This window comes from Schistocerca nitens, chromosome 3 (assembly GCF_023898315.1).
Source record: "Schistocerca nitens isolate TAMUIC-IGC-003100 chromosome 3, iqSchNite1.1, whole genome shotgun sequence".
NCBI classification, from domain to species: domain Eukaryota; kingdom Metazoa; phylum Arthropoda; class Insecta; order Orthoptera; family Acrididae; genus Schistocerca; species Schistocerca nitens.
Window position 1 is genome coordinate 992,200,684 of NC_064616.1, and position 144,179 is coordinate 992,344,862.

A 144,179-nucleotide genomic window follows, 5' to 3' on the forward strand; every position below is an offset into this window, starting at 1 on the left:
CTGAGGTGGTGCTCAACAAGATCCTTTCGATGTGCTGCGAAAAGCTCTGACGACTGACCCTGTAGTTGGTCTGTATGATGAGGGAGCACCTACAGAACTACACACAGACGCCAGCGGGTATGAGATCGGTGCTGTTCTGGTGCAAATTTCGGATGGAAAAGAGAAGGTTATAGCCTATGCTTCTAGGACACTTACAAAAGCCGAGAGAAACTACTCAGCTACAGAAAGAGAATGCCTTGCTGTGATCTGGGCCATGTGCAAATTTCGACAGTATCTCTATGGAAGGCCATTCACGGTTGTTACAGACCATCATTCACTTTGCGGGCTGACAGGTCTTAAGGATCCAACAGGACTACTCACCAGATGGGCACTAAGTCTTCAAGAGTATGACATTACCATGGTGTACAAAAGTGGAAGAAAACACCAAGATGCCGACTGTCTCTCAAGAAACCCCAAGACTTGATGAAGATAGTGACTGTCTTGCTACATTCCAGGATCTTCTGCTGTGCAGAAGAAGAACGCCAAGATATCTCAAATTATGCTTGCCTTAAATCGGTCAGAGGATGTGAAAGGACAATTTAAGGTAGTTAATGGATTACTTTGCAAGAAAAACTTTGATCCGCATGGAAAAGATGGCGACCAGTGATTCCTAAACACATGCGCTTAGATGTTCTACAGAAATTAGGATTTATTAAGACACACGATAGGATCCGCAAGAGATTTTTCTACCCAGGTCTATTTAGGAGTGTCCGTCACTTTGTGTCGCGCTGTTGAGAGTACCAGTGGAGAAAGGCAGTTCCTCAGAAACAACCTGCCCGACTCATACCAACTCCACCAGCCGAAACGCCTTTCCAGCGTGTTGCGATTGACCTCCTCGGACGATTTCCAACGTCTGCTAATGGCAATAGATGGGTTGTTGTTTGTACTGATTATCAGACGCGCTGTACCATTACAAAAGCCTTGAAAACAGCCAAAGCATTTGAGGTAACCAAATTCATCGTAGAAGACATTGTATTAAAACACGGTGCCCTAAGGTCGTTAATTACGGATCGAGGGAAAGTTTTTCAATCGAATCTTGTGACAGAGATAAACCATCGGTTCGACATCACTCATCAGATGACGACTGCCTACCATCCGCGAACTAACGGCCTTACTGAAGGCCTTAATAAGACCTTGGCCGACATGGTATCAATGATCGTCAATGTTGAGCAGAGCAACTGGGATGAGGTGCTACCTTTCGTGACGTTTGCATACAACACCGCCAAACAAGACACCACAGGATTTACGCCAGTTTTCCTGGTGCATGGGCTTGAGGAGACGACGACGATGGACACTGTGTTTTCATTACATCCTGATGACGTGGACGACGGCTACATCGGCCAGGTGTTAACCAGAGCTGAGGAAGCTCGGCAGTTAGTTCGACTCTGCACGCTGCAGGCTCAAGAAAACGATCGTCGAAGGTATGAAGCGAACCACCGCCATGTTGTCTACCAGCCTGGTGACCTCGTCTAGATCTTTACTGCTGCTGGGAATGTTGGTCTCTCTGAGAAGCTCCTCAGGCTCTGCTTTAGACCTTATAAGGTTGTAAGACAGTTGTCTGATGTTGAATATTTTGGCCCTGACACAAGACGACGAAAGGTCAGAGATACGGTCCACGTCCTATAAGGATCCTGCAATCCAGGGAAAATTCGAAGCTCCAAAGACAGGAAACAAGCGGAAAAGTAACGAAGAACGTAGCGGCAAGGGAAGTTCGAAGAAGATCACCGCCAGGGCCAACATCAGTCATCGGGAGTCGGAGTATGCAGGACCGATGACTCGTTCCCGGCCTAGGACGTAACACCGAGACGCTGTTCTCTTAAGGAGGGAGCAATGTCGCAGAGAAAGCTGAGTAGCGTTGTGGTGTAGTGGATATGATACTAAACTGTTGCATCGAGGGTCGTGAGTTCAAAATTCACCTGGACTGTACAATTTTGATTTCTATATTCGGTTCGAGTACATACTAGAAGTATCCACAAAAGGCAAGAATCATTGTACTGTAACGTTCTGTAGCTGTATATATACCGTATGTGTTCTGTCTGGAGGCAGTTCGCTCCACGCTCTTGTATGTGCAAGTGCTGAATAATCGTTCATTGAGTGAAGTTAGTGTTCGTCATTCATCTAACCCGTCAAGGTAGGCGAGGGCGCTAACGCGCTGCTTCCTGGACTCAGGTAGGCACGCCGGCCACGGATCGAATCCACCCGGCGGATTAACGACGAGGGCCTGTGTGTCGGCCAGCCTGGATGCTGTTTTTAAGCTGTTTTCCACATCCCGCTCGCTGAATACCGGGCTGGTCCCCACGTTCCGCCTCAGTTACACGCGTCGCAGACATTTGAATCTCATCTGCACTATTTCACGATTTACACTAGACGCCGATATTTGGGGTACACTGATTCCGTGCTGGGGGATACGGGGTGGCGGCAGGAAGGGCATCCGGCCATCCCTAAAACTAACATTGCCAAATCCGTTGTAACCACTCCGATCCTGCGATTGCTGCGGGACTAAGGCATAAGCGAAAGCGAAAGAAAGTGTTCGTCATTCATCTACTTACACCTTCATCTATGTGACAATATACAGTACATTAAACGAATTCACAATTGCGAATAAGGACAACCATCAACTGTAGAATAGAATGACAACAATGAAAATAATGCATATTACAAATATAAGGCTAATACTTAGTATCACTTTATAAATTTGGTAGCACAGCTGTTTTTATAATGATGGGAGACTGAAATTTCATTAAAAGATCTCGTGCAACGAAAAAAACGCCTGATTACTGCTCCCGCTCGCGAATGATATCCGTGGCATTATCGCCCTTGCTTCCACCTTCCTAGTGTAATGTCATTGCTGTCAAATTTATTGACCAATTACTTAAGTTACATTCGCCAGTTAACCTTTACAGACGCTTCTGTGACGTCTCTGGGGGCTTCTCCCAGGCTAGGTAGTCACTTTCTGATACCACAATAGGTGTTAACATTCGTCAAATAGCTGAAGATATCCTAAGTTAATTACGCTCTGTGTGTCAGTTGCCTTGCCGAGCTTGTGGAAGTAAGTCATTTAGAATTTCGGTATATTGGTTCCAAACTATTCCCGCCGATGTCTGTCAGTCTGTTGGGGCAGTAAGATGTTTCACTCTCTTCTTCGCCCCCACGACGCCACCACCATCCTGCATACGAACAGCAGCCACCGAAACCACCGCCAAACGTGTATGAGCCCGCAGATCTGGCTTTCCCTCGGAATGCAGACCAGTAGAAGCATTACAACTGGCTCCTGCCAAATTAGTGGGCATGTCCTAATCGTCTTTATCCCATTCCTATGACTACAACGCTAGAGATATGACAGTGTAATGGTGTCAGAGTCTTTGTTGATAGCACAGTGTCTCGGTCTCTCTCTCTCTATTCGTTATTTTTATAACATCAAACAGAATAAAACCACAACTCTGCTGTAATACATCGAAGCAGTGTATGACTGCAGCTTGGTACACCATCACACATTTGGTTTTTCTACCATAACTCTGAGGTCTGTGTCACATGCAAAACTGACATTAACATGTTTTGATCCATTTACCACTGATATCCGTAATTTTATACTCCAGGACTTAAACCCACAGAGCAGGGATAGTATGCAACATCAGTTGTCACCCCAACCAGTAGAGGAATGGAATGATCTTCATACACTCGAGCGAGCTCATAGCTACCCTTATTCCTCCACATTTTTGTCATATTTTCATCAATTTTATGTATTTTGCACTGATATCTGTAATTTTATCAGGTTTTTCCTGCTTTCAACACATTCTGCCCAATTATTCGAGTTCCAAACCACCACTCTCGACGACTTGTCATGTCAACAGAACATCTCATCTCGTCAATCTCATGATCCTATCAGCCAATGACAATACGGCGTGGTTCTTAGTTTCTGTATCACTGCTAAACCATCCTCTTCATTACTTTGCGAGTGTTGTATACATGTGGACATATTGTGAACCCTGCAACACTGCCTGCATCACATGACACAAATATTGTTTCTCAGTGAGGAAATACCCATCAGCAGAGGGGATGTGCAAGAACTATGTTCTCTTGCCAAAACACTTCATAAATTTGGTATGATTGGCCATCTCTCCCTAAATGGTTGGGAGTCACAAAATATTCTAGCATTCATAGGATCAAGTAAGAGATTGAGAGATCTCACTAACATCTTTTATGGTTACCATCCCAACAAACGAGTCATACCCATAGATCACTTCGCCCTCTATTTCGAAACGAGCTGCTTCTTCATTGGACCTGTTGGCTAAGGAACCTGAGCAAAACTCTAGATGGTCTCTCTAAGCATCTATTAACTGTTTATCCACCTTTAACAAGCCCCCCCTGCAACACTGTATCTGATTTAATTTTGAACTGACCATAAGTAGAAGGGCGCCATACCCACTAAATTCAACGACTTCTGAAGAAACAGAATGAGCTGAGTTCCATATAATCAAACACTTAGATAATTTTCTTTTGGAAAGAGTATAGCATGTGTTCCAGACTTGCACAAATGACTAAAGCTAGGGATATAGACTGGTATTCTCATTCCAATACCGTAACTACCATTCTGTGAAGACTGTAGCCTACCAGTCTTACTCACATAACATGTCCAATTACACATGACCTCTCTAGGTGCATGAATGCTGAGGAGGTTAGCACTCCTTGTTGATATATAGTACATATAACCTTGATATACTTAAGAGAATTGTGGTGATATAACTGACGATTAAGGGGAAGAATAAACGTATGATTTATGCATAATGGAGCTCGAGATGGAAGAATTTGAAACATTTTATGTAAATCTCTTGTGCTATCAATTCTGTAGTATTATTGAATTGTTTGGCTTCCATACGAAGAAGTTACTGGAAAGAGATAACTGATCATAGATCTTAAACACACAATCCTTAGGCTACATCGTTCTGCACTTGAACATACTATAATGCTAAAGCAGTGTGGTTTCAATATATTTGTATTTCCAAAACCTGACATACATTCACCCTGCAAGTTTTCTATCCCACTCATTATGGGGAAAAACTTTAAGACGATAAAACTACCAACTTTTACAGAAAAGGAAAAAGAAGATAGATTCTTTGTGATACATGCACTATATGTCTCTCCAGACATATACACTAGTGTCCACTGTTCACGTCCAATTATGGTTCGGAAATTATACTGTGCTCACATCACTCTGACAGAAAATGCATGAAATAATGACATCTTCTGAGGAAATAGACAAGAATAGCAGTGGTGTTTGTCGTGTGAATTTACATGCCATGCAGCATTAACTCTGTGATCAGATAACTGTTTCTTTCACACACAACAAGTGTCAAGAAATTGTATACAAAGGAATTGCTGACCCTGACTTAGAATGCGAGGTGCCGGGGCTAGCAGTGTATTTAACACTAAATTCTTCTAGAATCTACATATGTAAATGATGCTCTAAGCCCCCCCCCCCTATTCTACTCCGACATTTGCTGTTGCACATGGATTAAAAAGATACGCGAACTGACTGTAACAAACCCTGCAAGTGGAGTAGAAAAAGAGCTTGGCACCTGCAATAATTTAATTTGATAAATAAGTTAAATAAAGGAAGGTTTCATTAACGTAGTGAGAAATGATAGGATTGCTCTGCCGATTAACAGAATGAAAGTTCTGTCCAAAATAGCAATATGATTTATTAAGACTAAACACAAAATAATAAACAAAAACACATGAAACACTTACAATACATCAAATTGGCTCAAATTGGTTACTCAAATAAACGCTGTGAAGGTGAAGTTGTCCCTAAACTAGATTGTGACGTTTATGACGAAGTGGTATGTGGAGCCAATTCCTTGCAACTCAAATCTTAAGAGAGACACACAGCTAACTCAACATTAATTGCTGCTACAATAGTGAGAACTCAGACAATGAACACCCAAGATGAACAAAGTTAGAAAGAGACGAACAGGCGCGCTCTGCTGAGCTCTGATTATCGCCTAGCAAAAATGCCTGCTTTGCCGGTGCTGCGGACGTACATTACCAAGCTGTCTTCTTAGCTGCAAGGACACGATCTGGCGTACTGGAAGCGATGGCTGGTTGCTTCGACGTCCCGTCGTGGTGATGATAATGTCGCGAGTATAGCCCGAAACAAATTGTCCTGGTCTGGTTGTTCCTGACTAAAGACTTCCTATCAATACAAACGCGCCTCTGAGGGAGATGAAGAAGGCTCGCCACACAATCACTGGCGGTACAGTGATTGATGTTCACAAGCAAAGTCACACAGTAACTCCGATACAGTCAACTTTAGCCAAAACTGCCCAAGACAGACAACATAGGCCTCTTGTACACAGAACGCTCAATTGCCAACTGTACTCGGAAAGTTCGTTGAAGTCGAAACTTCAGCAACTTCGTCAAACAGTTACAATTAAATAAAAGTATATTAGACAGCCAACGGAAGGCAGGCTGACCAGAGCAGCGAGAGCTCAGTCTTGTAACCTACTCCGACAGAAAGGCGAGAGCCGACTACTCACAAGAGCACCCGTACAAACCGAACACAGAACATTCCCGCCCCCACGACAGTGGCTGTGGTTTTACCGTTCCAATCAGCAACTCCAAAACCGGCGGAAAATTTCACTCTATTGCCAGAGCACTACCATTCCACCAATGGAGATTCTTGGCGCCAATTTCTACGCCGATTTTGCTACGTCACAGAGCTATGCCCTGAGCAAGCCAATCACAGTTACGATTTTGCAGAAAGCGCGGGAATTTGCCCACCAAAACTGCCTGGGTACACAAGTTATTCCCACGCCTCGCTGGTAGCCCGCCAGAAAGTGTTTTCGCTAAGTTTCTGCGAAGTAACAGAACCTCTAGCCCAGCCGCTACTTCAGGCCGCTCCGAGAGTGTCTCCGCCGCTATTCTACAATGTCGGCGTCTGGAAAGCATCTACTCGACTCCCTCACACCCGTCGGCTTACCCTTTCAAGATCAGCAGAGCCCGCCTGTCACCGGACCAACCGGGTGACGAGAGACGCTGCGTGGGAAGCCCGCGTGTGAAGGAATAGCAACTTTTCACTGCATGCAATTAGAGAGGAAAATCGGAAGATAGAAATATGAGAGGGGGTTCATGCCACCTCTCAAGAATCAATGCAGTTATGAAACTGATGACTTGATTTATGTCCAAGATGTGTTGGGGAAATCGCATACTTTGCATTCATCTTCGTTTATCTAGAGTAGGGAGCTGAAATAGGTTTTCCATTGGTTTAGTGGACGTGATACACCGCACTCACGTTGGAAGTCCTCTACTAACTGTGACATGGGGAGCTTTACTGTTAACGATTGCAGGTAGACAGTGCAGTAAGTCACACCCAGAACACGCAATTGCATGCGAATCGAACGCATGCAGCCTAGGGAACAAGGGAAAAAATGGTTAACTGTGCTGTATATGACCTGCCACAACATTTCTCCCTCTCTAGAATGCATCATCAGTCGACCATTAAATTCTATCTCGTTACAATCTTTCAACCGATTACTCCATCTATCTTCTGTCATCCTTTAATGCAGATACATGCCAGTTTATATTCAGATATTTCAGTGTCTTCAATTAAGACCAACACCCTGTATATAAAAGACAAGATGATTCATGAGAGTACGCCAGGTAAGAGACACTCTGACGAAATGGGAGTTGAGAAGTGAGCTCTATACCATTTCTTCAAAGTAGTGTGGAGAAACATATTACACCCTCTCACAAACGTCCCACAAAGTGGCTGTAACGAGAAAATTAGGAGCTAATATGAAGGTTTTTATCGAGAGGCAATCAGCAGCAGAAGTTGCTTTATTTTATTTTATTTTATTTTTTTTTTTTTTGACAAATAAGCGACAACATTCTTGCATGAATTTTGCGTGCCTATAAATGGATGGAATCACATCTAAACAGGTAGACTGAATTTGCATCTACATCTATTGCATACCTCACAAGCCATCATACGGTGCATGACGGATTGTACCCTGTACCAATACTAATTATTTCCTTTCCTATTCCACTTGCAAATAGAGTGAGGGAGAAAAGTATATTATATATACCTATGTCTGAGCGTTAATTTCTCGTATCTCATCTTCATGGCCCTTACGCAAAATGTATGTTCATGGCAGTAGAATCGTTTTGCAGCCATCTGCAAATGCCGGTTCTCAGTAGTGTTGCTTGAAAAGAACATAGCATTCCCTTCAGGGATTCCCATCGAGTTTTCAAAATATCCACCCACTACTTAGGTAGGAGCCAACAGGAGTGCTTCTACAGGTCTGCAGTCTGAGGGAAGCCCAAGTCTGCAGGCTCATACACATTTGGCGGTGGTAACTGTCTGCACGTAGGCCTATTGTGCTGGATTTTCATGGCACGTAAGAATACTTTAGTGATGTGAAAACGCGTGTATACTCTGATCTCTCCTGTCTTCTGAAGTAACTCGTATAAATGGGTGGAATCTACGTTCTGTGTGAGAAATTCGATGGGTGTAGATAATAACATCCCTGTCTTGCGTTGGGTAAAGTAGATTGTTTATAAACCAAGGGGAGTTTATGTTAGGGATGAAAATGCAGATAGAGCTATATGTCAAAGTCGTGCCTGCTCATCACACAATGTGCTGCAGCCAGCAGCAGGAGTGGGCACGAGGCTTCATTCAACCGATAGCCACAGCTAAGCCTTGTGCAACCTGCGGGTAGAAAGAAAGATTCCAGTTGGTCTGATCTTGCCTACAGACATGGCAAGTCCCTGTGGAGTCACTCTCTGGGTGGTTGAATAGCGAACTAGCCTGTATGCTGGTTGAATGGTGACAGAAGCGTATGTGTGTGAGAATATGGTGTTGCGCTGGACGATTATACCCCATATGTAAACTGATCGGTTGACAGCTTGACAGTCACTGTGACAGCCTCCCTGGCCTCTGAGCGTCTGGTGTGACTGGCATGTAAATACCTGGAGATGTGCATGCAATTTACGGCATATGTTTTATTAGGAAAAAGAATCATCATAAGTTGGTGGTAAGTGCTTTAAGTGATCTACACTCCTGGAAATTGAAATAAGAACACCGTGAATTCATTGTCCCAGGAAGGGGAAACTTTATTGACACATTCCTGGGGTCAGATACATCACATGATCACACTGACAGAACCACAGGCACATAGACACAGGCAACAGAGCATGCACAATGTCGGCACTAGTACAGTGTATATCCACCTTTCGCAGCAATGCAGGCTGCTATTCTCCCATGGAGACGATCGTAGAGATGCTGGATGTAGTCCTGTGGAATGGCTTGCCATGCCATTTCCACCTGGCGCCTCAGTTGGACCAGCGTTCGTGCTGGACGTGCAGACCGCGTGAGACGACGCTTCATCCAGTCCCAAACATGCTCAATGGGGGACAGATCCGGAGATCTTGCTGGCCAGGGTAGTTGACTTACACCTTCTAGAGCACGTTGGGTGGCACGGGATACATGCGGACGTGCATTGTCCTGTTGGAACAGCAAGTTCCCTTGCCGGTCTAGGAATGGTAGAACGATGGGTTCGATGACGGTTTGGATGTACCGTGCACTATTCAGTGTCCCCTCGACGATCACCAGTGGTGTACGGCCAGTGTAGGAGATCGCTCCCCACACCATGATGCCGGGTGTTGGCCCTGTGTGCCTCGGTCGTATGCAGTCCTGATTGTGGCGCTCACCTGCACGGCTCCAAACACGCATACGACCATCATTGGCACCAAGGCAGAAGCGACTCTCATTGCTGAAGACGACACGTCTCCATTCGTCCCTCCATTCACGCCTGTCGCGACACCACTGGAGGCGGGCTGCACGATGTTGGGGCGTGAGCGGAAGACGGCCTAACGGTGTGCGGGACCGTAGACGGTTGCGAATGGTCCTCGCCGATACCCCAGGAGCAACAGTGTCCCTAATTTGCTGGGAAGTGGCGGTGCGGTCCCCTACGGCACTGCGTAGGATCCTACGGTCTTGGCGTGCATCCGTGCATCGCTGCGGTCCGGTCCCAGGTCGACGGGCACGTGCACCTTCCGCCGACCACTGGCGACAACATCGATGTACTGTGGAGACCTCATGCCCCACGTGTTGAGCAATTCGGCGGTACGTCCACCCGGCCTCCCGCATGCCCACTATACGCCCTCGCTCAAAGTCCGTCAACTGCACATACGGTTCACGTCCACGCTGTCGCGGCATGCTACCAGTGTTAAAGACTGCGATGGAGCTCCGTATGCCACTGCAAACTGGCTGACACTGACGGCGGCGGTGCACAAATGCTGCGCAGCTAGCGCCATTCGACGGCCAACACCGCGGTTCCTGGTGTGTCCGCTGTGCCGTGCGTGTGATCATTGCTTGTACAGCCCTCTCGCAGTGTCCGGAGCAAGTATGGTGGGTCTGACACACCGGTGTCAATGTGTTCTTTTTTCCATTTCCAGGAGTGTATTTGACTCCTGTAAAATGTCAAACAATTAATTTGATGGGCAGGGCAAATGGACTATTTCCAGACATTTGTTGATATCGCAATTGTGCCAGCTCTCTGTTTGTTCTCAGCGTTACACAATAGGAACACAATGCTCTGAGGAGGGAATAAATCCACTATCTGCATGTTTGGGCACACTGGTTCACGCATGTGTTCACACAAAAAGGAAGTAACCACTTGAGAGGGTATGGAGGTGATTTCTTTGATATGGAATATCAAAGGTCGCTGAATTTTGGTCCATGGTATTTAGTATCAAGATCTGCAATTAGGCATTGCGCGGTTTTCAACCTCTGTGGCATGCAGCTGCACATGCCCAGTGCCAGATGATGCCTACACAATGGACACGCATGGGCAAGCCTAAACGATGGATACTATATCATACTTAATTCCATTCTTAGGTGATTACAGTTACTATATCATGGAAAGCTGGATTAGGGGTTGCAGATATGAGCTCTACCCTGTCTCCCCGCTTAATGTGTGCTGGCCGCTGGATGTATGCTACAAGCACAAACAAAATGATCCAGAGCTCTCTTTACCTCTCTACTAACACTACCGAATTCAAGTGCAGATTGGGACTTTTCGAGTGAAGAGCTCAAGGGAGCGATTATGGACACTTGTGTCAAGTGGTGGAAGAGGGAGAAGGCAGACTTGCCTATGGTAACGAGTGTGATTCAGCAGCAGTAGCTACTACAATACTCTAACTTTTGAATAGACTCTAAGTCACAAGAGGTCAGAATGTGCTCCACTATTATTACAGAACTGAGCACAGATGGAGTATGGATTACTATTCTATGTATCGTGTGTGTGTTAAATTGTGAATAACATGTTGGACTCTGAACTGTTTTGTGCTGGTGAGTCTTTCGTGAACTGTGATTATGAAATGGACTTATTTTTAGCTAGTCTTGGATGACTATTTAGTTTGCAGATTTGCTGCCATTCTCTTAAAGCTCTCAACGTAACTTTACTGCATTTGATAAGGGTATTATCTGTCTGTATTTAAACTGAATACCATAGAATCACTTCCCATTTTATCTGAGACCCCCATTCCTGAAGAATCATTACTCAACATAATTCTCTGTCGTCTACATCAATCTCGAATGTTAAAATAGAACCGTTGTTATTACATTATTTACTTAAGTTTTATTTTGTATTTCTGTGTATTTTATTAACTTGCAGTGCTAGCCAATGCATAGACTGTTTGACTGCTGGATCACAGCTACAGGTTAAAATCTGCAGCGAATTAGCTGCGGGGCGTGTAAGCAGATGTGCGTGGCTCTGCCCGATGACTACATAGAACTATTCTTTTTAAACATATTCGTCCATAGTCCAGGTACCTAAAGTATGAGTAACCACAGCTAAAGATGCAACTGGTTTGCTCATACAGGACCGTTGTTTAGAAGGGGAAACTACACAAGCATTAACAGTTAGCTACCATTGCAGTTGGGATTTCCTCGTCCGAAATATGAATGCAATCCGTTTAGAATTGCAACTGCAATTCTAACAAATTATAATATTGTGTGATCCAGATCCCAAATCTGTTACACGATAGGCAGTATGCACGGTGACATAGAGCGTAGATTTTGCAGCAGTTGCATGCGTGACAATTGGTAGTAAAAGTTAGGTGTGGGAAAGTTAGACGCGAAACTTCAAGAAAGAAGAGGAAGGCTACACAGAGGCGTGCTGAGTTCGATTCTCCAACGGCCAGTAACAGCGGAGACCTCGACGGCGGCACAGCGGCAATGGTGGCCACGGCAATGCGGACTACTGGCAGCAGCTTCGGAACCATCGGCATTGGCAGCCTCTATACTTTGTACAGCTGAAGCAGCCAGCATCGACAGATTGAGCACTTGCGCCGATAGCTTTAACATGTGTGAACGCCGGTCGGAGTGGCCGAGCGGTTCTAGGCGCTAAAGTCTGCAATCGCGCGACCGCTACGGTAGCAGGTTCGAATCCTGCCTCGGGCACGGATGTGTGTGACGTCCTTAGGTTAGTGAGGTTTGAGTAGTTCTAAGTTGTAGGGGACTGACGACCTCCGATGTTAAGTCCCGTAGTGCTCAGAGCCATTTGAACCGTGTGTGAACCCACAGGGTGATCGTTAGTGATGGTGCACACAACGAATGAGCAACCACCCAATCCGAGTGGCTTCGATAATACTAGCAGACCCGTCAGCCCTAAGTCCAAACACGGTAGCGCCGATATGGAAGGAACGTACTGATGGGTCAGATAGTCCAAAATCAGAAAGGGGAAGCAAACTTTCAGACGATACATCGTCACAACTAAGGCAGATTTTGCTAGAAATACCGGGTGATCAAAAAGTCAGTATAAATTTGAAAACTGAATAAGTCATGGAATAATGTAGATAGAAAGGTACAAATTGACACACATGCTTGGAATGACATGAGGTTTTATTAGAATCAAAAAAATACAAAAGTTCGAAACATTTCCGACAGATGGCGCTTCATCTGATCAGAATAGCAATAATTAGCATAACAAAGTAAGACAAAGCAAAGACGACGTTCTTTACAGAAAATACTCAATATGTCCACCATCATTCCTCAACAATAGCTGTAGTCGAGGAATAGCCTAATGTTGTGAACAGCACTGTAAAGCATGTCGGGAGTTATGGTGAGGCATTGGCGTCGAATGTTGTCTTTCAGCATCCCTAGAGATGTCGGTCGATCACGATACACTTGCGACTTCAGGTAACCCCAAGAATGCCGGACATTTGCAACACCAGACATTTGCCACACCGGACATTTGCCACACTTGCCCCTTCGCCAGGTAGCTTGAGTAGCGATCCCTCAGGTAAGGGACGCCCTTCCCCGCACTGCCTCTGCCAGCTTTCAAACCGCCGTCTCCACATCTTACTCGATACAACCAGTACGTAAGGGACCTTCGGCCGGCCGAAGTGGCCGTGCGGTTAAAGGCGCTGCAGTCTGGAACCGCAAGACCGCTACGGTCGCAGGTTCGAATCCTGCCTCGGGCATGGATGTTTGTGATGTCCTTAGGTTAGTTAGGTTTAACTAGTTCTAAGTTCTAGGGGACTAATGACCTCAGCAGTTGAGTCCCATAGTGCTCAGAGCCATTTGAACCATTTTTTTAAGGGACCTTCTTCTTCGACATCTTGGCCAAATACAGAGCTTCTTTTCCGAAATCGAAATATTTATAACTGTGGTGTCACCGCCAGACACCACACTTGCTAGGTGGTAGCTTTAAATCGGCCGCGGTCCATTAGTACATGTCGGACCCGCGTGTCGCCACTGACAGTGATCGCAGACCGAGCGCCACCACACGGCAGGTCTCGAGAGACGGACTAGCACTCGCCCCAGTTGTACGGACGACGTAGCTAGCGATGCACACTGACGAAGCCTTGCTCATTTGCAGAGCAGATAGTTAGAATAGCCTTCAGCTAAGTCAATGGCTACGACCTAGCAAGGCGCCATTAGCCTTACATAGCTTGTATCTAAAGAGTCTCACTTGTATCGTCAAGAGCGATGTACCACAAGGATGGATTAAAGTTAAGTATTCCAGGAGCTACGTACTTTTCTTTATAGCATTCATTACGTATCCTGTTTCAGACCTATCTCTAGCCTGCGTGAGTTAGCGCGTGCCTTTCAGCTCCTTCCGAGTGGCGTGGCTGTCTTGTTACGCCACAACAATAACTTTTGGGAAACGAAAGCAATACCGCCGATTATGTCAGTATGTAATTAGTTCTGCAAAGTATAAATATAGATTCCTCTGTCAATACGGTAGCTTCCTTTCACGATGAAACGAGAATGCGAATGTACGCAAATCATTTCTTTCTGATCACTGCATTTTTGCCTACTTTAATTAGTACAACTGCATACCCAAAAGACAATAGGGAAAGAATAAATGGTTTTGTGAATGTTTGAAATGATGAACGACGTACTCCATATTAATTTACTCTCTAAAAACATTAGTTAATGAAGTGTAGCTGGACAATGTTCAAAACGTAGCTGAAAACACGTTCACTAAATAGAGATAAGAACATCTATGACTGACATGTCATCTAAAGTCGACTTACAATTTTAAAATGTTAGAAATAAGGAAATGAAGTAATACAGAATGCTACGCTTGTAACGTATATTGTTGTTCTACATTGTTTAGCTCTGGTATTCACAGGGTCACAGAGAAAGCATCTTAGGTTCTGGAGGGAAAAGCCGTAATTGTAATTATCTGCACTACAACAGAAATAAGAAGGACAACTTAAGGAAAAATAATGTAAGCTCAAAATCGATTTTGAAGCAGATAGTTCCTGTGACTTAGTATGCGCAGAGGTTATATTCGACAACCGGAATAAATTAATAACTGGCTCCTTTTACCGACCCACTGTCTCACATGAAACACTTGCTGAACAGTTCAAAGAAAGGAAAACTTGAGTCTCATCACAAATAGGTCCCTACTCATACAATTATAGTTGACAGTTACTTCAATCTACCTTCCGCATGTTTACAAAAATACAAAATGGCTCTGAGCACTATGGGACTTAACATCTATGATCATCAGTCCCCTAGAACTTAGAACTACTTAAACCTAACTAACCTAAGGACATCACACAACACCCAGTCATCACGAGGCAGAGAAAATCCCTGACCCCGCCGGGAATCGAACCCGGGAACCCGTGCGCGGGAAGCGAGATCGCTACAGCACGACCGCGAGCTGCGGTCCGACAAAAATACATTTTCATACCCTATTGTAAATAGAAAACAACTTCCATAATTGTTCTAAATGCTTTTTTTAATTATTTTTAACAATTAGTTGACGAGGCCATTCAAATTGTAAATGGGTACGCCGGCGGCGGTGGTCTCGTGGTTCTAGGCGCGCAGTCCGGAACCGCGCGACTGCTACGGTCACAGGTTCGAATCCTGCCTCGGGCATGGATGTGTGTGATGTTCTTAGGTTAGTTAGGTTTAAGTAGTTCCAAGTTCTAGGGGACTGATGACCACAGCTGTTAAGTCCCATAGTGCTCAGAGCCATTTGAACCATTTGAACCATTTGTAAATGGTTACGAAAACACACTTGAACTCTTAGCCACAAATAATCCTGAGCATCACGACGGATACAGGAATTAGCGAACACGCAGTCGTAGCGAGGCTCACTTCCGTAACAAAAAAATTCACCAAAACTAAACGCGAAATATATCTATTTATAAAAGCAGCTAAACATTTGGGTGACGTCTTTCCAAGAGGTAGTCTCCAATCCTTCCAAACTATGTAAATTAAGACCATATGTGGCAGAAATAGTATGAACAGCACTCGAGATATTCATACCAAATAAATTAATAAGAGGCGGAACTGATCCCCCATGGTACACAAAACACGACAGAAAGCTGTTGCAGGAGCACCGCAAAAGGCACGTATAATTTAGACGAACGCTCAGTAAGTACCTTTACTGCGCGACAGCGACGGTAATGTTACTGACGACAGTGCCACTAAAGTGGAGTTAGTAAATGCATTTTCCGAAATTCCTTCACCAAAGGAGACGAAGTAAATATTCCAGAATTCGAAATGAGAACAGCTGGAAACATAATTTAGGAGTAGATATCCCTGGTGTTGCAAAGCAACTGAAATTACGCTGTCAGTGACAGAGGAAATGATCAAATATCTTTTCAAAAAGTCTCTAATGTGTAAGAAAAGTAGGTCTAATACATTTGATTCTGATGTTCTTTAGTAACAATTAATTTTCAGTACTAAGCTCCTTACTTTTCTGACCTGTTTAAAGATAATCAACAATTTAGTAAGAAATTTTAATTTTTAAAGTACTATATTTAAATGTACTTAAGTAGATTTACATCTACTATAAATGTTTGCAGCTAAACTTAAATAAAAAATATTTGAGGTGCCAAAATTGTCAACCTTAGGATAAGATCAGTTTTGGGATGTCAATTTTAGGTGCAATTCAAAGGTTAAGTTCCCATTTTCTTTCACAAAAGCGTATACTATCAGTATAACAATCTATGATATTTTAGGTAATAGTTGCGATTCTGAAGCTTCAGAAAATTATTTTAGAACTCACAATTATTTAATAGTATGTCCATAATATTGGAAGGTAGAAAAAAGTTATCTTAACGTGACAACAATAGGGATACTTTTGTGAGGCTTGAAACACTTTTTAATTTTTACATTAAAGGCTGATTCGCATCACACTTTGCACAGGCTTTGGACCGTGAAAATGATAAATGACCATCTACCATTCTCGCGTGTGTAAAATCAGCCTAAACACGCTGAACTAATGTACACTCTATTTACAATTACAACTTAATATTAGCTCCAATAATGCTGCTTCATTGTTTTAATAATTTTATCTTAGTAATCTGCGAGGACTCAGTGGTCTTCATAGCTTTTAATACATTTTTAACGTATTTTAGTCCAGTTTCTGAATATGGGCAATGGCTTTCAAGCAAGGCCTAATGTTGCCAGTCTCTTCATAATTCTTTACGATTCTCTCTATCCTGTCGTCCAGCTCCAAGTACTTCTTCTTCCTCTTCTTACCTTCAAGATTTATTTCCAATTTCATGTACATGCAGTTTGTGAGCTCTGCTTCCTGTTTCAAGCACTCCACCAAATAGTTGATTCTAGGGTGAGGGTTTCCAATAATACTATTTATTTTGTTTTGCCACCCTTCAACAGCATTCGTCGTTCGGTGCCTTTTTCCGTAACAGTCCCACATTTCTATTGCTATATCCTCATTCTCTAGCCAGTTATCCACAAAGTAGTCAAGAAAATGAGAGAACCTTCCGTTATCAGGAGCTTCTGCAAGAATCTCAATCCATCCATTGCTTACGTCCTCCGGTTTTACAACTGCCAGCGCTGCACACACGCTGACGTGAAGTCTTAAATCCTCGTTCTAGCGGTACTCCTCAGTTAGACCGAGAACTTTAATTCTTCTCCCTAAACTCTTCTTCATATGGAAATAGAATCCATATATTTCAGTTGTGGGAAAAACTTCACGAATGGTCGATATCGCAGCTGCCTCAAAGTCCACCTTTACTTGTTTAGGACACCACTCAGACACTGCCTGTTTTATCAGACGAAACAGACGAACATATGTGTCTTCCTTCTTATTAGGGAGCAGTGCAAATACAATAGGAAGAATGTTTGTTTCTTTAATCGGGCCTCCTAAGTCTACATGTATGGTGAAGGTCTGTACAAACTGCTTGCTGCATCTCTTAAATGTTCCATCCATAAAAAAATGGGCACATGTTTTTAAAATTTCTTTTCCTTTGCTTCCACTAAAAATCATTATTCTCGCCTCTAATCGATCGCCTTCCAGAAGAAAACTACTGCCATCTCCCATTTTTAACAGATCTTCATGAAGATCAATTTCATAAGTGTTCTTAGGCTGTTGTTGGCTCCCCCGCTCTTGACTTCGTCGACGACGCGTGGTTCTCTTCATAGATTCTGAATTAGGCATCACTGTAACAAAGTCACAAACTGTATTATGTAGATTCCCCATTTCATCCGCGTATATCTCCGATAACTGCGTAGTTTCTTCTCGAGACCTTCTCTCCGCCCTTTCCACTTGCTTTCTCACTTTCAGAGCTGCATCGTCAGGTGGTCCACAGAGATGTTCTAATACGCTCAACACTTCTGCGTTCCTCGAAAGCAGCTTTCCCTTGCAATGGTCCGCTTTTCGGGGTAAACACATCCATGTAACAACACCTTCTTTAGATTCCCTCTGTTTAAGATACGCGTAACCTTTGTAATGAGCATTAGGCCTGCCCTTGTTTCTTGTAATATCTTCCATACTGATGTCAAGTTCGGAACTTCGAAAGCAAACTGGGCGGCCGGGTGAGGAGGAGGAGGAGGAGGCGGATGAGGAGGGGGAGGGGGAGGGGGAGGGGACAAGGGACCCGACCCTTCGGAGCAGGTAAAACTGTGGCAAATGTCCGGTGTGGCAAATGTCCGGACACCAACCCCAAAGCCAATAATCGCACGGACTGAGGTCTGGTGACCTGGGAGGCCAAGCATGACAAAAGTGGCGGCTGAGCACACGATCATCACCAAACGCCGCGCGCAGAAGATCTTTCATGCGTCTAGCAATATGGGGTGGAGCGCCATCCAGCATAAACATCGTACGTTCCAGCAGGTGTCTATCAGCCAGGCTGGGGATGATGCGATTCTGTCACATATCGGCGAACCTCTCACCCGTCACGGTAGCAGTTACAAAACCAGAATCACTCATTTCCTCGAAGAAAAAAGGCCCGATAACGGTTGATGTGGTAAATCCAACCCATACCGTGACTTTCTCGAAGTGCAATGGAGTTTCCACGACATTTCTAGGATTTTCGGTAGCCTAAATTCTGCAGTTTTGGCCGTTCACAGACCCTCGGAGCGTGAAATGAGCTTCGTCGGTCCACAACACGTTACTCAACCAATCGTCATCTTCCGCCATCTTTTGAAACGCCCACACCGCAAATGCCCTCCGTTTCACTAAATCGACAGGTAACAGTTCATGATGCCAAAGGATTTTGTACGGATAGCATCGGAGGGTACGCCCAAGTGCCTACCAAACAGTGCTGTATGGAATGCCGGTGCGACGTGCGACTGCACGAGCGCTGACTTCCCCGTGCATAGACGAACCCGCTACAGTCTCCATTTCTTCATGAACTGTCACAGCAGCATTACGCCTTGTGCTCGGTCGGCCACTACGGGGTCTATCGTCTAAACAACCCGTGGCTTCGAACTTCGAAATCATTCTCGCCACAGCTGCATTTGTCAACGGACCTTTACCCGATTGAATCCCCTTCCTATGGCGATAGGATGGTAACGATGAACTATCACATTCCCCATTCTGATAATACAGCTTCACTAAAAGCGCCTTTTCAGGTAACGCCAACATGCTGCGACTGCCTTCACATCTGATTCTCTCTCTCATAACAGCTCCTTTTATACACGATTGTCATGCGCAGTCACTGACGTTTTGCTGTCCAGCGCCATCTGTCGGACATTTCGTGAACTTTGTTTTTTTTTTTTTTTTTGTTCTAATAAAACTCCATGTCATTCCAAGAATGCGAGTCAATTTTTACCTCTCTATCTGCATTATTCCGTGGTTTATTAAGTTTTCAAATTTATACCGACTTTTTGATCACCCTGTATAATCTAGTATGGAGGCAATGCAGTCTAGTATGGGCGCTTTGGGTACGGAGCTAAGTTCTGTGAAAATCGAGCTAGGTTCTAAAATTGAAGATGTAGAGACAAGTGTAGCAGAAAATGTAAAACGCGAATTGGAAAAATATTTGATCTAATATAGAAGGTATAACTGATTCAAAATTAGAAGGCAGGTCTGGGCACGATTTATGAGGAAGTGGGCCTAGTTAACACCAGAGTCGATGCAGCAGAAAAATATTTTAGGGAAAAGTTGGAAAAGATACAGAACGAGCTGGTTGACGCTATTAAGAATTGTGCGTTGAGGCAAGATGCACTTGAGGAAATAAACACTAAATCTGTAAATAATTCATCAGGTAGAATTTTAGAATGTGAAAGAAGGTGCTTAAAAATGGACAACATTTTGAATCAAGATTGAATAAAGGAACTGTGCGCGCCATGAACAACTGTTTAAAGACATGAGGGCAGAATTAAATTCTCTAGCAACGAATCAGGCTACTGCTGTGATAGGTGTTCCATGGGTTAATTCGTGAACGATGAAGTGTTTTGCAGATGATGAAGAATACCATCCTGTTGATTTTCTTGCTGCATGTAGTAATCGTTTTGTGACAGGAATGTGAGAAGAAGCAAAAATTAAGTTTGCTAAAAGACGTCTTGAGGGCAATGCATAATTATGGGTAAATTTAATGAATGCTTCATTTACTACTTATGATGTGTTTGAGAGTTATTTCCTGAACAAATGAGTGAAGCGTAGAAAATGCGGCTTCAGAATGAGTTTAAAACGGACCGAGTTTCAGACACGGAAGTTGGTCGATGCGGTAGTTTTGTGAGAGTAAACTGGTTAAGTTGGCGCATATAAATCGTCCGCTGTGAGTGTTGACGGAGAGTGCGATGCTCAAGAGACAACTACCTGAATTTTTACTGTGGGATCTTGTCCACACTCCAATAAATTCCCTTGACAAGTTTTTAAATTTTATTGAAAAACTTGAACATGCGTTGTAATTCAAGCCACATAAGTGGAGCAGTAAACAGGGAAATGGGTACCAGAACGCGAACTATAATCAAAATCGGGAACCAAGATTTGAGGGACATGAGCCTTACGAAATGCAACGCCAGAATATGAGGTCGGGAAATTAGAGACTGCCGAATCTCAGGTCTGGATGTGACGAAATAAACACTTTATTTTTAAAATCTCGAAAATTCAGGAAAGGAGCCACAAATGTTGGAAATAGAGGTTATAAGAAATAAAAATAAAGTGAGGAGTAATTTTAAGCATTGCAACGATAAAGAGGGCACAAGGAATATCGTAAAATGTATAAAGAAAGTTGATAATCATACGGGGCTGAAAAATTTGTTTTGTGGAAGGGAAATGAAAGACGGAATGAATGTATGTTTGGTAGAAAATGCTGTGATCAGAAGAGAGGTTGCGGTATAGCTGAATTTGGTGGAAGTGGAATGTATGACGAATTCTGATGAGGACCTAGTCAGCAGCAACAATTATAGAAATGTAGGTGAAAGTAGGTAGACGATCTTGTACTGGAGAAAGTAGCTAAACCTATCTGTGAAGGAGAAGTTGCAGTCTCGTCAGATGGAGATGAATTTTGTGGTGTATCGACGAATGTATCTGAAGGTATTAGTGAATGTGGCGTAGCAATAGACGCGTTAGCTTGTGTTGAGTTTTTTGTGTATCGGCGGATGTGGATGATTGACTGTTAAAGGAAGGTAGAGGTGAAGTTTTAGGTTCTGAAGTTGGGAAGATTGAAGCTACTGGTATAGACATCTCGGAGGAAGGAATTTGCACATTTATTTGTGTTGACGGAAATTTCTGTTGTTGTTGATGAAAGCATGAATTATGACTGGGTGCGGAAAGATGAATGTAAAATTAATGCGTTGGTTAGTAGATCAGAATTCAGACTTGCGAAGGCCTCTGTGAGTAGAGAAGATATATCGGAGGTAGAGGTAGGTCAGAGTGTGGCAGAATTCGAGTGTACTGTAAATTCTAAGGTGGAACGATACAGCAGGAGCAATTTATACGGTGTATCGGCGGAGGTTTACGGAGTTCTTGGTGCAGATTTCTATAAAATATCGACGGATGTAATAGATGTCTTGAACAATGACTCTTATCAGTTATCGGCGGATGTTAAAGGAGTTAATTGTGATAAAGTTTGCTGTGATTTAGCGGAAATAAGTAAGGATTTTTTTAAAAGAGACGAAGTTTTAAGTTGTGTGGTTAACTGGGAGAATGTTGCAGCTACTGATATTATTACTTCGGAGGAAGTGAACAGTATATTTGATGCTTACGAGGACGATGAAATGACGGGTTTTGAGGGTGATTTAAATGCTACAGATGAGCTGGAGGTAGATACGAAGAATCTAGGAATGGATAATGAAATTAAGGGTTGTTCTGATACTATAACGTGTATCATAAATTTGGAAGAAAAGGGAAGAGACGGCGAAAATGATCTTTTGCGGGAACGGTGTTTAGAGGGGAAAAATGAAGTTCCAACAGTATTCACAAATTTTGTCGGCGAACGTGACAGTCCATTGGTGAACGAGGAAAGAGTGCTCTAATTTGAGCAGGCGAAAAAACGCAAAATATTGAGATTCAGAAGAGACACTGGCGAGATAAACGTTATAAGAGGCAACAGTGGCAGAGTTGCACCTTGTGAATGAAGAACGGGGTGTGTATAAATGTGTGTATACGTGTGTATTTTCATGTGTAGTTTGTAAGAATTTTGGGGGCTATTTCTGTTTGGCTTAAAGGAAAGACTTGGCGAATTTGAGAGGTAGGTAAGATGTATGGAGGCGTAGCTTACTGCAAGGAGTGTCGATGTTGGCCGCACGTCTCTTGATGCGTAGAGGTCGGGAGAACATACTTAATTTGTTTTTTTGCGAAAGAGTGAAATATAATTCGTTTTGTACGTAAGATTTTGGGAGAAAAGTTGAAGGGATTATTTATATGTGTTACTTGTAGTACTTTGGACGGCTTGTCATGTAATAGATGTGGTTCGAAAAAAATTTGGCATTTGGAGGTCATCAAAACACATTAAAATTTTAATTACTTGTGAGAGTAGAACATACGGTTATGTGGAAAATATCAGCTAAGTTTTGAAGGTATATTTTGTTGGTTCAATTCTGTAAAATTTTATTTTGAAAGGGTTTTGTACAGATTTAAGTCCGTAAAATTATGGGGATTAGTTCGTAATATGTTTATGAGAATAAATTCTGGGGATAAATGGTATTTTAGTGCAAATGTGGTTGAATTTATGATCCAGCTGTCCGTTAAGTTAAAACTGAAATGTGAAAGGGCAATTTATGTACAATGTAATACTAGTCTTAATGTTTCTGATTAGACGCGGTAAAATTGTTGAGAAGTGAAAAAATGTTACCTGATTTATGGTGTTAAACAAATTTCATAGCATGAATGCCGTGCTTTCTACATCTACATCTACATCCATACCCCGCAAGCCGCCTGACGGTGTGTGGCGGAGGGTACCCTGAGTACCTCTATCGGTTCTCCCTTCTATTCCAGTCTCGTACTGTTCGTGTAAAGAATGATTGTCTGTATGCTTCTGTGTGGGCTCTAATATCTCTGATTTTATCCTCATGGTCTCTTCGCGAGATATACGTAGGAGGGAGCAATATACTGCTGGACTCTTCGGAGAAGGTATGTTTTCGAAACTTTAACAAAAGCCCGTACCGAGCTACTGAGCGTCTCTCCTGCAGAGTCTTCCACTGGAGTTTATCTATCATCTCCGTAACGCTTTCGCGATTACTAAATGATCCTGTAACGGAGCTCGCTGCTCTCCGTTGGATCTTCTCTGTCTCTTCTATCAACCTTATCTGGTGCGGATCCCACACTGCTGAGCAGTATTCAAGCAGTGGGCGAACAAGCGAACTGTAACCTACTTCCTTTGTTTTCGTATTGCATTTCCTTAGGATTCTTCCAATGAAGCTCAGTCTGACATCCGCTTTACCGACGATCAACTTTATATGATCATTCCATTTTAAATCACTCCTAATGTGTACTCCCAGATAATTTATGGAATTAACTGCTTCCAGTTGCTGACCTGCTATTTTGTAGCTAAATGATAAGGGATCTATCTTTCTATGTATTCGCAGCACATTACACTTGTCTAGATTAGAGATTCAATTGCCATTCCCTGCACCATGCGTCAATTCGCTGCAGATCCTCCTGCATTTCAGTACAATTTTCCATTGTTACAACCTCTCGATACACCACAGCATCATCTGCAAAAAGCCTCAGTGAACTTCTGATGTCATCCACCATGTCATTTATGTATATTGTGAACAGCAACGGTCCCATGACACTCCCCTGTGGCACACCTGAAATCTCTCTTACTTCGGAAGACTTCTCTCCATTGAGAATGACATGCTGCGTTCTGTTATCTAGGAACTCCTCAATCCAATCACACAATTGGTATGATAGTCCATATGCTCTTACTTTGTTCATTAAACGACTGTGGGGAACTGTATCGAACGCCTTGCGGAAGTCAAGAAACACGGCATCTACCTGTGAACCCGTGTCTATGGCGCTCTGAGTCTCGTGGACGAATAGCGCGAGCTGTGTTTCACACGACCGTCTTTTTCGAAACCCATGCTGATTCCTACACAGCAGATTTCTAGTCTCCAGGGAAGTCATTATACTCGAACATAATACGTGTTCCAAAATTCTACAACTGATCGACGTTAAAGATATAGGTCTATAGTTCTGCACATCTGTTCGACGTCCCTTTTTGAAAACGGGGATGACCTGTGCCCTTTTCCAATCCTTTGGAAGGCTACACTCTTCTAGAGACCTACGGTACACCGCTGCAAGAAGGGGGGGCAAGTTCCTTCGCGTACTCTGTGTAAAATAGAACTGGTATCCCATCAGGTCCAGCGGCCTTTCCTCTTTTGAGCGATTTTAATTGTTTCTCTATCCCTCTGTCGTCTATTTCGATATCTACCATTTTGTCATCTGTGCGACAATCTAGAGAAGGAACTACAGTGCAGTCTTCCTCTGTGAAACAGCTTTGGGAAAAGACATTTAGCATTTCTGCCTTTAGTCTGTCATCCTCTGTTTCAGTACCATTTTGGTCACAGAGTGTCTGGACATTTTGTTTTGATCCACCTACCGCTTTGACATAAGACCAGAATTTCTTAGGATTTTTTGCCAAGTCAGTACATAGAACTTTATTTTCGAATTCATTGAACGCCTCTCGCATAGCCCTCCTCACACTACATTTCGCTTCGCGTAATTTTTGTTTGTCTGCAAGGCTTTGGCTATGTTTATGTTTGCTGTGAAGTTCCCTTTGCTTCCGCAGCAGTTTTCTAACTCGGTAGCTGTACCACTGTGGCTCTTTTCCATCTCTTACGATCTTGCTTGGCACATACTCATCTAACGCATATCGTACGATGGTTTTGAACTTTGTCCACTGATCCTCAACACTATCTGTACTTGAGACAAAACTTTTGTGTTGAGCCGTCAGGTACTCTGTAATCTGCTTTTTGTCACTTTTGCTAAACAGAAAAATCTTCCTACCTTTTTTAATATTTATATTTACGGTTGAAATCATCGATGCCGTAACCGCTTTATGATCGCCGATTCCCTGTTCTGCGTTAACTGTTTCAAATAGTTCGGGTCTGTTTGTCACCAGAAGGTCTAATATGTTATCGCCACGAGTCGGTTCTCTGTTTAACTGCTCAAGGTAGTTTTCAGATAAAGCAATTAAAAAAATTTCACTGGATTCTTTGTCCCTGCCATCCGTTATGAACGTTTGAGTCTCCCAGTCTATATCCAGCAATTTGAAATCTCCACCCAGGACTATAACATGGTGGGAAGATGGAGAGAGTGTTTGAAATGTAGAACAGAATCAAATGTTTTGCCTATGCGATAAATCAGTTTTTACTTGCTGTCCTGTTTATGAATGTATCAGTTCCACTGGGGAGGGGGTTCAGTGTCTGATCTATGGGGATTCGGGAAGTCATGTTTATTGATAACTGCACACAGTCGTATTTCGACAGCTACTGTCCTTCAGCACTGGCGGTGACTGCGGATTGGCTCATGTTTCGGCGCAGTATGTAGCTAAAGGGGTCATGAAATGCTGCAGAGGCGGCTAGAGTGCTGCGTCGAAGTTTAGATGACTTCGACGCCAGAACACCGATCGTTTGTTGTGTGGTGTTGATGGCGAAGTGTTATGATGTGGTCGAAGGAAAAAGAGTGCTATCAAATGAGCTCAGGGCGCTAAAGATTTTTGATAAGATAGGCTTGATTCGAAAGTTGCTTTAAATTTATATGCTTATTTGGGAATTTAATTAATATGTCATAATTTCTATAATTTGGGTTAAATTTAAAAAAACGTGTGCTCACTAGATTTTATGTCATATCCTAGGAGGTACTTGCTGTTTCATACACCACCACAAAGATATTTACACTATTGTTCTGACACACAAGAAGACTGTTCTGTTTATTATGTTACACATGTATTTATTGTGTTATGTAGGAATGTAAAATTTGATGCGAGCTAATAAGCCAAGTTAGGTAGCTAATGCCGCACATTACGTGCGAGCTAATCCGCTGCCCAGTGGTATGAGGTAAGATGAATTTGTTGTACAATTGAACACTAACGGGCCCAGGGTTCAGTGCGCGCTACGGCGACTGTAACTGATGAATTTGTTGTACAATTGAACACTAACGGGCCCAGGGTTCAGTGCGCGCTACGGCGACTGTAACTGGCGAATCCAGGTACAGAGACAAGGAGCACATGGCTGGACACGGGAAAACTCCGATGCGGAAAATTTTGACACTTGAGAGGATAGACGAGCTAAAAGATGACTTCTTACAGCTCTTCGAGAGTCTATAATTATTTGCAGTAAAATATTAATGTAAATCTGAATACGTCTTCGATCTCAGAAGAATGAGGTACATCCAATGACACAACAGTATTTCAGTATCTTTAAAACTGTAGAAACCAATATTTCACAGAGAATAAACATTTACACAATGAACCTCTGAATTAACGACATTTTATTGCAAACGATATCTCAGATCATAGCATTGGACTATGGCTATCATCCCTGAAAGCTATGTATCTGCATGTTTTTTATGTCCTGATTTTCGATGTCTTTTACGACATTTTCATTACGCAAATATTGGTCAGAATATCATATTGGTCCACATTTGCACAGCAGATGAACATGGCATCAATACTTCATATTATCATACTTGTGTAGCTATTGAATGGATAGTTTAATATTTTACTAGTAACTTTATTGAAATGTTCATTGCAAGAGCTATTAAAAACTGTGCTGATTTAGAAGGGGCCAGTTGCATGTATTAGCGGACACCAGAACGGAAAAGAGAACCAAAAGACACTTCTGTCAAGAAGGCATGAATAATTTTTTAAATAATATTTAACAACAATATGTTGTCATTTATTATGAGCACGATTGCTCGAGAATGGTAACGTATTTACCGATGAATCGACTATTACTTATGTTTAATGTAAATGAACTGAATGTAACCGAATGTTTATGACATTTCTTTATTTAAATATTGTTTTAACATATTACTTTAGTCAAGGAAGTGGTCATACTGAGTCAAATGATGTCTGCAGAGGTTAAGAACCATGTAGTTTTGGTGGGGATGGCCTTTAGCCAATGGAAAAGCAGACAGTTGCGGTAAACTGTGGGAGTCATATGGAGAATGTGACTTTTCGAGCGTAGAGTTCAAGAGAACGATTCTGCAAACTTTGTGTCGATTGCTGGAAGCAGGCAGACCTGCCTATGGTGATTTGCATGATTCTGCTGTATAGATGACAGATTATGGATGGTGAACGGCCCCTACAATACTTTAATTTTTGAATGGACTCTTAACTCGTAGGAAGTCTGAATGTGCTCCGGTGTAGGACTCTGATATTTTCCGCTAGTATTACAGAACTGAGGATAGACAGAGTATGAGTTACTATTCTGTGTATCACATGTGTTAAATTGTGAATCATCATGTTGAACTCTGAACTGGTTCGAGATGGTGAATATTTCGTGTATAGTGATCACGAAAGGGACTTAATTTTCGTCCATCTATGATGACTATTTAATTTGAGATTTTGCTACCATTCTTTTTCTGTCTGTATTTTAACTGAATATCTTACCTGTACTTCCCATTTATTTGAGATGTCCTTTATTGCATAAAAATTATTGAACGTAATTCTCTATCGTTTACATCAATTACAGACGCTAGGATAGACCCGTTGTTATTACATTATTCATTTAACTTTTATTTTATATTTCTGTGTATTTTATTAGCTCGCAATTCTATCCAATGCATAGACTATTCAACTGTTGGATAACAGCTACAGGTCATTATTTGCAGCGAAGTAGTAGCGGGGCATGAAAGCAGACGTGCCTGGCTCCACCCCATGACTAATTCGAATTACTCTTTTTAAATAGATCCGTACATAGCTCAAGAACCTACATTACGAGTAACCAAAAAGATGCAAGTGGTTTACTCGTATAGGACTGCGGTTTAAAAGAGAAAACTACGCAAGCAGTAACTGTTACGAAGCGTGACAACCAAAATTGTTCACGATTGGTTTCAAGAACATTCTGGACAATTCGAGCGAACGATTTGGCCACCCCTATCGCCCAATACGGATCCCATCGAGAGGTCAGTTGGTGCAGAAACCCTGCACCGGGAAAACGTAACAGCAGCGCCAGGAAGAAAGCGATAAATGCAACAACAGCAAGTCCCTATAACAGAGACCTAGAGGCGGCAAATAAAGAAAGACAAGTAAAAGAAAGTAAAAAGAAGGCAAAACCGTAGGCAGCCGAAGAGAAGAAAGGCAGTAAAAAACAAAAATGCGAAGAGCAGGAAACTCAACCCAAGAAGAACTGTTTTTGACTACAACGATGAAAACACAGAGTGCATCTACATCTACATCTACATCCATACTCCGCAAGCCACCTGACGGTGTGTGGCGGAGGGTACCCTGAGTACCTCTATCAGTTCTCCCTTCTATTCCAGTCTCGTATTGTTCGTGTAAAGAAGGATTGTCTGTATGCTTCTGTGTGGGCTCTAATCTCTCTGATTTTATCCTCATGGTCTCTTCGCGAGATATACGTAGGAGGGAGCAATATACTGCTTGACTCCTCGGTGAAGGTATGTTCTCGAAACTTTAACAAAAGCCCGTACCTAGCTACTGAGCGTCTCTCCTGCAGAGTCTTCCACTGGAGTTTATCTATCATCTCCATAACGCTTTCGCGATTACTAAATGATCCTGTAACGGAGCGCGCTGCTCTCCGTTGGATCTTCTCTGTCTCTTCTATCAACCTTATCTGGTACGGATCCCACACTGCTGAGCAGTATTCAAGCAGTGGGCGAACAAGCGTACTGTAACCTACTTCCTTTGTTTTCGGATTGCATTTCCTTAGGATTCTTCCAATGAAGCTCAGTCTGGCATCCGCTTTACCGACGATCAACTTTATATGATCATTCCATTTTAAATCACTCCTAATGCGTACTCCCAGATAAGTTATGGAATTAACTACTTCCAGATGCTGACCTGCTATTTTGCAGCTAAATGATAAGGGATCTATCTTTCTATGTATTCGCAGAACATTACACTTGTCTACATTGAGATTCAATTGCAATTCCCTGCACCATGCGTCAATTCGCTGCAGATCCTCCTGCATTTCAGTATAATTTTCCATTGTTACAACCTCTCTATACACCACAGCATCATATGCAAAAAGCCTCAGTGAACTTCCGATGTCATCCACCATGTCATTTATGTATATTGTGAACAGCAACGGTCCCATGACACTCCCCTGTGGCACACCTGAAATCACTCTCACTTCGGAAGACTTCTCTCCATCGAGAATGACATGCTACGTTCTGTTATCTAGGAACTCCTCAATCCAATCACACAATTGGTATGATAGTCCATATGCTCTTACTTTGTTCATTAAACGACTGTGGGGAACTGTATCGAACGCCTTGCGGAAGTCAAGAAACACGGCATCTACCTGTGAACCCGTGTCTATGGCGCTCTGAGTCTCGTGGACGAATAGCGCGAGCTGTGTTTCACACGATCGTCTTTTTCGAAACTCATGCTGATTCCTACAGAGTAGATTTCTAGTCTCCAGAAAAGTCATTATACTCGAACATAATACGTGTTCCAAAATTCTACAACTGATCGACGTTAGAGATATAGGTCTATAGTGCTGCACATCTGTTCGACGTCCCTTCTTGAAAACGGGGATGACCTGTGCCCTTTTCCAATCCTTCGGAAGGCTACACTCTTCTAGAGACCTACGGTACATGTGCTGGGAAGAAAAATTTTCAAATTCGAGGCCGGAAGAGCGGTTGATTAAGTACCAATTGTGGTTCCTCTGGGATCACGAATTCTGTACGGGAGTTGAAGAACGCAGTTTGACATTTATACGTGAAAAGCGTAATTCTAATCATATTTCGCAATAAAATATATTTAGTTATTTGTTAAAACAGTTTTTATCCCTTGTTTCTCCGTTGAAAAGTAAGTGCCCGCTTTGCCCGCTAATGCCGAGCAAAGTGGCCACTTTGTCACGTTGTGAAAAGTACTTAACTTTATCCGAAGGTGATTAAGCTATTCGATATTATTCTTGAATAGCTGTAGATTATAATCACTCATTTCTATGCATTTCCGTCTATTGCTACTAAGCTTATAAAAACAGGAACACTTGAGCCTGACTACTTTGCTCGACTCTCCACTACCTTAAGAGCTATGAACTCTCAGAACAGACGTGTTTCACAGTAGCGAAGATGAACAAGTGCTCATAGTTATGCATTTTAGAGCCCGTGCTTACTAGACTTTCCTGTCATATCCCTGATTATTGGTATTCCCGACTATCAACAAACCTTACACATAACTTTAAACATTTGTGAAACGATTTCTCGCTGACACACCAGACAAAATGCAGAAAGGGAAAAAGTCTATCCTTTACCTTTTCGCTGTCAAAATTCAGCATAAGGCATGATGTTTTAATTTATAACTTCATTACTGCTAACTCTATTCGCAACACACTTCGCGTAAAATATCCTTTTATACCGCTGAATGTGCGTACAAAATAGTATCATTGGACAGCATATAGTTCACGAGGTATGACGTTATAAACATTTAGATGCGTGGAAAAACTATTTTTTGCTTAAAGTGGAGCGCAAATGGTCCAGTTTATATTCATCCAGCATTTCATAATGAGAGCACCCAGAAACTTCCAACAAACTTCTTCTCGCTTATATGCCTGAAGGGAAATATTCAACACATAAAGCCATTTGTAAAGTAATCAGAAGGTTGAAGCTGTTTTATAGATGGGAGATCGATTCTTTAAAGAATACTACAATAGTAAAGTATCGGTACTATGAGGTTGTGCAGCCGTCGATGTGATACCAGGGAAACGTTTCTCACGGCACGGTTGGTATCACGAGGCTGCGTACATCCCATAATAGTCCTCTCACCGAGGAAGATCCCTCCTGCCCGGGTCCGCTGGTGCCAACCAGCAGCGGTGATCACTCACTTGCGGAGGTGAACAGTGGAAAGTTATACTCTGTTATCATAGAGCAGGAGATACTCTAAGAATGTCAGATCATAATCCCTATACACTACGCAAAGAGGTACAACTTTTTCTATACTTCGTAATTACCTCCCATTGCGACACATAAGTATGAAATGTGACTAAAAGGTAGCTAAAACCTTTATCTTTTATGATACAGAAGATTGGCGCATTGCGACGTCACCCTCGGTCTCGCGACGCTTCAAACAGGAAGGTGTAGACACATGCGAGAGAAGGCCATACCTCGGAACTTCATGTGAGGTGCAAGGTCAGTTAATGTCGTCACATTGGGACCAAATTTTACCGTAATTTTGTCCAAAGTGATGGTAGACGCGTCACAAGATGGGAAGGTCGTCGCACCCCTTCCTGCCCACATTTCACCCCTTCTTTTGACGCCTCTGCGATGGAGATCAGAATCGTGGCACCCAGCATTGAAATCGTGCCGTTTCCGTATGGATAGCTGAGGTAAACGTTGCAGAAAACCCAGCACTTAGAGTCGACACGAGAAGTTCTCGGGAGGTGGCATGAAGGGCGTCAATGAAACCACCCATTTCCTGGTAGCGTTGATTTTCACATATTTCGCGATCGAAAACGACAGGCAGTTCACAGTGAGATGGGCTACAGGACGACGTTCTTAACAACGTTCGAAATTGCTGACATCCCCCGGAAGGTTCGACCCTGCTCTAAGGACATAGTGGGGCTGCAACCCCAGTGAATACGATATGGTGCCTTTGGATTGTAGTGCGACCGCAATTTTGCTCTGGCATACAGGGAGGCTTACGGACTAATTCATGCACACTCCTTATTGGACAGAACTTATTAAACCACATTCACCCTTTCTTTAAACAGCTGAATACTCACTGCCACTCGCACTATTTGACAACATATATATGTTGACAACATGGACGGTACCTCCTGAAACATATCTATCCAAATTTTGGGATGCGAGCTGTTACAAGGATCCGGAAACAATGAATATTTCTGCACTGAAACGATGTGTTTTCGGATTTAATCTTCATTAGCATCTTGATATACTGTTCCTACAGTTGCAGCTAAATTCATGGGCGGGGACGAATGTGTGGGCTCGTCTCTAATGTGACAAAAATTTGTTCGTAGGCTCTCGTAACTCCTCCTTTTCTTGCCTCTTCATGTCTGCATTACTGTCTTTTCCATTTCTTTCTGAGTTGCTGCTGCTATGCTTTTCCGTCTGTAATGAAACCAAAATTTCCCTCATCTGCCAGCTGATATGAGCTTGCGTTTCCTTAAGTTGGAACAATTCCTTAAATTTCTCATGATTGCGCAGACCGGTCAGGACGGTTGTATCAGAAGACAAGTAACTATGCAAAGACAGCTGTTCTACGGCTGGGCTCAAAACTTCTGCTCAGTCATTTACCCTACTTATTTCTTGTTTCTCCAACATGATACTCTCTTTAATAATCTTTACCTCTTCCATGACTTCTCTTTTGCACACACTGATTGTTTCAATATTCTTTGTATAAACAGGTACATCTGTTCTTATTTCATCGGTGAATCCCTTAGTGTTCTGTATGAGCGTCTCTAATTTAGTATCATAATCATACATAAGTTCATCATCTTGATGCGTGAAAAGTTCCTGCAACATTTTAACTTGATGTTCGATCTTGTGGTCTAATTTTGCAAACCGTTTGTCACGCTTCTTCGCCTGCTCGTCATTTTTCTTAGATTGCTCTACAATGTTTTTTTCTAGTCTTTCGGAGTGTTGTTTATTTTTCTTGAAATGCACCTCATTCTTCACAAACTGTTGTACTAAAAAGACTTGGAAATCAAATGCTGTTGGAGTCCTAGGAGATTGTTTACGATTTGCAACTCTTTGTTCTCCTGTTTCATGGCTGGTGGCTTTGGATACTTACATCGCCTGTGAAATCGTCACATTATCCTTGACCGTAAATTCTGTTTCTAAAGTGTCCCAGTAATTATGCATATTAGGCTGATCTTCTTATACATTTGCTTAACACTGTAAGGTATTACCCCCATTTCATTAACATCATCTTGCTGAGTAGTTTCCTGACGAATCTCCATGTTCAGCTCCCTCTCTCCTATTTCCCAATTACTGTAGAATTCTCTCTCGACTTCACTCATCCTTGGTAGAAATCTCGCTCGTTCACACATTGATTTCGGCGTCCACCAATAAAATCTAACACTGAATACTCCTAACACTTTGTGGGGCGGCGGGTGGAATAATAGAATAAATGTTTTGTATTCATGCTATTTGCCGTTCTCAACATTGGCTCTCTAACTACAATATTGGCAACAAGCAAGTGATTAGCAAAACGTGAAGCCTGTAATTAGAATTCCTAGTGCCCACTTCATCTGAGAAATACATTTATAGCTACAGCTTATAGCTCTGAGGAATTAGGAGATTGTCTGGGATTCATAATCAAAAACCATTCTCTCTAAAATGTTCACTATATACTGAAAGTCACAGACCAAAAGGAATCCACACACTCCAACTACCAGAGCAGTTCAGAGTCTAATGCACTGATGCCACTATAACTGTTCAAATTAAATGTTTAAGTGAATGCTCGCCATAATTTGATGATAATGTTCATCAAACGCCACGCTAATAATGGTAGAATGTCTGTCCTGCGGCGGCACGTGAAAATACGACATACGCAAACTAAAGATAGATCATTAACGTCATCCCAAAATTAACACTTCACTCGAAAAACGATTTCATGGTGACGCGTATCCGGAGTAACTTATTACTACAACCGAGGCTGTTTATATCAACGATACCGACGTGACGCGACTCCCGGCGCAGGTGGTGCGCTAATCAGCGTCTGGAGAGAACTGGGGCCTTCCTCTTCTCGTGCAGCATTCTTACATATAACGCCGTGGTGCGGACGGCTCAGTGAACGCCTGATCAAATCTGCTCTCCCGACTAGCTGCTGGGCTAGTAATGCACCACTTTAAGTTATCGAATAAATCATTGCTTCCTTTTCTGATGGCCGATGAAGCTCTCAGTTTAAATGTGCAATCAGCACACAGGTAAGTAATCATAATAAAAGTCTGACGTGGCCAAGTCAAATATTTTGGGCGAGATAATTAATTTAATTACACTACACTCAGTAGACGAGCTCTGAACTTGCCCTTTGGAGATACGCTATCGCTATAGTTTTATAGTTATTCAGTTGAAACCTCTCACATCTTTATGATTATAGCGGATCTCCCTTTTACTTAAATGTAAACATCCTAGCTTTATTTATTCGCCTACTTAATCTATCTTGCTTCCTTAATTTCTAAGACAAAAACCAGAAAATCATGAATATCAACTAAAATTTTAATTTATGAGATCCAGAATACTGTTTCTACTAAATTATTATGCAAAAGGAATCTAAATATAAATTTTTAAGTTTCTAGCTCTTTTCTGTTGCGCCAATGATTTTTACAGAAAAAGTCCAAATTTCGAAAATGGTTAAAGTTATTGAACTGATATTCAACACATATTGATTTAGTATTACTCCTGACATGCTAGAAACGTTTCAGGTTATTTAATTGATGTTTAAAGTATTGCACAACATTTATGACATCAGAGATAGTTACAGCGGACTGGCTGGCACGCAATGGAAAGACTGATGTGAATTTTATAAGGCGTGAGTAGGCTGCTTCCCTACATCACCCTCTATGTAATTTTTTAGAATGTAAATGAAAAAAAATTAATTACAAAAAGCGAAGCAAGAGTACAGCTTAACTCCCTATGACAAATTAAAATTGAAATGTAAACATATAGAAATATTAAAAGAAAACTTATTACCTACTTCAATTATTGAAATTGCTGGCATGTTCACTGCCTCTTAAGCAACATTATCACTCAAAATTTAAGCAAAATCGATGAAACACTTTGGCATACATCTTACCTTATACAGACAAACGCATAAAAATACGTAAAATTATGAAACTCTTAAATCTATTAAATTGTCTGTAAATATTTTTAAATACACAAATTCAAAGAAAATAACACAGTTATTCATGATACATAAACAGATAATTATATCTTAGCAGTCTTTTCTAAACCTGAAAGAAAATTTCACAAATCATGACAATTTCATTTTTACACACGTGTTTGTAGCCGCTTTGGCTGGCGTTCTACACTTCCATTCACAAGGCTAGAGGAGGGGAAGTTGCTATGGTGTGCGTCCTTCACGTTCACTCTAAATTACATGGTGAAAGGGGAGGGGTCACTGTGAGTTGTGTCCAAGTCACTCCACGCTTTCACGCAGCTACCAGGCTGCCATTATCTGGTTTGTCCTGTAGAACAAACAAAAAGAGTGCCTCAGACTCTGTTGACTTAATATCTAAGGGTGGGTCACAATGAAATGGGGATATATACATTTTATCTTTCAATATGTTAGTGGAACAAAGTTAACAGAACTTTTTCAATTTTACTCTCGCGGTTACTTAACTGTCATAAAATCGGTAAACAAATGGCTCAAAACGCCGTTAGTCACGTACTAGAGAAAATTTATGCTCAAGGCATACAATCATAAATCCTATTTTTATCTCAATTTATTATTTCTGGGCCAGAACACTGAACCAATGCTCGGTACATTCCTGACAAATCTGTATTTTATTTACTTAACTGACTCATCTTCGATTACCCTATTCTTAGAGGTAGTATGAGTATATTTGATTAGCAGTTGTCTTCTCAGCTCCTTTGTACATGTGAGTAACTTGTGGTAATAGTACAGTTCTGAGTGTTCAAAACACACTACGTTTAGTTGACTACTAAATCCACTTATTGGTCCTTTGCTGCTGTGTCAGTTCCACATCTGCAATTATGTACTTACTTCATCGAAGTGTATTTATGCTGAGCTATCAATAATGTTTCACGTCTGTCATTATGTTACTTATTTACTTTGCTAGTGTATGTACTTATTTAACACTCATTCTATTAATATTTAAAGCATAGGATAGCACATTTATTTCATATCTATAGTGCATTGCAGCTGATCAGTTTGCTCACGTGGGAATTCATTTCCAGTCGATCGGACGCTGAAACCACAGGTAGTCTCTCTCGACCCACCACTAAAATGCATTAAGTAATTATGGACGAGCGTAATGCTAAATTCCTTAAACCTATAGGACACCATGAGCTGCTCTGTCTCATCTAACATAAGGGTACCTATGGTCGCATTCACGCCTCCAACTCATAACCTCAATACGTGTAGGTGTGTCCTGTCAGACACTACACCAAATAACGGCCAGCCCAACCTTATAAATATTTCAAAGACGTGTCCTTCACGTCTCAACCACAAACACTGCTCAGTTCTATTACACTGCCATTCCTTGCTACACAAGGTGAGTTTAATCTTACAACTTGTCTGCATATTTTTCATAACACTAAGCACTCTCTCTTACTATTTATTAGTTAGCTCTAATGCATACACTAGGTTTCACTACCACTTCAGATCCTGCTTGAACACGAATTTGTACATCTTTTTAAAATATTATTGTGGGTGGACCATTTCCAATAACACAACACTTTTTACTTACAATATTAACAGGGTTCTATACATACTTGTTACTCAAATACCTTTGTATCTTAATTACATCATACTTCTCTGTTGTTTATGTCACTGTTAGGTTTGTCACATTAGGTATTTTCTTCACTAATCGGTGGATAGAATGGTTACAGAACTCATGGCTTGATAGCCATGACAGAAAATTTTTGTATTGCAAAGAAGGAGTCGAAACTTTGGTGGATAGGAAAGATGAAGATAGAGTGAGACCTGAAATGGGAAAGAAGATCTCACCCAGCTGGGACTGCACAGCTGCCACACTGAGCAGAGGTTACAGAACAACCTCCTCCCTACAGAATTCATTAGCTTAATGCTGGCTTGATAGTCATACCAGAAGATTTTAGTATTTGAGAGTAAGAGCCGAAATTTTGGTGGATAGGAAAGATGAAGAATGAGTGAGACCTGAAAAGGAAAGAAGATCTCACACAGCTGGGACTGCACAGATGCCACACTGTGTAGAGGTTACAGAACAACCTCCTCCCTACAGAATTCATTCACTACCTATGAACTTCTTTAGGTAGATCACGTTCCTGAGACCGAATAGCTTTTTACTTTTAGGGTACTCTAGCCTATATGCATTGGCAAGTGGGTTTCCTATGATCCTGAAAGGTCCTTGGTATACGAACATGAATTTCTTTGTTTCTGCATTTATTTTCTTTGATTTTTCCTTGGTTTGGACAAGGACTAACTGACCTATTTCAAAACTGGTGGGTACAGCTTTTGCGTCATGACGCTTCTTTCTTTCTAATGTTCTTTTCCTTGTATTTGCCCTAGCCCTTAACTTCTTTTCGTCTGTGGATATTTGCGTTAGAATAGGGAATTCTACAATATCTGCAATTACATTGTGCGGTTCTTGGCCAAACATCAATTCGCAAGGCGCAAAACCAGTTGCATCATGCCTTAGGTTGTTAATTACATTCTCAAAATACTTCATGTGCTCTGCCCAACTTGAGTGTTTCCGAGCACAATAAGTCCTGCAAAGGCTATTCAATTCTCTCATAATACGTTCACTCATATTTCCTTGGGGGAAATACGCAGATATTTTCAGATGTTTCACTCCGACCTTATCCAGACATTCTTTAAATCTATCAGAAGTAAATTGAGGCCCATTGTCTGACAGCAAATTCTTCGGAACGCCAACGTTCACGAAGAAATCTTTTTCCAACTTTTCTGCCAACGTTTTTGCATTTGCTCTTTTAATTGGGTATATCTTGACGTATTTACTAAATCCATCCACAACAACAAAAACATGGGTGCACCCACCTCTCGAAGTAGGAAGAGGGCCAAACAAATCACAAGCCAGTAATTCTAGGGTTTCAATTGGCTCTACTGAATGCATATCCCCTTGTATTCTGGTGTTAGCAGCACGGACTTTTGGGGACACTACACAAGATGCTAGACGCTTGGCAACACGGCGGTACATGTTCTCAAACACAACCTTCTCTTTTAATTTGGCAATGCACTTCTTTGCACCGTAGTGCCCATACCTCAGGTGTACATAGTCGATTAGTAAGTCTACATGTTGTGAGGGAAAGCCCAGCTTCCACTCTGAAACTCCTACATTTTTCCTTCTAAACAGAATACCTTTATGCAAACAATAGTATTGCGAAACCTTAGGATAGTTCGCATTTCCTAAATAGCTCTTCACTAATTTCAGCTGGTCATCTGCATTCTGCTTACGTCTCAAGTTCTTAATCACTCTCTTTAATGCACTTTCTTCCTTCACTTCGTGCAACGCAAACATTCGTACTTCACTTAGGTCTGTTGCTATAATTCCCGCGTCATCACAGAGCTCCGCACTTCTAGATAACCCATCAGCTACCAGATTGTCTTTCCCTTGAATATATCTAATCTCAAGGTCAAACTGCTGGAGATACAATGACCATCTTACCAAACGAGCATTCCTCAACTTACAGGTCTTTAAAAAGGTCAACGCCTTATGGTCACTGTAAACAATTATCTTGTGACGCAATAGATACTGCTCAAACTTCTGTACCCCAAATACAATTGCCAATGCTTCCAGTTCTGAGATGCCATAATTTCTCTCTGCTGCCTGTAAAGATCGACTTGCGAAAGCTATAGTCTTGTGCACTTCTTTTTCGTTCTGTATTTCTACTTGGAATATCTCCACAGGTATACCATAGCCACTACCATCAACAGACATACAGAATGGTTTTTCAAAATCAGGAAGATGTAAAATAGGACTATTAATTAAAGATTGTTTAAGCACCTCGAACGCCTGTTGGCATTCTGCTGTCCAAACCCAAGGGGTATTCTTTTTCAGCAGGAGGTGAAGACAGGGCGCATTAAAAGCCTGATCACTAACAAAACGCCTATAGAAGCCGAAAAGACCGAACATCGATCTGAACTGCTTCTTGTTTCTGAGAGCCTCAAATTTTTCAATGACTGCTAGCTTGCCTGGTTCAGGCAGAATACAATTTCCACTTATCATATATCCCAAGAAACCTATTTCCTCTTTAACGCACTCTGTCTTTTCAATCTTTAGTTTCATGCCACCTCTCTCAATAGTCTCTAACACTTCCTCTAATAAAACTGTGTTCTTCCCAGGTAGGAGTTGCTATTAACTGATCATCTACGTAGACTATTATTTTATTACTTAGGGCTGGTCCTAAAACATGGCACATCACACGTACGAAAGCACAAACAGAGATATTAAGTCCGAAAGGTACCATACGATATTGGTAACAAACTCCTTCGTACAAGAAAGCTGTGTACTTCCTTGAACTTTCCGCCAGTGGCAAATTCCAATATCCACACGTGATGACCACAGAAGTTAACAATTTTACTCCCCGGAACTTTTGCAATAATTCGTCCATGTTCTGCGGTCTATCACTTTCCCTAACCACTATTTCATTCAACCAACGAGCGTCCAAGACCAATCTGACACTCCCGTCTCTTTTTGGTACAACAACAAGAGGATTATTGTACTCACTGACCGCTTTTTAAATCACACCCCACTCTAGCATTCCCTGTCTCTCCTTTCGAACCGCCTCCTTCCTAGCTACATGTACACTCCTGGAAATGGAAAAAAGAACACATTGACACCGGTGTGTCAGACCCACCATACTTGCTCCGGACACTGCGAGAGGGCTGTACAAGCAATGATCACACGCACGGCACAGCGGACACACCAGGAACCGCGGTGTTGGCCGTCGAATGGCGCTAGCTGCGCAGCATTTGTGCACCGCCGCCGTCAGTGTCAGCCAGTTTGCCGTGGCATACGGAGCTCCATCGCAGTCTTTAACACTGGTAGCATGCCGCGACAGCGTGGACGTGAACCGTATGTGCAGTTGACGGACTTTGAGCGAGGGCGTATAGTGGGCATGCGGGAGGCCGGGTGGACGTACCGCCGAATTGCTCAACACGTGGGGCGTGAGGTCTCCACAGTACATCGATGTTGTCGCCAGTGGTCGGCGGAAGGTGCACGTGCCCGTCGACCTGGGACCGGACCGCAGCGACGCACGGATGCACGCCAAGACCGTAGGATCCTACGCAGTGCCGTAGGGGACCGCACCGCCACTTCCCAGCAAATTAGGGACACTGTTGCTCCTGGGGTATCGGCGAGGACCATTCGCAACCGTCTCCATGAAGCTGGGCTACGGTCCCGCACACCGTTAGGCCGTCTTCCGCTCACGCCCCAACATCGTGCAGCCCGCCTCCAGTGGTGTCGCGACAGGCGTGACTGGAGGGACGAATGGAGACGTGTCGTCTTCAGCGATGAGAGTCACTTCTGCCTTGGTGCCAATGATGGTCGTATGCGTGTTTGGCGCCGTGCAGGTGAGCGCCACAATCAGGACTGCATACGACCGAGGCACACAGGGCCAACACCCGGCATCATGGTGTGGGGAGCGATCTCCTACACTGGCCGTACAACACTGGTGATCGTCGAGGGGACACTGAATAGTGCACGGTACATCCAAACCGTCATCGAACCCATCGTTCTACCATTCCTAGACCGGCAAGGGAACTTGCTGTTCCAACAGGACAATGCACGTCCGCATGTATCCCGTGCCACCCAACGTGCTCTAGAAGGTGTAAGTCAACTACCCTGGCCAGCAAGATCTCCGGATCTGTCCCCCATTGAGCATGTTTGGGACTGGATGAAGCGTCGTCTCACGCGGTCTGCACGTCCAGCACGAACGCTGGTCCAACTGAGGCGCCAGGTGGAAATGGCATGGCAAGCCGTTCCACAGGACTACATCCAGCATCTCTACGATCGTCTCCATGGGAGAATAGCAGCCTGCATTGCTGCGAAAGGTGGATATACACTGTACTAGTGCCGACATTGTGCATGCTCTGTTGCCTGTGTCTATGTGCCTGTGGTTCTGTCAGTGTGATCATGTGATGTATCTGACCCCAGGAATGTGTCAATAAAGTTTCCCCTTCCTGGGACAATGAATTCACGGTGTTCTTATTTAAATTTCCAGGAGTGTATTTCGTATGGCTTCCTGAAAAACACTTGGCCAGGTTTCACCTTTAATTGACATTCATAACCTTTGACCACGCCAGGTCGATTTGAAAATACCTTATGATGCCTTTTTAAAACCTGTCTCAGTCCTTCCTTCTGATTAGCTGCAATTTTATCGATTTCCTGCAATTTAGCTTTTATTTTGTCCAAAATATTTGCTTCTTCTTCTTCTGTGCTTAGCTTACTTTTACTAAGATTAACACCTTCGTCCCAATATCTCCTATATTTCGTATAGGCAGCTCCCAAGTTTCATCATTAGTTACTACATGTTTATCACTAAAAGGTACTGTAATTACTCCGGTTATCGGCAAGACCATTTTTAACTGGCTTCTTTCAAAGTCAACAACACTTTGATATTTTGACAAGAAATCTATGCCAATTAAAACCTCAATACTGAGATTGTTTACACTTAAGCATGGATGATCAATTAAATTACCATTAATGTTAAAGGGCAGCAAAGCTTCTTGCTTTACCGTTTTTGACACCTTGCCAGTAGCACCAATTATTCTTAGTCCTGATACCCTCATTACTGTAAGCTTGTCTTTATCAGGTAACGCATCAAAGGACTGAGATATCGCACTCACCTCACTTCCACTGTCTAAGAGACAACGTACATTGATACCCAACATATTCACTATTATTATAGGGTGGCTTATTCTAGTTTGTACAGGTGGTTCCTCAAACTCATCCAATAGTTCCTATTGGATTTGTCTCCAACTAAAGTGATCGACATCTGTCTTCATTACATTTAGGTCCAAGTGTGTAGGGGTTTCCTGAACTACATTTTTAGCTGCCTTTTCCAGTCGGTCTATTAATTTCAAATCGAAACACAGCACGACTTCATTACATTTATTTTGCTGAACATGACCCAAATTATTGTAGTCTGAGCGATTCTTCGCCTCCAAACAGGGCATAACACTAGTTACAGCTAAACCACTTTCACTATTATTGTCGGGTTCCTTCTCCAGTGACAACTGGTCACAGCTACTGGGTTCATCGACCCCAAACAGGCTATCCTCTACGTTCTCACTTACCTCCTGTCCTAAATCTATTAGTACAGTATCAACATCCTGCACAGGCACTTTAGATAAGAGCACATCATCCTCATCGTAAACATAGGCATGAATTTCTTCTGCTTCTTCACCTGACAATTCAGTATTTTGTAGCTCTTCCCTACCGTTACACTGCTGCGCCTTCTCTTTCTCTTCCCACTTAGAAAGCGTCAAATACTGTGAGTGGTTTAATATTTCTGCAGTATCATTGGATGCTACCGACCCATCATCCGAATCCTCAGTTTGAGTATTCTGATCTGTCATACTAATTACTGTAATTACTGGCTTAGGGAAAGCAACCGCCTGGTGAGCGCCAGTACCCTCACAGACGGGAACTAGTTTTCCAGCCTCTGCCTACTACTGTTACCTTTATTTGCATTATAGTTAACTGGCACAGCATTGCTTTCAACACTGTTGTTTTCTTGCACATTTTTGTTAGGAACAAAATTACTATCATCTGGATGCCATTGTTGGTTCTGGTAATTATTTCTCCAATTCCTACCTCTCTTAGGATGGCGAACACCTACTGTTCTGATGTTTACATTGCCATTCTGCTCGTTATTAAAATTACTACTAGTGTTATTAGCATTTCTGTGATTACGTGCTTGCTCCTCGTTGGCAGCCACGCGCTCTACACGTTCCAAATATTCAATGAAACGATCCAGATTGTCTCTAGGGGCACATATAATTCTAGTTTGCCAATACCATGGCAGTTTGGCTTCAAGACCTAGTATTATCATTTCAGGTTTTAGCTTTTCGGCCAAATGTGACAAACGTGAGATCCATGACCTGGCAAACTCTTTAATAGATTCCCTGCCTGCATTGAAGCGTTTTCCACTCCAAAATTCTCTCAACACTTTATTTTGCTTATTGCTAGACCAATACTCATTAATGAAAGCTGTTTTAAATTCCGCTAATGTTTTACACTTCAACATAACATCAGCTGACCAACGCATGGCGTCACCCGCTAAATGGCTTCTAATAAATGAGATTTTCTCTCGTTCAGACCAAGTTGGTGGAATCACATCTTCAAAATCTTTCCAGAAATCTAGCGGGTGGATATTTTTATCTGGATCGAACCGCAAGAACTGCCGACACCCGATAAAAGCGGCGTTTGCAGCTACAACTTGTTGCATACTACCATTACCAGAAGTTACTGAAGCTACTTTACTCTCAATGTTAGCAATGTTACTACTAATATTTTCTACTCTCATTTCAACATTATCTACTCTTTGCACAATATGAGTAGTATCAGTTTTGATTGTGTCTACTTCTGCTTGACATATATTTACTTTTATATTAACATCTTTAAACCTATCTGAGCACAGTTCAGATTCCGCCTCGATCTTTTCTGTTAACTTGTGCTCCAGCTTCGCATCTTCCATTTGGAAGTCTTTGCGAACCTCAGCAACTTCGGATTTTACTGTTTTATACATCTCAGATAACTGTTGAGCAACCTTTTTCTTAATATCCTCATGGTTGTAATCAATTTTATAATTTAAACTGTCCAGATCCTCTTTCAACTTATTGCAGCCAGTCTTGAAGGAAGTTTCTAATTCAGCTTTATTGGATTCTAATTTATTGTCCATCGCCTCAAACCGTTTATTAAAATTGGTTTGGCTGGCCGCAATCCTGTTATTTACCTCAATTATATCAGATTTTAACTCAGCTGTCATTCTAGCATTACTGGATGACATTTTTGCATTACTGGCAGCTATTGCTTGTAATATTACATTTCAATCAATAGCCCCAGTATCTTTGGGTTGCTCACTAGCTGGAACAGTCAGGTGACGAAAAACTAGCTCCAACACCAGAATCATCAAAACTGAATGAAACTTCTGATTGATCAGTCATATCTAACTTCTCCTTTTTAAACTCTACCATCTCTGATGACTGTTTCATTTTTAATTCATCAGAGAAACTATCATCCAATAACTTAACACTTTCTGATTTCTGCTTTACTACAGGGGTCTCTACTATTGAATCGTTGCCCTTTTTCGCATTACTGTCAGGAGACACTAGTTCGAATTTCACTTTAACATTACTATTTTCATGCATATTTACACTTGAACTGTTGTCTGGACTTACAGTTACTTCAACAGACATAGGTCCTGATTTAAGTTTAACCTCAGTTTCTTCTGGCAGTTCCATCGCCGACAGTCTTTTAGGGCAGGTTAGTAAAAGTTTTAACAGCTTTCACTTAACTTAGTTCCTTCTGCATGAAGTATGGCGTTGCCGGCGCGGCGTACCTGGATTACTGATGGGACGCGGCGCGTTGAACTGCAGACGGCAGCTCGACAACTGCTGTGTTGTGGGCGTAGTCCGCAATAGCAGACGCTGCTCCGGTCGCTCCGACGGATGACTGCGGTGCGGCGAGACTGACTTCTCGCGATGCCAGCAGTGCAGCTAGACTCAGCGCAGGCTCCGTCAATCCAGATGCGTTGTTAATCCAATTGCGTCGTCCACATGCACATGTAACACTGTCTATCACTGTTCCATTGCTCAGTTGCGTGTCGCATTTCACATTCGAATCCGAATATTTAAAAATCACTTTCACTTTTACTCAGTTAGTTTCCTGGCTGATGCACCATATGTGGGGCGGCGGGTGGTATAATAGAATAAATGTTTTGTATTCATGCTATTTGCCGTTCCCAACACTGGCTCTCTAACTACAATATTGGCAACAAGCAAGTGATTAGCAAAACGTGAAGCCTGTAATTAGAATTCCCAGTGCCCACTTCATCTGAGAAATACATTTATAGCTACAGCTTATAGCTCTGAGGAATTAGGAGATTGTCTGGGATTCATAATCAAAAACCATTCTCTCTAAAATGTTCACTATATACTGAAAGTCACAGACCAAAAGGAATCCACACACTCCAACTACCAGAGCAGTTCAGAGTCTAATGCACTGATGCCACTATAACTGTTCAAATTAAATGTTTAAGTGAATGCTCGCCATAATTTGATGATAATGTTCATCAAACGCCACGCTAATAATGGTAGAATGTCTGTCCTGCGGCGGCACGTGAAAATACGACATACGCAAACTAAAGATAGATCATTAACGTCATCCCAAAATTAACACTTCACTCGAAAAACGATTTCATGGTGACGCGTATCCGGAGTAACTTATTACTACAACCGAGGCTGTTTATATCAACGATACCGACGTGACGCGACTCCCGGCGCAGGTGGTGCGCTAATCAGCGTCTGGAGAGAACTGGGGCCTTCCTCTTCTCGTGCAGCATTCTTACATATAAAGCCGTGGTGCGGACGGCTCAGTGAACGCCTGATCAAATCTGCTCTCCCGACTAGCTGCTGGGCTAGTAATGCACCACTTTAAGTTATCGAATAAATCATTGCTTCCTTTGCTGATGGCCGATGAAGCTCTCAGTTTAAATGTGCACTCAGCACACAGGTAAGTAATCATAATAAAAGTCTGACGTGGCCAAGTCAAATATTTTGGGCGAGATAATTAATTTAATTACACTACACTCAGTAGACGAGCTCTGAACTTGCCCTTTGGAGATACGCTATCGCTATAGTTTTATAGTTATTCAGTTGAAACCTCTCACATCTTTATGATTATAGCGGATCTCCCTTTTACTTAAATGTAAACATCCTAGCTTTATTTATTCGCCTACTTAATCTATCTTGCTTCCTTAATTTCTAAGACAAAAACCAGAAAATCATGAATATCAACTAAAATTTTAATTTGTGAGATCCAGAATACTGTTTCTACTAAATTATTATGCAAAAGGAATCTAAATATAAATTTTTAAGTTTCTAACTCTTTTCTGTTGCGCCAATGATTTTTACAGAAAAAGTCCAAATTTCGAAAATGGTTAAAGTTATTGAACTGATATTCAACACATATTGATTTAGTATTACTCCTGACGTGCTAGAAACGTTTCAGGTTATTTACTTGATTTTTAAAGTATTGCGCAAAATTTATGACGTCAGAGCTAGTTACAGCGGTCTGGCTGGCACGCAATGGAAAGACTGATTAGAATTTTATAATGCGTGAGTAGGCTGCTTCCCTGCGACTTGAACACAAAACTACAAAATCTGGACGAAATTCGAGAACCCCATCTATAGAAACACAATGAAACCCTAAAAATACGAAACACACACGCAAACAAAACCACTCCAAAAGTTCGATGAGGGTTTTCAAGACTGGACAATGACTGATTGATAAAAACTACCTCCTCTTACTGAAAGATAATATATGGATTGATTATGTACCAACAACTTAACGATATCTTATGCTTGTTAGTACAACGATTATTGGGGTAGCAATAGTGAGTATTTCTTTGCTGTGGTGTGACTGTTGAAGAAAAAGGCAAAAAGTTTAACTCGAAATTTGTAAAGTTACGACTACTAAATGAGGAGATCGCAACTGATCATAATTCTCGTCAGACGTCATCAATTCGCTATGTGAGTTTATGGCTGAGCAACCGACATACCCCTGTGGCTTTCAGAATATGCGTCGCTGGGTGATCCTACCGACGAAAAGATCACTACCCATAGGATCACATGAAGTTAATTACAGGTGTCGTGCAAAAGTTAACTTACTGAATTGAATTAATTAAACAGGGGTGGTCCTAACATACATGAAACGGGGGTGCTGGAACTAACAAAGATGGTAGATATAAGGAATTCTTCAAACTGCTGAATGAAACAAAGGTCACTGTTGCTGTTGTGGTCTTCAGTCCAATGTCTGATTTTAAGGTAGCTCCCCATGCTGCAGGATTTCATTTCAATAAATGAATGAAATGATGTTGGTGTCCCTCAACTACGTAACCTCGGACTCAAACTTGAATTATTAAAAGTTTTGGCTGGATTCGTTGTCGAGAGGTTGGGATACGAAGTTGTCACATTACTGGCCAAATACTGCTGAGTATACACTATAAGTTTTTACACACGAATCTAATGGTCGAAGGTTTCTATCACTCGGCATTTGCGAATTATGAATGTAACATATAACTTTATAAATGAAAGGTTGCAACAAAATAAAATCTTCAGGTAGTGTCTTAATGACTTTAAATGGTGAGTACGATATTAGAAGTAATTTTGAGAAAGCTGTATATTTCCGCAAAACACTTATTGGTGTCGATGGTCCAGCAATTAAATAAAATGTAAGTTGAAAAACACGGAAAAAATAGATTCCTACTTCACGTAATTAGTTATGAAAAACAACATAGCTCTCGAGATATTCACTTCTGAACGCATACTACGTCTTCACTGAAGAAGCCATGGAAATCGCACAAGAGCACAGGTCGGCACTCTGAAATATTTCTATCCTCCGCGACTGCGTGCAAACTGCTCCACCGTCCAAGTCTTGCCGCCGACTCTGCGTCCGTCGCGCCATCGCGTCCAGCACTTCACGTGTCCTGTGCAACTGCCCCTCTGCCCCTGTCCAGAGCTCTCCCATGTCCTGTCCCGTAATCCTCTCCAACTTCCATCCAGTCTCCCCATTCACGAGCGCTGTGATTGGCTAGAGCGCTCCCACCGAGTCTTCAAGGCAACACACATTCACAAACAAATGAAACACATTCGAAATACTGGATTTAGATTTAAATAACTTGAATTTAAATAAATAATCCATTTTCTGGACCATAAACATGCTGTAACATACATTATTAAATACATAAAATTAAATAAACATACACTCCTGGAAATTGAAATAAGAACACCGTGAATTCATTGTCCCAGGAAGGGGAAACTTTATTGACACATTCCTGGGGTCAGATACATCACATGATCACACTGACAGAACCACAGGCACATAGACACAGGCAACAGAGCATGCACAATGTCGGCACTAGTACAGTGTATATCCACCTTTCGCAGCAATGCAGGCTGCTATTCTCCCATGGAGACGATCGTAGAGATGCTGGATGTAGTCCTGTGGAACGGCTTGCCATGCCATTTCCACCTGGCGCCTCAGTTGGACCAGCGTTCGTGCTGGACGTGCAGACCGCGTGAGACGACGCTTCATCCAGTCCCAAACATGCTCAATGGGGGACAGATCCGGAGATCTTGCTGGCCAGGGTAGTTGACTTACACCTTCTAGAGCACGTTGGGTGGCACGGGATACATGCGGACGTGCATTGTCCTGTTGGAACAGCAAGTTCCCTTGCCGGTCTAGGAATGGTAGAACGATGGGTTCGATGACGGTTTGGATGTACCGTGCACTATTCAGTGTCCCCTCGACGATCACCAGTGTTGTACGGCCAGTGTAGGAGATCGCTCCCCACACCATGATGCCGGGTGTTGGCCCTGTGTGCCTCGGTCGTATGCAGTCCTGATTGTGGCGCTCACCTGCACGGCGCCAAACACGCATACGACCATCATTGGCACCAAGGCAGAAGCGACTCTCATCGCTGAAGACGACACGTCTCCATTCGTCCCTCCATTCACGCCTGTCGCGACACCACTGGAGGCGGGCTGCACGATGTTGGGGCGTGAGCGGAAGACGGCCTAACGGTGTGCGGGACCGTAGCCCAGCTTCATGGAGACGGTTGCGAATGGTCCTCGCCGATACCCCAGGAGCAACAGTGTCCCTAATTTGCTGGGAAGTGGCGGTGCGGTCCCCTACGGCACTGCGTAGGATCCTACGGTCTTGGCGTGCATCCGTGCGTCGCTGCGGTCCGGTCCCAGGTCGACGGGCACGTGCACCTTCCGCCGACCACTGGCGACAACATCGATGTACTGTGGAGACCTCACGCCCCACGTGTTGAGCAATTCGGCGGTACGTCCACCCGGCCTCCCGCATGCCCACTATACGCCCTCGCTCAAAGTCCGTCAACTGCACATACGGTTCACGTCCACGCTGTCGCGGCATGCTACCAGTGTTAAAGACTGCGATGGAGCTCCGTATGCCACGGCAAACTGGCTGACACTGACGGCGGCGGTGCACAAATGCTGCGCAGCTAGCGCCATTCGACGGCCAACACCGCGGTTCCTGGTGTGTCCGCTGTGCCGTGCGTGTTATCATTGCTTGTACAGCCCTCTCGCAGTGTCCGGAGCAAGTATGGTGGGTCTGACACACCGGTGTCAATGTGTTCTTTTTTCCATTTCCAGGAGTGTATATCAAAGGAATAGCAAGCAAAAGTAGGCCATTAGCCTAATGTCTCTGTGATTTCTGAAATACAGTATATATTTGACCACTTTCTTCATGAATAGTATATATCGGATATAAACAAAGACATAGATGAATAAATGTATTTATAAGCTTCTGCAACAGTTTTTTCGCGTAACTGTGGAGTACTTATGGCCTGACGCGATCGATAGTAATCGGCCACTTTGACCTCCAATAACTCATGCAGTATTCAGTTTACAAGCTTGGGTGTTTTGTGATAGTGTGATAGATATACTGCATGGTTAAATAAGTTGTTTGAAAAAATAAATAGAGTGTTCTCAATCCTGCCTTGCCTTGGAGCGTAATCTAAGGCGCATAGGCGATATCAATTTCTCCGGTGTTAGGCGCCGATGCGACTGAGTTGGAGTCATGTTTGGGGGAGGCCGGGCAGAGACTTTTGGTCGGTTTGGCAGCTGGGGGGGGGGGGGGGGTTGGGCGCGTCTGTTGCACTATTTTGCAAGCATATCTGTGCACTGTGCTGTCCTTCATTTGGAGAGTTTAAGAGTACAGAGTTCGTCTACTGATATTGTGTACTGCATTATTTAAGCGCTGTTTGCTATTGTGTGGTGAAATTAGGAGTTGTTTACGTGTTTGTGGCCTGTGTCAGATGACCACGGTCGGATCAGTGCGGGTGTTATGTGACAAACATACTCCACGACTAAATAAAAGGGCTACAAATAAATAGAGTGCAGTCCTTCCTTACATCCCCGAGCATCACAGTGCAGTCTAAGCGGTTTTTGCGCCTAAACGGCAATCTGGTCAGACTGTGAGTGAGTCGACAAATAACTGGACAAATTTATCTGTAGAGGAGTTAGAGGTCTGGATTGGAATGAATATCTTGATGGGTGTGGTTGTGTTGCCAAGTTTAGTGCACTACTGGAGCTCAGAACCTGCCTTAGGTCAGCCTTACATATCGAAACCTATGAGATGCAAAAGTTTCAAAAAGATATTCCCCAAATAAATAAAGTACGCTCCTTCCTCCTTCCATCAGCCTATGGACTGAAATTATTTCGGAAAATTAGGAATTGTTTGGCTATTTGGAAGTAAATGTTTTGCGTTATTTAGGAGCGGTTCGCATATCTGTAGGCTGTGCTATGCGTTCTTTTTAACTGTTTACAATTAGTAAGCGTGTGTCTAGAGCATTATAAATGAGCTATGTAGGAGTGTTTTGCGGGTCGGTATGGTGTGGAACATGTAGGTGTGATACATATACTCCATTCCTAAATAAAGTAAATTCGTTCCTCCATCCATGAGCCTAGTGCAGGGTGAGTCCCTTTACCCAAAACGTGTAGGAAGAGGTTGAGTGCTGGTGGCTTAGTTTAGTGGTGATGAGCTTCATTTGCAACAATTTTCTTAGGTTGGTAGCAGAAGCACAAGTGAGCCTAGTTTACTGGCAGAATTCAAACTTGGCGCTGGTTCCTAGGAGGAAGTGGCGGCCGGGTGGCTGAGGTTAGTAGTAGTGCCCTTTCTTTCCAACTATTTTCTGAGGTTGGTAGAGAAAGCGGAAGTGACCTTCCTTTACTGCCAGAATTCAAACTCGGCGCTGGCTCCTAGGAAGAGGTGGCTGTCTGGTCCTCTAAAAGTAGTTGAAATTAGGTAGTTGAACACGTTTGCATACGTATATGAAATTGTAAGTTGTATTATTTAATGTGATTAAAATTGAAATGGAATTAAATGCTTAGGTAATTGATAGGTTAGATGAGCGATGTGGGAGTTAGCATATTTTCAGAAGACAATGTCCGTCGCGTGTATGGAGGGTGTGTGACGTAAGCGGGGCGGCGGCACGGCGAGTGTCCAGTTATAACTCGCGTGCAAGAGAGAGTCAATCAGCGAGCGTTCTAGTGCCGACCAAACATGCTGTTATACAGTCATCGCGGATTCCACTGTCGAGCAAACTTCGGCGCCAAAAGTGTAGCACTGCGTTCTCGGTCGCACGACACGTGGTGGACGGTGAGCGGTCGGCATCAACAGGTTAGAACGTGCCCAGGTAAAGATCTTTCGCGTCTAAACTGCTGCAGGAGGTTCTTTGTGGACTGGCCGACCGTTGTGTGATTCAGCTCCGAGGCAAACAATTTTGGCGGGAAACGTGCGGGGGCGACGAATAGACGTGGTGAGCGGACAAGGGACGTCAAACTCGGCAAGTTCCAGCATGTCCAGGAAAACATGTTTACGACGTGGGAGCGATCGCTGGACTCGCGGCTAGCGCTGGTCGCCCACAGCGCGTCGGCCACTGGAGCGCGCCACTAGTCGAGCGCGAGCGGCCACCTCACTAGACAGGCGTCGGCAGTGTGTACACGCGCTGGCTGGTGGGGCCAGGGGGTGGCGACGATTTGAACTACTTCAGTTGGGGTGCAGACGCCGTGCCAACTGCACTGCGATATCAAAGATGTGTACTGTTTGTGTTGGAGAATAAGTGATGGCCGTAGTGCTTGAAATAATGTCTTCAGTCCCTTCCCCCCTGCAAAATCAAAGGACATGAAATAGGTTAGTATAAGTGCATTTTATTATTTGACGCGATTCTGATAGGTTACCAGTGAAAAAGATAAGTGATGGAGAAAGTTCGAATGTGTGATCGATTATGGTGTTGGGATTTGAACTTGTGATAGATTTTTGTTATGGATGTAAGGAAAATGGCTTTCTCGCCGACAAAATCGGACCTGATGAATAAATAATAAATGATAATAATAAATAGAAGTACAGTTTTAGAGACATTACCGTGTTGGAACTTGAATTTGGCGCAATTTTCTAGTGGAGGTAGGTGTATAATAATAAATAATAATAATAATAAATGATAATAAATGATACTGAATGATAATAAATGACAATGAATGATAACGATTGTTAATAAATGATAATGATTAATGATGAAGAATAATAAAGAAAAGTATGGTTTTGCAGCCATTATAGAGCTGGATTTTGAATTTGGAGGGAATTGTCTAGTGGTGGCACGTCCACAATAATAAATAATACTAAACGATGATAAATGATAATAATTGACAATGAATGATAATGAATGATAATAAATGATAATGAACATTAATAAATGATAATCAATAATAATCAATAATAATAAAGACAAGTACAGTTTTGCATGCATTATCCTGTTTGAATTTGAACTTCGCGCCTATTTTTTCTGGAGGCTTAGGTTAGTGGACGTTACCCAATTGGTCTATTTTCCCGCCAAAATTCAAACTTCCCGCCATTTTTTCTGGAGGTTTGGTTAGTGGACATAGCACAATTGGCCTATTTTCCCGCCAAAAGCCACCATCTCGGATGACGGTATGCGCTGTCGCCAAGTCTACATGCCGCCATCTTGGATGACGTCATCGCCGCCATCTTGGATAAATTTGGCAACAATGCAGAGTGTGCTGACACATAGGTTGCCCCACTACTTGTGTTGCCTGGCCACCAACTGCTGTTGCATAAATATTTGATTCACGGATCCAGTTATATGGCTCCTTCCATGTATAGCGATTTTACGACTATGACGTGTGGGACCTGAAGATGGCATCAATGTAATGCCGAAACTGGTAGCACATAAGAAGTTCAGAAAATAAATTTCTACAATACATATGGCTGTTGATAAATTATGGCATCAAGAAATACATGCCAGCCATTGCCCTATGATCCATAATGGATCAACGTAGATTAAAAATCCTCTATGTTCCACTACATCGTTCAGCCACCTTCTCAAAGTCCTTCTCAGTAACAGGAACCTGTCTCTCAGCCTTCCCCATTATGTTGGAGCACTAAATAATGCCTACAGCTTCATAACACAGGTAATGGCATATCTACTGAAACAACAATAAGGATTACCCTTGTCCTTGTACCCACATGTTACCATTGACATCCCTCTTTCCAACCTGATCTTACTCATTTCCCAGTATTATTAGTTGATTCAAACTCCTTAAATTTTCTTTGCCCAGAACTCGCTATATCAGAAAGTATTTAAAAGGAGCGTTCAATAAGTGATGTAACACTTTTTTTCTGAAAGCAGGTTTACTTTTTTTCTGGATGCCAATACACTATATTCTTAATAACTCTTTTGGCTACGAAACCTTGTTTTTCAACATAATCTCCGTTCCATGCAACGGCCTTACGTCACCTTATTGGGAGGGTCTGTTTGCACGCATGGTAGCAATCTGCTGGTCGGTGTCGAAGCCAACGTATTGTTGAATCAGTACCTGCCCCTCATCCAGTACTGCTTCCAAGTCGGGAGGTGCGAGATCAGGGCTGTATGGTGGATGAGGAAGATCAGTCCCGTGAAGTTTTGTGAACTCCTCTCGGATGCGTTAACTTGTGTGAGACCTTGCGTTGTTATGGAGAATAAATTCGTTTGCATTTTTGTGGTGACGAACTCGCTAAACTCGTTTCTTCAATTTCCTGAGGGTAGAAAAGTACACTTCACAGTTTATCGTTGAGCCATGAGAGAGGACATCAAACAGAATAACCCTTTCAGGGTCCCAGAAGGCATTTACCGGCTGAAGGTGCAGCTTTGAACTTTTTCTTCGGAGGAAAGATGGTGTGGCGCCATTTCATGGATTGCGACCTTGTTGGCGATGATGACAGACGGCCCGCCCAAAGACTCACACTGCAAATTGTTCATTCTCAGGTCTTCTTAGACACTCTGTAAGCGCCTACGAATATCTGCGATGCTCTGGTCTTCCTCCAACAGAAACTCAGTGATAGCTCTCTGCCTGAAGTGCACTTCCGATACGTACGCCAATTTGAAGGCTTCGTATAGCGCAGCACCTATCGGAACTTCATGAAATTATAGAGCGTGAAACGAGAATATTCCACTATGTCCCACACCAAATTATGCATTTTTTCAACCGAAAGTGGCCGAGAAAAAGAAGTGTTGCATTACCTATAGAACGCTTCTCGTATTTTGTACACCTATAACTTTTTCTTATATCTGCCACTACATTACAGTACTTAATGTCACAATTATTATTATTATTATTATTATTATTATTATTATTATTATCAATATTAATGAAAGCAGCTGCAATGTACAAGTAACGGAAGTATTAACTTTGTCAGTTCATTGTCAGCATAATTTACCCACTTTGCCACTTCAGACGCTGAAATCGTTTTCATACTAGTAATATTAAAATTTGTATTTCTTAGGTAACTATGATGTAATAGATACTGTATGTGTAAAACCCTGTTCTGATGTAAGAGAGGCTCTGAAGACCTTAACCGGGTCACGTTAAACAAATAAAGAAATAAATAAATGAGATTAATTCTCATATAACAAGGCTGGTCTTATCTGAAATATGTAATGCATCTCCAACTGAAAGCATAATTCCAGAGAGAATGAAATATGCCTTTGTCAGACTCCTATTTAAGAAAGGCGATAGGAGATATGTCAATAACTACTGACCTATTTCAGCGCTTACATCGTTTTCCAAAAATTTTGAGATATCTCACCTGAGCAGCCATAATATCCTCAGCATGTCACAGTTTATGTTTCAGAAGAGTTGCTCAACTGAGAATGCCATTTACATGTTCCCTCGCCAAATTTTACAAGCATTAAATAAAAAAAACAAAGCCAGTTCATATTTATCCATTTTATTGGCTGTTGAGCTCCGTGCCTGTGGAATATATTATTTTAATAACTACAGCAACCACTCACTTTGTTATGTGATTTACTTTTATTTAAGCTAACACGCGTTTCAGCTACACTTGCACTTAGAATAATTACTAATCTTACGTAAAGACGAATCAGTGAGTTGAGATATTTTGCATATTTTCATGCAACATTGTTATATGGAATAATGTTCTAAGGTAATTCATCTTTAAGTAAGAAAGTCTTCATAGCTCAAAAACGTGCTGTAAGAATAATATGTGATGCTCACCGACGATCATCTTGTAGACATCTGTTTAAGGAGTTGGGCATTCTGACTGCTGCTTCACATTATTATTCCCTCATGACGTTTGTTGTAAATAGTCCACTGCAGTTCAAGAGTAGCAGTGATGTACATAGCAAAAGAAAAAATTACGTTACTTACTCCACTTTATAGTTGCCTGTAACACAAAAAGGGGTGCACAATGCTGCAACTAAAATTTTTGTAAATGACGGACAGCAAAGGAAATTTGAAAACAAACTCCTTTTATTACGTAGAAGAATTTCTATCATTGTAATGTGTAAATGGTGGTGGGTAGGAGTTACAACTCACATCTGTATGGTTTAGAAAAAGAGAAACAAAGAAAGGAAAAAGAGCTGATAAATATTCAGCATGTAGGCATATTTACAGATTAATTTCTTATGTGAATGTAAAAAGTCTCGTTCCACATCATTACGATTTATGGCGCAAAATTGATTCACAGATCACGAAACCAGCTATCTAAGTGTTCTCTCTTCTGACAATGCGCCACTTGCTGCGCAGCGGCCTTAGTGTGGGAGGACCTGTGTAACTTACTTTTTTAAGTTCCTACGTACTTGTTGTAAGGCGCTGCTTCCTGTCAACACTTCGAGAAGTTTCTTTCTCAAAGGATATTAGAAAACACTCTCCATCCTGTGGATATGACTCGCCTTTGAAAACAGCAGGGTCCGCCCGCGTCACCACCCAATTAGCCGGCTTAAGGGAAGAGCTGCCCATTATCTGGAGAATAGTCCCCATCCCCCGAGAAACCAGCGCCGGCGTTTACAATAGAGACGGTGTGGTGGGATTTCAGACCGTGGGCTTTGCGATCCGTGACGTCAGCGTGGTGCTTCTTACCACAAATATTTTATCCCCAAGTTTTCCGACCCTCAAAGGAAGCCTCAATATTGGGGGAGGCTCTGCCGACTGTTTTGTAATAAGAACACCCTTTTACATTTTATCCGGGCTTAGGACTGGCTAGCACATAGTTCATGGGCATGTTTCAATATCTTTATATTTTTTATTACTTTTTTTCTTTGTATAACGTTACTGCAGCAAAGGATTAAATTTCCTGTCTTATTTTATAAGTTTTAATTTCACACTCAACTTTTGGTAGGACAGCCAGAAATCCCCAGAGTCGTTATATAATTTCATAATTTCTTTTATCCTTTTGTCAATAGCTCTGAATATTTTTCTCTTTCTTTGAAGAGGTTCGCCAACATAACATTTTTAAATTTCAAATATAGCATTTACTGCTTCCTCCTTCAGCTTATTTACCAGAATGTATATGTTCCAGTGTTTTTGATTTATTGACGAGATTAGTTTTCTATGGCCGAGGGCGTTGCCACATTGGTAACTCCGGTTCTCGTTAGATTACCAAAGTTAAGCGCTGTCGAACTTGGCTGGACGATCTTCCGGGTCTGCTGAGTGCTGTTGGCAAGCAGAGTTCACTCAGACCTTGTGAGTTGCTCGACTGAGAAGTGATGGCCGGGAGAGAGGCGTGCTCACCACATGCCCCTCCAATGGCGACAGTCGTCTGAAGATGACCCGGCGGTCGGTCGGCACCGTTGGGGTTTCCGAGGCCTTTTCGAACGGAATCTAGTTTTAGTTTCCTATGTCGACCTTCGACAGCATTTCCGGTCCTGTGTCGCTGGTTAAAAATTTTCCACATTTGAATTGGTATACTAGGATTTTCCACGAATTGACAGACCGTACCGTCTGTGATTTCCATGACTTCTTATCCACTGGATAATTGCTCCTTTATTACCATCCACGCTTCGTCAACACTGTTTGGTGGAAACCGTTCCACTGCAGCACACATGTGTCAAAACAATCGACCTTCATCTCTATCCCTGTATTTCTCTATTAATCCCAAGTATTGTATTTTCTTCCACAGACATTGATCTAAAATTGCAATGGGAAATGGATGTTTCGGGAAACATTGTTTTCATAGCTTCAATTGTAGCCACTTCAAAATGTAGCACTGCAGTTTTCGGTGACCACCCAGGCATCGTATTTCTCTGTCCAGAAAAAAGTCTTTCATATGTATTTTTATTGTTGTCTGTGTTCGAATGGTTCAGATGGCTCTGATCGCTATGAGACTTAACATCTGAGGTCATCAGTCCCATAGAACTTAGAACTACTTAAACCTAACGAACCTACGGACATCACACACATCCATGCCCGAGGCAGGATTCGAACCTGCGACCGTAGCGGCCGGCTGTTGTCTGGGAACAAAACAAATAAAACAGGAAATACCTTCGTCTCTTCTTCTGCGCTTCTGGTGTCAATGTGTATGGTGTACAGTTGTCTGAACTGTTTCGAACAACTGTCAAACGTACCATAAGAACAGTTCCATTTAAAAAAAGATTTTCTCCGCTTGTTTCGTTGTTGTAATAATTCCCATTACTTACACTGCATAGAATTCAAGTAGTTTTGGCCTACTAAACTATACGGAAACGAAGGCTGTCGGCGATGGCACCGCCTGACGGTGAGAACACATCCGCTGCCGGTGAACAACTGCAGTAAATCAGCTGTGGGGCCGAGTCTGGTGGGAAAACTACGGTGCAAAAGTGCTCGGATACCTGCGGCAGAGTCACAAAAACCACGTAGTCACAGCGATCGCCACTAGCCGACGGGTGCGGCCAGCAACTGATATGTTACAACCTCACTTTGCCCAGCTCTCCTCGGCTGGCTGATAATACCTAATTTGCCAACAACCGTGTTACAAGTTAGACATGAAGGACGTTCAATATACAGAGCACACAGGGCGCAGAAAAAAGTGACAATGTCGGGAAAAGTCCGAGCAAATCAAATTTGTCAAATAACCGTTGGCCGGAATTGTACTGATATGGAAGTACGACCAAAAAACAGTAGACAATCAGCGAAGAGTATGTGGAGGTACACATTCATGAAGAGCTGGATGGAACCATTTTTGTGGAAACTATGTAGGGTGTATAGTAATTATGTATAACAATTATGTGTTATTTATGGTTGTTCAAAGCAGACAAATACATAAAGACTTATTATAGGGTAAGTGACCATTTTAGAGACTTTGACACGTTAAGCCACAATATTCGGAAGCGGCAGCAGTCGAACGAGGAAAGTCGGTACGTGTGTGTCATTGGTCACGTTTCTGCCCAACGTGAGAAGCATAGATCAACGATCGAAGAGTCAGTCGCCGTCCTAGAAATTTCGCGGCATTGGCGAAAACGCCGAATAAATACCTGCGACAAAGGGGTGTGTGGTGGTCCTTTGAGGAGGTTCTTCGAGGACACAAAGAAGAGAAGAGGAAAAGTCGGCTGGACGGACGGACCGATGGTTAGGCAGCGGACGTCGTACTTCGCTACAACGGCTCAGCCACTTCGCTGCTCGACAGAAGAAGATGTCGGTACCGCGCCAATAGGTCAATCCCAGATGTTCCCAGAAAGATGTTCGTGCGGTACTTAACCAAGTGGCTGGTGAGGATGAAGGTACCGCGGCCTCACCAAATGGGTCGGCTGTGAATCTAGGGGTTGATGAGCTCCGCCAGAAGACGCCGAACCTGAGGGTCACTGTTCGATTCCCGGACGGAGCACTCCGTGTCACGCCGTGGCCGCTTAATAACGCAATGAGGGAATTCGTAAGGAGAAGGCCGCGCCGCCGCCGCAGTGAGTCACGGGTACGGTACTGAATGGAAGAATTGGAGGAAGTTACAATGAAGTGAACACCCTTAGCTACTTACAGGCGCTGACATACGTCAACGGGGACAGATGAAAATGTGTGTCCCGACCGGGACTCGAACCCGGGATCTCCTGCCTACATGGCAGACGCTGTATCCATCTGAGCCAGCGAGGACACAGAGGATAGCGCCTCTGCAGGTATTTATCTCTGGCACGCCTCCTGCGAAACCCACATTCTCAACGTATTGTCCCGCACTACATTCGTAGTGCCCCTGTCCATTATACTCATTACTCGCGGCGCGTTGCCGATTCCCGTAGGTGTTCGGGCACTGTATGTTCATTCGCACAGAAGGAGAAGCTGGTCAAGTGGCCGGTGGGCCTTAACTATATATTTACTGAGATGGTATCTGCGTCGACACGGTAGCTCAGCGTGTTCGGCCAGAGAGCCGGTTGGCCTCTGTAATAAAAAACTGAGTGGATGGATCAACCACCGAACTTGAACAGGATGTCTTACGACGTCCGCAACGACCGAACACAACGATCAACAAAATGCAAAAAAAAAAAAAGAGGGTCTGCCATGTAAGCAGGAGATCCCGGGTTCGAGTCCCTGTCGGGACACACATTTTCATCTGTCCCCGTTGACGTATGTCAGCGCCTGTAAGCATCTAAGGGTGTTCACTTCATTGTAATTTCATTCTAACGAGCTGCTTGGTCACCGATGGTATCTGTTCTTTCGGACATGCAAAACTGTACTTGTCTTTATTATCATTTATTATCATTTATTATTATTATTTATTATTATTGACCTGCCTCCACTAGAAAATTCCCCCCAAATTCAAATTACAACACGATAATGGCTCCTAAACCTTACTTTTCTTTATTATTATTCATTATCATTTATTAACATTCATTGTCATTCATCGTCATTTATTATCAATCATTATCATTTATTATCATTTATTATTGTTATTATTTATTATTATAGGCCTACCTCCACAAGAAAATTGCGCCAAATTCAAATTCCAACACGATACTGTGTCGAAAACTGTACTTCTATTTATTATTATCATTTATTATTTATTCAAGATGTCCGACTTTCTCGGCAAGAAGGCCATTTTCCTTACATCCAAAACAAAATGTATCACAAGTTGAAATCCCAACACCATAATCGATCACACGTACGAACTTTCTCCATCACTTATCTTTTTTCACTGGTAACCCATCATAACCGCATCAAATAATAAACTGCACTTATAGTGACCTAAGTCACGTCCTTTGATTTTGCAGGGGGGAAGGGACTGAAGACTTTATTTCAAGCAGTACGGTCATCGCTTGTTCTCCAACACAGTCAGCACACACATCTTTGGTATCACAGTGCAGTCGCCACGACGTCCGCGCTCCAACTGAATTAGTTCAAATCCTCGCCACCCCCTGGCCAGCGTGCGGAGCCACTGCCAATGCCTGTCACGTAGGCGGCTGCCAGTGCTGGACTGCCAGTAAACTGGGGGGCGAGCCCAGCGATCGCTCCCGCGTCGTAAAAATGTTTTCGCTGGACACGCTGGAACTTGCCATTTTTGACGTCACAGCGGTCCCTTGTCCGCTCACCACATGTATTCGTAGCCTCCGCACGTTACCTGCCAAAATTGATTGCCTCGGAGCTGAATCACACAACGGTCGGCCGTTACCTGCCACACTTTTGGCGCCAAAGCGGGGCACGATCAAACCTGTCGATGCCGACCGCTCACCGTCCTCCATGTGTCCTTGTGTGAGTGAGAACGCAGTGCTACACATTTGGCGGCAAAGTTTGCTCGACAGTGGAATCCGCAATAACTGTATAACAGCACGTTTGGTCGGCACTAGAACTCTCGCCAATTGTCTCTATCAAGCGCTCACGTTATAACTGTACAATCGCTGCGCCGCCGCCCCACTTACGTCACACACCCTCCCTACACGCGACAGCCATAGTTTTCTGTAAATATACTAACTCCCACATCGCTCATCTAACTTATCAATTACCTAAGTACTTAATTCCATTTCGTTTTTAATCATATTCAATAATTCAATTTACAATTTCATATATGTATGCAAAGGTGTTCAACTGCTTAATTTCAACTACTTTTCGAGGACCAGGTAGCCACCTCTTCCTAGGAGGCAGCGCCGAGATTGAATTCTGGCAGTAAAGAAAGGTCACTTCCGCTTTCTCTACCAACCTAACAAAATTGTTGGAAAGAAAGGGCACTTGTACTAACCTCAGCCACCCGACCGTCACTTCCCCCTAGGAACGAGCGCCACGTTTGAAATCGCCAGTAAACAAAGCTCACTTGCGCTTCCGCCACCAACCTAAGAAAATTGTTGCAAACAAAACTCATCACCACTAAACTAAGCCGCCAGGACTCAACCTTTTCCTATGTGTTTCAGGTAAAAGGACTCACCCTGCACTAGGCCCATGCACGGAGGAACAAATTTACTTTATTTAGGAATGGAGTATATGTATCATACCGACATGTCCACACCACACAGACCTGCAAAACACTCCTACATAACTCATTTATAATGCTCTAGACACACGCTTACTAATTGTAAACAGTTAAAAATAACGCATAGCACAGCCTACAGACATGTGAACCACTCCTAAATAATGCAAAACATTTACTTCCAAATAGCCAAACAACTCCTAATTTTCCGAAATAATTTCAGTCCATGGGCTGATGGAAGGAGGAAGGAGTGTATTTTATTTATGTGGGACGTATCTTTTTGAAACTTTTGCATCTCATAGGTTTCGATATGTAAGGCTGACCTAAGGCAGGTTCTGAGCTCCAGTAGTGCACTAAACTTGGCAACACAACCACACCCATCAAGATGTTCATTCCAATCCAGACCTCTAACTCCTCTACAGCTAAATTTGTCCAGTTATTTGTCGACTCACTCACAGTCTGACCAGATTGCCGTTTAGGCGCAAAAACCGCTCAGACTGCGCTGTGTTGCTCGGGGAAGTAAGGAAGGACTGCGCTCTACTTATTTGGAGCCCTTTTACTTAGTCGTGGAGCATGTTTGTCACAAAACACCCGCACTGATCCGACTGTGGTCATCTGACACAGGCCACAAACACGTAAACAACTCCTAATTTCACCACACAATAGCAAACAGCGCTTAAATAATGCAGTACACAATATCAGTAGACGAGCTCTGTACTCTTAGACTCTCCAAGTAAAGCACTGCGCAGTGCACAGACGTGCTCGCAAAATAGTGCAACAGACCCACCCAAACAAACACGCCCGCCAGCTGCCAAACCGACCAAAAGTCTCTGCTCGCCCCCCCCCCCCCCCCCAAACATGACCTCAACACAGTCGCATTCGCACCTATCACCGGAGAAATTGATATCGCCTATGCGCCTTAGATTACGCTCCAAGGCAGGGCGCTCGCCAGCCAAGTTCAGCTTCCGAGCGCTCGTAACAGCCGACCAGAAACGGCAGGTTTGCAGGGGAGCTTCTGTAAAGTTTGGAAGGTAGCAGACGAGATACTGGCAGAAGTGAAGCTGTGAGGACGGGGCGTGAGTCGTGCTTGGGTAGCTCAGTTGGTAGAGCACTTGCCCGCGAAAGGCAAAGGTCCCGAGTTCGAGTCTCGGTCCGGCACACAGTTTTAATCTGCCAGGAAGTTTCATATCAGCGCACACTCCGCTGCAGAGTGAAAATCTCATTCTAGAGCAAGCGCTCTCCGAATGTGGAGGTGACTGGATACGCCTTGGTTACATTTACAAGCAATTTTAGAACACAGAATGATAGCTTTTGTCGCGGTGGCATGGATGGATCTGACATAAAATCGAAAGAAATGCGAAAACTGATTAGCGCATAGGTATAAACTAACCTAATATACACCGAAATGCGGTGAAAATGAGAACGTAGTTGCTTATCTGCTGGTTCGCAGGGGGGAATTTGTACATGGAGTCAAGTATGCGGCAACAACAGGAATGTAGGAAAACGATTACATCGAAGCGAGCGGAATAAGGAAGGAAATCATTTTTTTCTCGCTGAGTTCGGATTATAGTGGATGTCTACTGAGGTAGCAGTGACACAAGCGAGTAGAATACTGTATTTGATGCTTTTCAGTAGGACAGAGAATCATTCACGTCTAAACTTACTCACATCTGTGTTAAATGATAACAGAGAGTGTACGGGATGATCAATTGAGACAGAGCTGCAACTAGGTACGATTTAAACGTTGACTCATTTATTCTAGAGAAGGACAAGTTGCTGAAGGTAGATTTTGTTTCCAGTATTCTATTTGGATGCTTTAGTCATGTGATATAGCCTGCGTTTTAGTCGTATGTGGTTTATAGCACTGTCTACTTGCAATCGTTAACGGTGAACCCGTCGGTCATCAGAGGACTTCCATCACATGTGTGATGAAAGTTGACACATTCCTCTAAATGCACTTTGATTTACGCGATCCCCACGCTGTCGCATGCTTGGTGTAAAATCGAGACTTCAGCGTCATAACTAAGTTAGCTATGGGTATTTGTGAGGGGCTGTAATCATTGTGAACACACTTACCCGACAGACAGGTGTTTACAGAGTTGGTGACGGGATGACGTAATTTTCACATGTTGGACGCTGCTGTTATGCATATACACTCCTGGAAATGGAAAAAAGAACACATTGACACCGGTGTGTCAGACCCACCATACTTGCTCCGGACACTGCGAGAGGGCTGTACAAGCAATGATCACACACACGGCACAGCGGACACACCAGGAACCGCGGTGTTGGCCGTCGAATGGCGCTAGCTGCGCAGCATTTGTGCACCGCCGCCGTCAGTGTCAGCCAGTTTGCCGTGGCATACGGAGCTCCATCGCAGTCTTTAACACTGGTAGCATGCCGCGACAGCGTGGACGTGAACCGTATGTGCAGTTGACGGACTTTGAGCGAGGGCGTATAGTGGGCATGCGGGAGGCCGGGTGGACGTACCGCCGAATTGCTCAACACGTGGGGCGTGAGGTCTCCACAGTACATCGATGTTGTCGCCAGTGGTCGGCGGAAGGTGCACGTGCCCGTCGACCTGGGACCGGACCGCAGCGACGCACGGATGCACGCCAAGACCGTAGGATCCTACGCAGTGCCGTAGGGGACCGCACCGCCACTTCCCAGCAAATTAGGGACACTGTTGCTCCTGGGGTATCGGCGAGGACCATTCGCAACCGTCTCCATGAAGCTGGGCTACGGTCCCGCACACCGTTAGGCCGTCTTCCGCTCACGCCCCAACATCGTGCAGCCCGCCTCCAGTGGTGTCGCGACAGGCGTGAATGGAGGGACGAATGGAGACGTGTCGTCTTCAGCGATGAGAGTTGCTTCAGCCTTGGTGCCAATGATGGTCGTATGCGTGTTTGGCGCCGTGCAGGTGAGCGCCACAATCAGGACTGCATACGACCGAGGCACACAGGGCCAACACCCGGCATCATGGTGTGGGGAGCGATCTCCTACACTGGCCGTACAACACTGGTGATCGTCGAGGGGACACTGAATAGTGCACGGTACATCCAAACCGTCATCGAACCCATCGTTCTACCATTCCTAGACCGGCAAGGGAACTTGCTGTTCCAACAGGACAATGCACGTCCGCATGTATCCCGTGCCACCCAACGTGCTCTAGAAGGTGTAAGTCAACTACCCTGGCCAGCAAGATCTCCGGATCTGTCCCCCATTGAGCATGTTTGGGACTGGATGAAGCGTCGTCTCACGCGGTCTGCACGTCCAGCACGAACGCTGGTCCAACTGAGGCGCCAGGTGGAAATGGCATGGCAAGCCGTTCCACAGGACTACATCCAGCATCTCTACGATCGTCTCCATGGGAGAATAGCAGCCTGCATTGCTGCGAAAGGTGGATATACACTGTACTAGTGCCGACATTGTGCATGCTCTGTTGCCTGTGTCTATGTGCCTGTGGTTCTGTCAGTGTGATCATGTGATGTATCTGACCCCAGGAATGTGTCAATAAAGTTTCCCCTTCCTGGGACAATGAATTCACGGTGTTCTTATTTCAATTTCCAGGAGTGTATGTTTGCTTGTAGCATGAACCGGCTGGTAATGACTATCGTTTTTATATAGACCTGATGGAGTAATAGTATTATTTCTGACTCGTGATCGGGAGTGATCATTGGGCACTATACGTGTCCGCAGGGTTATATTGGGCTCGTATCATAGAAAGGAAAAGTTTTACGATTGGGGGAGAGATAGCTCAGCATAGGGGAACCGGGGAGAAGAATGTATATCTGACAGGACGGAAAAGTAAGCGTTCTAAGGTTATCGCCCGTTTTTAAGTGCTGAACGTTCTAGTCTTAGGATTGTGTGTGTGTTTATTTTCTCTCTCTCTCTCTATCTCTCCTAGCGGAACCTTCGATGCACCGATCCTGGACTTTAGAACAATACTTTACACATGATATATTGGATTATTTACTTAAAAATGTGTCGAACTATGTTGTCTATAAATATCGCTCCGTAATTGTTGTTCTTAACTCTGTTGTTGTTGTTGTGGTCTTCAGTCCTGAGACTGGTGTGATGCAGCTCTCCATGCTACTCTATCCTGTGCAAGCTTTTTCATCTCCCAGTACCTACTGCAACCTACATCCTTCTGAATCTGCTTAGTGTATTCATCTCTTGGTCTCCCTCTACAATTTTTACCCTCCACGCTGCCCTCCAATACTAAATTGGTGATCCCTTGATGCCTCAGAACATGTCCTACCAACCGATCCCTTCTTCTGGTCAAGTTGTGCCACAAACTTCTCTTCTCCCCGATCCTATTCAATACTTCCTCATTAGTTATGTGATCTACCCATCTAATCTTCAGCATTCTTCTGTAGCGCCACATTTCGAAAGCTTCTATTCTCTTCTTGTCCAAACTATTTATCGTCCATGTTTCACTTCCATACATGGCTACACTCCATACAAATACTTTCAGAAATGACTTCCTGACACTTAAATCTATACTCGATGTTAACAAATTTCTCTTCTTCAGAAACGCTTTCCTTGCCATTGCCAGTCTACATTTTATATCCTCTCTACTTCGACCATCATCAGTTATTTTGCTCCCCAAATAGCAAAACTCCTTAACTACCTTAAGTGTCTCATTTCCTAATCTAATTCCCTCAGCATCACCCGACTTCATTAGACTACATTCCATTATCCTTGTTTTGCTTTTGTTGATGTTCATCTTATATCCTCCTTTCAAGACACTGTCCATTCCATTCAACTGCTCTTCCAAGTCCTTTGCTGTCTCAGACAGAATTACAATGTCATCGGCGAACCTCAAAGTTTTTATTTCTTCTCCATGAATTTTAATACCTACTCCGAATTTTTCTTTTGCTTCCTTTACTGCTTGCTGAATATACAGATTGAACAACATCGGGGAGAGGCTACAACCCTGTCTTACTCCCTTCCCAACCACTGCTTCCCTTTCATGTCCCTCGACTCTTATAACTGCCATCTGGTTTCTGCACAAATTGTAAATAGCCTTTCGCTCCCTGTATTTTACCCCTGCCACCTTTAGAATTTGAAAGAGAGTATTCCAGTCAACATTGTCAAAAGCTTTCTCTAAGTCTACAAATGCTAGAAACGTAGGTTTGCCTTTTCTTAATCTTTTTTCTAAGATAAGTCGTAAGGTCACTATTGCCTCACGTGTTCCAGTGTTTCTACGGAATCCAAACTGATCTTCCCCGAGGTTGGCTTCTTCTAGTTTTTCCATTCGTCTGTAAAGAATTCGTGTTAGTATTTTGCAGCTGTGACTTATTAAACTGATAGTTCGGTAATTTTCACATCTGTTAACACCTGCTTTCTTTGGGATTGGAATTATTATATTCTTCTTGAAGTCTGAGGGTATTTCGCCTGTTTCATACATCTTGCTCACCAGATGGTAGAGTTTTGTTAGGACTGGCTCTCCCAAGGCCGTCAGTAGTTCCAATGGAATGTTGTCTACTCCGGGGGCCTTGTTTCGACTCAGGTCTTTCAGTGCTCTGTCAAACTCTTCACGCAGTATCATACCTCCCATTTCATCTTCATCTACATCCTCTTCCATTTCCATAAAATTGTCCTCAAGTACATCGCCCTTGTATAGACCCTCTATATACTCCTTCCACCTTTCTGCTTTCCCTTCTTTGCTTAGAACTGGGTTTCCATCTGCGCTCTTGATATTCATACAAGTCGTTCTCTTATCTCCAAAGGTCTCTTTAATTTTCCTGGAGGCAGTATCTATCTTACCCCTAGTGAGATAGGCCTCTACATCCTTACATTTGTCCTCTAGCCATCCCTGCCTAGCCATTTTTCACTTCCTGTCGATCTCATTTTTGAGACGTTTGTATTCCTTTTTGCCTGCTTCATTTACTGCATTTTTATATTTTCTCCTTTCATCAATTAAATTCAATATTTCTTCTGTTACCCAAGGATTTCTACTAGCCCTCGTCTTTTTACCTACTTGATCCTCTGCTGCCTTCGCTACTTCATCCCTCAAAGCTACCCATTCTTCTTCTACTGTAGTTCCTTCCCCAATTCCTGTCAATTGTTCACTTATGCTCTCCCTGAAACTCTGTACAACCTCTGGTTCTTTCAGTTTATCCAGGTCCCATCTCCTTAAATTCCCACCTTTTTGCAGTTTCTTCAGTTTTAATCTACAGGTCATAACCAATAGATTGTGGTCAGAGTCCACATCTGCCCCTGGAAATGTCTTACAATTTAAAACCTGGTTCCTAAATCTCTGTCTTACCATTATATAATCTATCTGATACCTTTTAGTATCTCCAGGGTTCTTCCATGTATACAACCTTCTTTCATGATTCTTAAACCAAGTGTTAGCTATGATTATGTTGTGCTCTGTGCAAAATTCTACCAGGCGGCTTCCTCTTTCATTTCTTAGCCCCAATCCATATTCACCTACTATGTTTTCTTCTCTCCCTTTTCCTACACTCGAATTCCAGTCAGCCATGACTATTAAATTTTCGTCTCCCTTCACAATCTGAATAATTTCTTTTATTTCATCATACATTTCTTCAATTTCTTCGTCATCTGCAGAGCTAGTTGGCATATAAATTTGTAATACTGTAGTAGGTGTGGGCTTCGTATCTATCTTGGCCACAATAATGCGTTCACTATGCTGTTTGTAGTAGCTTACCCGCATTCCTATTTTCCTATTCATTATTAAACCTACTCCTGCATTACCCCTATTTGATTTTGTGTTTATAACCCTGTAGTCACCTGACCAGAAGTCTTGTTCCTCCTGCCACCGAACTTCACTAATTCCCACTATATCTAACTTCAACCTATCCATTTCCCTTTTTAACTTTTCTAACCTACCTGCCCGATTAAGGGATCTGAAATTCCACGCTCCGATCTATGCTATTAAATTAAGGCACTTTGAGATCTCTTACTATAGATCGATATGATGTGCTAAGCTCCAAGACTTGGTTACATTTCGAGAAAGGTGGTGCACTCGGAGGGGTTAGGACTAGCAAAGCTCTATTCAGTCAAGAGAGTTAGAGTGTAGCTGTATTCGTCTGCTCGGTTGAGGAATAATTGGGCAGCGATGTTGCAGGGTAGGTTGGTCAATGCCGAGGTGAGGATGGTCTTTTAACTTAAGAGGACTAGATAGCTCTGTGACCGCCATACGCAGAGAGATTGATCGAGTACTATGCGCGAGGTCGTAGATATATGTATATCGTTGTCTCCTATAATTTGATCGTTTTTATGTGTTCGAGAATTAGGTGTGAATGCAAGTGCTGAGCAGTCATCTATGAATGTTCGCAATGATACTTGCAAAGTAGACGATGTATGGTTTAGCTATGATACTGAAATTAGGAAAACAAGCTGTCACATGATTGGCCATTGTTGGACTTACAGTAAAATTTTTCGTGATATCAGCTGTGATGGATAATATTACAGTAGATCGGTGCTGTCTTTTCCATAGCATCTGTGCATTGGGTACGACATAATGATTGAGTGACAATGCTCGTTTGAGTTGGGGGACAAATTTTGGTTGATGGACAGCAACTTCCGGGGTTTCTAGCACCGAAAACGGTGGTCCCGTACTTTTGTGAAAAAATGACGAATCACCAGGAACGCAGAGTTATAAACTAATCGGTCACTGCGACATATGAGGTTAAATGTAGAGGTGGTGAAACACTTTCGAGGGAAGTGGCTACAACGCCAGCAGGCTCTTCTATTTTCCTTGTGTTGGGGCTGTCCTTTATTTAAAATCATTCAATGTTATGCCATCGACTGTAAGAATATGATTTACAAGGTGCAAGGTATAGTTTCCTGTGAGAGGCTGTGCATCAGTCCGTGTTAATGTCTGTTTGGAATCAGACACGGACTTCGAAGTCGCTGCAGAAAGACGAAATGCTCGGCAGTGTGCAAAAGCGTGTTAGAAAACACTGTTTGAACAACGGTCAGAGGCAGCTTCTCATTCGCTTAGAGCATGGGTGATCAAACTTCAAAGGGGTCTCCGCTGCGTGTGTATTCTTAACATAATCTTGTTTATATAGGCATCTGTAGTTTGAGGTGGCAGACTTGGCGAACTGTTAAGAATTCTTGGATAGTCGCACTCTGTATTATTCGGGGAGAGTATTGAGTATTTCTTTTGCCGCGCTGGAGGTGTATCGCATTGGTGCCTTCGTGACTTTTTCACTGTTTGATGCTAGAGAATAAAGATGATAGGGTGTTGACGATCTGTTGTACTTGTACCTAGTTTGAGGCGTACAACATTGTGCGCATTTCCGGTGAATGGTCAAAACACGGTCCTGTTGTAGTAACTGAGATCGTTCTCTTTATAGACAGGTTGCAGAAGGTAATAGATATGTCTTTCTCCGACTTAAATTGCAGAGATCAGATGGGTGAAGATGAATGCATACTCATCTATGCTTAGAAAGGGAGAATGCTTTTTTATTATTGAGTGAGTTTTGCCAGGAGTAAATATGGTTTTATATATATGCGAGTGTTTAAGATTTGTGAGTGGAAATTGTCAACGAAGGGAGAATGATGTCGTGTTCGCTGGCTGGGGGAGACACTGTTTACATGTCCTGTTGGAGATGCAAAGGGGGAGATAGAGATCTGCGCTATTCAGGAATCCATTTGTGCACTGTATGTCGTTAGATAATAGCTGGAGAGCAGGTATAGAGAGAGCCCACTCCAGCATTCTGGTCCTGGGGCTGAGTGGACGGCTGTTTAGATGGACAGCTATGTGGCTTTCACATGCCGCCGCCGGCGCTCGGACACCCGCTTTGTAAGGCTCTATGGGATTACCACTTGTTTTGGATTAAGAATTGTAATATTGAAGGTCATGTCCTCAGTGGGGCCGCTGTGTAATTGAGTAAGACTGTTTACGTATTTGAAGATATGTTTCGCGATTGGTGATGTTAAGTTGATGGCGCAATTTAGCTGTAAAAAAATAGCTGTTTGCTGCTGAAAGAAAGAAAGAAAGAAAGGGGTGACCTTGTCTCCAGACCTGATGGATGAGTTATTAGATAAGAGCAAGTGATAGTTGAATGATGCTATGTGTTCTGATACAGCAGTCTCTAAACGGCGGCGCGAATTTTTATGTGGAAATTTATGCAATCTATAGATAATGATATACGACCGCTAGTGACAACAGTTAAGAGCGGAAAAGTAGGTCCAAATCAAGCGCTGGCAGAATGTTGCGCCAATGGTAATAATATTTAATTCAAGGTGGAGGTGGTAAATATGGACCAGGCTTTGAATATTGGTGTGAGTGTCGTACGTGCCTGATGCTCTGTATAAAAGTTTGACTCTTTACTTGCGTTTGGTATTTCTGGGTGTGTGTAAAATTAATTTTACTGTTGAAAGTGCGAGAAAGATGAGTTGATTGGTGTTTAGATAGAGGCAACGTTTGTAATTCGAAAAGAGGGGATGAGAATGGTAAATGGATTGATGGGCATGGTTTGTGGGGTGATATATGAGTGTCAAGATAGGGTTGAGGACGTTTGTGTATGTTGAAGGTGGGACGGGTGTCAGGTTAGGTGCGGTGGGAGGTGTAAATGAGATCTTATTTTTTTTAAAAAGTTGTAAAGTAGGAATAATATTGAGAAGGTTTTTAGATGGCTGGTCACGCGACGAGGCGAGAGCAGGGATGTGTAGTTATGTTTAGTTAAAGGGCCGTGTAATGTCGTGTGAGGAGCAATGCGCAGTGTGCCACAGTGTCATAGGAGGTAAAGACATGTGCTGCTATGTTGTGTCTAGCGTATGGATGCTGCGTTTTGGAATTATGCTACTTTGATATAAAGTTGACTTTCACCCGCGTTCGGTGGTTATGGCTCGGGGTTGTGACGGATCACGGTCCTGGACAGACATATGTGTGTGTTTTGGCCGCTGACGAGCGCATTGACCACGGCAACTCACGCTTGCGGAAGTCGAGCAGGGGCTGTGCGAGGTCTGAAATCAGACGGATGGGTGACTTCACGATCCTGTGGGCAGCGTGCGGAGGGGGGGCGGGGGGTACCTGCGCATGTCTGCAGAGTTATTTTGCGAGCGGATCTGCAGGCTCTGCTATGAGTTATTAGGATAGTTTACGAGTACTGAGCGTATCTACACATCTGTGTGAAGAATTCAAAAGTGGCTCTGAGCACTATGGGACTTAACAGCTATGGTCATCAGTCCCCTAGAACTTAGAACTACTTAAACCTAACTAACCTAAGGACATCACACAACACCCAGTCATCACGAGGCAGAGAAAATCCCTGACCCTGCCGCGAATCGAACCCGGGAACCCGGGCGCGGGAAGCGAGAACACTACCGCACGACCACGAGCTGCGGACTGTGAAGAATTATTTAGTAGCAGTTTGCTATAGTGTGTACTGAAATTATGATTGGGTGCGTGTCTGTGGGCTGTGCAACATGGCCCAGGGCACATCTGGGTGGGTGTTTTGTGATAGCGTGATAGATATACTCTATGGTTAGATAAGTTGTTCGAAAAAATAGTGTTCTCAATGATTACACGCGCCTGCAGCGCAGATCAAAGTGATTGGTTTTCCGGCGCCATCTCGGTTGCATGCGAATAGTAAATGTTTTCCCGGATGCGTTAATCGTGTGTGTCATCGAGCTATGAGCTATTCTGACAATAGACGTGAAGGCAGGTCCAGACCTGAGACGCCGGCGGTATACATGAGAAAAACAATGCAGCTTTCATATGTGTCAGCAGAGAGTGCCCTTTCTGGTCGACTGTCACGAGCGCTCGGAAGCTGAACTTGGCTGGAGGCTCTGGAACCCCCTCCCCCACCGGCCGCACGCGCGCGCGGTCTGCCTTGGAGCGTAATCTAAGGCGCATAGGCGATATCAAATTCTCCGGTGATAGGTGCGAATGCGACTGTGTTGAGGTCATATTTGGGGGAGGCCGAGCAGAGACTTTTGGTCGGTTTGGCAGCTGGGGGTGTTTGGACGCGTCTGTTGCTCTATTTTGCGAGCATCACTGTGCACTGTGCTGTGCTTTATTTGGAGAGTCTAAGAGTACAGAACTTGTCTATCGATATTGTGTACTGCATTATTTAAGCGCTGTTTGCTATTGTGTGGGTTCGATTCCCGGCGGGGTCAGGGTTTTTCTCTGCCTCGTGATGGCTGGGTGTTGTGTGCTGTCCTTAGGTTAGTTAGGTTTAATTAGTTCTAAGTTCTAGGGGACTGATGACCATAGATGTTAAGTCCCATAGTGCTCAGAGCCATTTGAACCATTTTTGAACCTATTGTGTGGTGAAATTAGGAGTTGTTTACGTGTTTGTGGCCTGTGTCAGATGACCACAGTCGGATCAGTGCGGGTGTTTTGTGACAAACATGCTCCACGACTAAGTAAAAGGGCTCCAAATAAGTAGAGCGCAGTCCTTCCTTACTTCCCCGAGCAACACAGCGCAGTCTGAGCGGTTTTTGCGCCTAAACGGCAATCTGGTCAGACTGTGAGTGAGTCGACAAATAACTGGACAAATTTAGCTGTAGAGGAGTTAGAGGTCTGGATTGGAATGAATATCTTGATGGGTGTGGTTGTGTTGCCAAGTTTAGTGCACTACTGGAGCTCAGAACCTGCCTTAGGTCAGCCTTACATATCGAAACCTATGAGATGCAAAAGTTTCAAAAAGATACGTCCCACATAAATAAAATACACTCCTTCCTCCTTCCATCAGCCCATGGACTGAAATTATTTCGGAAAATTAGGAGTTGTTTGGCTATTTGGAAGTAAATGTTTTGCATTATTTAGGAGTGGTTCACATGTCTGTAGGCTGTGCTATGCGTTATTTTTAACTGTTTACAATTAGTAAGCGTGTGTCTAGAGCATTATAAATGAGTTATGTAGGAGTGTTTTGCAGGTCTGTGTGGTGTGGACATGTCGGTATGATACATATACTCCATTCCTAAATAAAGTAAATTTGTTCCTCCGTGCATGGGCCTAGTGCAGGGTGAGTCCTTTTACCTGAAACACATAGGAAAAGGTTGAGTCCTGGCGGCTTAGTTTAGTGGTGATGAGCTTTGTTTGCAACAATTTTCTTAGGTTGGTGGCGGAAGCGTAAGTGAGCTTTGTTTACTGGCGATTTCAAACGTGGCGCTCGTTCCTAGGGGGAAGTGACGGTCGGGTGGCTGAGGTTAGCACAAGTGCCCTTTCTTTCCAACAATTTTGTTAGGTTGGTAGAGAAAGCGGAAGTGACCTTTCTTTACTGCCAGAATTCAATCTCGACGCTGCTTCCTAGGAAGAGGTGGCTACCTGGTCCTCGAAAAGTAGTTGAAATTAAGCAGTTGAACACCTTTGCATATGTATATGAAATTGTAAATTGAATTAATGAATATGATTAAAAACGAAATGGAATTAAGTACTTAGGTAATAGATACGTTAGGTGAGCGATGTGGGAGATAGCATATTTTCAGAAGACAATGTCCGTCGCGTGTATTGAGGGTGTGTGACGTAAGCGGGGCGGCGGTGCAGCGATTGTACAGTTATAACCCGTGCGCGAAAGAGAGTCTATTAGCGAGCGTTCTAGTGCCGACCAAACGTGCTGTTATACACTCATGGCGGATTCCACTATCGAGCAAACTTCGGCGCCAAAAGTGTAGCACTGCGTTCTCGTCGTACGACACGTGGTGAACGGTGAGCGGTCGGCATCAACAGGTTTGAACGTGCCCAGGAAAACAACTTTGGAGCAAAAAGCGTCTCAGGGAACGGCTGACTGTTGTGTGATTCAGCTCCGAGGCAAACAATTTTGGCGGGAAATGTGAGGAAGCGACGAATACATGTGGTGAGCGGACAAGGGACCGCTGTGACGTCAAAAATGGCAAGTTCCAGCGTGTCCAGCGAAAACATGTTTACGACGTGGGAACGATCGCTGGGCTCGCCTCCCAGCGTACTGGCAGTCCAGCCAGTGTTGCCAACTCTAAAAAACCCGAGTCGCTAGATTGAATGTCAAAAGTCGCTAGAAAGTCGCTAAAACTGATTTTACTAGGGGTGCATTGAAAATTTCGTGCTGTGAACAGTGCAATAAGCCAGTGGGGGGTAATAAAATTGTCTCATACGTAATTGCTATATTGTCTTAATTAAATGACGCATCGGTTGCAACAACATACATATAAAATACGCTAACGATTAATTAAACATGTTATCATAATTGACGCAACACATAAATTGTTGTTTCAATCACAGTAGTCAAATATACTAGAAATATACAACTATATTTGTAACAAAAGAAAGCAAGAACTCAAATTAGGTTACAAAATATATACATACCGGTATGTGAGCTGTTCATCGTCGTCACTCAGAAGATCGAATAACTCTTCTGTTTCATGCTCTGACAGAACTGTAGTTGATGTAGAGGGTTGAACGTCGCTTAAAAGACGATGTTGCAGTTCTACTGGTTTTGTCGCAAAAGAGTTACTTCCAATGATCAAATGAAGCACAATCTTTATTTTGTTTCTGCAGCTGGTCTCTCAATATGATCAAAGCATTAATTGTCTTTAACGAAAAACTGTTACGTTGTTTAGTTTTTATAATGTTCACAGAACTAAAAATTCTTTGCACTTCTGCATTTGAATGTGGTAGGCATAGAACCGTCATTGCTAACTGTGAAATCGAAGAAAAAGGATTCTCCCCTGCGGCATTTTTATACTGCAAAACCTCACTCCAAAATCCAACAGTGTTAGTAGTGTTATTTCACCTAATGAAGTTGGTATTATGCCATTCTTGCAGCATACCGTCTATGAAATCGCCACTAAAACCCAATTATTTGGCTACATCCTCTACAGCATTATTTTTATTCACTTTTAGTGTTTCTTCAACATTCAGCATTGACTTTTTTTCAGGATCGTAATGTTACTTGGCAGTGTTTGTTGAATTTCTTTTATGAGTTTCAGACTAAACTGAATGCATCTCTTCTTCAAATAAACTTTTTTTTCTTCAGAGAAACTTGACTCAGCCAATTTCTGTTCAAACATAAAGCCAAGGTTGGGATTTGCGTACATACATTCGCTTGGAACTGGTGTTGTCAACAAATCAACAGTTGGAAAAACTATGTTTTGTCCGAGTGACTTCATGAGAAATACAAGTGCATCTAGTAATTTAGTGGGGTCATTGTCTTCTCCTTCAAAAGCTTTTATTGCTATTTGTACATCTTTTAAAGCATGTTTAAGGTAAAACATGTAAAGATGATTTGGGTCGTCACAATGCATCTTGTACAAAAGATTGGCAGCGTAATAGTTGTCTTGAATCATATGTAACGGAACATATTAAAGGCTTTACTTTAATGAAGTATGCGATCCCTTCCAAATTCATCCAGTTTAACGAGTATTTATGATTATAGAAAAGTTATTGTGTATGTTAACAATGATTGCATAACATGTCTCCATAAACAGTCAACCCATTAAATTATACTGAATAACTGACCCACACAAAAGTTAATATCACTTGATCACTGAGACAGCAAATGTCATCATGTAAAAACACTAAGTTCATCTTAAATAATTAATATGAAGTACGAAAAATAGTGGCCAACTTAGATATTTTGGATCTCCTTAAATAAAAATCACCCAGTGAAACCTATTTGTTCACTAGGAGCGTTTTCAATCAGTATTCACGTAATCAATCCTATTTTAGACGAAAACCAATGTAATTCTTCATAATTCATGTTACTTACTTATTTATGCAAATTAGAGAAGTCAATTGACAAACTTCTAAAAAACAGCCTTTTTGTAACAAAGAATTATTCTGTCAAGTCAACAAATCTGTCTGTCATTTTAATAACATGTTAAATTATGTCACTCGATGCAAATTAATAACTTTTCTGCACAAATTATGATAACAGATGTACATGTGACTCATAAACTATATCTCTTTTTAGTAGTTCTTTGACAATGTTATAAATACAAGCAGCGAGAAGGGTCAAAGAGGCAGTCGGATGCAGTCGGGGCAGTCGGAATGTCACTTTGGTGAAGTGTGTTTCTGTGTTATTGTTTGGGATGGAAAAACAATGCAAAGAACATGTAAAGGAAGTACTACTTTGTGTTGTGTTATGGTCTTTGGTGGACAGTGGAATTAATATGACCACCAAAGTACTAAATATTTGATGTTTACATATGTGTCGGTTTCGCTCGTTCTTTATCATCAAAAGCACATGAAAAACACGGGACCCTAGACAACCAGATTTAGGGCCAGCATCAGCATCGAGACACAGCAGCGATCCAGCAAGCAGCAGCGATTACTACAATACAATGCATTTTAATGGCGCCAACCTAACATCAAGTGCTAACAAGCTCCGTAAATTGGAGTGAAATAGTGCGTTTATAGCAATTAGTAATATCTATGACTAGGCGGACCATTTACAAAAGTGGGGGCTCGTCCAGGATCTTTAAGTGCATCGATGATAATAGTGCAGCGATAAATTTCGTAAGTGCTTAGCACTCCAAAAAAGTTTATTTGTGCAGTGTGGCAACAGTGAAAATATGTCAAAGTGAAAAGAAAGAAAGAACGTGTGTAAAGTGTGTTTGTGCGACTACGAAAAACTATCATCACACCGCTCGGAAGATTAACGTCTGGATTATGTCAATGGAATTCATCAATCAAGACTTCAGCTTCGATAAAACCGATTATAAGTGAAGAAAGCCAACAAGAACATCGATCACGACATCACCGCATAGCTACATAAAGCAAGGTATTTTGTTGTTGTCATTTAAAATAATTAATTGTTAACATGTCTCTACCTGAGAGGGATGAGATCGTAGGAAATGTAAAAATTGAACCAGGGGGTGGTGAACAATTAAACTTAACAGAGTGGCTAGCAGAGTTTGCAACTCAAATAAGCTCGCAACTTAAACAATCAAATGAAGAAAACACAGATAGACTGGAAAAGTTAAGTTTGGATTTTGATCTATTAAGTACTCATCTCAATGAGAAGTGTGAGGAAATTAAAACTACCCTCAGTAAGGACACTAGGGAGCAGCTGATACACTTCAGAAAAGAATTTCAAGATAAAGTTGAAAGCTTAAATGAAAACATACAAGCTAACACAGACAGCATTGCTGTCATCTACAACAGAGTAGATACTGAAGCTAAAAGATTAGATCAGAGAATAGACAAAACATCAGAAAACCTTAAACAAGAATACAACCTGTATACCACTAATGTAGATACAAAAGTAGAAAATATACACACTAAATATACACAATTGGAAGATGCATTGATGTCAAAACAAATGTTTTACAATCAAAATACAATGTATGGACACATCCAAGTGAAATGCTTTCCTGGTGAAAATCTGCACCCTATTGACTTTATTCACCAATGTAAAGATATGTTTGTTGTAGGAATGTCAGATAACATAAAAATTAAGTTAGTAAAATGGTTTCTAGAAGGGGAGGCCCTATCCTGGGCAAATGAGAATAATGATTCTTGGAATACTTTTGAAGAGTTTGAAGCTAAATTTATTTGCAAATTTTGGTCACAATCCATACAAGCCAGATTAAAGTCAGAATTTCTAAATGGACCAGTGTATAGAGGGAAAGTAGGGGGAATGCTAAAATTTTGCAGAGATCAATTGAAAAAACTTGCTTATTTAAATAACTCTTTTGATATTATGACACAAATTGATGTTTTAAAAAGAAGGTTACCAGAGAGACTGCAGTGGGAATTGGTCCATGGACCAGACGATTCAATGGAAGAGTTCCTGAAATTTGTAGATAGATTAGATAGGGCCTTGGAAAGAGAGAATAACCAAAGTTTTGGCTCTGGCAACAACCAGTATGGGGGGTGGAACAGGAATGTAAATAGAGATTATTATGGTAGGAGAAACTTTGAAAATTCTGGAAATAATGCTCCAAATAGGGGAGATAGGAGATATGAAAATGATTTCAGAAACAATACACAGGAGGGAGGATGGAGGAGAGATAACAGGAATGATAGAAATAGGTATTGGGGAAGAGAACCAGATAGAAGGGGGTTTCTTGAAACTAGTGAACAAAATGACAACTACAAGCAGACAGACCGAGGGAACCAGCCGGGAAACGGTGGACAGTCCCACTAGATGTCCGTAGTTTTGGGGCTAGACAATATTATGACAGGACAACACATAACCGAAACTGGAAAAGGAGAGGATACAATGTAAAGAGTAAATACCATGAAAATACTGATGTTGTTAGAATGAATAAATTAGAATTTAATAAAAGGTTTTGGGATACTATGATTAAAAGTGATACAGTTAACAAAAACAGTATTCAAGCACAGGTAGTTAGTGAAAGTGCGGAAGTTGAAGGTATTGCAGAGTTCCATAGTTGGGCTGAAAAAGATACTGGTGTTAATAACAAGTCAGACACACCACAAGTAGAATCTATTTTGGGGGGTTTATTTGATAAGAAGGGGGATGACGAAGTGTTTAATGGAGCAAAAGACTCAATTGCTGAGATTCAGATACATAGGGGGGAAACTGAAGATGGGGTTGTTGTTGAGGAGGAGGAAGAAGTAATAGAGGGACATTTAAATAATGATCCTAAATCAAGTGATGTTATTGATGAGAGTGTGGAGGAAGAAATAAAAGTATTTGTAGAATTGAAAAGTGATGATGTGGTAAAGGTAAGTGATGTGACAAACATGGGTAATAATGAGGTTAATTTAAGTGAAATGCAGACTAGGGAATGTGTATCTGAGGACAAGCTATTACCTATAGGGAACTATGAAATGCTAATCTATGAGAAAGGTACTAATAATAATATTAAAGAAAATATTAAGGGATAGAATGTAAATGTGTGTTTTCAAGAAAAAGGGGAAAAGTTTTTAGAAGTTTTGTGGAACAACTATGGAAACTGTATAAACAAAGATGCCTTTTGGAAAGAATTAGCAAAGGTAAGTGCAACCTTGTATCCTATATGGTGGATAAGAATCCGTAGTGGACTTTATAAAAAAAGGGGTGAAAACAATAATTTGTTGAGTGGCAACACAGTGTTAAGAGGAACAGATGAAAACAAAGGTTTATGTTTAAATGTCAATGCTTTGCAAACAGAGAGGGGTGTGGCTAAATGTAGGAAAGAGACATTAGACTTAGGAACTAAAGAAATAGAAAATGATGTATTATATGTTAAAGTAAACATTGACATTTGTCCATTTGAAATAAAAGAAAGCCCACATCCTAATGCTTATAGACCTATCTTTCCCAGATCAAGAAGGTTATTTGGATTAAGAAACATCAGTGAATTGAAACCATATAAACATGATTGAGCACATTTCCCTCTTTGAATACAGTTACTTACCCATTTTCCGTAAAGCATGTTATCAGCAAAGATTTTTACTGGGTGTGTCAAATAGCACTTACCACTCATCCTACAGACCCTGGAAAAGTTCCAGATCTCTGAGAGATCGTTTTTATATTTTTATTGTCACTATTGAATATTAAATTTGGAGACATCTTCTTTACTTGCAAGGAGCAAGTTTAACCATGCACCCAAAGAGGTGACAAACATTTATTACTTTCTTTTTATATTGTTGAATATGGGACATACTTGCACCAAATATAAAAGACAATGTAAAAATTCTTGTGCAAGACCCATCATTTTGTTACTATTCTTTTCTTAGGCATAAGATTTGTGTACAATTTTCTACAGCCAATCAGATGTTTACCAAGTTTGATGTTTGTGTTATGTTGTGACCAAATTAAGTGTGCAATTTTGGTATGAATATGTTCTTGCACTATCTTGACTATGTGTCTCAATGGGAGACAAGTTTTTTAAATATTTCCTTTTTTTTAAATGCATATTATATTCATACATGTGACTTCTCTAGTGTTTGTGTTTATATATCATATCCATACTTATAATTATGTTCTTTGTTTTCATTTCCTTTATGTGGCTCAAAACGAGCAGACAGTTGCAAAATTTTCCTATGGACATCTGACCTGTCCATCTATGTAATATATTTATGTTCCTTCTATTATCTTGATTATTCTGTGACTCAATGAGAGCTGAATTTGAAATAATTTACATATATTTTTTTTATATATCTTAACATCGCATGTGATACATTTGTGTCTGTTTTTGATCATTTTCCATTGTGGCTCACTGGGAGCAAAGATTAACAATTTTTTTACTTTCATATATTACTAAATATTTTTATGATGCTGTCATACTGAGAGCCATAACACAAAGTGCATTTGAAACAACACAACTAAAATATTTGCAGGAAAAAGTCATTTTGAAACGGTGTAACGGTTGTTGTATACATACACATTATGCATAGAAATTGACACATTTGTCCTAGTCGGCTAATATCATTAATATTCTGTAAATGATATTACCCGAGGGGGGTATTGTAACGGAACATATTAAAGGCTTTACTTTAATGAAGTATGCGATCCCTTCCAAATTCAACCAGTTTAACGAGTATTTATGATTATAGAAAAGTTATTGTGTATGTTAACAATGATTGCATAACATGTCTCCATAAACAGTCAACCCATTAAATTGTACTGAATAACTGACCCACACAAAAGTTAATATCACTTGATCACTGATACAGCAAATGTCATCATGTAAAAACACTAAGTTCATCTTAAATAATTAATATGAAGTACGAAAAATAGTGGCCAACTTAGGTATTTTGGATCTCCTTAAATAAAAATCACCCAGTGAAACCTATTTGTTCACTAGGAGCGTTTTCACTCAGTATTCACGTAATCAATCCTATTTTAGACGAAAACCAATGTAATTCTTCATAATTCATGTTACTTACTTATTTATGCAAATTAGAGAAGTCAATTGACAAACTTCTAAAAAACAGCCTTTTTGTAACAAAGAATTATTCTGTCAAGTCAACAAATCTGTCTGTCATTTTAATAACATGTTAAATTATGTCACTCGATGCAAATTAATAACTTTTCTGCACAAATTATGATAACAGATGTACATGTGACTCATAAACTATATCTCTTTTTAGTAGTTCTTTGACAATGTTATAAATACAAGCAGCGAGAAGGGTCAAAGAGGCAGTCGGATGCAGTCGGGGTAGTCGGAATGTCACTTTGGTGAAGTGTGTTTCTGTGTTATTGTTTGGGATGGAAAAACAATGCAAAGAACATGTAAAGGAAGTACTACTTTGTGTTGTGTTATGGTCTTTGGTGGACAGTGGAATTAATATGACCACCAAAGTACTAAATATTTGATGTTTACATATGTGTCGGTTTCGCTCGTTCTTTATCATCAAAAGCACATGAAAAACACGGGACCTCATGTTTTTAACCCTAGACAACCAGATTTAGAGCCAGCATCAGCATCGAGACACAGCAGCGATCCAGCAAGCAGCAGCGATTACTACAATACAATGCATTTTAATGGCGCCAACCTAACATCAAGTGCTAACAAGCTCCGTAAATTGGAGTGAAATAGTGCGTTTATAGCAATTAGTAATATCTACGACTAGGCGGACCATTTACACATAGCAAGTGAAAAATGTAGCTTTAGTTCTTCCCACTGCTCCAGAATTCTTCGAATTACTGGTTCAATTGAAAGCCAACGTGTTGCACAGACCTTCAAAGTTTTTAGTGGCTGTTTTTCACAATTTATTGTCTCATGAACATTTTTATATTCCTCCTGTCTTTTAGGTCAAATGGAGAACCAATTGTTGGTTTCCTGTACAAGAAACTCTATGTTTCTAGGTATGGTATTCACTGAGGCGTGCGAAGCTGCAAGCTGAAGAGAGTAATAAATGCAGCGGATCAATACAAAATGCTTCAAACCGTATTCTCTCTTGAGTTGTTCGAAAAGCCCATTGTTTATTCCATTGAAGAAGCATTATCTGTGCCAATTCCTACCATATTAACGATTGGAAGTTTGAGATCTTTCAAAGAATTCACAAGAACAGCAGCCAGATTTCATGCAGATTTCTACTACAGCGAGTTTGAGAAATGCTGATCTACTACAGCGAGTTTGAGAAATGCTGATCTAATGGTTTGGTTGTTTACATTATAGTACCGTATAACGATACCTAACATTTTAGATATTGATACATCTGTGGATTCATCTATTAGTACACTGTATTTTTGGTTACCTATATCTTCAACCAATGATTGTGTAAAATATGGAGCCAAACCTTCAGTTATAATGTTAGTGCATTTTTTACGACGTAATTGCATGTTTTTAGCGCTCTCATCACTGGAAAACACCTTCTTTCACAGTATTCCTAAATGATCTACAGCTAAAATAGAACAATGTTCAGCAATAAATAAAGAAAGGGTGCCTTCCGCTCTGCTTGCTATTCTAAATATAGTTTTCGGAACAATTTTCACAGATAAGGTGGTTTGTGTTTTTTTTTTAAATCAATTTTTTGTTTTTGCTTAATAGTTTTCGAATGCTTTCTAATATCACACAATTTAGCATAAAACTCTGTTGCACATACTTGACATCTTGCCTTGGATAAGTCTCCAATGACTGGTTTCCGCCACCCATTGAATTCAGGTTCTGCTTCCCACGCATCCCGATATTTTTGAGCGTGCTGTTTCTTCTTCTGCGGTAAATCCATTATGTAAGCCACCACAACGTAAGTTTCACCAATTTATAATCACTGAAAATACATTAAAACTCGGGTGAACCAGAGGTCATGAAACAATCTACTCACTCGGTAACTCGATATCAGTCCTCTTGTTCATTGTTTAAAACGTAATAATGTCTGAGATACCCCCACCGAATTGTTCTTGCTTTACCACTGTGCATGTGGTAATAATTTGACTGCGAGTTAACATTTCGAAAAATTAGAGGTTGCTAGACAGAAACGTATTTTATTATATTTAATATTACGTATGTTTTTTGTCAATTCGAAAAATAAAGTGAGTTCGAAAGTTGAAGAATTATAGATCGATACGCTATCGACGATAACAGACTAGTGGGTAGTGAATAATGGATTGTTCTTTTTTTTTTTTTTTTTTGGTAAACATTTTTGGAATACAGTGATCAATAGATTATTATATTTTGACTAAAGTTCAGTCTTGACCACACCATTTATGTTTCAATGATATAGGTAACCGGTTTCGGTTATTTTTACATAACCATCATCAGACCCATGGCTCCCTTAGGACGGTAGTCGGAGCTCTCCTCAGCTGCTACGAAGTCAACTGATCTCACTGACTTCGTAGCAGCTGAGGAGAGCTCCACCTACCATCCTAAGGGAGCGATGGGACTGATGATGGTTATGTAAAAATAACCGAAACCGGTTACCTATTTCATTGAAACATAAATTGTGTGATCAAGACCGAACTTTAGTCAAAATAGAATTGTTCTATAGTCAATGTTTTCTTATTCTGTAGGCAATTCCCACATTCAGGTTTACTAAGTGCTGAACAATGCTACATGATCTGCTAAGAACTTAATTTAACTTAATAAATCTAGAACAAAGTCAGTGTAGTACCCATTCTATAGTTAAAATGTTATTAGTTTTGTTAATAAAAATACTGGCCCAAACATAATTTTGATTTGTACTTCAAAGGTCGTCAGTACTCCAAAAGTCGCCAGATAAATCGATAATAATTTTTGTCGCTAAAAAGTTTTTTTGGTCGCTAAGACGAAGACAAAAGTCGCCATTTCTAGCGACAAAGTCGCTAAATTGGCAACACTGAGTCCAGCGCGAAACAGTGAACGGAAGGTATATATTAAGTGTTTTCCGCAGTAGACCAATAAACCGTTTTGCTTTACCGAACCGTGCTGGAGCCCCGTCTGTTGTTACGGCAAACAGATTTTACCAAGTGAGTCCTATTCTTTCAGATGCCATTTCGATCGATTTTGAAATATCCGCCCCTGTAGCAGTGTCCTTCTTCGGAATGCTATCCAGGAGCTCTTCCGTTACATGTAGGTCGTCGTTAACGTCACGCAAAGAAACTGGATTACTGAGTCGTGTCCTTAACGTTCGTGGACCCGTCAAGTACGATGGAATACGTTAGGAGGTTTTCAAATACGGCTGCAAATTGCTCATGCGAATTCCCGGCAATGTCGCTGATTTTATTGTCAACCTCTAAAGTAGTAGTCTGCTGTATGCGGGAGCTAATCTGGGATTCACTGTCTCCACTACGTCCAATAAAATATTTTTATTAATGACCCTGCCATAAACTGCTTCCCAGCTCTTGCTAAACGTAGAGCAATTTTATAATTAGTTCTAAGAGTCCTTCCGCAGCACACTTCATTTTCTTCGCCCTATGTCAGAGAAAAAACATTGTGTTAGGAATAATACAAGCGAAAACGAAACCGAGTACACATTTCAGAGTAATGTAAACAAACTTCATATCGTTTCACAGGACCTTTAACCAAAACAAACACGGTTGTTGCTGTTGTGGTCTTCAGTCCTGAGACTGGTTTGATGCAGCTCTCCATGCTACTCTATCCTGTGCAAACTTCTTCATCTCCCAATACCTACTGCAACCTACATCCTTCTGCATCTGCTTAGTGTATTCATCTCTTGGTCTCCCTCTACGATTTTTACCCTCCACGCTGCCCTCCAATGCTAAATTTGTGATCCTACCAACCGATCCCTTCTTCTAGTCAAGTTGTGCCACAAACTCCTCTTCTCCCCAATTCTAATCAATACCTCCTCGTTAGTTATGTGATCTACCCATCTAATCTTCAGCATTCTTCTGTAGCACCACATTTCGAAAGCTTCTATTCTCTTCTTGTCCAAACTATTTATCGTCCATGTTTCACTTCCATACATGGCTACACTCCATACAAATACTTTCAGAAACGACTTCCTGACACTTAAGTCTATACTCGACGTTAACAAATTTCTCTTCTTCAGAAACGCTTTCCTTGCCATTGCCAGTCTACATTTTATATCCTCTCTACTTCGACCATCATCAGTTATTTTACTCCGTAAATAGCAAAACTCCTTTACTACTTTAAGTGTCTCATTTCCTTATCTAATTCCCTCAGCTTCACCCGATTTAATTAGACTACATTCCATTATCCTCGTTTTGCTTTTGTTGATGTTCATCTTATATCCTCCTTTCAAGACACTGTCGATTCCGTTCAACTGCTCTTCCATGTACTTTGCTGTCTCTGACAGAATTACAATGTCATCGGCGAACCTCAAAGTTTTTACTTCTTCTCCATGAATTTTAATTCCTACTCCGAATTTTTCTTTTGCTTCCTTTACTGCTTGCTCAATATACAGATTGAATAACATCGGGGAGAGGTTACAACCCTGTCTCACTCCTTTCCCAACCACTGCTTCCCTTTCATGCCCCTCGACTCTTATAACTGCCATCTGGTTTCTGTACAAATTGTAAATAGCCTTTCGCTCCTTGTATTTTACCCCTGCCACCTTCAGAATTTGAAAGAGAGTATTCCAGTTAACATTGTCAAAAGCTTTCTCTAAGTCTACAAATGCTAGAAACGTAGGTTTGCCTTTTCTTAATCTTTTTTCTAAGATAAGTCGTAAGGTTAGTATTGCCTCACGTGTTCCAACATTTCTACGGAATCCAAACTGATCTTCCCCGAGGTCCGCTTCTACCAGTTTTTCCATTCGTCTGTAAAGAATTCGCGTTAGTATTTTGCAGCTGTGACTTATTAAACTGATAGTTCGGTAATTTTCACATCTGTCAACACCTGCTTTCTTTGGGATTGGAATTATTATATTCTTCTTGAAGTCTGAGGGTATTTCGCCTGTCTCATACATCTTGCTCACCAGATGGTAGAGTTTTGTCATGACTGGCTCTCCCAAGGCCGTCAGTAGTTCTAATGGAATGTTGTCTACTCCCGGGGCCTTGTTTCGACTCAGGTCTTTCAGTGCTCTGTCAAACTCTTCACGCAGTATCATATCTCCCATTTCGTCTTCATCTACATCCTATTCCATTTCCATAATATTGTCCTCAAGTACATCGCCCTTGTATAAACCCTTGATATTCATACAAGTGGTTCTCTTCTCTCCAAAGGTCTCTTTAATTTTCCTGTAGGCAGTATCTATCTTACCCCTAGTGAGATAGGCCTCTACATCCTTACATTTGTCCTCTAGCCATCCCTGCTTAGCTATTTTGCACTTCCAATCGATCTCATTTTTGAGACGTTTGTATTCCTTTTTGCCTGCTTCATTTACTGCATTTTTATATTTTCTCCTTTCATCAATTAAATTCAATATTTCTTCTGTTACCCAAGGATTTCTATTAGCCCTCGTCTTTTTACCTACTTGATCCTCTGCTGCCTTCACTACTTCATCCCTCAAAACTACCCATTCTTCTTCTACTGTATTTCTTTCCCCCATTCCTTTTAATTGTTCCCTTATGCTCTCCCTGAAACTCTGTACAACCTCTGGTTCTTTCAGTTTATCCAGGTCCCAACTCCTTAAATTCCCACCTTTTTGCAGTTTCTTCAGTTTCAATCTGCAGTTCATAACCAATAGATTGTGGTCAGAATCCACATCTGCCCCTGGAAATGTCTTACAATTTAAAACCTGGTTCATAAATCTCTGTCTTACCATTATATAGTCTATCTGAAACCTGTCAGTATCTCCAGGCTTCTTCCATGTATACAACCTTCTTCTATGATTCTTGAACCAAGTGTTAGCTATGATTAAGTTGTGCTCTGTGCAAAATTCTACAAGGCGGCTTCCTCTTTCATTTCTTCCCCCCAATCCATATTCTCCTACTACGTTTCCTTCTCTCCCTTTTCCTACACTCGAATTCCAGTCACCCATGACTATTAAATTTTCGTCTCCCTTCACTACCTGAATAATTTCTTTTATCTCGTCATACATTTCATCTATTACTTCATCATCTGCAGAGCTAGTTGGCATATAAACTTGTACTACTGTAGTAGGCATGGGCTTTGTGTCTATCTTGGCCACAATAATGCGTTCACTATGCTGTTTGTAGTAGCTAACTCGCACTCCTATTTTTTTATTCATTATTAAACCTACTCCTGCATTACCCCTATTTGATTTTGTATTTATAACCCTGTATTCACCTGACCAGAAGTCTTGTTCCTCCTGCCACCGAACTTCACTAATTCCCACTATATCTAACACGGTAAAGCACTTAATTCTTCCTCTCTGGCGTCTCCTATAATTCCATTGCACTTTCCTGACTGCAGCTTGCTAAAAGTGTCTTTCAATAGACGATTCCCTTACATTCGTAATTAATGCAGATTAGACATTTGAATACACCGTCACAACTAACAAAAAAATAAGAATGTTCCCTCTCCGATTTGAATGGACTTTCGGTAATCTTTGCTTTTTTCGGAGCAGGTTGTTCCATTGTTCTGGTAACTGTCTTGCACTTATTTATTCTACGGGGCTTCACGATGCGAGCTCACTTGTGGAGAATTAAGCCGAGATGGAGCGATGCACCGTGCCAGCAATCTCTGCACCTCGGTTTCCGCGCGTGCGACGTTCCGCTTGTGAGAGGCCCAGGTCTGGGAGGGAGAGTGCCTCTCGTAAGGTAGCTGTCACCCTGGGACTCTTACGTCGCAGTTTTCACTTTATTAACCCAGTCAGTACTTTGATACGGTTATACGTCACATTATGAGACACTCAGTAAAATTTCTCGTAAACGTAATGCAATCGAGATACCGATTGTACAAAGAGCTACAATATGTGCTGTGGTGGCTACCATTCGCAAGAACCAATCTACAGTCAAATAATGTTACAGCAATTGAAAGTATTCCACACCAAAGCACTCTCGACTGTGAGAACGCAAGGTAGTGTAACAGCTGAAATAGATGGCAAGTGACTTCACCACATCCTGAATTCACTTCACTTTTAAATCAGAGAGATACGTTTGGCTGTATTGTAGCTGATGTAGCTTCCTTATGCAAAAGTTACCAGCTTTCAGGTAAACGAGACTTCAGCTTAACAATTCTTAATTTAACATTCAACAAGCTGGCAAAATTATATGTAGAATTTTATAATTCCAAAGAGTGAAAGTAATACTACTTTGGAATTGAACGCTATGAATCGAAATGAGCAGACTGTAATGTATACTAAAGTGTCAACACATTATTATAATTGCAAATAATCACACAAGTGATAGAGAGAATTCCGCTCTGAAAAACGTAAAACTACGTATTTATCTTCAAGATGAAGGAAAGAAGGAAGAGAGATTTAGAATTAAACGTCCTCTCGACAGCGCGGTCATTAGACATGGAGCACAAGCTCGAATTTCGAAAGAATGAGGAGGGAAAACGGTAGTGCCTCAAGATTAATTATACCTTACGATCTCTCTTTTCGGCTACTTCCACAATACAGATTATCTACTGTGCAACTTGTTTCTTAGATATTTCCAAAACTTCTTACCATACGTCGTAAGTTAATCGTTGCAACTGGCTGTGTTTTCCTGTCGATGCGTGAAGCCGACTATGTAAAGTACCCCTCTGTGCTCATTCTGCTGTGCGGATAGCTCTCTGAACGTTGGGGACTATCTGGAATCGCCTTCACACAGAGTTATGTCTATGGGCCACTGTTTGCGATTGTGAACTCCACTCGACTCAACTGAAAATGAACCCGGTAAAGACCGCCTCGTAAAATCCTTCTCATTTGTGAATTTCCCCTAATTTCTCGAATACTCTCTTTAGCTTACCAACTTATATATACAATTCTTTTTCTTTTTTTAGTGTGTTGTGTCGATCAAAGACTGGCCTTCTTTTAAGGTTTATTTTTTTGCGTGTGACGATTGAGGATCAAACTTCAGCATTCTTCATTGTTCGAACTTTCAGAGGGGCCTTGGGCACGCTAGTGGGTCCTTAAATTCTCTGTTAGGTGGAATATTTCCATCAGGGTTTTATTGTCGTCCTACCTTCCGTCGTGTTCGCAGTGTTCCTTTCAGAGGATATCGTCCTTTTCAGTTTATTTCATCATTCCGTGGGGTTTTGGATAGTCCTGAGCAATTCTTACCCGATTTCTCGCAGCTACTGTTCGAGAGGTTCTATGTGCCATGGGTTTGGGTCGATGGTTATGACTTGTCACACTTGGATGACTGTGTCATGAAGGCAGTCTAGCTTAACGATTACCATCGAGGCATGTTCCTTGACTAACTCAGGCAGCGATTCTGGCGTGTTTGTAGAGATCTAATATTAGACTGACAAGTGGTTCCCCAGGCCGCAGACTCATAGACGATTGCTGTCTGGACTGTCGATTTATAAAGATGAAGTTTTGACTTTGGATTTAGATCCTTGCTGGTACAAAATAGTATGAGCCCCTACATCAGTTTATAAGTTGCCTTCTTCCGTTCGGTTTCTAACACCACAGCTCTAATGCTCTATTGATTTATTTTGCCTTTTGTTTTATTTAATGTTACATCGTTGAGCTTCTGTAAATGTGTTTGATTGAATCGATAACACAAAATTGTATACTCCTTTCTTTGTAAAAACTTTGATGTCTTTTAGAGTATAGGAAGTGTAATGTCTGTAATATGTACAATAGAGCAAATTATATGTTTTTTCTTTGTCATATAATATCTTTGGTTATCTTTAAAATTAAATAATTTTATTTAAATAATTTTGTGTAGAGCTACCAATATATGCAAATGTTCTGTTTTATTTAAAATGTTTGTTTGGTGTTACGTAAACTGCTGACCTGCACTTAGGGTTCTTAGTTATTTTGTAAGTAAAAGGTGTTGTGGTTCCCCTCAGGATCGGAACTGTGTAGCGCCGGCCGCGGTGGTCTCGCGGTTCTAGGCGCTCAGTTCGGAACCGCGGGACTGCTACGGTCGCAGGTTCGAATCCTGCCTCGGGCATGGATGTGTGTGATGTCCTTAGGTTAGTTAGGTTTAAGTAGTTCTAAGTTCTAGGGGACTGATAACCACAGCAGTTGAGTCCCATAGTGCTCAGAGCCATTTGAACCATTTTGAACTGTGTAGCGCGCGGAAATTGTGGTTGGCCTGGATAGAAAGGTGGAACAAAGAGTCAGTCGGGGACGAGCTACCAAACTGTCAACTGCTCATGTAAAAGTTGTGTATTGTGCTTGTGCCGAGAGAGGCTTTCCGTTCCGCTTTCCAATGTCTCGGATGGATGGATAAAGAGCTGGAACTATTCTGGAATTGATATCTATCATCGCCACCAAGAAATGACAGCGTCCAGCAATTTTATCCGCAAATCCACCTACCAACATGCAATCGCCACCACATTGCGCAATCACTGAAACGGAACCAAGGAATAGTAGAAATGTATGGTGAAAGATCAGCTCATTGGATGTGTATCTTGAAGTTTTCCCGGGGTATTGATTGGTCCATCATATTTCGGGCTTGCAGTCGGATCACGTTGACATCTTGACACGATATTTCGGCTAACAAACATGCAGCCATCTTCAGGTGAGTACGAGACTGAAGATTACTAGTGCGCGTCGTTCTATATACACCGAAAATTGGCGCGGCGGCGCCAGCGCAGTGGAAAAGGCTAATATCGCGCCCCCTATCTAATTTGGCGCGCTCTGCAGCAGAAGCGGGCTGCGCATGCGTAGTGGTGTGCCTACATTTGCGCTATCTGTCGTAAAGCGCCTTCGCGCAGCTGAGGCGCGGTAGTCAAGAGTATAAAATCAATTTTCGTCAGCCGTCGCACTAGATGCAGACCCATGTCTCTGTGAAGCGATTAAAGAAATTACAGGATCCCATGCTTTATCCATCTGAAAGCCGCCGTCTCGATTAATAAGATCTTTTGCCAATCGCATCTCCACGGACTCCTTGATAATGGATTCCCAAAAAGATCTAGTTGTCGCTAAAATTTTTATTCCACAATAATCCATGGAGTGTCCCGTCGAAATACAGTGTTCTGCTATGGCTGATTTGTTGGGCTGTAGTAGACGTGTGTGGCGCTCATGCTCCACGCATCTATCCCGTACTGTGCGAGTAGTTTGGCAAATGTAGGATTTGCCACATTGACATGGGATCTTATAAATACCCGCCTTCCTCAGACCCAGATCGTCCTTCACAGAGCCAAGCAAAGCCGATATTTTCGTAGGTGGCCGGAAGATCACTTTAACACAATGCTTCTTTAAAATCCTTCCTATTTTAGAGGAGAGGTTACCCACATACGGAAGAAACGCCGTGGACCTGACCACCTCTTTGTCTTCTTCTTCTTGTTTCTCTTTACATTTCTTCTTTGTTACAGCTGTGCGGATTTGGCGTGTAGAATATCCATTCTCCCTGAAGACGGATTGCAAATGTTCTAATTCTTTAGGAAGGCTGTCCTTATCAGATACCACATGTGCCCGGTGCACCAGAGTACGCAGCAAACCCATGGTTTGTGCAGGGTGGTGGCAGCTTGTCGCCTGCTAATACAGATCTGTGTGTGTGGGCTTCCGGTAGACGGAGTGCCCCAAAGATCCATCGGTTCTACGATTGACAAGGACATCCAGAAACGGCAGACATCTATCTTTTTCGACCTCCATGGTAAACTGAATATTCTTGTGAATGGAATTCAGATGTTTTAAGAATCCTGCCAGTTTTTCTTCTCCATGGGGCCAAACTACAAATGTGTCATCCACGTAACGCCAGAAGACCTTCGGTTTAAATTCAGCCGACTCGAGTGCGTTCTCCTCAAAGTCCTCCATAAAAAGGTTTGCTACCAGAGGGGACAAAGGACTGCCCATGGCAACACCGTCAACTTGTTCAAAACATTCATTATTGAATAAGAAATAAGTTGAGGACAGGCAATGATGAAATAATTGTTATGTATATATAGAACGACGCGCACCTGTAATCTTCAGCCTCGTACTCACCTGAAGATGGCTGCATGTTTGTTAGCCGAAATATCGTGTCAAGATGTCAACGTCATCCGGCTGCAAGCCCGAAATATGATGGACCAATCAATACGCCGGGAAAACTTCAAGATACACATCAGACACCTTTACGGGGAGGAGATGGTAGCACACGTCCAGAGTTTGGATAAGTTACGCAACAAACGAGTGAGATTACTTAGCTCTCTGTGTTTTTATTGAAGTGTCGTTACAATGGCTTTATCCCTAAGTAAGTTTGCCAAAGTGACACATTTCATCAAGACCGCCGCCGTCAGGAATATAACTCGGAAGGCTAGCCTGGCTCTAGTAAAGGAGAGGATTTGCTTCACTCGCCGTGAACTGGATCTGATTTCAAGACAACTGTATCACCTCCATTTGGAAATAGCATCCAGTCTTCCTTCCGTCACCTGGGAGTGGGTTGACGGAGTCACTTGGGCCAAAGCGGACTGGGCTCACAACAAGTCATCTTCTAGGCAGTCATCGAAGTTTGCACGTCTATCGACAGCATCGCAGCAAGAAGGTACTTTTCGACACTCCGTGGTTAATTTCACGGATAGAGTTTTGAACAATGCGACGCTCTCTGTACTCGGAAAAGGACTTAACTTCGCTCCTACACCTAAGACTCCACCTTTCGCGGATTTCATAAGTGCTATTGAAGAAGCTGTTAGACCCCTTCCCAGCGACGCAGCTGAAGAAATCAGGCGTGAAACATGCAGTGCACTTAAGAAAGCGACTCCTTTGAAGAACAACATTTCTTCTAGCGAAAGGGCTGCACTTCTCAAACTACGTGAAGATCCCCACACTGTGGTTCTCCGAGCGGACAAGGGCAATGCGACGGTACTTTTGCCACGTAACATCTACAACGAGAAGATTTATAGCCTCCTTGGTGAATCCACATATCGGAAGATCGATAAGGATCCGACGAGCAGAGTAGGAAGAAAAACGACAGTTTTGTTAAACCATTCTACACTTCCACCTGAAGTCATTAAAAGACTGAAACCGCATAGCTCTGTGTCACCGAGGCTTTATGGTCTTCCGAAAATTCATAAAGAGGGACTACCATTACGCCCTATTGTTAGTAATATCGGTGCGCCAACCTATGACCTAGCACAACATCTGTCTTCGTTACTGAGACCTTATGTGGGCAAGTGTCCACATCACATTCGTAATTCCGCCGATTTTATTAGTAGACTGAAGTCGCTCCAACTCCACAATCCGTGCGGTTAAAGGCGCTGCAGTCTGGAACCGCAAGACCGCTACGGTCGCAGGTTCGAATCCTGCCTCGGGCATGGATGTTTGTGATGTCCTTAGGTTAGTTAGGTTTAAGTAGTTCTAAGTTCTAGGGGACTAATGACCTCAGCAGTTGAGTCCCATAGTGCTCAGAGCCATTTGAACCATTTGAACTCCACAATTCTGACTTATTAGTGAGTTTTGATGTCGTCTCTTTATTTACTAAGGTTCCACTGATGGATTCATTGGTACTCATTAGCGGAAGGTTCAAAGCCGATATAACAGCATTGCTTGTACAGCCCTCTCGCAGTGTCTGGAGCAAGTATGGTGGGTCTGACACACCGGTGTCAATGTGTTCTTTTTTCCATTTCCAGGAGTGTATTACATGCAATTCAACAGTTAGCCTGGTGAATTAAATGTACAGTCAAGTCGTCAGAGTATGCATTAGTCATTTGTACATAGAAGAGCCAAAGGAAACCTAACCTGCGTAATATCGGGTAGGGCCCCGGGAGCGCACAGAAGTACCACAACACGACGTGGCATGGACTCGACTTACGTCTGAAGTAGTGCTGGAGGGAACTGACACCACGAATCCTGCAGGGCTGTCTATAGATCCGTAAGAGTACCAAAGGGGTGGAGATATCTTCTCAATAGCACGTTGCAAGGCATCCGACATATGCTCAATGATGTTCATGTCTGGGGAGTTTGGTGGCTAGCGGAAGTGTTTAAACTTAGAAGAGTGTTCCTAGAGCCACTCTGAAGTAATTCTGGAAGTGTGGGGTGTCATATTGTCCTGCTCCAGTTGCCCAAGTCCGCCGGAATGCACAGTAGACACGAATGGATGCAGGTGATCAGACAGGATGCTTACGTACGTGTCACCTGTCAGAGTCGTATCTAGACGTATCAGGGGTCTCATATCACTCTAACTGCACACGCCCCAAACCATTACAGAGCCTCCACCAGCTTTAACAGTCCCCTGGTGACATGTAGGGCCCACGGATTCGTGAGGATGGCTCCATACCCAACACGTCCTTACGCTCGATACAATCTGAAACGAGACTCGTCCGACCAGGCAACATGTTTCCAGTCATTAACAGTCCAATGTCCGTGTTGACGGGCCCAGGCGAGGGGTAAAGTTCTGTATCGTGCAGTCATCAAGGGTACACGAGTGGTCCTTCGGCTCCGATAGCCCATATCGATGATATTTCGTTGAATGGTCGCTCGCTGACACTTGTTGATGGCCCAGTACTGAAATCTGCAGCAGTTTGCGGAAGGGTTGTACTTCTTTCACGTTAAACGACTCTCTTCAGTCGTCGTTGGTCCCGCTCTTGCAGGAACTTTTTCCGGCCTCAGCGCTGTAGGAGATTTTATGTTTTACCGGATTCCCGATATTCACACTCGTGAAATTGCCGTGCGGGAAAATCCTCACTCCATCGCTACCTCGGAGACGCTGTGTCCCATCGCTCGTGCTTGACTGTAGCACCAGTAACCGATCTAACAACTGCACCAGACGCTTGTTGTCTTACATAGGAGTTGCCGTATTCTGCCTGTTTAGGCATCTGTGTATCAGTTTCTTTGGCGCTTCAGTGTATGTTTCTCAGAAATTAGTTCCATTAGTTATCAACTGGGGGTACTAGCTTACAGGAGCCACCGAGAACCTTCGAAAGTGGATGCTTACTAGGTTTAGCCGTTAAATGGAGTTGGCATGCGAAAGCCTGAAGTTAACCATGAAGGTTATAAGTGTATTGTGATAACTTACAGTGTAGCGGCTGTCGTGGAGCCGAGAGGACGTTCCAGTAGCTGTAGCAGTTTGAGAAATGGACAGTAATTCAGTTTCTGTTCTTCAAACGTACGACTAGGAAGAAGTGAATTTTATCTGTGTATTTTACTGTGTGGACTAGTGCTTAATAACCTACTCTAAGTTTGTTGCATACATTTTAGAGCATTATCCTGGTGCCAGTCAACTTTCCCATGTAGTTATATACTAGAGGCATGTAGCAGCAGAACTTATATTGCACTCAGCGATTTCTCGGGTTAGTGCCACATTACTCGTGATATAAACACAAATTATATACGGGGAGAATCGTCAAAAACTTGAAATTTTGTATTTGTGAGGACCCACAGCCTCCAGATGTTTAATAAACGTGAACATGGTGCGTAGTAGGCAATAATGTGATTTTCATTTAATCATTGTCATTGTCAAACACCTGTAAAACCAAGATGGAAATCTGGACCCCAGATATTGCGGAAATAGAACGAGCTGTCGTCAGTTTCACTTACATTCTGTGCGAGTTACTAAAACTACTCCCTCTAACTAAAGAAGATCGTAATGCAGTTTCTCCATTAAAACATCAAGCGACCGGCGAAATGAAAAAGTCTTCAAATGTGTGTGAATTCCTAAGGGACCAAACTGCTGAGGTCATCGGTCCCTAGACTAACACACTACTTAAACTAACTTATGCTAAGAACAACACACACACCCACGCCCGAGGGAGGACTCGAACCTCCGGCAGCGTAATCCGTGACATGGTGCCTCAACGGGGCGCCCACTTCGAGTGGCTGGATTGGCAGTTAGGGCCTCGTATTGCCAGCAAATAGAGAGATTGTAATAATACTTAAAAACTGTTTTTTGTGCAAACATACATTTTAAAAAAATGAAACAATGTCTATTGACGTCAGTAAACTAAAAGTACATTAGAATGTGAGTGGTGCTCGTTGCAGGATTCTAGTGTGAGTAGTTTAAGAGCTATCGTATTCTGAAAAGTTTCCACACCGACACCTGTTTGAGCCATTCAACCAGCTACTTGCTAGGTATCATACTGTTATGTTTGGTTACAGTGTTTTCCTTGTGTGTATTGCGCCTTGCTAGTCGGTTAGGGGAGAGTGGGGGAATACCGTGCACTTAAGTCCTTATTTAAATAGTTCTTATTTATCGAATTCAACTGAAATGATGAATATCTTATTTTGTCAAGCAATCAATTCCCTATACATTTATGGTTCCGTATTGAATTTGCTTACATTTCTATAGGTGTTCTACAAATATGTTACGTTGCACGGTATTATCCCAAGTGGTACGGTTGTACCGTGCAGTGTAAAGTATAATACAATACAGCACATATAATGCCAAAAACTTTGTAAAAATAAAAGAATTGAAAAAATCGATCTTTAGAATTTATTTAAAATTCAAAAATGTAAATTTCACGACTTATTAAAGTTCCGACGCAGAACAAAACGTCGAAAATCCTTTAACTGGTAAAATAACGTTGTAATATAATGGATTCAACTTGTCTCTGTTCACATTTAGCTCCTATTTCAACGGCAGTAGCCACAAACATACTTTTGAGCAGTGTACATACACTACACTCTGAATGAAACCATCCATTTCAAGGCAAACGGACTCGTTGTCACTAAATGTTCCAATGCTTCTTGTAAGAGGAGTTTTTCCGAAACAGTCAGTGCCATCCACTTCATCGTCACTACAGAATTTGTACAACCGTGGGTCTGAATCATCATCTAATGAAGACTCAAAAGAAATGTTCCGTCGATATTTCAATATGCCAGATTGCTAAGGTCATATCTTTCCTGAACTAGCCTCTTTCCTTTAGGTTTCAGCTTTGTTTTTCCTAAAGATAATTCACCTTCTTCTCTCTTCCTTGAACTTTTTTACCCTCTGCAGCTTTTTCTAAACTAACTTTATTAGGACTCGAAGTGACAATTGGGGGATGCTGTTGTGTGACGGCCGGCCGCGGAGGCAGATCGGTTCTAGGCGCTTCAGTCTGGAACCGCGCGACTGCTACGGTCGCAGGTTCGAGTCCTGCCTCCAGCATGGATGTGTGTGATGTCCTTAGGTTAGTTAGGTTTAAGTAGTTCTAAGTTCTAGGGGACTGATGACCACAGATGTTAAGTCCCATAGTGCTCAGAGCCATTTGAATCATTTGTTGTCTGACACATTTCTTCAATTTAAGAGGGCCTGGTAAAGGAAAAATTTCTTTGAACTGTAACCCTACTGCAGGCTTAGCTTGTAAATCTTTGTCTGTATCATCGAGGACACCATTCGCTGTCTTTGAAGAACAATGCACGATTGTCTCATTACTTTCATCACTTTTAAAGCTGCCTTCCTCAACAATTGGTGGTCTTAAAGCTGTTGCGACCGTGTTGGCTGCAGATTCCTTTACTTGCGCCATCGGGTGGTGGCGTTTCGGGTTAAGCTCAATAGGTCAGGAGTTCACTACACTCAGCTGGCGGCTACACGGGTAGGGGAGGCTGTGTGGCGTGGACTGGGCGGTTTTTAGGTTAGAAGGCCTCGGAAAAGTACGGGGTGGGCTGCAATCTCAAAGGGTGGATGGCAAATACAGGTCGTGCTTGCATCAGGAAACAGTCGGAATTGTAGTTGTGAATTGTTGTATCTGTGCTGGGAAAGTCCCTGAGCTTCAAGCGCTAATAGAAAGCACAGAAGCTGAAATCGTTATAGGTACAGAAAGGTGGCTAAAGCCTGAAATAAGTTCTGCAGAAATTTTTACGAAGTCTCAGACGGTGTTCAGGAAAGATAGATTAGGCATAATTGGTGGTGGAGTGTTTGTGTCTGTCAGTAGCGGTTTATCTTGTAGTGAAGTCGAAGTAGATAGATCTGTACCTACAGATTGGAAAATTGCGCAGGTCGCACCAGTGTTTAAGAAGGGTAGTAGGAGTAATCCATCGAAGTACAGACCTATATCATTGACGTCGGTTTGCAGTAGGGTTTTGGAGCATATACTGTATTCAAACATTATGAATCACCTCGAAGGGAACGATCTATTGATACGTAATCAGCATGGTTTCAGAAAACATCGTTCTTGTGCAACGCAGCTAGCTCTTTATTCGCCGCTATCGACATGGGATCTCAAATTGATTCCGTATTTCTAGATTTCCGGAAAGCTTTTGACACCGTTCCTCACAAGCGACTTCTAATCAAGCTGCGGGCCTATGGGGTATCGTCTCAGTTGTGCGACTGGATACGTGATTCCCTGTCAGGAAGGTCGCAGTTCGTAGTAGTAGACGGCAAATCATCGAGTAAAACTGAAGTGATATCAGGTGTTCCCCAGGGAAGCGTCCTGGGACCTCTGCTGTTCCTGAACTATATAAATGACCTGGGTGACAATCTGAGCAGTTCTCTTAGGTTGTTCGCAGATGATGCTGTAATTTACCGTCTAGTAAGGTCATCCGAAGACCGGTATCAATTGCAAAGCGATTTAGAAAAGATTGCTGTGTGGTATGGCAGGTGGCAGTTGACGCTAAATAACGAAAAGTGTGAGGTGATCCATATGAGTTCCAAAAGAAATCCGTTGGAATTCGATTACTCGATAAATAGTACAATTCTCAAGGCTGTCGATTCAACTAAGTACCTGGGTGTTAAAATTACGAACAACTTCAGTTGGAAAGACCACATAGATAGTATTGTGGAGAAGGCGAGCCAACGGTTGCGTTTCATTGGCAGGACACTTAGAAGATGCAACGAGTCCAGCAAAGAGACAGCTTACACTACACTCGTTCGTCCTCTGTTAGAATATTGCTGCGCGGTGTGGGATCCTTACCAGGTGTGATTGACCGAGGACATCGAAAGGGTACAAAAAAGGGCAGCTCGTTTTGTATTATCACGTATTAGGGGAGAGAGTGTGGCAGATATGATACGCGAGTTGGGATGGAAGTCATTAAAGCAAAGACGTGTTTCCTCGCGGCGATATCTATTTACGAAATTTCAGTCACCAACTTTCTCTTCCGAATGCGAAAATATTTTGTTGAGCCCAACCTACATATGTAGGAATGATCATCAAAATAAAATAAGATAAATTAGAGCTCAGAACAGAAAGGTTTAGGTGTTCGTTTTTCCCACGCGCTGTTCGGGAGTGGAATGGTAGGGAGATAGTATGATTGTGGTTCGATGAACCCTTTGCCAAGCACTTAAATGTGAATTGCAGAGTAATCATGTAGATGTAGATGTAGATGTAGATGTAGGTGAAGTTAAACTCTTTTTCTCGAAGATCGCCACTGCAATGGACATATATAATTTTGATGCATCTAGAATTTACAATTTTGATGAAATGGGGAAATCAACAGTTCAAAAGACAGAAAAAATTGTAGCACCCAAAGGAGCTAAATAAGTTGTCTCAGCAACAAGCTGGGGGCGTGGGAAGAACATTACGGTGCGTTATGTAGTGAGTGCCTTTGGGGCATATGTGCCTCCCATATTCAGTTTTCCTCGGCTTAGGATGACACCTACAGAGAGGGGAACCACCAAATTCAATATGAATGTAGCAAGAATGGTTGGATGACCGAGGATCTCTTCCGAAATTGGCTGAAGCATTTTACTAACTTTACCACTGCATTTAAGAGCCATACGATTCTCTTGATTTTAGACAATGTGTCCCTAGAAGCCTACAATTTTTGCAAGGACAATGGAACAGCACTGGTAACACTACCACCTCACTGCTCTCACTAGCTACAAACTTTAGATGTGGCTTTCTTTCCGCAGCTTGAAGACTTCATTTACTCAAGAATGTGACACTTTTATGAGGTCTAACCCCACCAGAAAATTACACCCTGTGATATTTGTCCTATCTTTAGCAAAGCCTTAACGAGAATTGCAAATATTGAAAAGGATATCTTTGGCTTCAGCAAAACAGGAATCTTCCCTTCAGATCCTATCAAATTTAGTGACAGCGAATTCATACTTTTGCATCCTGAGCCTCTGATTCAGACCCTCCATCCGGCTCTGCACCAAAGGTCCGCAGTCGGTTCTGTCAACGATGCTGCAGATGGTGAGCTCTGCCTTCATCTCGTAAGCAAGGCCGGCAGCCTTCACCAAATCAGATAGCCGCTGGAATCCAGAGAGAATTTCCTCAGATCCAAAGCGACACACGTCATTAGTGCCGACATGTGCCACCACATGCAGCTGGCTGCACCCTGTGCTCTTCATGGCATCCGGAAGGACCCTTTCCACATCAGGAATGACTCCACCCGGAATGCACACGGAGTGCACACTGGATTTCTTCCCCTCCTTAGCCGCCATATCCCTAAGGGGCCCCATTACGCACCTAACATTGGAGCTCCCAACAGCCAATAAGCCCACCCTCTGCGATTGCCCGGACCTTGAAGGCTGAGAATCATCCTCTGAAACAGGGCAGGAAGCTGCATCTGGCTCAGCCAGAGACAGTACCTGAAACCTGTTTGTCACACGCACCAGGGAGGCTTTCTGATCAGCCTCCAGGGACGTCTTTTGCTGCCTGCCACACCTTGGAACGACCTCCCAATCAACCACAGGCGAGGGCTCAGCCCCACTACGGGCAGCAACCGAGGCACCCACAGTGGCAGACCGGTCTCGGGACAGATGGGACTAGGTTGACATCCCCGTGATACTCAAATCCGGTGCGCGACCGAAGTCAGCGCCGCCTGCAGCTGTGAGCGAAGGGATGCCAAGTCAGCCCTCATCCGAACACAGAAATCACAGTCCCTGTCCATTCTAATCGATGTTGAACAACAGTTACTGAAACACGAGTCCGTGCCTAGATAACGCAAGGGAAACACGCAAAGAATGTATGGACTAACCTGTACAAATGCCTAACGACTGCGCTACAATCTGCCTGAATTTACGATTACAGTAACTAAAATTCGAAATTACACCTCCTATACGAAACTCACACGCAATTTAAGTAAGAATATACGAAGTATACACATACTCAGACTGAGATTAGATTAGATTAGATTAGTTCTTTGTTCCATAGATCTGTGCTGAGAAGATCCTCGTGGATGTGGAACATGTCAATATTTTTCACGTGCGTTAAAAGCTGAGATCCAAGTAAGACTGGTAGTCTTAGGTTTCCGAATGCTGACAGGCGGATTTCTTGTAAAAAAACCAGAGAACCAATCCTTTCCAGCTATTTGGGATGCTTTATTAAAATTATGCTGAATGTTATTGTCCACAGCATACTCAGATTGAGATTAGATTAGATTAGTTCTTTGTTCCATAGATCCGTGCTGAGAAGATCCTCGTGGATGTGGAACATGTCAATATTTTTTTTAAAGCTGAAATAACAATACTAATAGTATGAATATATACAATACATCATTTGTTTCTATTAAAAAAATCGTCAATGGAGTAGAAGGAGTTGTCCACTAGTAAGTCTTTCAGGCTCCTTTTAAACTGATCTTTATTTGTAGCTAATTTCTTTATGTTTGCTGGCAAATTATTGAAGATGAGTCTTCCTGAGTAGTGGACCCCTTTCTGAACTAAAGTAAGTGCTTTTAAGTCCTTGTGCAGATCATTTATGTTCCTGGTATTGTATGTATGAACTGAGCTGTTTGTTGGAAAAAGAGATATATTATTTAGGACAAATTTCATTAAGGAGTAAATATACTGAGAGGCTGTAGTTAGTATACCCAGTTCTTTGAAGAGGTTTCTACAGGACGTCCGTGAATGTACTCCACAAATAATACGTATTACACGCTTTTGGATTCTGAAAACTTTTGTTTGGCTTGAAGCGTTACCCCAAAATATTATACCATATGACATTATGGAATGAAAGTAGGCAAAGTATGCAAGCTTTTTCATTTTTATGTCGCCTATGTCAGCTAACACTCGAATTGCAAATACAGATTTGTTAAGGCTGTTCTGCAGTTCTGTGGTGTGCTCCTCCCAACGGAATTTATTATAAAGTCCTAATCCCAGGAATTTAAGACTGTCAACCCCTTCCAAATATGGTTCAAATGGCTCTGAGCACTATGGGACTTAACTTCTAAGGTCATCAGTCCCCTAGAACTTAGAACTACTTAAACCTAACTAACCTAAGGACATCACACACATCCATGCCCGAGGCAGGATTCGAACCTGAAGACCGTAGCGGCCACGCGGTTCCAGACTGTAGCGCCTTTAACCGCTTGGCCACAACCCCTTCCATCTGCTCTTCTTCATATTATATGCATCTGCTGGGTGGAAACCTCTTACAGGTTCTGAATTGCAAATAGTGAGTCTTTTAGAAGTATAATGTCAGTGAGTTGGCTTTAAACCATTTATTAATATCCATGAAAATATCATTAGTAGATCTTTCTAGAACTACACACAACATACTATTTTTTGCAATAATTGTGTCATCTGCAAACAAAACGAACTCTGCTTCTGGCAGTGTAACTAATGAGAGGTCATTAATGTACGCAAGAAAAAGCAATGAACCTAAGATGGATCTTTGTGGGAAACCACATGTAATTTCTTCCCATTCTGATGATGACTGATGACTTAATTCACTAGTCCCTTGCACTGACACCCTTTGTTTCCTGTTAGCGAGGTATGACTTGAACCATTTTGCAGCACTGCCTGTGACACCATAGAATTCTAATTTATTTAAAAGGATGTTGTGGTTCACACAATCAAATGCTTTTGACAAATCACAGAAAATACCTGCTGCTTGTAATTTGTTATTTAATGAATTAAGTATATTTTCACTGTAGGTGTAAATAGCCTTCTCGATATCAGAACCCTTCAGAAATCCAAACTGTGTTCTTGATAATATCTTATTTGTGGTAAGATGGTTGAGAAGTTGCCTGTATATTACTTTTTCTAAAATTTTTGAGAATGATGTAAAAAGTGAAATCGGTCTGTGGTTTGATGGTATCTCTTTACCCCCTTTCTTGAATAGAGGCTTAACATCTGCATATTTTAGCCAGTCAGGAAATGTCCCAGTTATAATTGACTAGTTACACAAGTAACTTAGAATTGTACTAAACTCACAAGAACATGCCTTAATTAACTTTGTTGATATTTCGTCGTAACCACTAGAATGCTTTGTTTTTAAAGATTTTATTATGGAAGTTATTTCTTTTGGTGAAGTGAGTGACATATTCATGTACCTGAAGCTATGGTATTTGTAAAGGCTAGTTTCAGATATTCAAGGGCATTATTTACTGATCCTGACAATCCCATTCTATCAGTAATGGATATAAAGTACTTTTTAAATATATTTGCCACACTATACCCATCGGTTACAAATGTGTCATCTACCCTTAATGCTATTTGCTCCTGTTCCTTTCTGGTTCTACCAGTCTCCTCTTTCAATATATCCCATATTGTTTTTATTTTGTTCCCTTACATTGCTATCTTCTTCTCGTAGTGCATTTGTTTAGATGTCTGAATTACTTTTTTTAATATTTTACAGTATTCCTTGTATTAGCTAAATCATCAGCATTGGAGCTATTCTTGGTCGACAGATACATTTTCCTTTTTGTCTTACAGGAAATCTTTATTCCTTGTGTAATCCATGGTTTTATTACAGATTTCTGTTTAATTTGAGTAACTTTTAGAGGAAAACTGTTTTAAAACATGGTACTGACATTGTTCATCAATGTGTTATATTTTTCATTCATGTCATGAGCACTGTAAACATCTTTCCATCTCATATCTTTGAGCAGTTTTCTAAAACACTCAATTTTTGGTTGATTGACTACTCTCCTGTACTCTGATTTAGCAGTCTTGATAATCTGCTTAGAATTTACATCTAAAACAAGGAGCTGCATGTCATGATCTGATAGTCCATTTATGACAGGTTTTATGATATGATTTTGTTCCTTTGAATTGTCTATAAAAATGTTATCAATGGTTGTCCTTGAGGATTTAGTGATCCTAGTTGGAAAGTTTACAGTATGAGTTAGATTGAAAGACAACATTACTAACTGAAGTAAATGTTTACTGGAAGATTGTATTAGAAAATCTGTATTAAAGTCACCAGCAATCAAAATTTCTGTGTTTCTTCCTGTTAAATAACCCAAAAGAGCTTCTAGATGACTTATGAATAGATTATAATTTCCTGCCGTTGGTTGGTAAATAGTTACTATTGTATAGGATCTGTTATGGAACTTTACTTCTATTGCACATGTTTCTAGATGCTACTCTAAACAGAATTTATTAATGTCAATGTTCTCTCACTTGATGTTCAGAGTGGCAGATTATGTCAATTTGGTTAGATGAATTCATTTCATCAATACAAATGAGTAGTTCATCTCATACACTAATCTTCTCAACTCCATTGAAGATACTCCATACAATGTGCTAACAAAAGCACATGTTTAGCTACGTCATCTTCTTGTTCTTTAGAAAATGTACGTTTTCTTGAGAACAGTCTCCAGTTTATAAACTATCTCTTAAAGTAGAAAAAGTTATTCCACACATTCTTGCAGCTCCCGTCTGTGGCTTTCCATTTTCTATAACATTGTGGAGTGTGCAATTCATTTCACGTTCCGTCCACCCTTTCACCATGTCACTCGTTCTGATTCTCTATCTCACCATCTGTGATTAAAAAAACGGCTTGTAAGATGACACACTCTTCCAAAAATATAATTCACCAATTTACTAAAAGAAATTACCATACGCAACAGCGTTCACCACGAAGCAGTACCCTACATCCTCCGTGGTATTGTCCCTTGATAACATGACCCATCTTTGTAATTCTAATCCAACAGTTATGATGTTTAACTGCTAATATTTGATGTTTAAAACAAGTTCAAGAAATGCACAATTAAATTGAGCTACTTGAAATATTGTTACTATTAGCATATTCCACATACCTCTACACTTGTGATCTGCTGATTTTATAACAAAACAGTCAGAATCAGATGAAACCATTTGTCGATATCGACTGTGCCGTTAAAAGCTGGCGACCTCTCTGGATGTGAGTGTAGTTCCTTCCGCTATGCGTCAGCACTATGTAGCGCTATTTACTTCCTCTAGGAAAATGGAAAGAAAGCTGTGTGCTGTAGTACCCCACTGAACGGCGTTGTCCCACTCACCCCTGTTCTGTGACAGTTCAAGCAGTAGGTCGTGAGTTGATGACAGGATTTACCAGTGCAGAAAAAGCCGACATGCTTATCACTTATCGTTTATACAGTTCCTTTTTGTACGGTGCATGGGGCAAGATATCCCCATAGACGTCAACCATTTCAACAATTATTTAGCAACCTCTTGAACCAGTTACGTGAAAGTCGTATGGCAAATAACGGCAGAAGAGGGGGAAATTAATGTTATTGCTGGTGTTTCAGTTGATCTACACGTTAGCTCCGAGGAAGTGGCACGGGTCAGGCAAGTGTCTTACACGTTCTCCATCCCTATCACCTCTCTCTCCACCAAGAGCTGCATGGAAACGATTATGAGAATCGTGTTAATTTCTGTACAGGAGCGTTAAGACAGGATACTCCAGATGAATCGTCTATCTTGTTTAGTGATGAAGCTACATTTACCAATCATGGCTTGGTAAATCATCGATACACGCACTACTGGTCGGTTAACGGTCCCCGTTGGCTTCGTCAGTTGGAGCGTCCGCGTCCGTGGGGCGTAAACGTGTGGTTTGAGATGGTGAACATTCAGCTCGTAGGCCCATTTTTCATAGGCAGAACACTGATCGGCCATAACTCTCGCAACCCCCTGACAGACCATATTCCAAGGATTTTAGAAGACGTTCCTCTGCAGATTAGGAGGAACCTGTGGTACGAACGTGGTGGCCGTCCAGCCCATAGTGCACGAAGTACTACGGCATGTCTTCACGATTTTTTTCCAAATCGTTGGATTGGGCGCAGAGAACCTGTATCCCTGCCTATCCTACCCGGATTTGACGTCTGTAGACTTTTCTTCTGCGAGGAAAGCTAGAAAACGCCATCTACTCGTACAAGGTCGTACCAACTATACCCACTGACGTGCAACGACGAATTGCTTCAGCCTGCTCGGACATCTCCGCTGAAATGCCAGCACATGTGCAGCAGTCGTTCCATACCAGACCGGAAACGTGTATTGCCGCTCTCTATTGGAATTTTGAACACAAAATGTAACGGTCAATTTTTTCTCATTACTAGTCAGAATTCAAATAACTAGTGATGCAGTTGTGTTGTTCTTTAGTGTGAGCTACCACAGGTATTGTACAAGTGTCGCTGTGGGAATTTTTCAAAATACGATATCTCGTAAACGACTCGCCCTAGAATCCTGCAACAAACACCGCTGACATTCTAATTTACCCTACTTTCTTAATGTAAACGGGAATTGTTCCATTTTAAAAAGTGTATGTCTGCTCAAAAAATATACTTTTTAAGTATTATTACGATCAGTTGATTGGCTAACAATACGAGCCCCTGTCTACTAATCATTCTGTGAAAACCGCACGTCAGTAACATTTGCATTTCGGCAATGTTTGTGGTGCAATTTTTAAGTGATTCAGCCTGAATATGGATTAAAATGAAAAGATATTGCCCCTACTCTGTACGGATGCAGCGTAATTGGTCACTTCTGTGAACAGCTTGAAGCTGGGTTGGCCACGGTCGACAGGCTTCAGGGAGCTGTCATTGCTTGCGTTGGCGTTGCGGCACCTGAAAAGAATTCTTTGATACCTCTGGAGCCTAATGCGCCCCCTAGGATCCCTTGCGGTCTAGACTTGCACGACAGTGATTGGCGAACAGTGGCGGAATCGCGAGTCTCTGGGCGGGAGGCGAAAGCAGGTCGCAGCCGCACCACTGCCCCCTCGCGCCAAAAAACAGGTTTGAGGTACTGCCCACTGCTGAGGGAACATATGTGTTAGCTCGCCTGCTGGGACCATGGCCGATCTTCCTGAGAGGTCTGGACAAATGCAGAGCATTGTCGTTGGGAGCTCCAATGTTAGGAGGCTAATGGAGCCCCTCAGGGAAATAGCGGGCACGTTGGGAAAGAAGACCAGTGCCCACCGTGTTTGCACGCTGGGGAAAGCGAGGGGAGGGGGATGTCTCATACAAGATGTGGAACAGACTCTGCTGGCATCGACTGAGCATTCTCGTTGCAACCAGCTGCAAATCGTGGCTCGTGTTAGCACAAATGACGTCTACCGCCTAGGTTCAGAGGCCATCCTCGCTTCCTCTAGGCTGATGACTGACTGGCGAAGACAGCTGGCCTCGCCTGTGGGGTGGAAGCACAGCTATCGTTTTGCAGTATTGTTCCCAGAACCTATCGTGGTCCTCTCGTTTCGAGCAGAGTGGAATATCTAACCCAGAGGCTCAGGCGATTATGCTACAGTAACCGATACTATTTCACGACCTCCATTATCGGGTGGAAAAATATACAACCCCACTTAATTGGTCAGGCGTGGACTACATGTAGGAAACGGCTATCAGGGCAGCGGGCTATATATCACGTACTCACGTGGGTTTTTAGGGTAGAGAAATCCCTCCACAGGCCCAGTAAGACGCATTCTGAGTCAGACTGAGTAGCAATTGTCATTGCAGATCAGATAAACGAAATATCAGTGTAGTATTAGTTAAGTGCAGGAGCATCTATGGAAAGATCCCAGAACTAGTGTCGTTTATAAACAGTAACAATGCTCACATAGTACTAGGGACAGGAAGCTGACAGAAACCAGATGTCAATAGCAATGAAATTCTAACCTGTGCCTGGAATGTATAGTGTAAACGGGGGTTGACCACGGGCGGTAGTCAGATTCAGAATATTAAATAATTTGGATAAAGACAAGTGTTACAGATGAGTCAGACACGGTCATCCGATGCTTTTATAGACCCCTGCCTGAGCAGCAGTAGTGGCGTAACTTGTGAGGAGAAACTTGGAAAATATTTTGCATAAATTTTCTGGTCATGTATAGTTTCAGATAGAGATTATACCTTACCAGCCATAAACTGGGAGACTCAACTGATTAGGATTGGCAATAGGAACGCAGAATTATGTGAAATCGTTCTAAGTGCCTTATCCAAAAATTACCTCGAACAATTGCATAAATTTCCTGGTCATGTATAGTTCTAGACGGAGATTTTACCTTACCAGCCATAAACTGGGAGACTAAAGATTACCATGTATCATAATCAAACTCTATTAAATTGATAAACTCAACTAATTTCAGTTAATTTCCGTCTAGGAATGAAACTCCTAGTATTGATAGAGTTAACATCAGTGACCGCTATATGTGACTACCGAAACTGCGTACTAATTTCTTGTTCTAGAGTATTACTTCAATGAATAGTTGAGGGTCCTATTCAGTGGTCGACCACCGCCAGATACTAGGGAGGAAGCCACTAGGTCGGCCCTCTGGACAGGGGCCGTGTGTACTTCCTCAGACTAGTACTTGCCTCCTAAACGACAGGAGGGTATAGAGTAATAAAGAACTGCTTGTAGCGTGGTCACCAGACGAGGGGCCCACAAGCTAACGGCGACACTGCGTGCACAATTTTAATGAGCAAGAGACTGTTTAGAGATAAGATCTACGAGGGAGAATTAGAATATATCTGATTGGTCGACACTCGGAAAAGCCACCGCCATTGCTGCTCAAAATCGTGCACAAGGCTCACATTCACAAAAGAAAGCGTAAAGCTTCACCTTTTACTGGGAGTAAACTGTAGAAGAGTTCCATCTGAGACTCAACAGCGGACACTTCAGCTGAGAATCGGACTTCGATTTTGGGCTCTGAGGGAGAGCCGCCCTCTATGCAGGAAAACTGACTTAAGGGTTTTTCAGCCACTCACGGGCACCGATAACCCTAAGTATGGCGAGCAACAGCACCGTTCGCAAAATACATTGTATGAGGCCAGTGAAGACTTCAGATTAACGTTCTGACTTCCACATTTTTATTTGAAGTACGCTGATCAGCAATCGATGACTCTATATACACTCAATCGTGGCAGAAGGTGCATGCATGATTCTTTATGTTGTTCTTTCCATTCTTTCTCGATTAACAGTCGGCTATCACTGTGCAGCATCTGCGAACTTTGTTGCTTCCCCAAATGTTTGGCTGACTCTAACTTATTTATTCCAGATTCATCATCCAGCCTGTGTGAGGGCGATAATACTTTTAACTCAGCTGTAACCTGTGTTGATACTTTCAAAATGATTCAAATGGCTCTGAGCACTATGGGACTTAACTTCTGAGGTCATCAGTCCCCTAGAACTTAGAACTACTTAAACCTAACTGACCTAAGGACATCACACACATCCATACCCGAGGCAGGATTCGAACCTGCGATCGCAGCGGTCACGCGGTTCCAGACTGTAGCGCCTAGAACCGCTCGGCCACCCCGGCCGGCTGTTGGTACTTTGATACTTCATGAACATAACTGTTCTTTATTATTTGTGTACTTTCTGTTTAACTTGAAGTATATAGTGACTTGTGATAAATCGGGCTTTATAGTAACCATCCTCCCATGAACCACGGATCTCGCCATCGATGGAATGGCTTGCGTTCCTTAGTCATACAGATAGCTGTAAAATATGTGCAACTACAACTGTTCTGTTGAGAGGCAAGACAAACGTGTGGTTCTTGAAGAGGGGCAGCAGCCTTTTCAAAAGTTGCAGGGGCGACGGTCTGGATGACTGACTGATATGGCCTTGTAAAACCGATCAAAACAGCCTTGCTGTGCTAGTACTGGGTAGGGCTGAAAGCATGGGGAAACTACATCCGTAATTTTCCAGAGGCCATGCAGCTATACTGTATGGTTAAATGATGATACCGTCCTCTTGGCTAAAATATTCTAGAGGTGAAATAGTCCCCCATTTGGATCTTCCTGCGGTGGATGTCGCCATCAGAAGAAACAAAACTGACTGTCTACGGATCGGAGCGTAGTATGTTAGATCCCCTTAATCGGGCACGTAGGTGGAAATGAATGGACTGAAGTTAGATGTAGTGGAAACTAGTAAAGTTCGGTGCCAGGTGGAACACTACTTCTGGTCACCTGAATACAGGATTTTATATACAATGTTACATGAGGTCAATGCAGAAGTGGCCTTAATAATGAATAAGAAAACAGGAATGCGAGTAAGCTACTATGAACAGCATATTGAACGCATTATTGTAGCCAAGATAGACACGAAGTCCACACCTACCACAGTATTGTGTCTATATGACAACTAGCTCCACAAATGATGAAGAGATTGAAGAAATGTATGAGGAAATAACAGAAATTATTTAGAAAGTTAACGAAGACGAAAATTTAATTGTGAAGAGAGACTGGAATTCGATAGCAGGAAAAGGAAGAGAAGCAAAAGTAACAGGTTAATATGGACTGGGGGAAAGGAATGAAAATGGAAGCCACCTGGTCTAATTTTGCACAGAGCATAATTTAATCATCTGTAACACTTGGCTTAATAGTCTTGAAATAGGGTTGTATATGAAGAATTGACCTAGAGACACTGGAAGGTGCCACATTGGTTATATAATGGTAAGACAGAGATTTAGGAACCAAATTTTAAATTTTAAGATATTTCCAGAGGCAGATCCCGGCTTTAACCACGATTTATTAGATACCAACTGTAGATTAAAACTGAAGAAATTGCATAAAGGTAGGTAATTAAGGAGATGGGACCTGGATAAGTTGAAAGAACCAAAGATGTTCACAGTTTCGGAGGGAGCATTGAACAAAAGATTGGCTAGAACAGAGGAAAAGAATACAGTAGAAGAAGAATAGATAGCTTTAAGAGATGAAATAATCTTGGATGAGACAGGAGATATTGAATCTAATTGATGAAAGAAGAAAATATAAAAATGCAGCAAGTGAAGAAGGAGACAGGATATAAAAATATCTAAAAAATGAGACTGACGGTGCAAAATGGCTAAGCAGGAATACCTAGAGGACAAATGTAAGGATTTTGAAGCATATTTCACTACGGTAAAAATAGATATCACCCACAGAAAAGTTAAAGAAACCTTTGGGGAAAAGAGAAGCCAGTGTAAGAATATCAAGACCTTAGACGGAAAAACAGTCCTAAGCAAAAAAGGGAAAGCTGAAAGGTGGAAGGAGTATATGGAGGATATATATAAGGGAGATGAACTCGAAAGCCGTATTATGCAAATGGAAGAGGATTCATATGAAGATGAGATGAAAGAAATCATACTGCGAGAAGAATTTGACACAGTACTGGAAGACCTAAGTCTAAAAAGGCCCCTGGAATAGAAGACATTCCACCAAAACTACTGATGGCCGTGGAAGTGCCAGCCATGACAAACTGGCCTATCTGCTGTGCAAGATGTATGTCACAGGCGAAATACCCTCAGACTTCAAGAAGAATGAAATAATTCAAATTCCATAGACAGCAGTTGCTGACAGGTGTGAAAATTATCGAACTATCAGTTTAATGACTCATTTTTGCAAAATATCAACTCGAATTTCTTACAGAAGAATGGAAAAACTGATCATCAGTAGATCAGTTTGGATCATGCGAGAAACATACGAGGCAATACTGAGCCTACTACTTACATTAGAAAATAGGTTAAAGAAAGGCAATACTACGTCTACAGTATTTATAGATTTAGAGAAAGCTTTTGACAATGTTGACTGGAATACTCTCTTTGAAATTCTGAAGGTAGCAGGGTTAATATACAGGGAACAAAACGGCATTTACAACTTGTATGGAAACCAGACGGCAGTTATAAAAGTCGAGAAGCATGAGAGGCAAGCATTGGTCGAGAAGGGTGTGAGACAGGGTTGTAGCCTATCCCCAATGTTATTCAGTCTGCACATTAAGCAAGCAGTAAATGAAATCACAGAAAAATTTCGAGTAGGAATTAAAGTTTAGGGAGAAGAAATAAAAACCTTGAGGTTTTCCGATGACACTGTAGTTCTTTCAGAGACCATAAAAGGTTTGAAAGAGCGGTTGAATGGTATGGATAATGTCTTGAAAGGAAGGTATAAGAAGAACATCAAAAATAGCAAGACAAGGATATTTAAATGTAGTCGAATTAAATCAGGTGATGCTGAGGGAATTAGACTCGGAAACGAGGCTGTCTTGCTATTTAGTGAGCAAAATAACTGATAATGGCCGAAGCAGAGAGGATATGAAATGTAGAATGGCTATGCCCAGAAAAGTGTTTCTGAAGAAGAGAAATTTGTTAACATCGAATATACGAGGGCGGTTCAGAAAGTAACCTCCGATTGGTCACAGTGCGGGTTGTGGGGGGAGTAGCGACGCCATCTGTGCGTTCACGCACTCAACAGGTCAGTCGGCATCAAGCCGTGGTCGAGTGAACGTCGTACCTGCACTAGTTTAGTTTTTGTGGCAGTTTGAAATGTGTGCTGCAATAGAAAACCCCGCCAAATGTGAAGTGCGTGCTGTCATAAGGTTTTTTACAGCCAAAGGATATTCTGCAGCAGCTATTCATCGTGAGCTTTGTGCCGTGTACGGACCAAGAGTTATGAGTGAAGGAGTTGTCCGTGAATGGGTACGTTTATTTAAAAGTGGACGAGAAAACGTTCATGATGAAGAGAGGAGTGGTAGACCATCATTGGTGACTGACGAACTCGTTCAGACAGTTGATGCAAAAGTTCGTGAAAATCGACGTTTCTCAATGTCGGAGTTGTCTACTGGTTTTCCACAGATTTCTAAGACTCTCTTGTACGAGATAGTGACAGCAAGATTGGGTTACCGTAAGTTCTGTGCACGATGGGTGCCCAAAATTCTTACCGACCACCACAAAACTCAAAGAATGGCCTCTGCATTAGACTTTCTGTCACGTTATGAGGACGAAGGAGAAACATTGTTAAACAGAATCGTGACCGGTGACGAAACCTGGATTAAGTACGTGAACCCTGAGACAAAAGAACAATCAAAGATGTGGGCACATTCAAATTCGCCTACCAAACCAAGAAAAGCCTCGCAAGATTTTTCTGCCAGAAAACTGATGGCAACGGTGTTTTGGGATGCCAAAGGGGTGTTGTTGGTTGAATTAATGGAACGTGGTACGACCATTAATCAAGACGTGTACTGTGAAACAATAAAAAAGTTACGACGGGCTATACAGAACAAACGCCGTGGTATGCTGACTTCCGGTATCGTTTTTTTGCACGATAACGCCCGTCCTCACTCTGCTCGCAGAACAACGGCCCTTCTTCAGTCCTTCAAGTGGGACGTTATCAACCATCCACCTTACAGCCCAGACCTGGCGCCAAGTGATTATCACCTCTTCATGCATTTGAAGAAATGGCTCGGGTCACAGCGGTTTGATGACGACGAAGAGCTCAAAGATGCGGTCACAGGCTGGCTCCAGGCACAAGCGGGTGATTTTTATGCAGAAGGAATTTCAAAGCTTGTGAAGAGATACGATAAGTGCCTCAATCGCTATGGAGACTATGTAGAAAAATAGTGCAAAGATGTAGTTGTAAGATGTATATATTAAAATATTTTTATTTAACTTGGTGTATTTTTTTAAATCAACCGGAGGTTACTTTCTGAACGGCCCTCGTATATGTAAGTGTTAGGAAGTGTTTTTTGAAGATCTTTGTCTGGAGTGTAGCCATGTATGTAAGTGAAACATGGACGACAAACAGTTTAGACAAGAGGAGATTGGAAGCTTTTGAAATTTAGTGCTACAGTAGAAATGCTGAAGATTACACGGGTATATTACGTAACTAATGAGGGGCTACTTAATAGAATTGGGGAGACAAGAAGTTGGTGACACAACTTGACTAAAAGAAGGGATTGGTTGCTTGGACACTTTCTGAGACATCAAGGGATCACCAACGAAGCACTGGAGGGAAGTGTCGGGGTAAAAATTGGTGAGGAAGACCAAATAAGCAGATTCAGAAGGATTTAGGTTGCAGTAGTTATTCGGAGACGAAGAGGACTGGAAGGACAGAGTAGCACGGCAGCCTCTTGGAGTACCCCAGGGCGGTCTTCAATGTCGACAGCCGACGGCATCACCGTAGCAGAGGGGACCATCTCAGATCAGATAAGTGCCTGCGCAAATAGTGACAGAGTGTTTAACTCTGAACTTCATGTTCCATTTATAGGTCTCGCGAATATAAAACCGTCACCTAGTATGTGTAATTCTGAAAACGGAAGTGAGCCGGTTAGTCTGAAATCAGAGCGCGAAAGTGTAACTAGTAGGAATTCAGGCAAGGGGAATGAACGTGGGGAAGATATGATGTCTCAGCTAATGCAAATGATCCAGGGAATGGCAAATAATATCAGTGCAGTTCGAGTAGATATGGATACATTGCGAACAGATATGGGCAAATTGCAAACAGTTACGGATACAATTCGGACTGATATGGGTACAAATAGTGTTCCGCTGTGAAAGAGGAAGTTGAAAAAGTTATGGGTAACCTTGAAAAAGCAATTGATGATAAATTAATATGTGTCCGAGTGGATACGAGGAAAATTACAGACGAAGTTGTAATAGTAAAATCTAAAATCGAATCAGTGCAAAAAGATCTTGGGAAAAAAATGGATAAGATACTGGGGGTGGGGGGCAAGGTAAGCGACTGTATAAAAGCGCAAAATGCTCATAGAACCGATATACATTTAACAGTTAATGACATTGCCAATCGTGTAGGTATTGGGGAGAAAGAAATGGGCAAAATTAAAGATAAAATAGAGTCCAGTATCACTAGTGAAAATGAATTTAAAGAACAAATGCAACAGATGAAAAGTGATTTAAATTCGTTAGCCTCCCAACAGGCAACGCCGGTTATAAATATCCCTTGGGCAAATACCAGATCTGTGAAATGTTACACAGATGACGGAAGATACCACCCAGTAAATTTCTTGGCTGCATGTAGGGACGCTTTTGTTCACGGCATGTCGGACGAAGCGAAAATAAAGTACTTTAAACGGCATTTGGAGGGAGACCCACAGTCTTGGGCAAATGTTAAATGTAGTTGGTGCGAATAGTACGAACAGTTAGAAAAGTGTTTTTTTGAATAAATTTTGGAGTGAGGCAAAACAGACGCGGGTCCAAAATGATTTTTTAAACTGGCTGAGTTACAGGTACGTTAATGGGACAATGAGAGATTTTTGTAAGCGCGAACTTGGCAAACTTATGCATGCGAAAAATCCGTTGGGGGTTTTAACGGAAATCACCACATTAAAAAGGCGATTACCCGAAGATTTGTAGTGGGGACTGACATGTAAAGATATGCACTGATTGTTGAAACCACTCACAATATTGGTTTCTCGTTATTGATAAAAGTCGCAAACTGAATGACGATAGGTATAGCCGGAACTTCCAAGACTTTCTCCATATATAAACGAGCAAAATAGCTTAGTGCGTCACTTGACACTACAGCATGGACAAATTCGCACGCATGGAGCACGCTCAGTCTGAGAGGTTAGGTGTGCAGAGACAGAATCTTGAGGCAAGACTCGTTAAGGTTGCAAGGGAATTAAAGGACACTCAGAAACTTTTTGCGATTAACCAAAACCGGATAGAGAACAGAATTAGCGCAATTGAGCGGCAGATAGAAGTCGAGGATGTTGTTATTGAAGAACGTAGTGTAGGAAACAAGAAAAATAAGAACAACAAAGCATATATAAACCCACGTGATATTCAGAGCTCTGATTAGTATCCTTGCCTAGCGCAGGTCTGGGTCAGGTAACAGAGGATGTAGGTTCTTTATGCAAGGATTTCACATAGGAGGATGCTGTGATTATAGTGGGTGGTCCGGGAAATAGCATTGACAGAGACTCTGAATATTCCATAGTGACCTGGTGAAGATAGCATCAGCAACGAAGCATACGAGTGTGGGTGCGTGAACTTGGAGTTGGAGTGGCTGCTTAGGACGGATATAGGGTCCCATATTGGTTTGATTCCTGTGGATGCTGTGGATAGGTGGGACTACACTAGGCATGGCCTTCACCTCAATAGAAAAGGGAAGGGAAAACTGTCTGAGTTGATTGCAGAAAACTTAAGGGGGGACACTGTCACAAGTAGTAAAATACCAGTAGTCACAGGTATCAGAGCGATGCCTTTTTTAGGATAGGGAAGGGGGAAAGAAAACGAGTTTTTAGAGAGATTGGCAGACACACTCAGTTTCAGAAAACAGATGAACAGGACAGGAATCAGATTTTAGCATAGAGCCTCCATTTAAACAATGTTTAACAGAAAGTAATCAGAAACTGACAGTTCATCTTCGCCAAAGCAGTTATAATCCCATTAGTATGCAGTATCAGTTATCTTTATTACACCAGAACATGCCGGGACTCAGAAATAAAATTGATGAACTACTCATTTGTATTGATGAAATGAATTCATCTAACCAAATTGACATAATCTGCCTCTCTGAACATCAAGTGACCACTGGTATAGATGTGTTAGACATTTCAGGATTCAAGCTAGCTTCCTACTTCTGCAGAGTAGATATGGATGGAGGAGGAGTTGTCACATTTATTAAAAACTGCCATAAATTGAAGAACATTGACATTAGTAAATTCTGTTTAGAGCAGCATCTAGAAGCATGTGCAATAGAAGTAGAGTTCCATAACAGATCCTATACAATAGTAACTATTTACCAACCACCGGCAGGAAATTATAATCTATTCATAAATCATCTAAAAGCTCTTTTGGGTTATTTAACAGAAAGAAACAAAGAAATTTTTATTTCTGGTGACTTTAATACAGATTTTCTAATACAATCTTCCAGTAAACATTTACTTCAGTTAGTAATGTTGTCTTTCAATCTAACTCACACTGTAAACTTTCCAACTAGGATCACTAAATCCTCGAGGACAGCCATTGATAACATTTTTATAGACAAATCAAAGGAACAAAATCATATCATAATAAATGGACTATCAGATCATGACATGCAGCGCCTTGTTTTATATGTAAATTCTAAGCAGATTATCAAGACTGCTAAATCTGAGTACAGGAGAGTAGTCAATCAACCAAAAATTGAGTGTTTTAGAAAACTGCTCAAAGATATGAACTGGAAAGATGTTTATAGTGCTCATGACATGAATGAAAAATATAACACATTCATGAACAATGGCAGTACCATGTTTTAAAACAGTTTTCCTCTGAAAGTTACTCAAATTAAACAGAAGTCTATAATAAAACCATGGATTACACAAGGAATAAAGATTTCCTGTAAGACAAAAAGGAAAATGTATCTGTCGACCAAGAATAGTTCCAATGCTGATGATTTAGCTAAATACAAGGAATACTGTAAAATGTTAAAAAAAGTAATTCAGACATCTAAACAAATGCACTACGAGAAGAATTCAGTAATGTCAGGGAACAAAATAAAAACAATATGGGATATAGTGAAGGAGGAGACTGGTAGAACCAGAAAGGAACAGGAGCAAATAGCATTAAGGGTAGATGACACATTTGTAACCGATGGGTATAGTGTGGCAAATATATTTAACAAGTACTTTATATCCGTTACTGATAGAATGGGATTGTCAGGATCAGTATATAATGCCCTTGAATATCTGAAACTAGCCTTTACAAATACTATAGCTTCAGGTACATGAATATGCCACTCACTTCACCAAAAGAAATAACTTCCATAATAAAATCTTTAAAAACAAAGCATTCTAGTGGTTACGACGAAATATCAACAAAGTTAATTAAGGCATGTTCTTGTGAGTTTAGTACAATTCTAAGTTACTTGTGTAACTGGTCAATTATAACTGGGACATTTCCTGACTGGCTAAAATATGCAGATGTTAAGCCTCTGTTCAGGGGATCATTACATAACAAATTACAAGCAGCAGGTATTTTCTGTGATTTGTCAAAGGCATTTGATTGTGTGAACCATAACATCCTCTTAAATTAATTTAAATAGTGGGAAAGATATGATGTCTCAGCTAATGCAAATGATTCAGGGAATGGCAAATAATATCAGTGCAGTTCGAGCAGATATGGATACATTGCGAACAGATATGGGCTCATTGCAAACAGTTACGGATACGATTCGGACTTATATGGGTACAAATAGGTTCCGCGGTGAAAGAGGAAGTTGAAAAAGTTATAGGTAACCTTGCAAAAGCGATTGATGATAAATTAAAATGATCCAATAGCAGAATTCCCCAACCAGTATCCACCCGTTAAGATAGATAGAACATTTGGTGTCAGCAGGGAGAGACCGTACATGCTAGGCTCTCAAACTATAAGTTTATCGGATAGCACAATATGCATCGGGGATACAGAGTTTAAAAGAACGCCTGGCTTAATGAACCTAATCTTCCTAAGGCCATCAAAAAACTTAAAATACTCTGCCGATGATCGCAAAGTCTATAGTGAAATACTTCACTTGACCGATTTGTATAAAAATCCTGACAGAACATTGAGAAAGCCGAAAAACTCTAAATACACGACCATTATAAAACCTTTACTGAATGAACAACCTAAAAGCATCGGTGAGGGTGTAGACTTCCTGCATAAAGGATTGAGCAACCAAGTCCCGCAGTATATATATTACGATGACCCAGATGAACTAATAGACAGACTTCGACTGTTGATGGCTTCGGCTGCTGCGGGCAATACAGCTCATTCGAATGAGGTTGTTTCGATAATCTCTGAGCTTCGAGAGAGAGGTATCATCGAATAAGTATGGAGACAGTAGTTTGAGGACTGCACAAGCCAGCACGCAAAACATACCCTCGCAGGCATGTTATGATTAAAGGGCTGGATGACTTGTGACAAGCTGATCTTGTAGATATGAGTCAATATTCACATGATAATAATGGATTGAAATACATTTTAATAGTTATTGATTCATACTCTAAACTCGCATAGGCATTACCTGCGAAAACTAAAGCTGGTAGAGAAGTTGCTTCGGCGTTTGAGCGTTTGCTGCAGACAGGAACGAATCGATGCCCGGACAATCTTCAAACCGATCACCGTGGCGTGTTTTGCAATGAACATTTCAAGACTGCTATGGAGCGGTATGGGATAAATCACTACTCTACGTTCACTCACCTGAAAGCTAGCATCGCGGAGCGTTTGAACAAAACAGTCAAGAGCTCAAATGTGTATGCGGTTTAATCTTCAGGGTTTGTACAAGTGGCTAGATATCCTCCCACAGATAACTGCATGGTATAATCGACCAAAACATAGTACAATAAAAATGAGACCCATCGATGTTCGCGATAATTCACTCATGGACACAGTATATTTCCGCATTAAAATGCTGGAACCGAGCAAACAGAGGTTCAATGTAGGCGACTTAGAACGTATTTCAAAACAGAAGTCAGCGTTCGAGAAATCGTACTTACCAAACTGGTCCGCGCAGATATTCACAGTATCCAAAATGCAGAGAACGAACCCTAGGACATATATCTTAAAGGACGGCAAGGGTGAAGAAACTGCAGGATGCTTTTACACGGAGGAATCGCAGAAGTGTTCTGAACCAGATGTATTTCTCATCGGACGCGTGATGAGACGTAGCGGGAATAGAGCGCTAGTTAAATGGTTAGGATTTCCATCATCAGAAAACAGTTGGACTGACGCCGACAAGTTGGCATATAACAGGGAGCGTAGACCTCTATCTCCTCTGTAGCGTACCATGCACGATAGGAGGCACATCATAATAAGAGGTGGAGGTGGTGTTCTCGACAAATTGCCTGTTGAAACATACCTCCCTGGATATAACTTCTGTGGGCCTGGAACAAAGCTTCAGAAACGCCTGGCACGTGGTGATAAAGGTATTAACCTACTTGACGAAGCCTACCTTGAGCACGACCTCGCATACGCAGCAAATAAGGATCTCCCAGCACGCCACGTCGCCGACCGGATATTAGCAGATAAAGCCAAGCAAATAAGGCGAAAAAAAGATCTCGGAATAGGCCGACGTACTGCTGCATTCGTAGTTGATAAAACAATGCGTGGAAAAATTAAGTTGGGCTTGGGGGTGATCAATTTCAAACGAATTATGAAAGCAGCGCGAACAGCTTTGAGGTCGAAGAATAACTAGAACAAGCCTGGTTGTTTGAAAAACTGTATTCTCACTTCGATGTGTGCAGCTAAACGTGTGTTGAACGATGGGACCAAGAAGAAGAACAAGAAGAACAAGTATATATGACGGTAGTATCTGTTCCAGAAGGAACAGTTACCGTGGATGACCATGCAGCTTTGCTAGAAATGAAATGATAATTAAATGGACACCCTAGCTGCAAACAGGCGTTGATGTACTTCATTGCGGCCATGGCCATGGCCGCAATGAAGTACATCAACGCCTGTTTGCAGCTAGGGTGTCCATTTAAGAAGAACAAGACTTCAATTAAACCGCCTAGGGATTATCCCGTTCCTCGTTCCAGCCCTTGCAGCCGTGTCCGCTGTACGTTCGCTTACAGGCGGGGCCGCAGCTGTCGCCAAAACGGTGAAAAACGTGCAGAATGCACAGGCCCAACTAGAGGAAGCCAAAAGACATAATCGCGCTATGGAGGCAGCTGCCATCGGAAAAGTCCTCTACTTTAAACCATACAAGAAAGGACTAGGTCTTTTCATAAATAAAAAAATGGCTGTTAGTTATCCTACCTGACCGATCGCTCACGAATAAAGATCTAGTTAAAACTGTTAAAGAAAAACTTCACATTCCAGCATTCCGAGGGGTCTTTATGCGCGATACATTACCGAAGACCATGTGGCGGAGTAGTGACTGCGCAATTGTAAATTTAGATGTTGCTGGTGGTCCAGGGACCCATTGGGTGGCGTATGTTAAGAAAAGTGCAAATACAGTGCAGTATTTCGATTCATTCGGGGATTTACAGCCACCTGAACAATTACAACGCTACTTGACCAGCAAAAGACGCGTCTTCTACAATTTCCGGCGATATCAGGACCTTAACACATACCTGTGTGGTCATCTCTGCGTTATGTTCCTCATCACAGCGATGGCGAACCCCCGGAATGCGCGCTATATTTAGACCGAGAAGTCCCGAATGTGAGCTTTCTCCTATCCTCGTCAGAGAAGGTGTGTGACATATAAAAGAGCTGTCATTGAACGGATGACCTTCATTTGATGTTTAGATGCAATGTCGTACACTCTGACTTGAAAAGAGCGAGGATCAGTATTACGTGCAAATTACTTTCCACCGATTGATTTAAGTGCAGTGGTGTGGAGTATTAAGCTAATTGGGCTAGAGACGTATAACAGCATTCCAAATATCACAAAGAGCAACAACAAACTTCGTCTTGAAATTGACGGCCAGAAGGAGATTCTACAAACACAACCTGGTGCCTACGATATTGATGATTTAAACGAAGTCTTAAAACAGTCAGGAAAAGGTATTGAACTATGGGCAAACATTAGTACCCTTAAATCTGAAATACGGACAGAGAGTCCTACAATTGACTTTACACAGAGACATTCAATAGGTCCACTGCTAGGATTTGCAAAGGATCGTGTTTTAGTGAAGACGCCAGTAAATTTTACGCATCAGATCAAGCTGTAGATATGCTTCCAGTGAGCACAATCCACGTTGAGTGTAATATTGCCACAAACTCATATCTGGACGATAAGTTGATTCACTCAACTTACGGATTCTTTCCTACAGTCGGTACAGAGTATAAAATAGTTCAAGCCCCCACAAACGCTATATATCTCCCGGTGACAGTTCAGACATTGGACTAGAACTGCGTATTATGGACCATAAGCATTGTGCTGTGCTAGCCATATATATATATATATATATATATATATATATATATATATATATATATATATATTTCCCACTACAACAACCAGGTGAACATATATTTGTTGTTATAACATTTGTCCCAATAGAATGAATATATATATATAATGAATTTAATTGGTGGAAGCGAAGCAGATATGAACTGCGAAAACTGTATTTTCTTCTTCTTCATTATAAAAGATGCAAGTGAAGTTGAAAAATTTTATCTTTTTGATAATATATAAATTAAGTAGTAATACTCGTCAAAAAACATATACAAATATATATAAATGCTTTTTAAATAGTATATTTTAGTTTTAGTTTTTTTCTTTTTTTATGATTTTTTCTTTGGTAGAATAAATAATATTTATATTTACACACAGGCTCGCACACAATCACACACTCAAACATACACGGAAGCACGCAAGCTGATGCACACTACAAAACACTCTCATCCAATATTTACACTATGATCATACTACTACTCTGCAGACACTCTCGCTATCTCTCCCTCCCCCCCCCTCTCTCTCACTATCTCTCTCTCCCTCTCAATCCGAGTCCCCCACCCCTACGCTCGCTACAAGTGAGTAGTGTGAGTGTGGGCGAGTTTCAATGCCGCCATCACAGATGACCCTTTTATCATCATGAGGTGACACACCGATTTTAAACTGCAGCACAGTGTAGACCTCGTGCGCTATCGACTGAATACTTGTTTGCCGTACCATATGCGGTGGCTGCAGTTCAGCACCGCGAACATCTCCGTGTAGGTATTGCAAATAGTCTTCGACAGATAGGGCTCTCGAGGCCATCTGCCATACCCCCTCTATGTGGGCCTTCCAATGTGTGATATGCATACTTTTAGGCTGAAGACCTACGAACTCCACAATCGGCAATCCATTCGACTCGTCTTTCATGAGACCGATAACCTTCTTGTTTTGAGGAACAATACAGTAAGGATTATCGGCCGCACAAGAAGACGTGTTGAATTCATTACCGCGATACCTAATTACTTCATATGGATTGCAGTTCTTCACCCAATAGATGAAACTATCTGTATCCATATAAAGTAATTTAGGATCTGGGAAATGAGTTTTAGCGAACTCATAATGAAAGCGGTACATGTGGAGTTTGGATAGGTCTATTATGCACATCCCCACATAGATAGGTTTAGTAAACTCTACTGCAGTTTTCGCCATCTCCACAGCAACAAAGTTCTTATTGAAAATGATGACTCATTTAAAATTTGGTCTGGCAATGCATTTTCTTACGCCATAACGCCCATCCCATTGTGTTCTAATAAAAATTTCACGTCGTTCCCTCAAATTCTCCATAGTTTTACCGAAAATTGAATTATTCATCAATTTATAAAAATCCTTCTCAAAGTCACACGACGCGGAAGTTCTCTGTCTCGTATTCAAATCAATATACTCCTTCAACCAGGGGGACTGCTTGAAGGAGATGGTCTGGGTGATTTTAACCAGCGCAATACCCAAGCTGAGGCATTGCTGGAGGTTACGATAATGAATAATGTACCTCTGGTTATCCCCCAGCGTTGTCATCAGTTTCGGTGTGGAGCCTCCTCGCGGAACTAGTTGCTCTGGACACAGCGGCAAATCGGCACGCGCGTCATGCAAACTAATAGGGTATGCGAGTTCTGCCTCCACAACATACCCTACATCAGAATCGGTGGCCATACCCCCCCCCCCCCGATTTTTCCACTTAATCCCTTCCATTCATCTTCGGACAACCACCTAAACTCGCCAATCAGCAGTGATTGCTGCGTGACGTGCCCGTATAAGTTATTGATGTCGAGATACATTATGTAACTTGAATGAAGGGATGCGTTGAACCTGTCACCCACCTGTGGGTTATTTGCTTTCGTATGTCTATGAATACATTGGCAAAGACTCCCACGGATCCCTCGCTCAAAGAAAAGAAGCATGTCAGGATCAGTCAATAATTTGATACTGCACTTCGTTTTCTTGAGCATCACGTCCCATGACTACCCAGGCGCCATGTAATAAAAGGCGGGGTCCAGAGGCTATGTGGTCATATATAGACTCTGGAACTTCTCGAAAACGTCCCCAAGCAAGCGCACGTCTGTGTCCATGTAAAGCCGTGCGTACTCTCCTAAATTAGAAATACTTAATTCCTGTGAGACATTCACCGCATTCTCATACTCTGCATTCGTTATGGCGTCGCCTGTGAGGTTGCTGGAGAATGCAGTTATGTTGGGTAGCCTGGTTTCGTTGAGTTTAGCCATACTATCCACACACTTATATCGGAAATCCCCCTTCCTAGTCACAAGTAGAAACTTTTCCTCGTAGGGAAATGCAGCTCGAGTGATATGCATTTTCCCACAAGGTAGAGTCTCAACAAGATTCTGTAGTGGTGCCTGCATAAAACGTAGTGTATCGAGGAAGCGTAGCGTAATTCTCGGCGTCATTCGTTTGGAGAATGAAATATACTTCTCGACGCTCTCAGGTAGGACACTCACCTGATTTCTCTCCCAACCTAAATCGGCCAAGTGCTCAACTAGAAAGTGAGCGTCATACCCACTTAAATTATGGAAGAAAATGGGTATGTGTCTAGGTAACTGTTCCTTCAAATTGCATGCGTTGTGAGATGTGCTGCAGAATTTCCTTGTAAGATGCGCTTTACTGTCTAACAGCAGCCCACAATCATGACAATCAGTGGTTTTATTATACAAATCTTCATTCTCCTTCGATTGGTCATTGGAACGTTGATGCTGAACAGCGTATCAACTTCTCGTGAAAATTTTTCAAGCTCAGAAAGGAACCAAATTGGAGGATTATTACCGACATAAGATTTGTATCGGTTAAGGTTGGAGTCATATGACGATACAATTTAGTACGCTGCCGCATATGGTACGTGTTTCTCTGTAAAGGTAGTATGTGAGGTCGTAGGATCGCCTTCACAGCAGGTCACAGGAGCAAGGAGGCATTCAAAGTCGGCGTAACTTCAAATGGACACCGCTCCTGGTGGTGAGCATTCTTAAACTTTATGAATTTGTTTTCCTCGGTAGCCATGATAACACGTAACGCATCCTTGGACGTACAGTCTACTATATGCGTAGCTAATAACTGTTCAGAGGAGAAATAATTGAGGCACCTTAAACAAATATTCTTTTTATGGGTATCTTTTGATAGTTGGGTGGAAAGGAGTCGGGACATGTCCTTGCTACAAACATAGTGATAATTATCACCTTAAGAAAAGAGAAGCATATTTACATGCAGCTCTCGCTCACCGGCACATTTTGAGAAATGGAGGGGGCTGACTACGATATGCTTGTCTTGCTCATCTGACTTACTTTTCTTCTTCTCCAGGCCATAAACGTATACCAATATTACGGTATTCTGCGCCTCAAATTTAGGTATGTCCTGGATTTTGACGGAGAACTCTGTACCATCAAAGTTATAACAAGAATGAATATCATCACATACATTGTATGTACCGGGACGTTCAGGATGAGCTCTTCTATCGTACTTTCTCTCGCAAGCCAGGATTGACCATGCAAAACAAGCCTGATCTTTTCTATTTTCAAAATGGTTCAAATGGCTCTGAGTACTATGGGACTTAACTTCTGAGGTTATCAGTCCCCTAGAACATAGAACTATTTAAACCTAACTAACCTAAGGATATCACACACATCCATGTCCGAGGCAGGATTCGAATTTGCGACCGTAGCGGTCGCGCGGCTCCAGACTGTAGCGCCTAGAACCGCTCGGCCACTCCGGCCGGCTTCTATTTTCAAAAATGGTTCAAATGGCTCTGAGCACTATGGGACTTAACATCTATGGTCATCAGTCCCCTAGAACTTAGAACTACTTAAACCTAACTAACCTAAAGACATCACACAACACCCAACCATCACGAGGCAGAGAAAATCCCTGACCCCGCCGGGAATCGAACCCGGGAACCCGGGCGTGGGAAGCGAGAACGTTACCGCACGACCACGAGATGCGGGCGATTTTCAACATTAATACATGCACGCTTATTAGCTATATATAATTACTACTAAAAACAATCTTGATCACGATTTATTTAACAAGGTGACCGGTTTCGACCACTACTGTGGTCATCTTCAGACCATTGAGTAGGAACCTCTTTCTGTTGGAGAATCACTAGTAGTGATTCTCCAACAGAAAGAGGTTCCTACTCAATGGTCTGAAGATGACCACAGTAGTGGTCGAAACCGGTCACCTTGTTAAATAAATCGTGATCAAGACTGTTTTTAGTAGTAATTATTTATAAGACATTGATCACTGCTGTTCCCATAATGCATTCAAAAGTAATTTATTAGCTATATCTTTAGGGAGCTTGATATAACTAGATCCTCCATTTAACGGATCGTGGACATGAATATGGATGTCCAGGCATAGAATTCTGCTGAGTGCCTTAGCTGAGCCGTTGACTTCCATCTCGGAAAACCGACCCAATATGGTTCCCAAGGTGGATTTACGAAACCACTCGGCGATTGATATGCTCCGCGTTATCACGCCATTATCCCCCCAAAGATAATGGATACTGGTCTCTCCATCACCAGACTCGACTTTGGGCGGGGTGCGATAACTCAATGCAGAGCACTGCACTGCATTTAACGGCGGAATAACGCGGATTATCGACTACCCTGAGGAGCTCCGTTTCCACCACAGGGATTAAAAATCCAACAGGATCGCGGTACCCCCCTGTCGGGTTTTCGATTCTAGTGACCGAGATTCGCTCCTCAAAGGCGTCGGCGATCACCGAGTACTCCAACTGCGGTATGGTGTAACCGACCTGATCTCCTTGACTAAAAGGACGGGCGAGAGAACTGCCACTAGCCACAGTATCATCATCACCAATACTACTGTTATAACTAGCTGAGGCATGCCGTACCTCGCATGATGGAGGTGACGCACATGTTAGCCGCTGTGAGGGGCCAGCGGGCGAGCCCCAGTGTCAACAGCTGGGGGCAGCGTCCGTGGCCTTGGTAGCTGCGGCAGCTGGAGGTGGAGATGACGCACGTGGCAGCCGGGGCGTCCCCCAGCGCAAGCAGCCTGGGACGGGCTCCGTGACCTCGGTAGCAGTGGGGGCGGGAGCTTCGTGCACGACGACCAGTGGCGCCTTTATCGGGGAAGCGTGTCTCTGCGGGCTCTGCTGTCCGGATGGTTCAGCCGCACCAGGTATACGCGCCACTCCGTGCTGAGAGATGACCGCTGTAGAGATAAAGTAAATAAGTACATTGCCTACCGCATTCAAAAGTAATTTATTAGCTATATCTTTAGGGAGCTTGATATAGCTAGATCCTCCATTTAACGGATCGTGGACATGAATATGGATGTCCAGGCATAGAATTCTGCTGAGTGCCTTAGCTGAGCCGTTGACTTCCATCTCGGAAAACCGACCCAATATGGTTCCCAAGGTGGATTTACGAAACCACTCGGCGATTGATATGCTCCGCGTTATCACGCCATTATCCCCCCAAAGATAATGGATACTGGTCTCTCCATCACCAGACTCGACTTTGGGCGGGGTGCGATAACTCAATGCAGAGCACTGCACTGCATTTAACGGCGGAATAACGCGGATTATCGACTACCCTGAGGAGCTCCGTTTCCACCACAGGGATTAAAAATCCAACAGGATCGCGGTACCCCCCTGTCGGGTTTTCGATTCTAGTGACCGAGATTCGCTCCTCAAAGGCGATTCTAACGATCACACACATGGTTATAAGGAGAATGAGTAATTACCTTTTTGGCTCTGACTTCATGGCATGAACAATTTATCAGGGCAGACTACTGCCCCCTCAAAAAACTCATCCATCTCATCATCGAATATGTGGTTATAATCATCTAGAACAAACAAGATATATGTATAAATGGAATTGTTTGAGAAAAAGAAATAAGTATATTAATATTATTAGAGATAGATAATTTAAAAAAAAATAAAACTTACAAGTAGGCTGTTGTTGTTCTAATTGTTGCTGAATTGCCTCGATCTCCCTAACAACTTCATTAAGGTCTTCAATGGCATTTCCTGTAACAGAATGGCATATAATTTTAGTTACTTTGGGAGGATAGCTAGAGTGAAAGACGATAGAGATCGAGTTATTTTTCGGTATACTTACGTGAGTGGCGCTGTTCTGGCGCATATGGAGCTGGGGGCCAAATCCAATTATGTAGGGAGCTACGGGGGACAGCCCCCAGCTCTGCTTCAAACTAGAATTGGATTTGCCTTAAGTGATCTAGAAACAAAGAAAAAAAATAATAACAAGTACGAAATAAGAAAAGAAATTTTTAAATGGTTAATATAAATGACGAACAGATTAGATACTAAAATTATGCTCATAAGGCAATTCCGGTTGTGTCTCGACCACAGAAGCCTGTTGGGCTGCAGTCCGTTCCTCGCAATTCAGAATGAAGTCTGCGAGGTCCACTATAACGATGATATATATAATTAATAAGTGGAATATATAAGATATACAGAAAATGGATACTGAAAAATAGAAATTATTTACGTACTGTTTAATGGCGTATCCTGGACTCGAGGTCTCTTGGCTGTTGAGGGCTTGCTGCTGCTGGTGGAGCTAACACGCTTCATGTTAGCGGATAACAACGAAAAACACACAAGAACAAACAAAAGAACGATCCATAGGACAACAGACGAGTCAGAAAGATGAGCAGGGGGTGACTCCTTATATAGGTGTGATGACAAAGTATAATGTGTTCTTAGAATGAATCAATGGGTGTTGAGAATTTTGTGGGGGATGGTGATTGAGTCCACTAGCAACCCTAGTGGCGGAAAGCTGAACTAGTCAGTTGCTTTCAGGGTATGGTGGAGAGCAGAGTTTTATAATTTTTAAAATTATAGAGAAATAATTGATACTAGGAGTGAAGATCTTATTTAGAATAGAGACTGGATGATAGTGAGATCATTATGTGTGTATAATAGGAGCTATTGTGTTAGGACGATGTGGGGGGATGCTATATATACGTATGTGTAATTCGAGGTTGGTGCTATTAAGAATGGCGCTGAAGGAAATGATTTTTAGAAAGTCTGGATATGGATATTGTTAGCTGTTTTTCTTGGTAGAGAGTTTATGGTAGGGAGCGAATTTGTTTTGTATGAATAAAGGGAAGGATAAGTATTTGTGGGACAATATAGAATTTGAGTGAGTTCTTATTATTATTATTTATTTATTTATTTATTTATTTTTTTTAGATAGGTATGTGAGTTGAGAAGTTTGCTACATTCAGTAGCTAGGAGTGTGCGATGGCTCACGCATGTCCGCGTGATATTGTTATATTTTCATTTGAGTAGCGAGTTTGTGTTAGACTGACCTGTGGAGGTAAGTAGCATGGCGAGAGCGATGGTACACGCGTACGCGCGCGTTTTCGCGAAGATCTTGGATTAGGTAATCGGACCATGTGGAGTGAATAATGAGACTCGGGTGATCAGTTAACTTAGTGAGAGCGTTGTTTGTCCCACAAAGGCACGTGGTGGATCGCCTGTGTTGACGTCGGGGAAGATTCCACTATCGAGCAAACAACTTTGGCACGAAGCATGTTCTTTGTCCCCCACGAAACCACGTGGTGGATCGCTAACCGACCGTTGTGACGTCGGCATCAGCAGGTTCGAACCTGTCCAGGAAAACAATTTTGGCGCCTAAGTGTGGCAGGGCGTTCTTTGTCCACCATGTGCTGGACCAACAGACTGACCATTGTGTGACGTTGGGGAAGATTCCACTCTCGGGCAAACAATTTTGGCGGGAAACGTGTGGGAGGGACGAATACACGTGTGAAGAGACAACCTACCGTTGTGACGTCAAAATCGGCAGGTTCGAAGGAGCAAAACATGTTTACGCCGCTGGACCCGAGCAGCCGCCGGATCAGTGACATGCACGTGGGCTACCGCTGACCGGTGTCGCCAGGGGTAGCCTCCTCTGCTGGCGACAGATTTGAACTAAGTCAGTTGGAGTCTGGACCTAGTGGCGAGCGCACTGGGTGTGGCCATCTCAAAGATGTGTACTAACTCTGCTGGAGAACAAATGATGATGTTACTGCTTGAAATAAAGACTTCAGTCCTTTTTCCCTGCAAAATCAGACGATGTGAATTACGTTAGCACAAGTGCAGTTTATTGTTTGACGCGATTTTGATAGGTTAGCAGTGAAAAAATATAAGTGATAGTCAAAGTTCGTAGGATGTGGACTATTTCGTAAGTGTGATGGATTATGGTGTTGGAATTTGAACCTGTGACAGATTTTTTTGTTATGGATGTAAAGCAAATGGCTTTCTTCCCGCCGAAATCTGACATCTTGGATAAATAATAAATGATAATAATAATAAATAGAAGTACAGTTTTCGAGACATTATCATGTTAGAATTTGAATTTGGCGCAATTTTCTAGTGGAGGTAGGCCAATAATAATAAATTATAATGAATGATTATAAATGACAATAAATCACAATGAATAATAATAAAGATAAGTACAGTTATGCAGCCATTATCCTGTTGGAATTTGAATTTGGCGCGAATTTTTTCTGGAGGGTTAGGTTAGTGGACATAGCCCAATTGACCTACTTTCCCGCCAAAATTCGAAATTCCCGCCATTTTTCTGGGGTTTAGGTTAGTGGACATACCCCAATTGACCTATTTTCCTGACCAAATCCACCATCTTGAATGACGTCATGCACTGTTGCCAAGTCTCACACTGCCATCTTGGATGACATCATCGACATCATCTTGAATAAATTTGGCAAGAATGCAGAGTGGAACAGAACACAGGTAGTCCTACTACTAGCAGTAACTCTAAATACGACCACTTCCGCTATTAGTTTGCTTTCTGAAGAAACATTATTCTAACCAAATCGTAACTGTGTGGCCTACATCATTTATGTGTCGTTAATTTAGTTCCCGATATTATTATTACTGTTATGATATGTTATGCTAACTTTGTATTTCGCGAACTTGCATCAGCCAGACAATTGATCCAAAGGGTCACAAGTGTCTAATTTATTGCGTGTAATGGGACATGTGCGGTTCAAGCCCTAGACGAGTTTGAGCCAAAAACATTTCGACAATGAGGAACCGCATGTGAGCCCAAACATCTTTGGGATGCCAGCTCGCAAGACTTTGCTTGCCATCATATAGTAGCACGCACTTGAGACATACTTTGGAGGAGTCGGTGAACAACCTCCACTGATCAGTTTTATAGTCAATGCCCATAGCTGCTCTTAGTCCCTATTTATCAATACAAAATACCAAGTTCTTTTCGCTTTTGAAAAATGGAAGAAATGGCATATAGCGGTTACGGAACGTAGTCGCATTTACCGTCAAGACAATTCCATTGTTGTAGTCTTGGCGCCAACAGTTCAGCTTTACCTTTCTGCAGTTCTAGATCTCTCACTAGGTCATTGAGTTCACATCGTATTAGTTTGTACACTCATCGTTACACACAAAATCAGGATCTTTCGAAGAAATGGGTTTTGAAGTTGATGGTGCAGCATTAATTTCACTACCGCCCTCGGTACAATCACAGTCAACTAGTACAGGAAAAGACAGTCCGTATTCGTGAGGCGCTGGTCGCATGGCCGACGGTAGGTTAGCATATGTCATCGCAGACATTTTCTTCTTGGAAATACCATGTGTTAATGGAGTTGTAATACAAAAGTAACAATCATTCACGTGGTTTGATGGTTCTCGCCAGATAATGGGTATAACAAAGTCCATGGAAGATCTTTTACGATTCAGTTGCGAACGAAGACTCGAGACACAGGGTATGCAACATAGATGAGGAGCCTAAGACATGCCTTGGTCCCCGATTTCACAACCAAAGTACAGTCTGTACGCCTTCTAATACATGGCGTTTTGTCCTCCTTTGTGATTTCAGAGTAGCGTTTCTGCAGATGTAGCAAAAACTGTCAGCTCTGTTTACGCGTTTGCGAGGCATATTGAATCACAGGAATTACAATGACCTCATGCACTAACTACATTTCAGTAACACGTTCTTCCAGCAGACGAACAAAGCACAGTTTGTAACACACTGAAACTACGCTTCAATGAAACATGCTCCGCTTCCACCTTCCTCTTCCCCTTCCAAAAAATGGTTCAAATGGCTCTGAGCACTATGGGACTCAACTGCTGAGGTCATTAGTCCCCTAGAACTTAGAACTAGTTAAACCTAACTAACCTAAGGACATCACAAACATCCATGCCCGAGGCAGGATTCGAACCTGCGACCGTAGCGGTCTTGCGGTTCCAGACTGCAGCGCCTTTAACCGCACGGCCACTTCGGCCGGCTCTTCCCCTTCCCCTCGTAGCTATTAGGTGTTGTTGTTGTTGTGGTCTTCAGTCCTGAGACTGGTGTGATGCAGCTCTCCATGCTGCTCTGTCCTGTGCAAGCTTCTTCATCTCCCAGTACCTACTGCAACCTAAATCCTTCTGAATCTGTTTAGTGTATTCATCTCTTGGTCTCCCTCTACGATTTTTACCCTCCACGCTTCCCTCCAATACTAAATTGGTGATCCCTTGATGCCTCAGAATATGTCCTACCAACCGGTCCCTTCTTCTTGTCAAGTTGTGCCACAAACTCCTCTTCTCCCAAATTCTATTCAATACCTCCTCATTAGTTATGTGATCTACCCATCTAATCTTCAGCATTCTTCTGTAGCACCACATTTCGAAAGCTTCTATTCTCTTCTTGTCCAAACTATTTATCGTCCATGTTTCACTTCCACACATGGCTACACTCCATAAAAATACTTTCAGAAACGACTTCCTGACACTTAAGTCTCTACTCGATGTTAACAAATTTATCTTCTTCAGAAACGCTTTCCTTGCCATTGCCAGTCTACATTTTATATCCTCTCTACTTCGACCATCATCAGTTAATTTGCTCCACAAATAGCAAAACTCCTTTACTACTTTAAGTGTCTCATTTCCTAATCTAATTCCCTCAGCATTACCCGACTTAATGCTACTACATTCCAGTATTCTCGTTTTGCTTTTGTTGATGTTCATCTTATGGCCTCCTTTCAAGGATGAACTAAAAATAGCAACAGCTATTGTTGCCTGGAACTTCATCTCCCCTTCTACCATCAGCGGGATTTATAATCCTATATAGGAAGCGATTGACAATGAATGCTAATAAAATATAATTATAATTGAGTGCACTTCTTGGATACAAGAACTAATTCGAGTTCTTTATTGTCATTTTCGTTATCTGCGTGGTCGATGTAGTTAACAAACATTTATTTCATCTCAGTTACATTTTCACTGTTGGCTATTGTTACGGGACAGGATCTTGATGTTACTGGAGCCTCTTATATCTGCCTACAGTTGCCATGCTCTTGGCGCCTTGCTATTAACAACTCCGGCTCACTTAGGCCCGACATTGTACAGTATACGTCACATGCATGTGTTCACTCTCACGTCTTACAACCAACTTACTCTTCTGTGCACTCGCGTCCAGAGACAGCGCTCCTATACAAGTTTTTGCTCTCTGCCAACTATATTGTTTTCCTAACTTTCCTTAACGGCATTAACCCAGAATAATTACAGCATCATACAGAATAATTTATACAAGCTACAATACATATTATATTTGTAATTAACACAGCAGTTTCCAACCTTTTTAACTGTGCGGACCTTCTATTTTATAAAAGAAAAAGCTTTGAGTTCCAGTAGCTAAACATACCAGTAAAATATATAAACACACACAAATAGACACGCACTTATGTATATACACTACTGGCCATTAAAATTGCTACACCAAGAAGAAATGCAGATGATAAACGGGTATTCGTTGGACAAATATATTATACTAAAACTGACATGTGATTACATTTTCACGCAATTTGGGTGCATAGATCCTGAGAAATCAGTACCCAGAACAACCACCTCTGGCCGTAATAACGGCCTTGATATGCCTGGGCATTGAATCAAACAGAGCTTGGATGGCGCGTACAGGTACAGCTGCCCATGCAGATTCAACACGATACCACAGTTCATCAAGAGTAGTGACTGGCGTATTGTGACGAGCCAGTTGCTCGGCCACCGTTGACCAGACGTTTTCAATTCGTGAGAGATCTGGAGAATGTGCTGGCCAGGGCAGCAGTCGAACATTTTCTGTATCCAGAAAGGCCCGTACGGGACCCGCAACATGGGTCGTGCAATATCCTGCTGAAATGTAGGGTTTCGCAGGGATCGAATGAAGGGTAGAGCCACGGGCCGTAACACATCTGAAATGTAACGTCCCCTGTTCACAGTGACATCAATGCGAACAATAGGTGACCGAGAGGCATCCCATACCATCACGCCGGGTGATATTCCAGTATGGCGATGACGAATACACGCTTCCAATGTGCGTTCACCGCGATGTCGCCAAACACGGATGTGACCATCATGATGCTGTAAACAGAACCTGGATTCATCCGAAAAAATGATGTTTTGCCATTCATGCACCCAGGTTCGTCGTTGAGTACACCATCGCAGGCGCTCCTGTCTGTGATGCAGCGTCAAGGGTAACCGCAGCCATGGACTCCGAGCTGATAGTTCCTGCTGCTGCAAACGTCGTCGAACTGTTCGTGCAGATGGTTGTTCTCTTGCAAACGTCCCCATCTGTTGACTCAGGGATCGAAACGTGGCTGCACGATCCGTTACAGCCAAGCGGATAAGATGCTTGTCATCTCAACTGCTAGTGATACGAGGCCGTTGGGATCCAGCACGGCGTTCCGTATTACCCTCCTGCACCCACTGATTCCATATTCTGCTAACAGTCATTGGATCTCGACCAACACGAGCAGCAATGTCGCGATACGATAAACCGCAACGCCATAGGCTACAATCCGACCTTTATCAAAGTCGGAAACATGATGGTACGCATTTCTCCTCCTTACACGAGGCATCACAACAACGTTTCACCAGGCAACGCCGCTCTACTGTTGTTTATGAGAAATCGGTTGGAAACTTTCCTCATGTCAGCACGTTGTAGGTGTCGCCACCGGCGCCAACCTTGTGTGAATGCTCTCAAAAGCTAATCATTTGCATATCACAGCATCTTCTTCCTGTCGGTTAAATTTCGCGTCTGTAGCACGTCATCTTCATGGTGCAGCAATTTTAATGCCCAGTAATATATATATATATATATATATATATATATATATATATATATATGTGTGTGTGTGTGTGTGTGTGTGTGTGTGTGTGTGTGTGTGTGTGTGTGTGTCAATAGTCTTGATTAGTAAAAGATACTGTACAAGAAGGACTGAAAAATATTTATATTTTATTATTAAGAAAACATTTTTATAATCGAGTCGGCAGTGTTAAAAAGAACTCAATGGCATTTTTAACATTGTTTGTCACCAACGAGAGAATCAAATCTGGATTAAAACTGGTTAATTTTATCCTCAAATTACTACCTAATTTCGATCTATTCCTTGCACTTATTTTTCAAAAAAAGTAAAGTTGGAAAGTCTCTATCACATAGCTAGTTTATTGAGAAGTGTCTCACTAAACAGCAGTTTAACGATATCGCAACAGGGAAGAGTGAAGTGGTGTAGTGGCTAACGCCCTCAACTCGCATTTGAGAGACCCGTGTTCAGTTCTCGGTTCGACTTGTAACAACAACAACTGTACGTATAATAATTTTTTTCTTCTGATTTTCGTTAAATTAGTGTAATCGATGTTCTGATTTCATTTCTTTTTCTTTTCATTCCATGATGTTAAAGGAACTGTAACCAATTCTCGATGTGAATATTAATGTTTATGTCAAATTGCAAGCAATATTATAACAAAATGGAAATGTAAGGAATGTTGAAACTGTTGTAAGATGTTAAAGTTGTATTTATGCGCCTGGTCCATACGTAGGCAATGTATTAGGATATGTGGAATGCAAAACCTTTGGTTAATACCCTGTCTGTAGGGGAGCGGTAAAAGGTGGATGGCAGGCGAGCGCGGGAAAATGCACACAGGCGCGGCACGGCATAAAGGGCTCAGCAGTAGTAGTTGGAGTTGGGCATCGGTCTGAGAAACACGCTCTGGATCGAAGAGGCTCTCCTGGAAAACGTGATTTCATTGAGCCTCGGATGTGCCGTTTCCGACGACTATACAGCATGGCTATATTCCACAGGCACTAAAGGGAAAGGTATTGCGACGCTAACAAGAAGCAAAGTGCCGATACATCAAGAGTCATAGCTGTGATTGTATGTGTGCTTTGCGCCTCGCCATCTCGCCGCCCGCCAACCGCCGCATCGACACGAACAGGTTGAAACTTTTAGTACTGTTTTCGTGTGGACCAGTGTTACTTTTGTTCCTGACTGTTCAATAACAACTTAACTTTTACCAGAACTGTCCTATCATTTAATTATCCTCATCACTAACCTAGACAGGGTCCTTTCCACATGTTGTGCAATCCGAGTGTCCCGAAATGAAGATTTAAAGTTTATGTTAATAATACTTACCTGCAGACCTATCTATGTTAGAATGATGCTTAAAGAACTTTGTTGTTAATGAATATATAGGTCTGGCAAAGTTGGAAGATAATGTTGAAATTGGTTTAGTAATGAAGTTTAATTAATTTGAGACAAAAATAATGATAGTTAAATAAGCAAGAAATAAGACAAAAAGAGAAGTAACTCATGTATTGGAAATCTTGAGTGCTTAACGATTTCGATAAACTAAAATCTCAGTACAGTGATCATAACAGTTTCAGCCCCCCCTTTTTCTTTCTATTCATTTAAATTCTGAAGTGTACTGAACTGATTTGACTAGCAAAGTTAAAGTCAATATAAAACCAAAATTTATTAGTGTTTTACCTTTTTCAAAATTGACATTGTATGTATGTTTCGAAAGTACTATTTCTAGGGTAACCTATGCCCGATTTTAATCAGATCAGTAGACAGTACGAAGTTTGTATTAAACATTAAAGTGTATTGTTGTGTATTTTTGGCTTGTCCATATCAGTACAGAAAGTGAAATTATTAGTTCAGTAGATTTTCTGGTTCTAAAATTTACCACATTATGCAGTGCTATTACGTGTTGTTTTGTATGAACGTACATCAACTTGTACTGGGAAGAAACTCAGTTAATGCCTAATTAGGCTGGCGACCGTATTATTAACAATTTGGTAGCATCTGCTGTGTCGTTTCTTGTCCGTCCTAACGTGTAGTTGCACTTCAGACTTGCTTGACGCATCATTGTTGTTACTGAGTGGGTGAAAGTCTGATTTTGCCTCCATTAGGGTACACGTGGTCAATATCTACCCCAAAATCCTTTCTTATAAGGTGAAGCCCGTCAACTTACCATAGTACAGGCTTTAATAAGTATCGTACGCAGTACCGTAGTGTTACAAGTGGCTTCCCGGTGACAGGACATCCAGTTGTTGTCGGTCACAAATTAACGTGAATACCGAACAGTGGATGTTCAGTGGCACGAATTGCAATAAAATTCAGTAAAGTAAATAGCAGTGAACGTCAAGTACGGTGGAGTGGGGTGTAATTTGCATTCAGTATGGACAGGAACGTAGACACAGTACATGTGCCGAGCGTAATGGAAAATGCGGCTGGCAATGACAGGAGTGTATGCAGCCAGATAACAGGTGGCGTTAGCGGTAGACAATTGGCGTACATACAATATCACGAACATGTTAACGAACAGATTGAAATGTTGAGAGTGCCTCGAACACAGCAAGGGATAAAACAAGAAGTAGAGGGTGACTTTGTAGATGATAGTGGGTATGTGAATGAATCCACTGACATATTTGATTCTCCACAGATAAAGAAAGAACCGAAAGAAACTTTTGAAGTAGGATCGGAACACACAGATTCCGTAGAACAAAACAGTGTGAAAATTTTAAGCATGAACGATTTATTTGAACAATTAACCAAACAAATTGCGGGACAGAATAATCAGCTTAAAACACACGTTGCAGAGCAGCTCAAAACGCAGAATGATCAGCTTCAGAAACAAGTCAGTAATCAGGTTAGTCAGCTTAAAACACACGTTGACGAGCAGCTTAAAACACAAAGTAATCAGATCAAAACACAGAACGATCAGCTTAAAACACACGTTGGGCAGCTTAAAGCACAGGTCGAAGAACAAGGAATTAAAATTAGTAAACAAGTAGAACAGGTAGAACAAAAAGTGGGTAATTTACGCTCTGTAGTAAATACTATGAAATTTGAAATTGACACAATTAACAAGAATATGGATACTATGCAGGGGGAAATTGACAACATTAATAGTAGATTTGATGTTGAAATCCTCAACATCCAACAGAAAGTAGAGCCTCTGATTGAAACAAAAGTAGACGAAAAAGTTTTCGGTCTTAAAACTGAGATCGTGAACGAATGTCAACACGGAATCTCACAATTGAAAAAGGCAGTTTCAGACACTGAAAGAGATTTACGTGAGAAAGTTACCGGATGTGTACAAAAATGTGAACAAAATACTTCGAAAATTCAAGGCAAAATTTTCGATCTTGAGAGTAAAATTAAAGATAGACCTGGTGTTGTCTGTAGTGGCACACCACTTACGAAGCTGTTAGAAGGTGAGGAACGCTTCGATCCCACCAAGAAACATAACGGATGGCATCCGTTAGATTTCATCAAAAATTGCGAGAGGATATTTCCTGAACACTTGTCTGATCAGGAAAAGATAAACGTAGTAATTAGCGCCTTAGCAGGTGATGCTAAGCGCTGGGGAATTAATTTGAATACCGAACGAATGACGTTCGAAGAATTTAAGCAAAAGTTTACGGAAGAATATTGGTCCGAACAAAAACAGGATCATTTATGGCGCGAGTTTATCATGGCCAAGCTTCATGATAACAGGGGCAGGAATTCTTTGAAAGATTTCTGCGAATATTGGTACCGAAAGTTGACACACTTAAGAGGGAGAAGATCCGATTCGGAAATCATATGGGAGCTATACAAAAAGCTTCCAGAAGATTCGAAGAGATACGTGGGAAGCAATCATCGCAGCTTCCAAGCGTTTCTCGAAAGGGTCGAAGACGAAGACTATTGGCGCGAAAGTCGTGCCAATCATCAAAATTTTAGTAACAGGAATAACCGTAATAATGACGGCGATGGGTTTCGCGTCAATATGATACAGAGAGGTAGGGGTAGAGGAAGAGGAAGTTATCCAGGTCGCGGTAGAGGGTACACCGCGCAAAATAATAACGACGCGGGAAACTGATTTCCGCGAACGTTGCGGGCCAAACGGAAGCGGACAGTATATACCGGCCCCGATTTAAGAAATGTTACCGGACCGACAGTAAAGTTATGAGACAGGTTAGAGGCAGGCGTGGAACGGCACAACGTGTTGTTGCGAAACAAGCGTCAGGTGCGAGCGCGAATGAGTCATCTTTGCCGCGCAGAGCGATACTTGTTAACAGGCGAGTGGAGCATCAGAGGGCAACGGCCCAGCCTAGCAGAACAGCTGTTCAGAGAGAAGCCGCTAGCGATGAGGCAGCATTAGATACGAACATTGCCGTAAGAGCTGGTGAATACATTACGAGTGGTAATTCCGTGGCGAAGGAAATAATAGATGAAACTGTGGATACACAGAGAGGTGCGGTTAGCGGTGTTAGCAATAAAGTAAAAGGCGAGAATGAATTAGCGGAAGTAAGTAATTGGCGTGTGCAGATCGACGATCTGTACAAGGGCCTCAAGCAATGTGAGTGGGAGGATTTTAAGAAGCAGTATGAGGCAAGGAGGTTAATTAGTGATAAAGGAAATAGTAGGGACGTCGATAAGGTGACGTGGCCCGACTTTAAAGAGGAAAGAATAAATAGCGCCGCGCAAAGTACGCGTGCTGCCGATAGGACGAAGGTTAAAGATAGAAAGGAATTGGAGAATGAAATCCTCAGCATAGACGAGGAAGTAACTTCCGTTAATGATCCGCCAACAATACAAGCTGCTACCGAAAGGCACCGTGGGGAAGAGGCAGGTGATTACATGAAAATAATTGAAGTCCGCGAGGATTACATTAAATATGAAGTAACAGTGGATGTGAGTAAAGCTGACAATGAGGCCGTTTTGCCAAAAGAGGATATTAAATTAAAATCAAAGTCTGACGAAAATGCAGAGGGAGAACTTAATGCCTGTCTCAGAAAAGCTTTTATGTTAGAACCTGAAAGCGATCCAGAATGGTCGGATTCTGACAATAGTTCAGATGACGAATATTTCGGTACTAGTAAAAATAATGGGAATACAGCTAATTACGATATTGTACCTAATGATGACGTAGTTTCAAAACAAAACCCAGATGTTGAGACTGAACACAGAAAGAAAGAGCCACCGGACGACTCAGTGTTTATTTTGCAACGAGTTCAAGTAAGCAAAGACTTTGAACTCCAGAAACCGAAAAAGCCACCAGATGGAAATGATTCACAGATCAGGAACGTATCTTGGGACGATGTCACAGTCGACCAAGGTGCGTTGTGGAAAAAAGAGGAAGGGGCATGAGTTAGAGTCTGGGGCAGATTTATATCGGATTTTGAGAATGTCATGAACACCTTACATCATGAATCTACTGGATTCCCACCGGAAGAAATTTTGTTAGGCAGCAGAAGTAAAAGTTTAATTGAGGAAAAACTAGAGTTTCCACCTTGTACAAGTTTAGGGTTGAGTCAAAAGAAAGAATTTGTCAGAAAAAGGGCAAAGCAAAAAGCTGAATCTAGATCTAAAAGACATGATAAAAATCTGAAAGTTTCAAAATTTAAAATTGTGGATTATGTTCTTTTAAAAACCCACGAAAAGTCTAGTGAACTGAACCATGAAATTTCCAAATTTAAATACATTTATAATGGACCGTATATAATACAGAACATTCCACACGATAATGCTTACTACCTGATCTACCCAAAATCCAAAAAAACCTTTAGGTGTAAGAAATGTTGTGGAACTGAAACTGTATGTTCCTAGGAGTGAGTGACCTAAGTACACTCAGAAAGCAATTTGCAATAAATATGCTATATTTTATACTGAAACTATTTTATTCCAAATGTAACTAATCTTTGTAAATATATGTGTACCAATATCAGTGTGCTAATGTACTTATGTGAGTTTCAGATTACCAAATGTACTGTAAATGTAAAGATGTATGGAGAAAAGGGATGAAAAGAAAGGGTAAATGCTGCAAGCCAAATAAAAGATGGGACTGTCAAAAATCAAAGTGGGCAGTATATGAGTCATAATATAAAGGACTGCCAAACACCAATGAGGGCAGATAAATAGTCAATGGAGAATTGTAAGTGTGGTACAGGTGATGTGGTAAAATGATGCGAAATGGACTGCCCAAATCTGAATAATAGGCAGCAAATATATGTAGTGATTTTTCTAAATATTATTGTGTGTTTATTAGTAAGTAAGGAAATGAACTGCCATTCAATGCCAGCAGCAACAAATTGTCTTATAGTGTATATAGATATTTGCATTTGCTTTTGTAGTTAAATGTTTGTGTTCCAGATTTTGAAATTATTTCTTTGAGAAATTTAGTAAAAATAAGTAATTTGCTATTTAAATAATGTTGTGATAGGAGATTGGACAGTGCCAAAGGCACTTAAGTAAATGATAAGTAAATGTTCTTGATATGTTAAACAGTGTAGACCTATATAATGTGAGTGAAAGGAAGCTTGTGGTATAAATTTTTTTGGATGGGAAATTCACACAAAGAAATGGTTCAAATGGCTCTGAGCACTATGGGACTTAACATCTACGGTCATCAGTCCCCTAGAACTTAGAACTACTTAAACCTAACTAACCTAAGGACATCACACACAACACCCAGCCATCACGAGGCAGAGAAAATCCCTGACCCCGCCGGGAATCGAACCCGGGAACCCGGGCGTGGGAAGCGAGAACGCTACCGCATGACCACGAGATGCGGGCTCACACAAAGATTCAGAACTACTGTATAAATATAAAAATTAGTGTTCCATCAAATTTGCACTTAGTGAAATTTACTGGAAACGGGGGCATGTGTAACAACAACAACTGTACATATAATAATTTTTTTCTTCTGATTTTCGTTAAATTAGTGTAATCGATGTTCTGATTTCATTTCTTTTTCTTTTCATGCCATGATGTTAAAGGAACTGTAACCAATTCTCGATGTGAATATTAATGTTTATGTCAAATTGCAAGCAATATTATAACAAAATGGAAATGTAAGGAATGTTGAAACTGTTGTAAGATGTTAAAGTTGTATTTATGCGCCTGGTCCATACGTAGGCAATGTATTAGGATATGTGGAATGCAAAACCTTTGGTTAATACCCTGTCTGTAGGGGAGCGGTAAAAGGTGGATGGCAGGCGAGCGCGGGAAAATGCACACAGGCGCGGCACGGCATAAAGGGCTCAGCAGTAGTAGTCGGAGTTGGGCATCGGTCTGAGAAACACGCTCTGGATCGAAGAGGCTCTCCTGGAAAACTTGATTTCATTGAGCCTCGGATGTGCCGTTTCCGACGACTATACAGCATGGCTATATTCCATAGGCACTAAAGGGAAAAGTATTGCGACGCTAACAAGTAGCAAAGTGCCGATACATCAAGAGTCATAGCTGTGATTGTATGTGTGCTTTGCGCCTCGCCATCTCGCCGCCCGCCAACCGCCGCATCGACACGAACAGGTTGAAACTTTTAGTACTGTTTTCGTGTGGACCAGTGTTACTTTTGTTCCTGACTGTTCAATAACAACTTAACTTTTACTAGAATTGTCCTATCATTTAATTATCCTCATCACTAACCTAGACAGGGTCCTTTCCACATGTTGTGCAATCCGAGTGTCCCGAAATGAAGATTTAAAGTTTATGTTAATAATACTTACCTGCAGACCTATCTATGTTAGAATGATGCTTAAAGAACTTTGTTGTTAATGAATATATAGGTCTGGCAAAGTTGGAAGATAATGTTGAAATTGGTTTAGTAATGAAGTTTAATTAATTTGAGACAAAAATAATGATAGTTAAATAAGCAAGAAATAAGACAAAAAGAGAAGTAACTCATGTATTGGAAATCTTGAGTGCTTAACGATTTCGATAAACTAAAGTCTCAGTACAGTGATCATAACAGTTTCAGCCCCCCCCCCCCTTTTTCTTTTCTATTCATTTAAATTCTGAAGTGTACTGAACTGATTTGACTAGCAAAGTTAAAGTCAATATAAAACCAAAATTTATTAGTGTTTTACCTTTTTCAAAATTGACATTGTATGTATGTTTCGAAAGTACTATTTCTAGGGTAACCTATGCCCGATTTTAATCAGATCAGTAGACAGTACGAAGTTTGTATTAAACATTAAAGTGTATTGTTGTGTATTTTTGGCTTGCCCATATCAGTACAGAAAGTGAAATTATTAGTTCAGTAGATTTTCTGGTTCTAAAATTTACCACATTATGCAGTGCTATTACGTGTTGTTTTGTATGAACGTACATCAACTTGTACTGGGAAGAAACTCAGTTAATGCCTAATTAGGCTGGCGACCGTATTATTAACAATTTGGTAGCATCTGCTGTGTCGTTTCTTGTCCGTCCTAACGTGTAGTTGCACTTCAGACTTGCTTGACGCATCATTGTTGTTACTGAGTGGGTGAAAGTCTGATTTTGCCTCCATTAGGGTACACGTGGTCAATATCTACCCCAAAATCCTTTCTTATAAGGTGAAGTAACCAACCGTCAACTTACCATAGTACAGGCTTTAATAAGTATCGTACGCAGTAGCGTAGCGTTACAGACTACATAGATATTGGTTATCTATGGTCACCCAGGTCATACCATGGAAATGCCGACACAGTTCTTTAAAAGATCTATGACCGCTTCCTTCCTCTTCAGTAGTAAGAAACCCAAGCAAAGCTCCATCTCTCCTAATTTTAGCTGTGGACAGGCCGTAACCAACCGTTCTTCCTCCTTGGGTTGGGACATTAAATTAGGAAAATTCAAGTGAGTCTGTGTCCCCGTAACTAACAACTCGACACATTACGATCGAATAGTGGGCTTGTTATGTGTTTATGCCATGAGCAGCGGGCCAAGGCCGTAAGCCAGCCCTGTTGCGCAGTCTGTAGGGGTATACACTTCCAGCCGCCTTGAGGCATACGACATTCGTAATTTTTAACATTAAAAAAATACTGGCAGTCCGTCTTAGCAGGTTCTTTCGATATATTCTTTCTCTGAATAGGGTAGGCTTCGACATGAGAGAATGGAGCATTCCCTTGTGAGCAGTATAGGATAGCGATAGGGTATTTCAGCTCTTATTTCATTCAGCGCTGGGTGACGTTGGCGACTGACGAGTGAAAGCCCTGAAGCTTCCAATAATTTTAATTTCGTGTTGCACTGCCAACCAGCCTTCACGGCCCAGTGCCACCTTAC